The 144,179-nt window shown below is 44.4% G+C and overlaps 1 protein-coding gene across 1 annotated transcript; it reads left to right on the top strand.

Annotated features, from left to right (window-relative positions):
* Window positions 1-38,243: 38,243 nt before the first annotated feature.
* On the top strand, window positions 38,244-92,020 carry LOC147726261 (uncharacterized). Its single transcript, XM_086962909.1, has 4 exons — window positions 38,244-38,345; window positions 83,273-83,307; window positions 87,482-87,578; window positions 90,985-92,020. The coding sequence occupies exons 1-4, from the start codon at window positions 38,326-38,328 to the stop codon at window positions 91,244-91,246; spliced, it is 414 nt and encodes a 137-aa protein (XP_086819035.1). The 5' UTR covers window positions 38,244-38,325; the 3' UTR covers window positions 91,247-92,020.
* The last annotated feature ends 52,159 nt before the right edge of the window (window positions 92,021-144,179 follow it).

The raw sequence follows: 144,179 nt of genomic DNA, 5'->3' as shown, positions 1-144,179 counted from the left end.
ATTTATATGCCGCTCCTTTGTTGTCGTGCCCACCTTACTTACAAATGCTTATGCACAGTTTTCTATTATACTTCTACAATTAGTGATTAAACACTTAAACATCCAATAGATGAATGGAAGGAGGGCAGTCAGCAAGCTTTGGCCGCGACTTACCCCATAATGGACCTCCTCCGAGTCCGCCAGGGGGTCCATCATGGGGTAAGTCGTGAGGGGGTGACACCGTGAGTTACCGCACTGGGTGACACCAACCCTAGTGACGTCACTGTGAAATGGAACAGAAAAAGTAAAGTTTCAGAAGAAGAGTAGTGAAAGAGTACCAAGTACAAGTTGTAGTTAAATTGAAAATGAAAGATTAAAATCAATGGTTGGCAAGAAAAAGGAGACAGAGAGCCCAATTACAAGTGTAGGTGTCACAAGATAAATAAAGATACCATAGGTTAGATTATTTATTGTGTGCAACAAATAACACCTATTACGAGTTTGTGGGGAATTAACATGCAGATTTTGGTGTGTGACGTACCAAAATCCGCATGTTACGGTAATTACCGTATGGTTTTCCGCTGTTTTAATTGTCAGCAGGTTTGGCCTGCGAAATTTATTGAAGATTGAGGTATTTAATGCATCCGATAATTGTTGACTATGTTTAATACCACTCAACTTGAAATTCCGACCCCTACGGGGTTTACGCAGGGGTCAGAAATTAACAATCCACTTATAATCAGGCCCAGAAAAGGAGAATAAGAGAAAAACAGCACAAAAAGAATGAAAATGCAGAAAACCCATGGTTGAGAGACAAAGGAGGCAAGTGGTATATAAAACAATAACGTAAAAGAAAAAGAAGGTAAAATAGAAATCAGGAAGAAAAATTAAACGTGTGAACTAAGTCTAAGTAGATAAAAAGAAAAATAACAGAAAGAACATAAAAGTACACTACAGCTGAAAGTTAAAGATTTATGTCTGACCAGCTGATCACTAGTTATAATAATTGTGTGTTATTTCAATAAGTTAATACATTGAATGCAGACATCATCTGCAGCCTGCATGTCACAGGTTCTACTCACAGTCTTTACAGCCTTTAATAGAAAACCTCCTGCAAAGTTCTGTGTGTCCTAAAGACCACAGATCATAATTCCAGTGAGAAATGTAAATGCACCTAGTCCAGAGATTATCATGCAACGTGTTGGTGACAGATTGCAGCCATGGAGAAATAAATAATTTGATTTATGCAGATAATGGAAATGTCTTTTCTACAGGATCCAATTCTAGTGGGATTGCTTCCTCCCAGAAATATGTTGAGAATGTGGAAGTTTTGTGACCTGTGATTAAATTCCCGCAGCATTGTGTGGTTTAGAAATCAAATAAAACATATTTAAACCCATACATACTATGTGTGAATTGACAAAATAGTTTTAGTGTAGTTGTTCATAGGTGAAAGGCCAACAAAATACTTAGGGCCTGTTTACATGTGGCCTGTTAAATTGCAATCCCTGCGCAAACATCTTTTTTTTCGCAGGTACCGCAATTATAAGTGGTGCGATGTTTACTGTACCTGCTAATTACCAGGTGCGATACAATGCTCAAAATTCCATTCATTTTGGCATGTCAAAACTGCTAGAATTTAAAAGTGGAAAATCTATATGTTATTCCACAAAAAGTCAAAATAGACGATAGTCATTGCATTCAATCAATTCCAAACACCTCGGTGTCAGTCTTATCTGGTGCAATAACTATCACATCCGACAGGGGGCACTCGTAATCTAGCCCTTCAAAAGCTATGCTTGAAAACCAAAGCAAAATATATTTAACCACCAGTTGAAGGTGTGGGTGAACTAAATGGTGTTAAACGCATTTACAAAAAGAAACAAGCATTTGCAATGCAATAGGTCTCGCATTTACGTAAGTTTGAGCTATTGGCATATGTAAATGACAATGCCTTTTTTTTATAATTTGGTTTTTAAAACATAAATAAAAGGCATTGCCATTTTCAATGCCAATGGCTTAAACTCTCGCAAATACGAGACCTATTGCATTGCAAATGCTTGTGTACGATGAAAAGGTCATACTGCAAACAACCGCAATTGGAAGTCATAGCAAAGCTGTATGGCATGGAACACTCAGACATTTGTCTGGGGAGCCGGGAGATTAGGTGCAGCAAAATAATTTATTTTTTGGTAAACATTTCATCCGATAGTAGGAGTAGCAGGTGTCTACTCAGATGGATATATTACTTTTATCCATGGCATCCCTCACATTTAACACTCAATGCCATAGCCTTTTTTAAAAGTATAGGAGCACTGCTTTATATATATATATATGCATTGACCATGACAATGCATTTTTTTAATGTGTTATTTCATTTAATGATATTTACCTGAAAAAGTTATGACTGAGTGAGTTTTAAGGACAATTACTGCTGTAAATATGGAGGGGATGCATGAGACTTGCAGAAGGAAAAAATGACATCACATTTTTTACATGATATAATATTCTGCTTTCACAATCACACAAGCAGCTGAAGGCTGCTTCCAAATGCTTTAGTGATCCATTCTGAATCGAAGCTACGAGGGGAGTTGAAAGGGGAGTCCTGTCCTGATTGCAATTTGGGGTTGTATGTTTTAATGGTTTGTGCCCGCAATTGAAGGGGTAAACACTGATACATTACCAACTCCTCAAATGAGGTGGCAACCCATTCGCAAAGTTGAAGCTGTCATCGTAGGACAGCATTCCCAGTGGTGTGACGAACCATGAGGTGGCCCCATGCAAAGTACATGGAGGGGGCCACCACCCCCGGACCCAGTCAGGTGTTCTCAGGCCAGGGGCCTGCTGCCATGCACAGTGCAGGAGGCCCCCCAACAGGAGCTCAACCATCAATCCCCCCACCCAACCGCAGAGGCTGTTACACTGCTGAAGCTTCTTTTTTGCGAACTGTGTTGATGGCATTGTAGGGTGTAGGCAGTTGTTCCTTGTCCAATGTGTAATCAATGGGTATTTTTTTTTGTTTAAAGCAGCACCAGTTCCTGGAACATGGACTGCTTTAAAAAGAGTTTGTTCGGGAATGAAAACACAAACTTGGTGATCTACTGTTCTTTGCAAGCCATCATCCCTGTGTGTATAGCCAATCACAGGGTATTGCCAATAAAGTGTGTAATTGATATCCATTAGGCAGGTTGCTCCACAACCCCCTACGACTGGAAATTTTGTGACATGAACTTTTAGCATATAGGTGGCATCGCAAATCGGAGACAGGTCGAAAAAATGCATTGCACTGCAGTTACCCAAGCAAAGTAAAGCACAGCATTTTATGGGTTCTTATGAGGCATGGGGATTGTAGGAGGGAGAGAGAGGAAGAGTGAAGGGGGCGGGAGGGGAGGCAATGAAGGGGCAGGTAGACCGGAAAGAGAGAGTTAAGAAAGAGTAAAAAAAACAGCCCTGCACTGCTCCGGGCAGGACTTCAGAGGACTCACCTGACGGCGGCGCCGCTCGCTGTCACCGGGGTCCCACTGCTGGGGGGCTGCTGTGTGCGGGCCCCGCTGCTCAGCTCCCGCCGCAGCTGGAGGTAGCCCCCGAGGGTGACGAGGTGCAGCGCCAGAGATAGCGGCAGGAAGCCCAGCAGCAGCCGTCCTTCGCCGGCTGGGAGCCTCGGGGGTGGGTCGGGGGGGGCATGGCACCAGGAAGCAGGGGGGCTCTCCGGGATCTGCTTCAACCAGCAGCTACTGCCCCATGTCGCAGAGCCGTGGAGACACTGCTGGGAGAGCCTGGGAGCCGGGACGCCAGGGGGTGGGAGAGATAGGGAGAGGGGAGGAGACCGCAGGGAGGAGCTAAGGGAGGGACGTGAAGTTAAGAGGGTGGGGCACTGCTGGAGCCGAGGACGGGGCAGCGGCGACTTCCTGCAGAGGAAAGTTAGCAGCTAGGATGGGAAATGACACCGAAGAGATAGAGGAGCACCGCGGCCCACGAGACAGAGAGCGGAGCATGGAGAGGCAGGTAGGGAAAGGACCTGGAGAGAGCCTTAGGCAGAGGGAGGACAGTAAACTACAGAAGGGGAGGCGAGAGACGCCGAGGAAAGGATGCAGGCGAGAGAGACGCTGAGGGAAGGGGACACGAGAGAAGCGGAGGGAAATAAACGGGAAAGACACTAACGCGGCATGGATGCGAGGCACTGCAGCCAGTTTCACTTTCATTCATTGAAGAGCGCGCACCAGGCAGGGGATGTGCACGGCGCCGGCTGGGCGTGCGCGCCCACGAGGTCCAATCTCGGCAGGAAAAGCGCGTGGCACTTTGCTGTCCACATTCCCCCAAAAGTAACTACATAAGTTGTCTCGCCCTAGACAGCAAAGCTTCGCTTTGCTTTCGTCTAGGCGAGACCTAAAAAGGAATTGAAATACAGTATGGTTGGCACTTTTATCCGCGCCTCTCACTCTATCGCCACCCCACTCACCCTGCCCTAACCCCAGAGACCCTGCCCAGCCCCCCTCCCCCCCCAACACAAGATCATTATTCCTACACTTTCATGTTTACACTTCGACCACAGGGTGTTTGCAATTCAGTGCTGGAGGTTTCACGCAGGGGGTGATAGAGAGGTTTACAATAAACTTGAAATAAAGGGTTTCCTTAATTATCAGTCGATGAAAAAAAGTTTAAGAATCTGTTTGAGACACCAGATTTGACATGGCCTGCAGCCCAGGGCGATTCAGGGCGATGGTTCTTGAGAGTTCTGTGGAGACTTGGGGGCTGGAAGGATTTCTAAATGCTGATTCGTACACTATAGGTTTTCACTAACTGCTAATGTGTAGTATCAGTGGACTCCCCCCCCCCATGTGTGCTGAACAAGCAGTTATGAACTTGCATTCCAAACTTTCTAGTAAAAGACCTGCTGCTAACACCTAGGAGTCCAAGGTAAATATCACCAGAGTTGTCCAGCTAAATACAAAGGACAGATGACAACCTTCAGTGCCACAGAACTCAAGATTCTTCCTAAAACCCTCGTTTTCTCCTGCAGAGTCAACTCATAGTCAGGGGTCAGCACACCCGTCCTTCGAATCCATTCACTAATCAATACAATGAGTGATCGCAACACTAACTCACAAGTGATGCCTTCTAAAGCGCTTCAGAAGCAACTGATCTGCCCTAAAATCCAGAGTGACTTAGAAGAGGGAAAGGAGCTGACACTTAAGGCCTGATATAGAAGTCAGCGGAGGGAATATTCAGTCACAAACCTGACGGATATCCCGTCCGCTGTATTACAATCCCCATAGGATAGAGTATGATCGTAATATGGCGGACGGGATATCCGTCATGTTTGTGACAGTGTGTTCCCCTCCGCCAACCTCTAAATCAGATCCCTCATTTAGATCTCAGCGGATGGAATACTCCAGCACAAACCTGACGGATATCCCGTCTGCAATATTGCGATCCCCATAGGATAAAATATGATCGTAATATGGTGGATGGGATATAAATGTTCCCCTCCCCCAACTTCTAAATCAGGCCCTTAGGGCATCATTTAGATATCCGCGGATGGAATAATCCGTCACAAACCTGACGGATATCCCGACCGCCATATTACGATCCCCATAGGATAAAATATGATCGTAATATGGTCGATGGGATATAAGTGTTCCCCTCCCCAACTTCTAAATCAGGCCCTTAGGGCCTCATTTAGATCTCAGCAGATGAATACGCTGTCACAAACTTGATGGATATCCCGTCCGCAGTATTCAGATCTCCATGGGGTAGAATATGATCGTAATATGGCGGATGGGATATCTGTCACGTTTGTGACTGAGGGTTCCCCTCCCCCAACATCTAAATCAAACCCATAGGGCCTTTTTTAGACCTTGGTGGATGGAATACTCCGTCACAAACCTGGCTGATATCCCGTCCACGGTACTATGATCTCCATAGGATGTAAGGGGATCGAAATACGGTGGACAGGTCTCCGTCACATTTGTGATAGAGTATTCCTCTGACTAAGATCTAAATTAGGCCCTTAGTCAGAAACAGCAGTGGTAGCGGCAGAAGACAAAAACCTGCATCACCAACAGTGGGGGAACATCCTTTACAAGGGCAACTTTTACCACACAGTGCCTTTACGACGCAACTTTTACAACGCAAACCATTACAACGCATTGCACTGGGGGGCGCTCTAGGATAGGGAATAGGTTTAATGTACTATCGAACACCTTCCCTACTATCCACAGGGACTGGAGTTGGAATAGTAAATTAAACTATTCACTATCCAGCGCCCCAAAGCACTATGCGTTGTAAAGGCATGCGTTGTTAAAAAACGCGTTGTAAAGGCATGCGTGGTAAAAGCATGCGTTGTAATGTCATACATCCCCAACAGTGACACTAACTGGACCCTGCAATGACACGTGGATGCCTGTCTGTTCCAGGACATGCACAAGCTGTAGTGGTATAATGGGGTTTGTATGAGGGTGCTGGGACTCAAGAGCTATAAGCCATGTGTCCTTTTCCTTCACTCTTGATCTGAGAGGATGAAGAAACAACACAGAAAGATGTTCTGCTGAAGGTTGAACCTAAGGTTCCTGCTTTTTCCTTGGTTGTAAAATCTGTGGCTCAAATGGAGAATGCAATAGAGTCAACGAAGGATGAAAGCAGATGACTAGCCACAGTTAAAAGTAGGAGAGACAATTATTCTACTTCAGAAGCCAATCGACATCAAAAGCATAAGGACTTGTAGAGGTGGAAAAATGTGCCTAGATCCAGAGCAACATTTCCTGAGACCTAAAGAGAGCTGATTAAGGGCTATTAACATCCATTAGAAAGGGTCCAGACACACTCTTTTTCCAAAAACGAAATCTACAGAATCAGATCATGCTCAATCAAGGAACTTCAAGATAAAGGTTATGAATTGAATAACTGCCGGACGTGATTAATGAAATCAAGGGTAAATAAATAAGTCATTTTTGAAGAGCACTATTTTGAAAGGGAAACACTTGGAGGTCATTACAGCAACCAAGCATGGGCATCTGAAATACCAAGGTGATTCCTAATAGCATGATCATGATAAACCAATGTGAAATCCTCAAAAAGTTCAAGACTCGGTACATGACATTATGCAACAATTTTGATACAAGCTTGTTCAGAGGGTGCTTCAAACAGAGTACAGATTCACCTACCTGTCTGCTTGAATTAACAGCCTAATAGAACCAGTGGGTGGGAGATGTTTTTAGTCCAAACACAACCCATGGTACAAAAACAAAAAATGCTCCTCTAGGCATTGAGCCACACTAATTAAAAAAAGTCACTTACACGCATGCACACTTTTTTTATATCATCCATCGTGTGAACATTGTGAAAACCATATGGATATCATCTATACTAATATAATAAAGAGAGAGCCCAAATCTTTGAGGCGGGTAATCTCAGGAACCACAGCTTCAATCACAACACTCAATACAGCGTTGGAAAGGGCAGTTGCAGCAGAAGGACATAGGCTATGCAGACGCCCACCATATACATTTAAAAGGTAAAAGAACCGTGCGAGCAAAGTAGTCCCTTGTGGGCGTGTCTGCGTTGTGCTGTGGGCGTGTGCTGGGGGCGTGACAAACGCTGGGGGCGTGTGGAACATTCCGCCCTTCATGCCATGTCTCATATCGTGTGCTAAACCCACCTTGCTCCCTTTAAATGCCCCTGCACCCCATAATCATAACCGACCCTTACTCCTTAAAATACCCCAACACCCTTGAACACTAACCCATCTTAACACTATATATATACCCTGTACCCCAAAACCCAAACCTATCCCTAAACCCTGAAAATACCCCTGTACCCCAAAACCCAAACATAGCCTTGAACCCTATAAATACCCCTGTACCTCAAAACCCAAACCTACCCCTGAACCCTAAAAATACCCCTGTACCCCAAAACCCAAACCTAGCCCTGAACCCTAAAAATAACACTGTACCCCAAAACCCAAACCTACGCCTAAACCCTAAAATACCACTGTACCCCAAACCCAAACCTATCCCTGAAACCTTAAAATACCCCTATACCCCAAAACCCAAACCTACCCCTGAACCCTAAAAATACCCCTGTACCCCAAAACCAAAACCTACCCCTGAACCCTAAAATACTACTGTACCCCAAAACCCAAACCTAGCCCTGAACCCTAAAAATACCCCTGTACCCCAAAACCCAAACCTAGCCCTGAACCTTTAAAATACCCCTATACCCCAAAACCCAAACCTACCCCTGTACCCTAAAAATACCCCTATACCCCAAAACCTAAACCTAGCCCTGAACCCTAAAAATACCCCTGTAGCCCAAAACCCAAACCTAGCCCTGAACCTTTAAAATACCCCTGTACCCCAAAACCCATACCTATCCTTAAACCCTAAAACTACCCCTGTACCCCATAATCCAAAACTATATCTGAACCCTTAAAATACCCAAACACCCCAAAACATATACCTCAGTACCCCAAAACATACCCATGCTTACCTTATCCAAACATTTAAAAAAACGTGCTTTTACCATTCATGCATTTACAACGAATTTCGTTGTAAATGTATGCGTGGTAAAAGCATATAAAATGTAATGCCATGTGTTATAATGGCATTGCAGAGTCATGGTACTTTCGTAATGAAAGTATGCGGAGTGATGGTATGCGGAAAGAAAGTTGCGGAATAATGGGTGTTTACCCTCCCCCGGTAAGTACTTTGGTGGCATGGCGGCCCACATCTCCAGCAACATACTCATATTTTTTCACCACCCATTTGAAAAATGCACAGGTCTCTCTCATTGATGGCCAGCACTGACATACACTTTTAGAGACACCTCCCGCCACAAATTCTAGAATTGTGAACTTTAGAGCTGGGGAGATACGTTTGAATCTCGGCATCAGCTCAACATTCTGTGATTCCAGGCAAATCGCTTTGTGTCCCCGTGCCTACCACAAATGAATGTGTTCTTCTGTAATGTAAATTGTACTCATGCCATGTTGTTGAGTTCACACTATATAATAGTGCAAGGAAAAAGAAAGTAGGGAAACTCGAGTTCACACACTACTGAACGTGCACTCTTAAGTGCATCAGCAGTGCACTGTGAATCAGAGAGTTTCACAGGCCTGTCACAGATAAGAAATGCTATCAAAACGAAATCCTACAAAACAATATACTACTGGCCGGCAGCAATTCATACCCGGACAACGTCGGGACGGGCTGCTAGTATACATATAAAGATGAATATAAATGTATTACAATTATAATAATTGTTCTATAAAAAAACAATTCTATACATCCACAAAATCAAGACTCATCATTTAATTGCTCAATACACACATTTCGCCTCCACAGTACAAAATCAAATATCAGGCATACTGGCCCATTCAAGCGGGCCCATCTGGCAAGGCTTGATTTCCAGTCTGCCCCAAAGGCTAGTCCAACACTGACAACCCCCAGAAACAAAGAGAGCTTCGAACATCTAGAACATAAAACCCCCCAGCAGTAAAACCTGAAGAACTTGTTGTTCCAGAGGGGACTAATTATTTATCAACAATCATGTCAATAGAGAAGTCCTTCCCTGGCTTAACAGACCAGCTGATATATTAGAAAGGCAAACATTAATAGGTAGCTCCTATGTGCATTCCATTGTTATTCATGTTTATGAGTTATAGGCCTCTAATCTCCCAAAACTATGGACAATTATGAGGCAGGCTTGAGCCATGGTAAATTCTTAATGTATCTATGTGTTCCCTTCAGAAACTCACAGTGACCTGCTTACCACAGTCTGTGCATTTTAGACATATCTGCCTTATGGTGGTCTTGCCCCAAACAATTAAAAATTCATAACAGGTTTATACTCCTAAACTGTTGTTCTTTTGAACCACTAGGTTTTAAGATCTGTGCTGTGAGTCTCAATAACCGAGTCTCACTTACTGCAAGCATCTGTACAATTTTATTAAGTGCAAACTATTAGTGACTGCCTTTCAAAATAAACCCGCTGCAGCACAGCTAGAGCAGGAGGCTCTGTGCCCGGTTACACACAAATGTGCACACGTGCGCGTGCTGAGAGAGTGGGACTATTATCTAGTTCAGTCCAATATCAGAGTACAAGTAGTCTGTCAAAGATGAGACTTTTAATAAATTCATTAGAGCCTGTGCATGCCTATACGTCAATCGGATACTAAATTAGAGCAACCCCTCTATTCAAGGGGACGCGGTATAAGGTATATAGACCACATTTTAAAAAAATGCTCCCCGAGGTATTGAGCCACACTAACTAGAAAAAGTCACTTACACGCATGTACACTTTTTTATATCATCCATCGTGTGAACATTGTGAAAACCATATGGATATCATATACATATAAAGATGAATATAAATGTATTACAATTATAATAATTGTTCTATAAAAAGACAATTCTATACATCCACAAAATCAAGACTCATCATTTAATTGCTCAATACCCACATTTCTCCTCCACAGTGTTCTCCATAGTATTCCCAGATATTCACAACGTTTTTCTCCACTCTCCACCCATATCTCTCACCTCACACTTACTGCTATGTAGAAGCATCAGGTCCACCACAAATCACCTGAACGTGTCCGGCTTCCATCCCTCTTTTATTTAACCAAAAACATCCTTCCATGGGATGTTTCCTGTTTAGAGCCCATGCAAAGCCGCAGCATGCCTCTCCATCATTCTAGTCTGGATCTACAATCCTAATGTCTCCCAAGCTCCACAGACGCTGAGGTATCTTGTCACTCTAGCTTATTGCTGATTGTTTGTGTTACTCTTTGATGGTCCTCATCATGATTCTTTTGTATTTGTTTCCTCTTTACACCAATTCCTATTATTGATTCCCCGTGTTCTCTAATTGGCAGTAAGTGCACCCCCTTCTCGTGAAATTAACGCTTACTCAGTGTGTTTGCTCTCCACTGCATCCTCGGCAATATCAGTAATGGAAATCAATGTGCCTTGTGGTACCAATTTTCTACAAACAAACAAAAATTATACCAAGAAAACACCACGTGTAGCCTCCATTGCCACCACAACGTCGTTCTTCCATTAATTAACATAATTCACACATTTTTATATTGTGCCCAATATTCACTGCACTGCTGATCACATTTCACATTAACTTCCTATTGTTTGGGGATTAATAGAACCCCTGCTGACCTCCTCCAGGATGAAACCAGGTATAAATTTTAGAGCAGCGTCATCTTCTTCTATATTTGAAGATTTAAAAGTAAATATGTGTATATGAATTCATGGAGTTCTGCCCACTCCGCGCAGAGCGCAAAGTTCTGAAAAACTCAACAAGGTGATGCAGAGCGAAGTTTTTTCTCTCTAATGGCTCACCATTGTTAAGTTGGCAAGCACTTACGAGAAAAAAATCGCACAGCAGACCTCCTGGAAAGGGTTCTCAATGCGAGCAGCCTTGCCAAGTCGCGACCGCTCGCAACCACTATCGTTGAGAAATCTGCTGCTTGTATTGCGGAAGCTGCAGCTCGCGTAGAAAATCTGCAGAAAGCAGCAGCTTCCTCTGGCATGATGTGTAGTGCCATTCCCACTGATTTTTACAGCACAAGACAAACTCCTGATGCTAAAAATCAGTGCGAGCAGCAGAACTTAACAGACTCCCCAGCTGGCAGAACTCCTCGGAGCATGGTGGAGTTTTTCTGGCACTTAGCGGAGTTTGCAGAGTCCTATTAAGGACCATGATTCCATAGGAAACGTGGGTGCTGAGAAAAAGGGGTGTCTAAAAAAGTGTGTTTTCCAATGTTAATTCCCATAGAGTCTGTAAGCACGCCTGCAGCCCGAACCGCTGGATGGAATTATACCAAATTTGGCAGTAAGGTAGGTTTGGTTGCACAAATAGTGCTTTTTGTATTTGGTCTAAATTTATGCATGGGTTGTCAAGAAATTTAAGAGAATTCAGTTAGTGATATCTGTTACCGTGACAACATTTTGAAAAATAACAAACTTGTGCAGGGAAATGGAGAGCTCTGATCAGTTGCCAACTGTAGGACTTGGCCTTTTTGGCTATAGTTCCCTCAACTTTTTGCTTTCCCCCTAGACCGTTTTCCTAACATAGAGCTGCCAATTTAGATGCTTTGGGTACTTTGCCACTGTTGATCAGTGTCAAAGTACAAATATTCCCTATGTAAAGTGTAATGGTAATTGGTTGGCCATGCTTAGTATGTTTGCCTTTCTAGTAAAGTCTCTAGTGATGTGCACTGTGTGTGCCAGGGCTAATAATGCAAAGGCGCACGGAGAAGGGAACTCAGGCCTGCAGTGTAGGAGACTGCGTGCAGTTTACTAAGTTAGCATGTTGTCCTGACAAGTGCAACCACCTGTCAGGCCTGACTTTCCCTTTTGCATACACATTGGGCACCCCTGTGGGAGGTCCCGAGTAATCCCTTGGCAGGGTGCAGTGTAAGTAAGAGGCAGGACATATACTAAGTTGTGTGTTATGTCCTGACAGTGAAAAACACTCCATTTCGTTTTTCACTGCTGAAAGGCCATCCTGCCCATAGGACAGAATGGGGGAGGCTGGGTGTTGTGTTTGTTAGCCTAGTTTCCTATGAGCTTAAAATGGAGAGGTGAAGTTTAGTATGTATGAACTCACAGTGTCATAACACATCTTTCTGTGAAGGTGGTTTTGTCACTGTGTGTTCAGAAACCACTCTTTTAGAAAGTGGCTGAGTTTAGTGCTTCAGGCATTTCTGTGTGTCTCTGCTGAAATGTGGATTGACTGTCTGGATCTGAAAGTTGAGAGGAGCTGGGAGAGGTCTTGACCTTGGGAGGAGTTGAGATGGCACCAGGCTGCCCTGCATCTGGAGAGTAGGGGGAGGAGAAGCCCGGGAGGTGAAAAGGTCCGGGCTGGTGCTATAAACTGATTGACCCATCTCCTGCTAGGTGATTAAAGATCCAGACCCCAGTATCAAAGAGAGAAAGGTGACACTGGGAGGCAGACACCCAGAACTGATTTAGGGAGGGGTCGGGACCCCTATAATAATATTAATAAGGGAATTTTATAAAGTGCCTGGTTTCGCTCAGATGGCGTGTCCCCGCGCTGAAACCGAAAAACTCAAAGACAGGAGTGTGGAGTGAGCCCGATTATCGTGAAAATAGGTATGTTTTTAACTTCTTCCGGAAGCTGGCTTCAGATGGCTCCAGGCAGAGGTTAAGAGGTAGGTCATTCCAGCTCTTCGCCACCAGGTAGCGAAATGATCTTCCTCCCATGCGAGCCCTCCTTATCCTGGGGACCTTTAATAGGCCTCCATGTGAGGAGCGCAGGGCGCGTGTTGGTACATACCTGGTGACTAGATTCTGGAGTGGTGCTGGCGCCTTCCCAGCGAGGATGCAATGACAAGTGCAGAGGGCTTTGAATTCGACTCTGCTCCTTACTGGCAGCCAGTGGAGGGTCTGAAGGACAGCTATGGAGGCCGATCTTTTGGGAGATTTTAAAATGAGCGAGCTGCCACATTTTGTAATACCTGAAGGCGATTTATTGCTTTACAGGTTGCTCCCAGATACAACAGATTGCCGTAGTCTAAGCGCGATGTGACGAGGGCATATACCAGCGCTCTGCGGGCAGACGTAGGAAGGAGATCTAGGACCTTCCGTAGGCTTTTTAGAACGCTGAAACAGACACCCGCCACACGGCCTATCTGGGGTCCAAAGGACAGGTCAGGGTCAAGCCAGACTCCAAGGTTCCTAACTTCCTGACGAGGTGTTGGAACCTCACCTAAGCATGGGGGCCACCACGCCGACGACCAAACAGATGGGTTCCCCCCCACCACGAGCACCTCGGTCTTGCTGCCATTTAATTTGAGGCAGTTGGTGGACATCCAGGCTGCAAGGTCTTGCATGCAAGCTCTGAAACTGTCCATAGCAAGGCCGGGTGCACGCGAAAGGGAGATAACCAACTGCGTGTCATCGGCGTAGGACACAATTTGCAGGCCATGGCCCCCAGCGATCGGAGCCACTGGGGAGACATAAAGATTAAATAGGGTGGGGCTCAGGGACGATCCCTGGGGAACGCCCTGGCCCAATCCAATATCCCTGGAATAGTAATCGCCCTGGCGGACCTGGAAACTTCTCCCAGTCAGGAAGGATTGGATCCATTTGAGTGCAGCTCCAGATATTCCTCCACTGTTCAGACACTGTAGCAGAGTGGTATGAGCTACAGTGTCGAATGCTGCACTCAGGTCCAATAGGATGAGTGCCATAGTCTGACCCTCATCCACCCCCTGACGTAGGGTCTCCACCGCCATCAGGAGCGCAGATTCCGTTGAGTGGCGGGGGCGGAAGCCAAACTGGGTATCGTGTAGTAGGACAGCCTCTTCCACGAAATCCATCAATTGCAAATTGACCGCTTTTTCCGCCACTTTGGCCAGATAGGGCAAAAGGGAGATAGGCCAGAGGTTCTCTAGCTTATCAAAGCTGATGTTAAGTTTCTTCCTAAGGGGTAGAACCACCGCCTTTTTCCAGTCTTTGGGCACGGTCTCAGTGCTGAAAGACACGTCTAATAGGTGTCTGTTATAGGGTTCCAGTACCACTAGACTATCAGCTAGACGTTTTGGTGTAGTAGGGTCCCGCGGAGATCCCGACTTCACAGATTTGCAGATTTTTAGGAGATCATCTGGAGGCGGGGTGACAAAGTTGGTCAATCTGTGTCTTTCCCCCCATTCCCTAGGGCTTTCCACAAATTCTGTCCCATTAATGGGCTGAGTCGGAAATGCCGAGTAAATTTTGGCTATCTTATCGGCGAAGAAGTCTGCGATCCTATCACAGGATTCGGCCGAGCAGTCATCTGGGGCAGTGGCTGGTTTTCCACTCGAGAGAGTTTTGTAGAGCGAGAAAAGATCCTTCATCGAGTTACCGGCTTCGCTAATTCTAGTCGTGTAATATGCTGCTTTTGACTTCCTAATTAGCCCATGATATATTCACCTTTCAGTCAAGTAGGCGTCTCTGGTTTCTTTGGAAAGAGCCCCACGCCACTGTCTTTCGGCTCGCTTCAGTGCGGCTTTCAGGACTCGTAGTTCAACACTGAACCATGGGGCAGTTTTTTTAATACGGCCTCCCAATTTGGCTCTTGAAAGTGGGGCTGTGCAATCTAGCGCCTCGTTAATGCGCTTACATAGATTGGTATTAGCCACGTCTGCATCATCTGACCACAAACAAACTTCAAAGACATTAAGGGGTATAACTGTGAGAGCTGAAACCGTTGAACGTTAGAAAGACTTACAAATGGATTGAGACTGAAAAGGCTTGGACCCATTCTGTGGTCAAGAGGAACCTCTGCTAAAGAAGGAGCAACTGAAGAAACTGTTGTGGAAAGACCAATCCTTGCTTCGTGATCTGGGGCTGGTCTGCAGTTTGCTGTTCTTACTAAGGGAGAGGCTGTTGGGACTGTGATTGGAGGCGCTGGACGCCCCTGCTTGGAGAAGACTGTGCTTTGTGCTGTGTCTTGTTACCCCAAGGGTCCCAGGTGAGCTGACTCCCTGTTTGGACACACAGGAATATAACAATTTCAGGAGAAGTTACAAGCAATGCAGTGTGTATGTGCTTTTGCAGCATGACGCCCTCAGAAGTTGTGCCTTGTGATCGTGGGCATGCAGGAGTAAGCTGAGTCTCGGACGCGCAGGGCGCATGATGTGGTGCAGGTCAAGGCATTGGTGAGGAGCGCTGTTTTGTGCTGATTTAGATACCGTATATAGGTTTCCTGATTTATGCCCTTATATGGCCTCAATTCACATTGCCCATGTTTAGGCATAGGAATCCTATTCTTATTTAGGCATTATCCATGCTAACCAAATACAGGCTGAAGAACCGGCCACCTACATCCGTCCATCAACGTCACAACGAGTTCTTGGAAAACCAGACCCTTAAGCCTTTAGGACTTCCCCTTGCTTGGGTTATTGATTTCTCCAAGAACTCATTTATTATGCATGAACATCTACTCCTTAGGGGTTCATTCATGACGTTCTTCTGCCCGACTTTTACGTCAATACTGGCATTCCTAAACACCTTCAAGGTATAAATATACCCATACTTGCCATGGCAAACCACGGTTCGACTGCATAATTGCACGACACTGCTCGCGACGGCAAGTTCAGAAGGAACTCAAGTCCCCGCGTGAAGCTCTGACCAGATGCTGTCATCCTCCTTGCAGAGTATCCAGCTCCAGTAATTCTGACTCCCCTTGCGGGGTGTTAGAGATCGAGACCCGGAAAGCGATTCCAACCTCTCTCCTTCTAAGGTATGGAGCGGGCTAGAACCTAGAGGGACTTTTGGCAAATATTGGCAACACCAATCTAAACTATAGCTAAACTAGACTATAGAAAAACAGCACCTACTTCTTACCTCATACTACAGTTAGGCTTAGGTAAGGTACTCTGAGGTAGAACTAGCTAGAAGCATCAGATGAGTATTCACATTTTAGCCTGTGTTATTTATATATGTATTTTTATGAATATATGTCATAGCTACAAACCATGCTATTGCAGTATTATTTTATATTACTGCTAACGCTGTACGTATTATACTTCGCATTCTGTCTTACAATTGTAGCAGTTCATATCTCTTGCACGAGAAATAAGACTGTTCAATAAACCCTTTTTATTGAAATGCCCATCTACATATTTCTGTGTAAACTCTGTAGAAACGAAGCATGCATGATTGACTGAGTGAAACTGTTATCTATTGTTTCATGATTTTGAGACTGTTCTGATTCTAAGGGAAACAAAGTTGTCATGTTTATGCGGTTGTCAGAAACTAATCCCTTCTTGTTTATTTGAGAAGTTTCTAGTGAACTCGGAGTTAGCTGACACACACAAGTAATTAAGTTTAATGTACTCAGTAGAGACATACTGACCTCAGTCCTATGTCAAATCTATAGTGTATATTATTCCAATTCGCAGAGCTTATCAGGGATATAGGAACCACACTACAGTGCCTGGACGTTGTGTGCACAGGGAGACGAGGTGAGACTCGGATGTGCAGAGTGCTTGTCGTGGTGCAGCCAGGGCGTTGGTGAGGAGTGCCTGGTCGTTGTGTGCACCGAACAAAGAAGTGAGTCTTGGATGCGCAGAGTGCGTGTCGTGGTGCAGCCGGGGCATTGGTGAAGAGCGCCTGATCATTGTGTGCACCGTGAGAAGAGGCGAGACACGGATCCGCAGGGTGCGTGTCAAGGTACAGCCAAGGCGTTGGTGAAGAGCGCCTGGTTGTGGTGTGCACCGAGTGAAGAAGTGAGTCCAAGACGTGCAGGGTGTGGGTCGTGGTGCAGCATGGGGTTTGGTGAGCAGCACCTGGTCACCGTGAGCACCAGAGAAGAGGTGAGTCTCAGACACATATAGTGCATGTCGAGGTGTAACCAGAGGCGCTGGTGAGGAGTGCCTGGGTAGTAGGTGCACCGAATTTGAAGTAAGTCTCCACAGTGCTGAGGAGGTGGTCTCGGTGTTCACTGAGACCGCCGGAAGGAGGGCCTGGTCATTGGGCCCTCGGAGTGGAACAGCAGCGGTCCATATTGGCATCCTCAGAGGAGCTGAGCTGCCGGCCCAAGCTCGTCGTACCCATTGACAGAGTTCTGGATCAAGGCCTAAGTCGCTGAAGGAGGAGAGGAGAGTAGGGTCGCGCCCCCCCAGGTAACGTGATTCACACCCTGGGGTGGGGTGCGGGCCCAGAGGGACGCTCTCTCGGCCTCTCGCTTCTGTCAGCTGAGCGAGCCTATTGCTTCGTCTCGGATCTAGGCCTGTGCTGGCCCAAGGAGGGGTAGTACTGGGGCTGGAGTGAGAAGCCTACTTTTCTGTCATCATTGACCCATATTGGGCACACAGTCAACGGAGCACCTAAACTGTTGTATTACACTTTGCATTATTGCTGCTAACGAACTATCGAACTGTCGTATGACACCTGACCTCATTTGTGCCTGACGAACTACATGCTTGGTGCGCTACGCACTACATTATTTTTCCCTTGCAGAGTACATCATTGTAACGTGGCGCATTGCATTATTTCTTCATCTCACAGTACCTGATTGTAACGTGATTGTAGCATGACGCATTGCTTTGTTTCTTCCTGGTACAGGGCATGCTGGTAGTGACATAAATTGCATTATTCCTTCTATTGCAAAGTACATGACTGTGGCGCTATATATGTGTGAGAAGTTGGCCTGGCATATGCTGTCCACTAGTTATAGTGGGCACCTTGCACCAGTCCAAACAACCCCTTAGAGGTGATAGGTTAAAGACAACCTTTATTGAAAGCTATCCTAGTGGTAGCTTTGGAGAGCAGCCTTCAGGCTAAGTCTTAAAGGAATGTGAAGCTTGTTTTACCAGTCTATAATCTCTTGAATGACCAAATGAAAAGAGAACCACACCAGGTATATATATATATATATATATATATATATATATATATATATATATATATATATATATATATATATATATAAAATATATGTATTTATTCTAAACACACCCTACTAGTCTCTTTATGAGGCTGGAGGTAAAAGCACGTATGTTACACTTAATATCACACAGTAAATTAGCACAATAGACATTGAGCCCTAGGGGCGTATCAAACCATATATTAAGAAAGTGGTATAAGAACCACAACTTGACTAGACACAAGGCCTAGAGCCTGTAGAATCGCTGGGCCCATAAGGAACCACCCAAGGTAGTGACACAGGGGACCCACTGGGGACGTGTGCAGTGTGAGAACACAGCCGCGCATCACCGTTAGCTTCTATGGGGAAAGTCGCGATTGGAAATTTAAAGATAAAGGACTCTTAGGAGAAGACTTTGAGCAAACCCCTTTAGACTTAAGGGGTTGTAGGGCCAACACCCAGTACTTGAGTTACCTCACCCAGGGAAGCCGGGTGCATAGGTGTCTTTTGGTGTCGGGAATCGTCATTGATTTCATGCTGGTGTGTTTGTTGGAGGGTTTCTTGAGCGGGCGAGGGTGTTGGCGCAGTCGTCGATCCACTGTTTGAGGTTGCGGGCTGCGGCGTCTGGGTTGGTGGGGTCGGTGGGTGGGTTCTGGGCGAGGGTGGTGATCAGCTGGTCTTCATTGACTTTGCTCCAGCAGCGGCAAGGCAGCTGCTGGGTGCAGTGGTGCGTGGTTGAGGGTGTCATCTGTCTGGGTGGCGACCTTGAGGGAGGACTTGTGGACGATGGCTATTCCTCCTCCGATTCCGTTGGCTCGATACCTGCGGGTGATCTTGTAGCCGTCCGGGATGGCTATGGTGATGTCGGGCGGCAAGGAGTCGTTCCACCAGGTCTCGGTCAAGAAGGCTACGTCTGGGGAGGAGGTCTCGAGCAGATCCAAGTGCTCAACGGTGTGTTTGCGTGCGGAGCGGGTGTTAAGGAGTATGCAGCGTAGGTTGTTGGGTCCAGTCCTTGGAGGTTTGGTGGCTCTGTTACAGGTGAAGCTGCAGGTGCGGCAGGAGAAGGGTCCATGGGTCCGTTTAGAGGTGGCCTGGAAGCAGGTGTGGTTTCGGCCGGTGTTGAGTGCGTGGAGGATGCTGGCGTCTTAGCGTAGTCTGGTGTTGTGGTGTTTGCGGGGTCCAGGGGTTCTGGTGCTAGGCGCGGCCCAGGCGCAGACGGACGCAGACGGGCTTGCCTTAGGCGCGCCCGCTGCACACGTCTGCTGCGCGTCCATGCAGCGTCCAGCATATATGGGAAGGTGGGAGGGAGGAGCAGCTGGGAGGCAGGAGCAGCGAGTGGGCAGAGGGCGGGGCCGCAGGGGTCACAGCTGTGGGGAAGCAGTGAAACAGAAGCAAAATGGGGCACAAGAGGGGACAAAAGAGTGGTACAGAAGGCAAAAGGGGCACAAAAGGGGGGAAAAACGAGTGGCACAGAGCACAAAAACGGGGCACACAGGCAGAGGGGCAGAAAAGGGGGGGAAACGAGTGGCACAGAGCACAAAACGGGGCGCACAGCCAAAAGGGGCAAGAAAGAGGGGGAAAAAACGAGTGGCACAGAGCAGAAAACGGGGCAAACAGGCAGAGGGGCAGATTGCAGATTCGAATATGTATTTTTTATGTGATCTTTATGATTTAATGTGTTTTATTCTATATATATATTGATGTATGAATACCATTTACACAGATATTGGAATTTGGTGGCGAATACCAGGAAAGACAAGGCCTCGTTTTCAATAGTAATACCATTATTTTAAAGATTTTTTTATTGTTCTAATAGTATTTTATATCCTTCCTATAGTAATAAAATGAAACATTGTCATGTATAATTGGGTTCAGTATTGAAGTTTGTGCATGGTTGAGGTGTGAATAGGAGAGTGGGTGAGTGTCTAATGTGCAAGGGAATTTAAGTGTCACGTGGGGGACACCACTTTGACTTTTTGTAATTGGCCCTGCGCCCTAGGTCTGTAAGGGTACCACTCACATTTTGTGAAAATGTCCTAGCCTCTAACAGGATGTGTCACCAAGACATAAACAAGCATTTGCAATGCAATATGTCTCGCAGCATTAAAGTTTGAGTTATTGGCATTGTAAATGACAATGCTTTGCATTAATTTCTTTTATTAGCAATTGGTATATAATCATTGTTTGTGAATGGTTAGTTGGTGAACTAGTATTACTGCTTATACTAGACATGTTTCTGCAGTGCACATACGCACTTTGACATGGCTTTGGTGTGCTGCCTCCTTTCCTCCGTGGTCCCGAAGGAGGTTGAGATGCTGTGTTACTGCTACCTCTATTATCACTTTTTTATTTTTATTTATTTATTTAATGCGATTTTATATAGCGCGAACTTTACCCGAAGGTGTCAGAGCGCTTTACATAAGAACCAGTTGCAAAACATAAGGTCTAAGGATTACGTGCGTTACATAAAAGATACAAACAGAAAAAATTGCAAATGTACAAGATGTAGCATTCTACCAAGTTCTATATATAAGCGACAGAAAAACAAACAACAACAAAAAGTGTTCCTGTACACTTAGGAAGCATAGTGCATTCAATCCCGTCGATTTCGCATTTACTAAGCACATGATTCATAAAAACTCCACTGAACAATGTAGTGGCCAACGACCAAATAATTACTGCCCAGTGTAAGGGGAAACCTGGCAAAATATGATAAAGTCCAGAGAGGGGTACAGCTCTTGCAGGGCGCTAAAAAAGTTAGACATTCGCTTTTTAGGGACGGGCGAGCAAAGTCCAGAACATAAAAATAAATGATGCGTTCGGCTTCAGAGGGGAAGCCATCGGTGAGGCGTTTAGTGTGAATTAGGGTAACGTTTATTTAAAGAATTGCAGGGGCAGACGCTGGAAAAGGCAACTATTTGGAAGTTACGGTGTAACAGAACGCTCTGACCCAGCTAGGCAAATAGTTTAATCCCCAACTGTAGCAGGATGTGCAGCAGATCTACAAGACGAGATAAGTCAACTAAAATTCGTGAATCAAGAAAGAGTGACATAAGCCTCGCCAAGGTGCCACAAGCAGTCCACCAGGGGTGACCAGCAACAGAGCAGAATCCATCCAGCGAGCAGACATGCATGCAGCAGGGCCAAGTAAAGATCGGGACATACGTTATAGAGACTGGACTTGTAAAAGGGCAATGTTGTGACATGTGATCGGAGACAACAGCAACACTGTCTCAATGTAGGTGCAAGGTAGAAGAATTCTTAGTGCTTGACAGGTTCCCAGGATCTTTAGGGGGTCTCTCACCAAAGGTGCTCAGCGCCTGGCACCACCCACTACACTGAGGGACAGACACTGCCCCTCCCTCCCTGCCCTCAAAAGCATACCAGGCCTGCCACTCCCACCTCACCAGAACCCCTCCTGCCCCTGGGGTGCTTTCCGTCCTCTAACCTTGACCGTCCCCAAGAACCCTTCCTGCACAGAAGTACCCCTTTATCTCATGTCTACCCACATTCACAACACCCCTGCCACCTGTGGCGCGACTCCCCTCGCGAGTACAGACTCGAGGTCTAGGTCGGAGCTGAGCAGAGAGATGAAGTCCGAGGGCATCGCAGCAGGGCCCGGCGGGAGGATACCGCCTCGGGCACTGGTGCAGCGGCACGAGGCGCCGGGTTGTCCTCGACCGCTGCCCACCGGTCACCAGCACGTGACCCTCAGAGCTTGACCTCCACAGAACCAGAGAACAGGGGGAGAGAGACAGAGAAGAATGCCTTTTCTGTTTGTGGACGTCAGGGGATCAACACTGCACAGGGGACAGGGTCCGGAGGGGGCGTGTGCGGGCTCGGAATGAAGAGCCACTGTTCGTCTCTCTTCTGAGAGGAGACACCTGTGCGCACTGGGGCCTGAGCTGGCAGAACAAAACAAGCACAATCCACTTTCAAAAGCAGCCCAAAACCGGCACAGACTACCGCTAGAAGCCCGCTGCAAGAACAGTCTCAATGCTTCGAGAAAAAAGTTTGAGGGGTCGATTGATTCTTATTCTTAACGTAAAGAGAAGCAGCGTAGGATGTCGTTCGTCCCGTCTGATTCACTGTAGTGTCTTGCTTGTTTCGGTTACTCTTCATAGGAAGCCCAAGGCAATAATAGGGTTGCAATTAGTTTCCATAAGAGACAAGAAACAAACAACAAGCAAACTCACCGCCGCAGCCCGGCTTCAACAGGAAGCCAGGCAACCTTTGTGGGGACGGGGGCGGGCCGGACAAATACAGGAAGCAGACGGGAGCCAACCCCACCGCGCTCCTGTGCCCGCCGCAATGTAATGTATACTTTCACTTTTAAAGCAAATGTTTGCAATAAAATGTGTTTTAAAAAAATAAAATACAAACGCAACGATCACATCAGCCTTGATAAGTTCTGATTTGCAGTGGGTTTTATTTATGTTGGATACTAACATCCCAGGCACTATTGCTACACGTGGATAAGATGTGGAGGGGGGATGAAAAGGTAAATTAAAGGAATACGTGTTGTTAGCCCAATTGGGGTTTATTATACCAGCGTCCCCTTCGAGCTTCTGTTATTCAAAATAATTTTGCATGTGCTGTAAACCTGCTAATATAGTGTTTTTTAATTTATATTTCATCATGTCCATGTTGCATTGATGATGCAAAGGTCACATTATGCTTGCTTTTGCACGAATGAAGCATTGAATATATGCATAAGGCACTGAGAACATGTTGTTCATTAGCAACTTTACTGCTTTATGATGGCACCCACAGTAACACTTTAGCAGTCGTCCTTTGTTGATGTCTTTTGTTATTTGAGACATATTGTAGCACTTTGGATCAGGTGAACAAAGCCGCATGGCTGAAACATGTTAAGTTGTACGAGGCGTGCACCCAATAAATTCATGTTTTGACACTAAGCAAGCGCATTACTATGTGGCGGATTTAGAGTTGTTTTCGCCAAACTGCCTTTCTGGCGGCTAGCGCGACCCCTTCATATGGCTGCATTTAATAGTGAAGCACTATGTAATGTGAGTTAGATAAAGTAAGGTACATTTTTATTGCCGCTAAAAAGCCATTCCTTTCTCATAGCCTTAACCTAAGCACCCAGTGTATTTGTCATTGTTCCAAGCATCAGCAATGGTGTATAAATTGTGTCATAGCAGAACACAACATTCAGACGTCTGAAGCCTTTTAACAGTAGCTCCTGCTTGACTTTGAAACCTAGTAGTTAAATGTTACTTTTTTCATTGCACTACTTGCATGTCCTGTATTGTAAGTGCATGAAGGGCGTCATACCCTCTTCCCAAGTGCCGAAAAGCACGTTCACTACAATATTTTACTATAGACTTAACCTATTGTTTTTAAGTCTATTGTAAAAACCTACATGTTTTTAAAGATTGCAAAGCAGCATTAATTATGTGTATCAAGAGCCCTGAGACCTATGTGATGTTTATCTTAAACAAGGGGTTTCACAGCTCAAATGGCAGTCTGCGTCGTCAGGCGGCGGCGGCGTCGGAGGGGGCGGGGAGGGGTGCTGTGACGTCAGCCTCGTTCTCGGAGTCCATTGGCCCCAGCCTCGGATCTTCCACGCGCTGGAAGGCGGACATAATTCACGGTGATGCGGGGCTCTCCCTCGGGCGGAGCCCCGCGGAGCCTACAGAATACCGGACTGGCGGTAAGTGGGACGGGGGGCGGTGCGCTTGTGTGTGCGAGCGTGTGTGTGTGTGTGCGCGACGGGGGAGCGTGTGTGTGTGTGTGCGCGCACGACAGGGGTCTCTGTATGTGTGCGTGCGTGTATGTCCGCTCGTGTGTGTGTGTGTGTCTGTGTGTGCGCATGCGTGCAGGGGGAAGTGTGCCTGTGTATGTATGCGCTTCCCAGGAGACAGACACGGCGAGCGCGTTCACGCGCGCGTGGCCTGCGCCGATCGCCTTTTGCGAGATGCGCGCGGCCAGGTGCTGTCTCCTGGGAAGCAGAGTCAGTAACAAAAGATCTCTGGCGAGACACAGCGCTTACGCGCTGTGTTTTCGCTACGAGACCTAAAAATGCCACTGAAAGCTCCCCTTACCCATGGGAGGTTTGCTGGAAACTGTCACCCTCTGAAGTACAGGGCCGCCCACCAACTATCTCCCATGGGTTATTGAAATGTTGGTAGCCTGACTTACCATCTAAGCGAGTGTTTACTGTTGTTTTTGCAGTCTGTTTTTTAAAGGGTAAATATGGAAAAAACACAGCGTTGTGCCTCTCTAGCCTGTATGTGTTCTGTGTGTGATGACAGGCACTGCTTCTGCTCGTTATGTGTGTGAGGGTTGTTTACATTGCTGCTGCATGTTCGTGCATGTGTGATGGAATCAGCACTGCTATAATATAACCTAAAATCTGGAATAAGAACCAAGGCTTTTATCTCTTATAGGTCCCCGTTCTAATTTCAAGGGATTTTTTGACAATTAGCTTTCCTAAAGCATGTTATCTTGTATAGTTCAAAGTACTAAGTATGACTCCTGTGAGATCTAAACACTCTAGTTCTGAAGCCCAAAAATATTTTTAACCTCAGGAGTAGCTCATTATTCTGAAGCCAAAGCATGTAACTTCTATGGAATAGGGACAATAGGTTGTAGCAGACACCTAAGCCTCCAAGACACCTGTACCACAAAAGTAAATGCTTTGCTATCATATGTCTGAGGATGTAAGATGTTTTATCTGAAGTCTGAGCCTATGTGATCTGTGTAACCAGATTGATAGTTTTTCTGTCGCAGTGCAAGGCCTTAGCTTGTGTGATCTTTTTTTAGCCTAATGGATATATTTGCTGTCCAGAGGCTGAGCCTGTGAGATTTATGGCTGTATATGGTCAGTAGATTCACTGTCAAATCTGACTGTGTGTATGCATGTGTATATCTGCGTCTGTGTGTGTGTGTCTGTGTCTAACCTGAAGGATAGCTCCGCTCTCATAGCCCTGCACCTCTAAGAGCTGTATTAAAACAAGGTTTGTGCTGGGATGTAAAATGGTCGCCTGCATGGCTCTGGAGAGTGTGTGGCCCTTCCTCGAATTCCCCATTGCAAGTTCTGTAGGTTATTAACTGATTCACCTCGGCACACACAACAACGACACATGTGCGGTGAGGCCATCTGTGACAGAATGAGACACAAAGCAGAGATTATTAAACGTGACTATCATCAGCTTATCAGGCTGCTGGGAGAGGCAGTGGTGGCAGCAACAGATTTTAGTGACAGGGCGTGCTTTATTAAATGTCACCTGACAGGGAGAGTCACAGACTGGTCTTTCCTGCATTTTAAAATTGGTCTGTCTGTGCCCTGCAACCAGGTCCTTCACTCCATCCAAGTGGGACATGCATAGTGTGCTTCCATGTGTTACTCCTGTGAGTTAAGAAGAATGAGCATGGGAAGCTTCAGTTTTATGTAGCTGTGGCTACAGGGGAATCCAGAACAAAGCGGTACGTAAGTTGGAGGCAGGAGAAGCACCATGACTGCAAGGGGAATTACAAGCAGCACTACCCAAGCACGGCCATTCCACAGCCGATACAGGTGCTGTTGATGCTCACTTAACTGGTTACTCAAAATATTGGTGTAAGAATGGGGTGAGTATGTACAGTATTGTATTGTGTGTCCGAAGAATGGTACTTTTTTTATAAGTAAAAGCATTGGCTGGACCTTGATTGCATTGAATAATTTATTTTTATTTTATTTATTTGAGGTATTTGTAGAGCGCAGCATTCATCCCAAGGGATATCAAGGCGCTTAATGAGAAAGGGCTGCTGAGGTTTGGACCGGGGGTTTATTATTTGGGGAAGAGATGAGTTTTGAGTTTTTGCCTGAATACAAGGAGGTTCGTGGTGTGTCTCAGATCCGCCGGTAGTTCATTCCAGCGTTTGAGAATTGAGATTCTAACCCACACCGGATCCCTGAGTAAGCCTCCGACTGATCAACTTTGCAACCCTAAGGGTCACATACTAAAGGGCTGTACTTGGCGCTAAGTAACTCAAAGCCTTGGGACTCGAGAGATAAAGTCCTGTAATTTTCACAATCCCATGGCTATGGTAGGGGCTACCCGTTGTGTCCTTTCACCCCTAGCCACCACGGCCACCAGGCACCTCAGTCCTTTCGTGGACACAAACGTGGCTAGCACAGACTTTGTCAAAACCAAGGCTAGAGGTCTCCCCAGTCTGCCACCGCCCGAGCAACCACAGCCTCAAACCCCTCTAATGTGAGCTTGCAAAATCATGGACAATCAGTTGGCAGCAGGATTCAGCACTGCCAAAAAATAACTTCAGACAAATGGGTGCTTAAGATTTTTCAGGGGGTTATGCACTACCTTTTATGGAAACCCTGCCACCTATGTCACCATTCTCAGCTATGCTGATGAAGAACCACCTTGCGATCTTGTAACAGAAAGCACATGCTCTTTTGGCCAAAGGAATGATCGAGAGAGTGCCAACATCAGAAGTAGGTCGTTGTTGCCATTCCCTCTACTTTCTGGTGCCAATAAAGGATGGAGGGCTTTGTCCTATTTTAGATCCCAACTATTACCTGAAAAAGGAAATGTTCAAAATGCTCTCTCTGACTCAGGTCCTGTCTGCCCTAGAACCTGGGGATTGGATGCTAGCAATGGACTGGCAGGACGCATATTTCTATATTTCCGTACTGCCAGCCCACAGGCGATACAGGCGGTTTATGGTGGGTCACAAGCATTTCCAATTAATTGTGCTCCCATTCATCCTTGCCAGAACCCTCAGGTGTTCAGGAAAGTGATGGTGGTGGTTGCAGCCCATCCGCAGAGGTTAGGGGTCCAGTCTTCCCCTACCTCAATGACTGGCTGTTGAAAGCAAGCTCGCCTCAGGCAGTCATCACCTCCAGAATACGTTGGACCTCTTGAATTTTATGGGGTTCTATCAAAATGCTGAAGTCACATCAGATGCTCCCCTTCCTCGGAGCCTTCTGGACACAGTGCAATTCCCCGCCTCGCTCCAGAGTAGCTAGTCCAGGATATTCAGGCTACGATACTGATGTTTCTGTCTCTATTCTGGATTTCTGTGAGACTCATTCTGAGGCTGCTGGGCCTCATGGCCTTCCGCAATCTGCTGGTAAAGCATGCCCGTTGGTACATGTGGGCCATGCTGTGGGACTTGAAGTTCCAGTGAATTCAGCCTTAGGGGAATCTCTCCAACCTAGTCCAGATATTAGAGGGAACTGCAAAACATCTGTAGTGGAGGCTAACAAACCATGATTGTGTCAGAGGTAGACCCCTCTCTCTTCCCCAGGCAGAACTCAGTGGTCACGCATGCATCACTCCTGGGTTGAGGTAGCCACTTGGGCGAGGTGGAGACCAGAGTTCTCTGGTCTCCGGTGGAGCCTAAGCACCATAGAAACCTATTGGAGTTGAATGTGAAGTACTTGGCATTGCAAGCCTTTCTTTCATCCATTAAGGGAAGGTTAGATCAGTTCAGGTATTCATGCCAGGAGGCGCGGCACCTCTCTACATGGCTAGAACATTAGCACATTTGCCTGGTCACACAACACCTGGCAGGATCTTTGAAAGGCCAACACAGATGAACTCAGCTGTCAATGCCTCACATATCATGAACAGTGCCTTCAGCCAGAGGTGGTGCAAGGCCTCTTCCACAACTGGGGAAAACCTTTGTTCGATCTATATGCATAATGTCAGCACTACTATGCTTTTGAATTTCCAAGGAGGCTCTCACTAATAGAGCCACATCATCTTGAGTGGCGCTCAGGACTCCTGTACACTTTTCCACCAATACCCCTGCTGCCCAAGTTCTCAGGAAGATCAGAATCGCCTGGGTCCAAGTCATTTTAGCATCCACTGACTCATCACAAAGAGTATGGTATCCCGAAATCCTGAGCATAAAGCTCAGTTCTCTGATCAGGCTGCCTTTTTGGGAATTTCTCCGGTCACAATAGCAGGGCATGGTTCTGAACCCAAACCTGCTTACTCTCCACCTGCATTCATGAAGTTTGAGTGGTGACAGCGAGGAGCTTTCAATCTGCCTCCTGAAGTATGTGACGTCATTGTAGCAGCAAGGAGTCCCTTCACAAAGAATGTATACACCTGTAAATGGGACAAATTTCTGGCTCTGTGTCCTGCCAAGTTGATTGATCCTCTCTCTGCACCTATATCCAAAACTTATTTTGTTTGTATTGTCCCTCGTCCAGCAAGGTCTGGATTTGGGTTCAGTTAAAGGGTACCTTTCACCCATCTCAACTTTCTTGCAGTTGCCGGATCAACCCTCCCTGTTCAAGTCACCCAGTGTGACATGTTTTCTGAAAGGTTTACAATACGTTCCCCCTGCACCTTTCATTATGCCCCGAAAGGGACCTCAATTTAGCTCTATTTTTTCTGATGTCTTCACCTTTTGAGCTCATTTACAGCGTTACTCTCAGATTGCTTACCATTAAAACAGTGTTTCCAGTAGCTATTACATCCGCCTGAAGGGTTAGCGAACTGCAGATGCTCTTTCAGTCAACCCTCCGTATACCACTTTCTTTCCCGACATACTGTTCCTTTGGATCTGAGCATCATTCCTCCCCAAGGCTGTGACACCCTTTCCCATTGGCCAGAACATTACACTGTCGACCTTCTTTGCTCCACCTCACCCCTCCAAGTAAGAGGAGAGACTCCACCACCTAGATCCAAAAAGAGTATTGTCATTCTATGTTGATCGTACCAAAGACAACCGGGAAGACAATCAACTTTTTTGTTTGGTTTTCTGGAGCAAAGAAAATGAAAACAGTGCAAATCTCCAGATGGATTGTGCTCTGCATCGAAATCTGCCAAACCTGTCCAAGAAACAACCTCCTGCGAGCTTGTGGTCTCAATCCACCAGAGCCAAAGCTGTGACCACTGAACTAGTTTGCTGAGTCCCAGTCCTGGACATCTGTCAGGCAGCCACATGGGCATTGCTTCAAACATTTGCCAAAACGACTGTCTCAAAAATCAGGTCCATTGTGATGGCCATTTTGCCCATTCAGTCCTCCAGGACTTTCTAGTATAACTAGTTTGCAGACCCTCCTTCCGGGAAGTATTGCTTCAGTATCTATTCTAATGTAAAGAATCTGCAGATATCACCCTAACAAGTTACTTATCTTTGGTAGCACCGTATCTGGTAGAGCCTCTGTCTAGCTAAAGATTCCTTACCGACCCCCCTATCCTTCCCATTCTGTGAACTGTGATTTCCATTTGAAGAGGTCCTTGAGAACTTCACTTTGGCTCACTAGCCACAATACCTCAGTATGGCTCTGTGCTTCTGGTGCCGAAAGTAGTCTTGAAACTGAGTTCAGCGTGCTAGGGTAGCGCCTATATCGGCTTAGTGCATTTCGCTTCCAGAGCAGGTGGTGACAATGTGGAGCCGACCGAAGCCACCTGCTGGTGAGCAAGGGGACAACTCATAAAAAATTCTGGATCCAGTCAGATGCCTGGGGAATATTCTAAGGTAATTACTCTGGGGCTAGATAGAGTCTCTACCAGATGAGGCATTACCTAAGTTAAATAACTTGTTCTTTATGATCTCGATAACTTGAAGAATTGCTTACCTACTGAAAGCTCGAGTGGGTATGATTTCTGTAACCAGAGTAACAGCTCTATTTTCTAAAGTTTTACTAAGTATGTGTTCTTAATCAGAGCATGTGATATCCGTGTTGACCCCAACCAGTTTTACCTGAAATTTGATTAGAATATACCTGGTAACCTTATGAAATATACACAGTCAATATAAATTGTTTCTAAAAAAGTTTAATTAAAAACCATATTCTGCTGCTGATAGAGCGTGGGTTCACCTGCCTAGAATTTTACCATACTCACCTGGACCCATAAACACATATACACTTTGAACAGGTAAACCTACGCTTAACCAGTGATTTATTTAACCTTTTAGGACCTATACCTTGACTTACCAATCCTTGTCACCGGTACCTAGAGTCCTAAGGGATCAAGGGAGTTAGCAAGAAAATAGGTAGTAAATAAACATTTGCACTCATAAAATAAGCACAGACTCGGGAAAGAGTTAAACACTTTATCTAAATATCCTCTTTAAATGTCAATGTCCATAATAAATTAATCAGAGCTCGATCAATGAAGAATAAAATCAAAGCAAGATGATGTGGAAATATCATGAAATGTTCTTTAAGCATTGAAACATAGGAAGGGTAAGAAGAGGGAAACAGCACAATGACATATCCCGCTCAGCTTTATATTTACCTAGAATGGTGTGAAGACCAACCCTGGCCATGGGCTGGGATAAAGGACAGGACCCCCAATAGTGCAGGTGCCAACAGGATAGAACAGGTGCAGACCAGAATCAGGATAAGTACGGACCAAATTGGATCAGGACAGGACCACCGCAGGTCAGAACCGGCACCCACAGCTAAAGTGCAATGCCAGCGTCACACCCCTCTCTGCAGCTAACAGTCGGGGCCCGATTGGGTTAGCGAATCTTCTCCCTCAGTAACCCCAATTGGGTTATCGATCTCCTTCCCAGAACCCCGAGTGGGTTATCGAATCTTCTGACAGAGTGCTCTGCCAGCACCTCTGCTCTCGATCGCCTATTGAGTGCGTTGGGTCAGTGACAGGTCAGCTATTCAGACAAGTCGGACAATCTAACTAGCTAAGCCTACCTTAGTTATACCATTTTCCAGGGCAGTGTACCACCCCCCAATGTTGCAAATATGTGTATTCCCTAAATTTGATTGGTCAAAAGATGAGGAGAGGTCATCACACCCTACCAGTTATGAGGTCATACTCTTCAATATTCAGATTAATGTTCCCGCCCAATATTTAATTTTCCCATGCACTTTTATTCCACCCGGCAATGAATGTTCCAATAGTAAATACAATGTATAATTTGACTTTTGAAGGTAACTCTTATCAAGACTAACCTAGCTTCTGTATTTGCCCCGTGCTCCATTGCAGTCAGCCTGAACTTGTGACTTTCCCCCAGGCTTGCTTAACCAGATAGCCATAAATAACACTATGTGCTTTTAGGTGCTTTACTTAACTGAAATCTTTAAAATTACGTATTTCCAGTTCTACTGATTGGATTTTTGTCAATTTGGTGTCAACTAATTTATAATATGTTACTCTGTGTTTCTAAATTAGTTTGGGTTTTTTCTTGTATTATGGTCTCACTTTATTACTGTTTGAAGAGCCGCGTAAATAGTTCACACGTTGCCTCTAAGTTAAGCCTGACTACTTTTGTGCCAAACTACCAGATGGTTGAGCACACATGAATTTTGGGTTTGATTTTGTCTCACCCTGATTGAGAATATGATTGCTCATGAGCAGGGATTCACCCCCCTCAACCAGTTATCCAATTTCCAACAGAGTTCCACGAGGCTGGATAACTTCTTTGTGAAGTCCCACTAAATCAGATTTGCAGTTGTGGAAAAGCTTAGAGCAGCAGCAACCTGAAACTTAAGCCCAACAGCATTGCATCTTCATCACATCTGTTTGACTGTTTTGTCCCAATCTTTCAGAGGCCATGAAGCAAAAAAGTTTTTTAGTCCCAGGTTTCAGGAAACGAGAGGATGAGTACACTTTGACACCGGCCAAGGGTTCAAGACCTTGGGGCCAACACTTAGAGTTCAAAAGTCACTCCAGCAGAGGCCAGTAGCAACTTACAAGGCAAATCCAGTTGAAACTGGTCAATTGGACAGTTGGAGAAAAAGGTATTTTGAAGTGTTTGTCCCTGTACCTTAAAGGTCAATCTTATAACACTTGGAGTCCACTGCTTTGTCCTGGTTATAAGAGGGAGAGCGGGTCCAGTCTTCTAAGTTGTTATCAGGTCACAGACAGCAGGTTCAGGACTCGTCTGCTGTACCTCTCTACCTAAAACCAAGATGGCTGAAACCTCCTTCCCCTCAGCAGAGCTCCTGTGCTAGAGAAATGAGCAGCCCCTCCTCTGTGGTTACTCTAAACCAGTTCTGTGGGAAGCTGCCCTCCCACTGGGATTGGTGCCTGTCTGACTGGGAGGGCAAACAAGAATCAAGCCCAGGTGTTAACTCAATCTGCCTGTGATGGAGTAGTCCTCTTTGAAGTTAATCAAATTCCTGGGCCCTGCCCATAAGCCATCCTGTCAACGGAACAGTAACACCTTCTCACACCCAAGGCCTTTTGTCTCTGCTCTGGAGCAAGTTCACACACCTCATCAGGGGGTCATTGACCACCAGGTGACAGTTGGAGCTCATGAAAATGAGCCTTCCAGAGGCTTTAGGCAGGTAAAGGCTACTTTATAAAAGTACCTTTTCATACACATGTATTGAAAATCCAACTTTACCAGTGAACTGGGATTTAATAAACATTTCAAGAACCCCAATGATAAAATGTGCAGCTGTTTCCTAGCTGGAGTTATAATTTTTAACTTTAATGTTGCATTCCGCTGCTTTCCTATGGAACAGTCAGCCTTGCCAAAGTAAAAATAGCTCTTGGTGCTTTTTCGCTGTAAGGACATATGTAACATTAAATATTTACTTCTCCTTCTTTTAAATACTAAGCACCCTGCCTTATGGCCCATAAGGCCTTTTTGTGGTGACTTAATAATATTTAAAAGAAAGGCTTTGACCTGTCAAAAGAGGTCATTTTCACAGGTCGAATTTGCACTTTAAAAGTATCCAACCAGGCAACAAATGGTAGGCCTGCGTAATGTTTGCACTGTTACTGCAATAGATGGTACAATGGTTGCTGCAGTCCACAAGAGACATTTAACTTACAGTCCCTGGGTACATTCAGCACCATTTACTACGCACTTATAGGTAACTTACTTATACTATTAGTTAAATATACCAATTAGGGGTATTCTAATTTCAGCACATTGAAATGGGAGCACAGGCTCCTACCTCTGGTTATCAGGAGTAAAGTGTATTGAGTTATACAGCCAGCAAAAACAGTCAATGCTAAAATCTGGGGTACACCCCACAAAAGATGGTCATTTCATAAACGTTTCTAGGGAAGACGTGAAATATTGCACAAGGATAAGTTTAATACCAGTTGGTCTTCCCCAATGGAATGTTTTGCCACTGGAATGTGGCCTGCCGAAATGGCAGATTGGTAATCATTAACTGTTCTGTACGACAGACCATCTGTCTCCTGATTGACTAGAAAGCTGACTATAAAATTCACATCTGCCTCCACGGGATCCAGATTCCGTGAAGTGCACCAGCATTTCCACCTCCCCTAGGTTGACATACATCACTTGTGGTTACAATCTGACCAGGCTTTGCCAATAAAAAAGAGAACTTTGCTCATAGGGCCTTGCATTTGCCAACGAGCCCTAAAGGATTCCATGCTACAAGTTGGAGCTGGTTGTAGATGACTAGGGATGAGAGTGAGCTTACGGGCCCAATTGAATAGCTGACAAAGATAGAAGATGGAGAGGCAATTGGCAAGATAGCTCCACTAGGATTGGGAACCCAGGTTGCATTCTCCATAATGTAGTAATAAAAATGATCTCTGCCAATTGTCCTGTTTCCTGATCTGCCACATGACTCTGGGCATTATAGCAATTAGAGGAAAGGTATATGTCGTTCACTTCTAGTTTTGAATGAAGGCATCCGTTGCTACTGCTAACAGATTTGGCCTCCAGCTGTAAAACAAAGGAATCTGAAAGGTTACTCTGGAAGCAAAATGATCCATCTTTAGAGTCCCCATTTCACCATTAGTTTCTTGAACAAAGTGGGATGTTTCTTTTGCTTGAATTTCAAAGAAACTGGGAGTTCCAGTCCACTTCTTAGTTGTACTTTCCAGGAAATTGACCCGCTAGCACTGAAATGTTATTGGATAGGGAGAACTCCCAAAACTCCCTCACAATATGTAGTAGAATGTGGGATCTCTTTCCCACAAAGAGTTGATATGTTTGACATCAGAGATATTGTTCATCCTGAGCAATATACAACAAAATACAACATTGTGAATTCCTTGTGATCAGACATCGATTCGTAACTGAACCTAACAGAAGCTCGAGGCAGTTGATATGAAGTCTCAGTTTGTTGTGGGACCACCTGCCTCCTCTAGATATCTCTCCACATCTCACTCTCCAGTCACAATGTCTGTGACCTCAAAGATGGGTCACACATTCCAAGCTTCATGTGACTAACCATCATTGGGTTGTAGTCTCACTTCCTGAGATAGCAGGATCAACTGCGCACATGAGAGTTCCTTTTGACAATGCATTACCTTCAGACATTGTAATGTCTCGAAATTTAAGGGCCCTGGAAAAATTACTTGACGGGGCAGGCAATAGGCCGACCAGGTGAACACTCCAAAGTAGAGTCACTTTGCCCATTGCCAGGACTCTGCAAATTTCTTTCGTGATCACTTTGATCTTCAAATCAGGGACTGAAAGAGCTGTTGTTAATAAGTCGTTCACACAAAACCCAGGCCCTCTATCTGAATAGGAAGGGGTGGGAGCACACTGCTGACCTCCAAGCACAGTTCGCCCCTTAGCATTATGGTAAATGCAGTTTGCAGTGCGCGCTTACTTGGTATTTTGCTGGAGTGTTCCACCCAAGTTGATGCAGGTTAGTGCTGTACATCTCTAGACACATGTATTTCTGGATTATATCCTTCATCAGTAGAGATAAACAAAAAATGATTTTCATCTGGGATGGCTGAGCAGGCTGCCACAATTCTTACAGGTCTCAGTACCTCTCACAGGCGCACAGTTGCATCTCCACTAGCTCGTCTGCTACATGGCTCAAGGAAGCCTTTTCAAACAGGAAGGGGTGGGAGCACACTGCTGACCTCCCCTCTCTATCTGAATGACTGGGATTTGAGAGAGGTTTGTTTGGTTTACCACAAACCGCAAATCCTGGAAAGGGGAGATTGTCATCTGTAGATGCTTATGCAGAAGGTCTGGCTCTATTAGGCATTAGCTGGATATTAATGAGCTATATTATCAGGCACATTGCTCTCTGTCTAAGGAATTAAGCCAACAGTTACATTAGCTTGGTAAAACACCAAAGGGCTGATGATAGCCCATTGGAAGTGTAAGGAATTTGTAAGTTGATGGTTTCAAACTTAACTGCTGTAAATGTCGCTGGGGCGGGATTAGAGGAACAGATAAATAAGCATATTGTAGGTCCAAACATACCATAAAGTCTCCTTCTCCCAGAATGTCTTGCAGGAGGTGAATGCCCTTTATTTCAAAATGTTTGTAGAGAATCCAGGTATTGATTTCTCTGAGGTTGATGACCAAACAATAACCTCCCCTTTCTTGTCTACCAGGAATACTTTGCTTGTAAAGCCTCCCAGGTGGAGAAAAGTCTCTAGAATCGCTTTCTTCTGATGAAGAGAGAAAATGTCTATGAAACGTTGTTTCTTCAAAGAGAAATCAATTGCTGTTGGGGGAGAAGTTAGATGAGATGTTTTGAAAAATTCCAAATGAAATCCCCTCACTTTCTGGACCACCCAAGCATCCTGAACAATGACAGCCCAGTTTTGACTGGGTAGTCGAATCATGTCCCACAGTTCTCATGGGTAAAGGAAGAAGTAAGGGTCTTCCATGGAAGACTCCACAGTATCCATGCCCACTGGTTGCTCTAGCTTTCAAAGGGAAGGGCACCTCTCCCCAGTAGCAGTCATTTCAATTTCATCACCTTCTGGAAAAGCCTTTAAAGGAGGGGTGGAATGAGATACCCCTAGATGAGCACCCCCAGTCTGTGCTGGTCATAGTAAAAAAGGTTTTGGTGGAAAAAGTGCTTTAGGGATACCTGCTCCATGTCCAAATGTGAGTTCACAGAGCTAAAGAAATATTCTTAGACTCACATTGCTTAATAAACAGATATTAATGTGTCCTACCCGCTAAGACATCTGGATCAATCTGAGTTCACTGGACTTTAGCTGCAAAGTCTGAAATCTTAGAAAGAGGACCGGCAAGATCGAATAATTTATCTTGACAGGCCTGTCAGGGTCTGTCAATGCCCTTTTTTTGGTTCTTAACATATTTCTCCAAAAATATAGACAGTTTAGGATACATTTCTGGAGTATATGCAGTATGACCATCCCAAAAAGGTCAAGGGCATTCCGCTCTTACGAGCTTTCTACCGCTTTCAGGAAGGGTGTTCTCAATCTAGCTTGGAAATAGGCTGCAATCCTAGCTGAAGGGATCCAGTCCAAGGATCGTAGGTGCACTATCTCCTCAGAAAACAAAATCATTTTAATAGGTCAGAGGGAAATCTCAAATTAGAAGGGCCTGCATCTAAATCCTGGTCGTCAAATCTTTGACGCATGAGTAGCGAGGACAAGGAATGAATTACCTCCTCCTCAGAGGTCTCACCATGATCTTGACTATCCTGATCAGAATGGACATCATCAAAATACGTCTTTGTCAATATCTTGGGATTTACTGGGGAGGGAGTCTAAATTAGCCATTTATACATTCTCTAACAAGACTGTTTTAGAAAGCCTCTTTCTTGGTTTCAAGGGAGGTTCATGGCCTAGAGGGGAGTTCTCCAATCCTATGCTGGAAAGAAGGAAAGATCAAGCGCTCGTAGCAAAGAGAAAAAAGTTGACTTATTGGGTCAAAGGACGCAGGGAGTTAGAAATTGATTTTTGCAGACATCTTTGGATAGTGTAATCCATTGCAGGTCTATCTCTCCCCAGAACATATTCCTCTACACCATCAGGTGTAAGATCAATGGATGATGTAGTAGGATAGCCTTGAGATGACCCTTAATGGGAAAATGTATAAATTGGCAGATTCAATTAAAGTCCTTGCCCCTTCTCCCTTAAAATAATAGGGATTTGCTACTGCTCACCTTGTGGTGTGATTTTGGAGGGAAGGACCCTCACCAAATGTGATCAAACTCTGTGGACAAATGACTCCTGGGTCCAAACAACCTGATTTGCAACTGATGCAACTAATACCTCTCCCATGAGGCTGGTGTCAAAAGAAATTAAATGGTTAATAATTTGTGGGCAGAATAGTGCCACCCATGCACTGCTCTGTGGGCGGACCCAAGTTCTATGAATAAAGGACTGGTATGAGGGTGAATGTTGACCCACTCAAGCCAGATCCAGTGAATGAGGAGGTGGTGGTGGTATAATAAGGAAGAAGGCACCGGAGGGCACAAGGCGGGCAACACGCAAGAGACCTCTAGGTTGGTCTCTGGTGATCTGGAAAATGGAGCTAGCATGGAGCTAGGAAGAAACAAATTTGATGGGAGGGAGTTAAGCGGAAGAAAAATGGTGCACAGTGTGTAGGGTTCACAGGGCAGTAACGATAAGCAAGCAGAGAGAATAAGCATCACCGGCAAACATCCACCTGGCGAGATCTCGCAAACTGGAAGGCTAATAACGAGAAAGACATATAAAACTGACTAAAATGGTTATTGATTGTGATAAGATACTTATCATGGCCGCCATGCAGCAAGAAAGAGGCGGAGCTAAGATTGTTTAGACTGCTTATGCCTTTATCTGTAATGCTATTGGTGCTTAGGCATGTGGATGGAAATTCTAGTTTTTTTAAAATCAAAGAACCATGGTTAATATTATTCTTTGTTTTGTACTTGGTGCTTTACTATTGTTACATGGCTGCTGTTGGATATACGCAGGGAAAAAAAGCATACTCTACTGCAGATGTGGCGGAAGTCTGCCCTCAGTCACAACACTGGATTAGTAAACCATAACTGAGGTCACATATGTGAGCAGTGCACAGCAATCCTTAAGATTGGAGTGGGCTAACTCCAAAATAAAAGTATACGACTGGTATAGGAAGGTGGAAAGGCAGAGGAATTTGAACCGAAAATAGCTGTGGGTGTAATAGAGGGGGCGTGACGGCATAAGTAAACAATGAGTAGCTTAAGACCCACCCCAAACAATAAAAGGTGCCATAAAAAGCATCCAGATAAGAGACCGTGCCCGGAAAGTACCAGACCCAGAGCGTCACCGGAGGAAGGAGCATGTAAGAAGAGCCACGCCAGAGCTTGGAGGAATAATGTCACCAGCAGCAACCAGGTAAGGGGGCTTCAACAAGCAGCAGCACAAGGGGGCTTTAACAAGCAGCAGCACAAGGGGGCTTCAGCAACCAGCAACACAAGGGGGCTTCGACAAGCAGCAGCACAAGGGGGCTTCAACAAGCAGCAGGTCAGGGGGGCTTCAACAAGCAGCAGCAGAAGGGGGCTTCAACAAGAAGCAGCTCAAGGGGGCTACAACAAGCAGCAGGTCAGGGAGGCTTCAACAAGCAGCAGCAGAAGGGGGCTTCAACAAGCAGCAGCACTGGGGGGCTACAACAAGCAGCAGCACAATGGGGCTTCAACAAGCAGAATCACAAGGGGGCTTCAACAAGCAGCAGCACAGGAAGATTCAAAAAGCAGCAGCACAAGGGGGCTTCAACAAGCAGCAGCACAAGGAGGATTCAAAAAGCAGCAGCACAAGGGGGCTTCAACAAGCAGCAGCACAAGGAGGATTCAAAAAGCAGCAGCACTGGGGGGCTTTAACAAGCAGCAGGTCAGGGGGGCTTCAACAAGCAGCAGCACAATGGGGCTTCAACAAGCAGCAGCAGAAGGGGGCTTCAACAAGCAGCAGGTCAGGGGGGGCTTTAACAAGCAGCAGCACAAGGGGGCTTCAACAAGAAGCAGGTCAGGGGGGCTTTAACAAGCAGCAGCACAAGGGGGATTCAACAAGCAGCAGCACAAGGAGGATTCAACAAGCAGCAGCACAAGGGGGCTTCAACAAGCAGCAGGTCAGGGGGGCTTCAACAAGCAGCAGCAGAAGGGGGCTTCAACAAGAAGCAGGTCAGGGGGGCTTCAACAAGCAGCAGGTCAGGGGGGCTTCAACAAGCAGCAGGTCAGGGGGGCTTCAACAAGCAGCAGCAGAAGGGGGCTTCAACAAGAAGCAGGTCAGGGGGGCTTTAACAAGCAGCAGCACAAGGGGGATTCAACAAGAAGCAGCTCAAGGGGGCTTCAACAAGCAGCAGGTCAGGGGGGCTTCAACAAGCAGCAGCACAATGGGGCTTCAACAAGCAGCAGCAGAAGGGGGCTTCAACAAGCAGCAGGTCAGGGGGGCTTCAACAAGCAGCAGCACCAGGGGGCTTCAACAAGCAGAATCGCAAGGGGGCTTCAACAAGCAGCAGTAGAAGGGGGCTTCAACAAGCAGCATCACAAGGGGGCCTCAACAAGCAGCAGCACAAGAGGGCTTCAGCAAGCAGCAGCACTAGGGGGCTTCAACAAGCAGCAGCATCAGGGGCCTTCAACAAGCAGGATCACCAGGGGGCTTCAACAAGCAGGATCACCAGGGGGCTTCAACAAGTCGCAGCACAAGGGGGCTTTAACAACCATCAGCACAAAGGGGCTTCAACAAGCCGCAGCACAAGGGGGCTTTAACAACCAGCAGCACAAAGGGGCTTCAACAATCCGCAGCACAAGGGGGCTTTAACAAGCAGCAGCACAAGGGGCTTCAACAAGCAGGAGCACAAGGGGGCTTCAACAACCAGCAGAACAAGGTAGCTTCAACAACCAGCAGCAAAAGGGGGCTTCAACAAGCAGCAGCACATGGGGGCTTCAACAAGCAGCAGCACCAGGGGGCTTCAACAAGCCGCAGCACCAGGGGGCTTCAACAAGCCGCAGCACCAGGGGGCTTTAACAAGCAGCAGCACCAGGGGGCTTCAACAAGCAGCAGCAAAACCATGCTCAGGACTCTTCATGTTTTATGGCATCCTCTTGATTCTTGATTGTAGTTGAGTGGCACCACAAACTACAGTGCGGTGGGCAAATGTGTGTGCTATCTTTTCCATTCCTTTATGAAGGCGTCAGTGTTTTTTTTAGATAGCAAAAACATTGTTATATACTGTATATGTAGTCAAAATATGCACATTAACATTTGATGCACTGAAGCCACAAAATGAAATAGGCTAAAATAACGCATCTTTACAGTGAGTAATACATAGCTCATATCAGCTTTTTTGATTCACTCCCCTTTACAGCGGCTAGCACAGTTTTGGCTCAGCAAAAATCAATGGGCCTTATTTATGAAAAGTGACGCATCGCTGCGTGAAAACAGCGATGCGTCACTTTTCACTGCACACTCCTTGCGACACCAATGATGCGTCATATTTAATGTATGACGCATCATGTCGCAAGGAGTTACAGGAGGTTTTATTCTAGAATGTGGTCCTGGGCCAATCGGATTGTAATAATGCATTTTCTTTAGACCTCAAAAAAATGTACAGTTTTGGCAAGCTCCATCTTATGGCCAATTTTATTAATATAATTGATCAAATTTGAGTACAGAAGTTTATGATGGTGAAGAACTGTACTTCCTTGAAATCCTTTGTGCGTCTCATTTGTTATACCTTTTTCTGTAATAATATAACCATCAACAAAATACAAATATAATCAGAAACTACATTATAGTCGGTTTCAAAACCGAGATAAGTAAACATACATTTAAGGAAAAGAGAAATGGAACTCAGTAGAGAAACCAACTGCGAACGGAAATGTGAAAAAGGAAAACAAAAAACAAAGAGCAGAGCATCGAGTACCTATATCTGAAGCTTGCATGAGTTACAACGATAGGAATCCGCGGAACTCCATTGCCAGACTACAATAATCAAAGCTAATTTTGATTTAATTTGTCAATTTTGCTTTCTTGCTAAACATAAAATACTGCCGGTATTTAGACAAATGTAGGTGTATCTTGGGCAAACTACATGTTATTCTATTTTCATAGAAAAGTTGAAATGCACATCTTTGTCAATAAATTAAAAAGGAAAATAGAGAGCAAACCAGCTAATCAACATGGGAAGTATGTATACTTTTTGGTAGCATGAGGTTGTGCATAACAGCCATAACACAAAGAGGCCTCATACACACCAGAGGACACAGCATGGGACTAAAAGCCTTGTTGAATAGGAAATAAGGGCACAGGTTTATCCCCTTGAAATCTCCCCATATCTCCTCAGAATAAACTCCAGGGCTATTACACAATGTTATCATATTGTGAGAGTAAAGTAATTTCCATAATCCAATTATCTATGCAAGGGTTAAAGAGCAGTCTGGTTTTCTTAGAACTACTTTATTCACTAATGCAAAAGAACAGGACAGCAACCTTTCACCAACTAAAATCAAATCTAAATTACCTGCCATACAGGTACGAGCGGCAAATGTGTATCAAGGACTATTTCTAACTATCATACATGTCAGCCCAAAAGAGCAAGATTGTAGGGCAATTAAGGTTTTATGACTAGGAACACCTCTAGCCACATTAGAAGCCCAACATTTATCAGAGTCCAAAAATCAAGCATCCATGGGGGCGCTGGAGCGAGAAAAAAACCTAAGTCTCATTTTTATGTGTATTTTTAAAAATTACGTTTAATTCCATCCTGGCTAGTTGTGCACACATTCCAGATCTAAGATCTTGAAGTATCTTGAGTCGCCTATTTCCATTAAAATGTGGATATTCCTACACCCTCAAATCACCTTCTACAGTCTCTCAGGCATGGGTACATGGGTTAATACAACTTCTTCAGAATTCCGTGAGCAAAGTGCAGATTGCAGGTCATTAGTAGCAGCCCAAGCTGGGCCCCGCAACCATCCATAGATAAACAGGGTTGCATCCACAATTATTTACAGTGCTATTAAGTGCAAGAACATGGCATCAATCACATATGTAAACAAATTGTATGTTCAATGCATTAAAGCAAATATCAGTTTGTCTAACCTTGAACCCCCTCCGTACTAATAAAAAACAATCTGTTCAACATTCAACAGTTGGATGTAGTCAGCGAGTCAATGGATAGGACCCCTGGTGGTATTTAGATAGATCATCGAAAACACAAATATCGTGGGATAAAATATCGAGGACAGGAATATAGTGAAGGTAAGTTTCTATAAGTAAGCAAAGTAAACTCCACATATGTGTACCTTGAGGATATATGTATCTTCAAGGTATATTGATGTGGAGCTAAGAATAGTACATCTATAGTTACCAATTTGCACTTACCTTCTCGATATTTTGATCCTAGATATTTTTGACATGATGTTCTCTCTACACGATATTTGTGTTTTCGATACGCTGTCAGAGATCCTCTCCTGGCTGAACTCAAGTTTACTAACCAATGGAATTACCTCCATTACAGATACTCAGTATTACAGCTTTATCTACTTATATGGGGCTACTTATAGACACGAGCTTAAGCGTAGGAAACAAGAACTAAGAGAACAAGCCTGGGAGGACTTAATCAAGGCAGCAGCACTCCGGGACTGCAAGCTATTCTGGAGCACTGTCAATAGCCCTTTCCTCCAGAAGGAGGATTTCCCAGTTTTGACTGCCCAAGTAAATGAGGACAGCTGGGTTCAATATTTTACTGGGATTTTCGATCCAACCTGTAGGGCACAGGACAGTTCTAGTGTAAACCCCATTAATTCTAATGAATGTCTGGGGATTACCCTCTCGGAAGTTGATCTGGCAATTCGAAGTAGTGAAGGAGGGAAAGCCCCTGGACCGGATTGGGTCGATCTGTATAAATCACACCTGGCCTTGTGGAGCCCCCTACTGACCCAAGTGTTTAATGCCGCTGTTAATGACACTACCCCCTCTACCTGGAGTGAATCCGTTATCTTGCCTATCTTTAAGAAGGGAGATAGAGGAGAGGCTAAGAACTACCGCCCTATCTCCCTTCTGGATTTCTCGTTAAAAATCATGAGTAGGGTATTGTTGCTACGCCTAGAGGAGTGGGCTGATACCAATAACATCCTTGCAGTATCACAATTTGGTTTCAGGAAGGGCCTTGGCACTTTAGAGCAGTGTATCAATCTAAACCTTATTATAGGAAAATACACTAAAGCAAAACAGGGTTCCTTGTTCCTTTGTTTTGCAGACCTCTCTAGTGCTTTCGATCTGGTTGACCACTCTTTGTTGTGGTCTACCTTAATCGAAATGGGTGCTCCGGCAGCGATAATCCATTTTTTGGCAAGACTATATAGTAATTTATCAGCTCAGATTCGCTATGGTCAAGAGGGAGAGTGTACAAGAAAAATCAGGGTAAAATCCGGCATTAGACAGGGTTGTGTCCTGGCTCCTTTACGTTTTTCTTTGTTTATAAATTCCATGGAGTCTGAATTGAAAAATGTACAAGCTGACGCCCTGCAAGTTGAGGGGCAACCAATCCCGGTGCTGCTTTATGCAGACGATACTGTTTTACTTTCGAGAACCCCATTAGGCCTTAGAAACTTATGAATTGTTTTTATGATTTTATACAGGGGAAGAAACTAAAAATTAATAACTCTAAAACCTATATCATGGCAAGCGGAAAAAAGGTGAATAATCTCAAATCATTCTATTTTAAGGAAAACCGTATTGAGGTTGTTAATAACTTTTGTTACCTGGGCATTACTTTTAATAATGGTGGATCCTGGGCCCCCAAACAACTTAAAGTTAAATCTAGGATGGGCAAAGCATCTTTAAGTGTATTTCGTTTTGCTGCCAAACTAGAAAGCCGCCGCATACCAGATATGTTGAACGTTTACCGTCACAGGTGTGCATCTATTGCCCTTTATGGCTCAGGGGTTTGAGGCCACAGGCAACAAAAACACCCGCAAGTTCTGGAAAATGCATTTCTTAAGAGACTCCTTTGCCTTCCATCTTTGGCATCCACGGAACTGACCCATAAAGAACTAGGGCTGGACTATATAACGGATTTAATCGGATTGAGACTCCTGTTGGCCTGGAGGTCTATCTGGCTAAAGGACGAAACCGGCTTTACCAGGGGGATAATACAAGACTGTTTACGCCTGGATAATATACACCGGATTCTGTGGCTAAAATACGTCATTTCTACTTTTAAGGAACTATTTGACCTGGACGTTCTTAAAGACCCCAAGTGTGCTGTTGATATACCAAAGTTGGAGGTTAAAGGTGTTTTTTTGAGTCATAAACTTAACAGACGTAGAGAACAATCTAGTGACTATTCTACCCATGCATTCTATTTTTCCAACATGGATGAAGGGAACGGGATTCCTATGTATTTAAAAGTTATCACTAGACAATCTCATCAATATGTATTAACCAGGCTGAGATTAGGCATTGTGCATAACTTGGTAGCTTTTCCAAGTATGAACATACATTCTGCCACCCCTTGCCCGTGTGACGGAATTACTAAGCAAAGCACGTTGCACTTTATGCTGATATGCCCTTTGTATAAATCTTTGCGAGTTTTATACCTCAAACCGTTGTTTAAGAAATATTCTATGTCCACCACTGTTAATGCTATGAGATTCCTATTCACACTTGCCTCCCCGGATATTTGTTTTTTTATTGCAACCTTTATTCTGAAATCAGTCTGGGTTAGAAAAAGTATGGTTTTTTAGTGTTGGTTAATATCCTTTGCTGCTAGTCCATGTTTTTTACTCCCCATCCTTTATTAATTCATAAGTGCTTTTTTTATTATTATTCTGTACACGTTTGTGATGTTTTTATGAACAATCGAATAAAGTTTAAAACTACAACTACAGCTTTATCTCATTACACCTTGATCTTGTGTGCAGGGGTCTGAGCCTTATCAGCTTTTCACATTAACCACCGAGTGTGCATTGGCTCCCAAAATAAGTCCATTGGGCCGAATATACAACGTTTTTTGTATCAGTAACTGCTGTCTCCTCTGGTCGTAGATGCAAGTTACATTTGAATATCTAAGACCCAATCAATCAATCAATCAGGGGGTTATAAAGTGCAGCTACTCACCTGTGAGGGTCTTAAAGGCTCTGAGGCGGGTGAGGGGGCGCTAGGGTTCAGTTGAAGAGCCAGATCCTGAGAACTGATTCAAAAAGCATTTTCTGTAAGTAGTTTACAGAGGTAATACAAGTATCTGGGTCTGCAATCAATCAATCAGTGCTTGTTAAGCACTGATTCCCTGCAAGGGTCACAAGACGCTTGTGGGTGGGGGCTGCAGGTCCTGCTGGGCCCTGAAGTTTATTTGAAGAGCCAGGTCGTGAGATCCCTCCTGAATTGGGTCAGTGACAAATCATACTCTATGTGCTACTAGCCTACCTAGAGCTGAAGCTCTCCCCAGCCGGAGGCATCACAAAAAGCTGGGAATCCTTTCAAATAAAAGGGAAGAATTGCCCTCATAATGGCACGGAATGTTTCATTTGCTAACAATAATATCATGTGTAATTTATTTTGTAGTTGTGATCATTTTTGGAGCGATCAATATTAAATCATTGAGCTTTTGCATATGCTTAATTTACTTATAAATATGTTGGATGTGAAGGGATAGAATACGGTGTAAAGGGAGAGTGAGGGTATGACGGGAGAACTTAGGGTACAAAGGGACAGTTTGGGGTGTTGTTAGAACTGGGGGTCTCTAGTTGGCAGAGGTAGGTACCACTGTCCAAATAGAGACCCTTGCTTCTAGTCAGGGTTAGGAGGAAACACTCTTAGATAACCCCTGCTCACCCCCTTGGTAGCTTGGCACGAGCAGTCAAAGCTTATCAAAGGCAATGTGTAAAGTATTTGTACCAAAACTCACAGTAACACAGTGGAAACACCACAAACTGACTCCACAACAGTTTAGAAAAATAAAGGTATTTAATCTAAACTACACAAGACCAAAACGACAAAAATCCAACATACACAGTTCAAGAATATGGTTGAAAAGTGTTCTTAAGGTTAGCATTAAAATGATCCACAGTTGTGTCACGTTTTAGCCACAGTACCGTTGTTTGCAATAAAAAGTTCCAAGCACAGAAGCTGTAGCGGTAGAAAACAAGCGATGCGTTACTCCTGAGACCCTGGGGAGGCGTTAGCAACAGCCCCGCAGCAGCAGCGGATGTGTTGCGATGAATCCGGTCTGTATGGGGAGGAAGGCGATGACTTGTACGGATTCCGGTGCGTAGGTTCCGTAGGAAGTTTTCTCTTGCAATGGCACGATGCGACGATCTCCGGGGCTTAGCGATGATCTTCTCCTCTCGCGGCCCCTCGAAACGATGGCTTTGCGACGATGTTCGCAGCGACGTGAAACAGCTCGCAAAGCGGCGGTGCGACGATCTCACCCAGTGATAACAGACTCTGCGACGATACTCGCAGCGATGATATTTTTCCCGCTAGCGAAGGGTGCAACGTCTCTGGCAGCCGCAACAGGCGCTGCGACAATCTCGGCCTTAGCTGCGGCGGGAATTTCCTCGCACTGACGGTGATGCGCTCCACAACCGAGCGATGCAATACATTTTCTGTAGAAAAGTCTCTCAAATCTTGGTTTCCAGCTTCCCAACACAGGTACCACTTCCAGAGGCACCACAACTGGCGCCAAGCACTCTAGGAAGGACAGAGCTCTCTCAGCAGAGCTCAGGGAAGCTGGGGGTGAAGTCCTTTCTTTCCTGGGACTTCAAAACAGGGAGCCAGTTCACAACAGGCCCTTGGAGATTCCTTCAAGTCAGGGGACAAAGCAACAACAAAGTCCTTCCCCTCTCCTAGGCAGCAAAGCAACTGCAGGTCAGTCCAGCATCACACAGCAGGACAATCCTTCTGCATCAGTCTCCTGTACTTATACCCCTAAACGTCTTTGATCCCTTTGTGCAGGAGGTTTCTGAGCCCTGTCTGAACCAGTTCCTGGTGTTCCTTGAGCACTTTGATTTCCTGGCCTCTCCTTTCCTTTCAGAGAGAGGGGCAGGGTCATCAGCCACCCAGCAGGAGGTGGAGCCAGCATTGTGGAAGGCAGGCACAGCCCTATTCAGGCCCAGGTGCTACACCCTCCCACCACTCTAGATTCAGATGGAGCTATTCAGCCCAGGGATGGCCCATTCAGACTCTGGGAGCCACATAGCCCCTGTCACTCACAACCAGACAGTCAATTCACAAACAGGCCAAGGCACACAGATAGGTCAGACAAGAGAACAACAACTTCCTAAAAGTGCTGTTCTCAAACACAGGATTTAAAAACAACCTTTCCTAAAAGATGTGTTATTAAATTCTGAGTTCAGGGATACCAGACTTTTATGTCCGACCTTGCTCCTATAGGAAGATATGCTGGTAGCCACTGTAGCCAGCATTCCCCATGATAGCCTATGGGGCAAGATAGCCTTTCAATAGTGAAAAACGAAAATGGCTGTAATTCACTACCAGAGCATATCAACTGCACAAGTACATGCTCTACCTTTCACATACACTGTACCCTGCCCAAGGGGGTACCTTGGGCCGTCCATAGGGGTGACCAATGTATACAGAAAGGGAAGGGTTAGGCCTGGCCAGTGGGGACACTGACCAGGAGGACATGACAGTTCACAGACTGCACACAGGCACTGCGATGGCAGGCCTGAGACACCATTTTAGGGCTACTCATGTGGGTGGCACAATCAGTGCTGCAGGCCCACTAGTAGCATTTGTTATCACCAGCCCTGGCACAGTCAGTGCACTTTACTAGGGACTTCTTGATGACACAAATATATCAATCATGGATAACCAATCATAATAACAATTTATACAGGGAGCACTTGCACTTTGACACTGAACAGCAGTGGCAAAGTGCCCAAAGCATCTAAACCAGCAAAAACGAAATCCAGCACAGCATCAAAAAATACAGGAGGTAGGGGCAAAAAGATAGGGGGAAACCACGCCAAAGATGCCAGGTCTAACACGTGTGAAGGGAGGACTTGGGATGTGAGCATTAAACGTAGTTGGAGAAGTATTGAGAAAACAGGGAGGACTGGACAAAAAGTCTAGAGGGGGAGTAAGGAGTGTGTAGGGAGGTTGTAGGTGTGAAAAGGGAATATATGTTCTGAAGAGATAGTATGAGTGTTGACGCAAAGTGAAGAGTATGAAGGATGTGTGAATTTGTCAGGAGAGTACATTTAAAGAGCCATTGTGGGTTGTGCAGATGAATCATGGGATATACTCAGAGACTATGGGGCACGAAGGGGGTATCATTTCAGAGTGGAGGTGTGGAGAAGGAGAGACACCATGTAAACAGACAGAGTTGGACTTGAGGGAAGAGCCTGGGTTATATACAGGTTCCATGTAAACATAGAGAGTAGGATGTGAGGGGAGAGCCCGGGTTGCGTACAGGGTCCATGTAAACAGAGAGAGTGGGATGTGAGGGGGAAGTGCAGGTTGTGCACAGGGTCCATCTAAATAGAGAGAGTGCAATACAAGGGGAGAGCCCAGATTGTGTACAGCGTCCATGTAAATAGAGAGAGTGGGATGTGAGGGGAAAGCCGTGGTTGTGAACAGCATCCATGTAAACAGAGAGAGAATGGGTTGTGAGGGGAGAGCCTGGGTTGTGTACAGTGTCCGTGTGAACAGAGAGTGTAGAGTTTGAAGCAAGAGTATTAGTTGAGAGGGGTATGCATTCAAAGAAAGCGCATGGGCTGTGAAGGGATAGAATGAGTTTTTTTAGATTAAATTAAAAAAAGGAGTATGGGATGTGAGGGGAGAGCCTGGATTGCATGGAGGGTTCATATAAAGACAGTGTGGAGTGTAAGGGAAGGGCCTGGATGCATAGAGAATGGATGGGTGAATCAATGTAAAGAGAGACTTCTAGGTGTGAGGGGAGAGCCTGGATTGCATGAAGGTGCTTGGAAAGAGAGTGTGGGGTGTGATGGGAGAGACTGGGTGATGTGAGGGGAGAGCCTGGATTGCATGAAGGTGCTTGGAAAGAGAGTGTGGGGTGTGATGGGAGAGCCTGGGTGATGTGAGGGGAGAGCCTGGGTTGCATGGAAGGTGCATGGAAAGAGAGAGTGCAGGGTGTGAGGGGAGAGCCTGGGATGCATGGGGGTGCAGTTAAAGAGAGTGCTAGGTGTGAAGTGAGAGCATGAGCTGTGTACAGGATGCATTCAGAGACAGCACGTAGTGCATTAAATGAAAGCGCGAGTTGCATGAGGACACATTCAAAGACAGTGTGGAGTGTCAGGGGAGAGTCTGGTTGCATGAGAATGGATGGACGCATTGATGTAGAGAGAGCTCAGGGTGGGAGAAGAAGGGAGCAGTTGGAACAACACTGGCAGAGCCACACATGCTCCAACAACGCAAGCGATACCACTCTTGTCTAAACCAATCCTATGCTTTAACCATGCATATGGGTGGTTAAGCCAGTGTGTGTTCTAGCTGCTGCTGAGCAGAAGCCAGAAGGATCGGGAGAGGACGCTGTGAGGTGAGTGAGGCTGGCGGCCGGGTTTTCGGGGGGTGGTGGTAGTTTTTAAGGGTTGGCGTTAGTTTTCAGGGCTGGGGGGTTGGGGTTGTTTTTAGGACTGGGGATTGGGGAAGTTTTAAGGGCTTGGGCGGCGGGTTGTTTTTAGTGCTAAGGGGGCAAGGTAGTTTTAGGGCTTAGGGAGGGCAGGATAGTTTTAGGGCTTGGGCGGCGGGTAGTTTTTAGTGCTAAGGGGGCAAGGTAGTTTTAGAGCTTAGGGAGGGCAGGATAGTTTTAGGGCTTGGGCGGCGGGTAGTTTTTAGTGCTAAGGGGGCAAGGTAGTTTTAGGGCTTAGGGAGGGCAGGATAGTTTTAGGGCTTGGGGGGCAGGGGAGTTCTAGAGACCCGGGGTATGGGGTTTGTTTTCAGGAGGGAGGGGGACAGTTTTAGGTCTCAAGGCAGGGCTTGGGGCTCTTTGAGGGCTCAGGGTGGGGGGGCAGGAATTATGATATTTTTTAGTATCACAATATACTTGTGTGCAGGATAGCTTTTAGTGCTTGGGTAGTTTTTAGGGCTTTGGGGAGGGTGGGGAAGTTTTTAGTGCTTGGAGTACAGGGACGTTTCTAGGGCTTGGGGGAGGGTGTTGGTTTCAGGAGGGAGGGGATAGTTTTAGGTCTCAGGGATTGGGGGTAAGACTTACTTGATAAGTCTTAACCACGCATATGTCCTTGACATACATGATTTAACAACACACATTTCATTTTAGAGGCAAGCATGATAAGAGCATATATGTGGTTAAGACCGCGTGGAACAGGCATGTGTGGTAAAAGCCTGCGTTGTGTTCTGTCACACAACCATGAAAGGGCAGTCTGGGTTGCATGTAAAGAGAGAGTGCAGGATGTGAGGGGAGAGACTGGGTTGCATGAAGTGTGCATGTAAAGACAGAGTACGGGGTGTGGGGAGAGAGCCTGAGTTGAGTGGAGGGTGCAGTCAAATAGCGCAGGATGTGAGGGAAGTACCCGGGCTGCATGGAGGGTGCATATAAATAGAGTGTGGGGTGTGAGGGGAGAGACTGGGTTGCATGGAGGGTGCATATAAAGAGAAACCGTGGGGAGGGAGGGGAAAGCTTTGGTTACATGGAGGGTGCATTTAAAGAGAGAGCACAGGGTGTGAGGGGAGAGCCTTGGTTACATGGAGGGTGCATGCAAAGAGAGAGTGCGGGTGTGAGGGGAGAGACTGTGTTGAATGGAGGGTGCATGCAAAGAGAGAGTGCGGGTGTGAGGGGAGAGACTGTGTTGAATGGAGGGTGCATGCAAAGAGAGAGCGCAGGGTGTGAGGGGAGAGCCTTGGTTACATGGAGGGTGCATTTAAAGGGAGAGCGCAGGGTGTGAGGGGAGAGACTGTGTTGAATGGAGGGTGCATGCAAAGAGAGAGTGCGGGTGTGAGGGGAGAGACTGTGTTGAATGGAGGGTGCATGCAAAGAGAGAGCGCAGGGTGTGAGGGGAGAGCCTTGGTTACATGGAGGGTGCATGCAAAGAGAGAGCGCAGGGTGTGAGGGGAGAGCCTTGGGTACATGGGGGGTGCATATAAAGAGAGAGTGCGGGTGTGAGGGGAGAGACTGTGTTGAATGGAGGGTGCATTTAAAGAGAGAGCGCGGGGTTTGAGGGGAGAGCCTTGGTTACATGGAGGTTGCATGTAAAGAGAGAGTGCAGGTGTGAGGAGAGAGACTGTGTTGAATGGAGGGTGCATGCAAAGAGAGAGCCCAGGGTGTGAGGGGAGAGACTGTGTTGAATGGAGGGTGCATGCAAAGAGAGAACGCAGGGTGTGAGAGGAGAGACTGTGTTGAATGGAGGGTGCATGCAAAGAGAGAGCGCAGGGTGTGAGGGGAGAGACTGTGTTGAATGGAGGGTGCATGCAAAGAGAGAGCGCAGGGTGTGAGGGGAGAGACTGTGTTGAATGGAGGGTGCATGCAAAGAGAGAGCGCAGGGTGTGAGGGGAGAGACTGTGTTGAATGGAGGGTGCATGCAAAGAGAGAGTGCGGGTGTGAGGGGAGAGACTGTGTTGAATGGAGGGTGCATGCAAAGAGAGAGCGCAGGGTGTGAGGGGAGAGCCTTGGTTACATGGAGGGTGCATGCAAAGAGAGAGCGCAGGATGTGAGGGGAGAGCCTTGGTTACATGGAGGGTGCATTTAAAGAGAGAGCGCGGGTGTGAGGGGAGAGCCTTGGTTACATGGAGGGTGCATTTAAAGAGAGAGCGCGGGGTTTGAGGGGAGAGCCTTGGTTACATGGAGGGTGCATTTAAAGGGAGAGCGCAGGGTGTGAGGGGAGAGACTGTGTTGAATGGAGGGTGCATGCAAAGAGAGAGCCCAGGGTGTGAGGGGAGAGACTGTGTTGAATGGAGGGTGCATGCAAAGAGAGAACGCAGGGTGTGAGAGGAGAGACTGTGTTGAATGGAGGGTGCATGCAAAGAGAGAGCGCAGGGTGTGAGGGGAGAGACTGTGTTGAATGGAGGGTGCATGCAAAGAGAGAGCGCAGGGTGTGAGGGGAGAGACTGTGTTGAATGGAGGGTGCATGCAAAGAGAGAGTGCGGGTGTGAGGGGAGAGACTGTGTTGAATGGAGGGTGCATGCAAAGAGAGAGCGCAGGGTGTGAGGGGAGAGACTGTGTTGAATGGAGGTTGCATGCACAGAGAGAGCGCAGGGTGTGAGGGGAGAGCCTTGGTTACATGGAGGGTGCATTTAAAGAGAGAGCGCGGGGTGTGAGGGGAGAGCCTTGGTTACATGGAGGTTGCATATAAAGAGAGAGTGCAGGTGTGAGGAGAGAGACTGTGTTGAATGGAGGTTGCATGCACAGAGAGAGCGCAGGGTGTGAGGGGAGAGCCTTGGTTACATGGAGGGTGCATGTAAAGAGAGAGTGCAGGTGTGAGGAGAGAGACTGTGTTGAATGGAGGGTGCATGCAAAGAGAGAACGCAGGGTGTGAGGGGAGTGACTGTGTTGAATGGAGGGTGCATGTAGAGAGAGAGCGCGGGGTGTAAGGGTGGAGCCTTGGTTACATGGAGGGTGCATGTAAAGAGAGAGCGCGGGGTGTAAGGGTGGAGCCTTGGTTACATGGAGGGTGCATGTAAAGAGAGAGCGCGGGTGTGAGTGGAGAGACTGTGTTGAATGGAGGGTGCATGCAAAGAGAGAGCGCAGGGTGTGAGGAGAGAGCCTTGGTTACATGGAGAGTGTATGTAAAGAGAGCTGGGTGTGGAGAGAGCAGGCAGTGCAATCCCGGTAGAGTGCCTGGTTCTTTGTGTGCAGTTAAGCGTCTCCCATTACATCTATAACTCCAGAGTAATCCATCATGAAGTGATGAAAGCCTGGATGGGCTGTGCTGGGCTTGGGCCTGCTGACCTGAGGCTACCCATATGTATGCATCTGGTGTCAGAGACGGATGCGCTATCTTTCCAGCCCAGGGATTCATAACTTAGGAAATAAAAGCATGTACTGTATATGCAGAAACTGCGGCTCCCAGATCCTCCCAGGAGTGGTTTTTCATTACACCTGCTGGGTTTTATGTCTCTCATTTTTTATATACTGATCTCTGTGCATCTGTTCCTGCACTAATGTTCCTGATGCAATGTTTGCACAATGACCCAGACGGCCCCTTAAGACAAACAATAAATGAAGCACAGAAATACAGGGCATGTATCACGGTAAGATGTGCTTAATAAATATGTTAATCAGCAGCCAGTGTCCTGAGGTGACAGAACAGTTTGAATGTAGTTAAGCTGGACTTTAAATTCTGTTCACTGTAACAGCCACCTTAGGTGAGAATGCATTTGTGAATGGATTACGTGCACGGGAAGTGATGGAATTCCCTCTTCTACAGGCCTCTTTCTTCTGCGAGTACTTCAGGCCTGGGCATTGAACCAAAAATGAATGCTTGGGGCTTGGTATGTCAAAAAAAAGAAACATGACTTACACCAGTCAATTTGATATATAAAGAGCGGTTTGTAGATCTGCTGTACTGATTCATCAAATTCTGGTTTAGGAGTCTTTTTAGGTCTTCTCCAAACCTATTGTTCCTGATTTACATGGAGTGACCTTTCAATCAAGCCGCCGGATCATGATTGGCTGGCATTTTCGGTCTATCTCACCAGGGTCGGATTGGGAAGGCGGGCAATTGGGCATTGGTCTATGGACTGATGCCTCAAAGTCACCTTGGGGCCAGTTTTTGGCCCTCTATAAGCGGGCCAAAGAGACTTCCCCACTCCCTGCCAGTCCACTTTCATCTGGCGCCAGCATCACAGAGCACTCCCCTGACATGCTGTACACTGAGGCTGCGGTCCAGGTGTTTCTTTAGCCTTTGGGGCAGTCTCATCTCGGAGCACTGCTGGCGTGCACAGCCAGAGGTCACTTCGCTTACCTCAGCCTTAGGGCATTCAGCTGGCAAGGGATGTGCCAACAGAGTTGTGTTATGCCCCACCTGCCCATCACCTTTAGACCATGGGGGGTGCAAGGAGGGTGTGTATGCAGAGGCCTCGCAGGGGAGCAGGTGACATTTGGCCATTCTCACCTAAACCTGCCCCCCCCCCCCCACTTGAGCAACAGCAATGTGCATTTAGGTGCCTGGTTTGCCAGCTAAATGCCCTGAGACTGCAATGACCTGGGGAGGGGGTACAAGAAGTGGCCTCCTTAGCAGTCACGTGCTTTCTTTTAGGCCTTGTTGGGGGTGAGGAGAAGGTTGCATATAATTGAATGTGGCGCCATGGTCAGAGCTGCAGACGTAACTGGGTTCGAGTCCCAGCGTCAGCTCAACATCCTTTGATTCTGGGCACATCACTTAGGGCCATATGTAGGTCATCTCTATTTACCTATTCTTAAATACCGAATTTTACCGATTCGGTATTTAAGAGTAGGTAAATAGTATGTAGGTAATTAATCGGTAACTTTTACTGAATCGGTACGATTCGGTATTTACCGAAGTGGTATTTACCGATTCGGTAATTCCCATTCGTTCCGGTGGGCCTAGAGGCCCATAGGAATGAATGGGAAGCCATTCACTAGTACCGATTCGGTAAATACCGAATCGGTAATAGGGGGCACATATTCAAGGGTGGCAGGGTGTCACATTGACACCCTGTTGCACCCCTGAGTCATGCATGTGTGCATGACTCAGCACATGCACGTGTGGCACACACACCTTCCCTAAGGGCATGTATGTCTCCCACATGGCACTTTTGGAAAAGCACAAATTTGCTTTTTCAAAGGTTTTCGATATGTGCCACCAACTTGTAGTTGGTGGTAAATAACGAATCCTCAACTCAGAAATGCACTCACTTGAGTGCTCCCTACATTACGGATTCGGTAATTTACCGATTAGGTATGTTAAGGATTCGGTAATTTACCGATTCCTTAAATTACCAATTCGGTAAATTACCGAATCTTTCGGTTTGGCCTCCTACATTTAAAAAACCTAATACCGGTTGGTAACAGCCGAAATTCGGTAATTTCGGCAGTTACCGACCGGTAGTAGGCTACCTACATCTGGCCCTAGATCTCCATACTGAAAACGAAAATGAATTTGATCTTGTGTAATGCAACTGGTGCTCATGCCTCCAATGACTTTGGGCCGAGTTCACACTTTAGAAAACTGTATCAAAAAATAACCAGCCAGATTCCAGTGAGACTAACCAGATGTGACATGTGGGCCACTTTTTGTGGAGTGTTCGGGCCTAATTGTGATGCCAATCCGACCCTGTATCTCACTTCTCTGCTCTTGTTTCATGGCTTCCTCCCTAATCATGTGTATGTCCAGCTCAGAAGCATTTTGGATTTCATGGTGTTCTAATTGGTTGACCTGTACCCTTACCCTGCCTTCCTGGCTTGTAGTCAGGGAACTACTTGTTTCTTGTAATGTAAGCACTCTACGGGAGCTCATGTGTTTTTCAGCTCTGTCCCTTGTACTGCTTACTCTTTCAACCATTCCTCATTTCCCTCGATATCTCTGTTACTTTCCCCATCTCTGACCACCCCACTCATTTTTTATACCCCCCACCTTCCTTCTGTTCACACTCTCTTTTCATCTTCCCGCCCTGATGTTGGCCACTCGTCCTGCTTTACATCTGCCCCACCCCCGTGATTTTTTCAAAAATGTATTTTCTGGGTTTAAGAGGAGCCGAAACTGCAATGTGCTGCCAGACTGCTCGCAACATTTTTTCGTGCTTTGCAAGTTTTTTTTTCAAAATCTTAATTTTATATTTTAAGGTACTTATTAGACTTGGGTGTAAAATGTTAGATTGGTAAACTAAAAATACATGCAGGTGTCTCTATGCATCTTAATATTAATATTATTATTAACAAGAATAACAACAATAAAAATAATATTTCATGAAAAAAACAAAGCTTAAGGATAAGTTATAGTTAGGAACATTTTATTTCTTCTTTGTATACAAACAAAACTTAAACTACACAAACATTAGAAATTCTAAATATATAGTTATGACTTATATTTGTGATTTACGCACCACTTTTAAATTACTATAAGTTATGGTTGTAAGTCAGTTATTTTTACACACCTCCTTCAAATTTTTTATAAATGCCGCACCTCAGTAGACAGTCTTGTCAACTCACTCGGTACACTACATTAATTATGATTGCCACTCTACCATGCAATGTGTTCTTACAAATCATGTGATTTCAGATGTCATAATTGTTGTTATCAATGCTATGATCCCACATGTATTAATGTATGTAATATGCAAGGGTATAACTAGTGCACGTTTGTGTAGTTTAAGTTGAGTTTGTATACAAAGAAGAAATAAAGTTTTCCTAACTATAACTTATCCTTAACCTTTGTTTTTTTTAATGGAATGTCAGTGGTTTTTGAAATCGTAATACTTTTTTTGCATAATTGTGCAGTTTACTGCTGTCGAGTGCCATTAAGTGAAATGAGGTACAATACAGTGGAAGATATTGTTGTAAAGTGTAGTGTCATATAGTATAGTGTCATTGAATGGAGTGGAATAGTGTGGAATGAGCTACATTGGAGTGGCATAGACTGGGGTGACATAGAGAGGAGTGACATAGAGTAGAGTGGCATACAGTAGAGTGGAATAGCATACAGTGGAGTGTGATTCGGTTGAGCTGCAAACAGTGGAATAAAGTGCTTTTGCGTACAGTGTAGTGGCATACAGTGGAGTGCCATAGACTGTGTGGTGTATCGTGAAGTGACATACACTTCCTTTTACTAGGGGACTTTAATGTTCACGTGGATAGGGATAGCTGCTCCCTAGCGGAAACATTAATGTCCACACTGCTGACTGCTAATCTGACGCTATGTAACGAGGGCCCCAAACATAGAGCAGGCCACACGCTAGATTTAATCATTAGCAATGGGGATACTGTAAAAGCAAAATCGGCTATAAAACTGACTTGGTCAGATCATTTTCTTGTTCCTTTTTCGGTGGAAATAGACACGCCCAGACCGGTCAGGAGCAAATGCACTTATACTAAAAGGCATTGGAATAAGTTAATTCCTGCGGCCATGGGCCCGGTCCTGGACCTGAATAAACCTGTGTTAACTACTGATAGTAATACTAACGCGCAATTATTCAACAACTGGATCAAGAGAATGGTGGACTCAGTAGCTTCCGCCAAACGCGCAACCTCACATAGGGAGTCTCCATCGGCCCCCTGGTTTTCGAGCGATCTCAGAGCCGAAAAGAAGGCTTGCAAAAAACTAAAGAGGTCATGGAGAGTAAGTTATGGAGACGTAGAAAGGGATGTATATAAGGTTGCATTAAAAAATCTGCAGAAGGCAGTGAGAAAGGCCAAGAAATCCTTCTTTGCGACCACTATTCGAGAAGCAGAGCACTCAAGCAAGGAAGTCTTTAAAGTGGTGCAGTCGTTTTTTAAACCCACCTGTATAGAAAGAGAGGTTCCTCCATCCCTGTCACTGTGTACCAGCATCTCGGAGTATTTTGAGTGCAAGATACAAAAAGTGTATGACTCCTTTGGCCCGGAGGTCATGACGGAGAAATCAGACATAATAGTAAAAACAGGGCTACTGGTAGTACTTGAGCAGTTCCATCTGATAGACTTGCATTCAGTCATTAAGGAGCTTCAAAAATGTAAATCGGGTTCTCCTGATGATCCCTGCCCGCCAAAACTCTGGAAATCGATTACCGAATTCGTCGCTCCCACCCTTCAGTCCATTTGGAATGGGTCCATCACCTCAGGACTATTCCCGGATGTATGGAAGCACGCCACTCTCCTTCCACTGAAAAAAAAAGCAAATGGAGACCCGCTGGATTTGAGCAACCTGCGGCCAATCTCTCTCCTGGCGGCCCGGGTAAAATGTTTGAGAAGTTAATACAGCGTCAGCTGAATAATTTCATAGAGGACAATGGCGTCCTACATGAGACTCAATCAAGCTTTAGACCGGGCTTCAGCACGGAGACTGCACTAATTGAAGTAGCGGAATCAGTGAGGTGGTCGATGGATGCTGGGGAATCAGCGATGCTGGTTCTCCTGGATCTGTCGGCCGCCTTTGATACGGTGGATCATGCTAGGCTCATACAACGGCTGGCTGAGATAGGGCTAAAAGATCAAGCATTGAGCTGGGTTCAGTCATACCTGTCATTGAGAACACAGAGGGTGGCATTGGATCAGATTGCCTCAAAACCCTCCAAGATAAAATGCGGTGTTCCCCAGGGGTCGGCACTAAGCCCGCTACTATTTAATGTTTACTTGGCTCCTCTGTTTACACTTATTTCAAACTGGGGGTCAAAGCAATCTCGTATGCTGATGACACCCAGCTGGTGTTCCCATACTCGGAGGTGTCGGAGGAGGCTTTTGCAACTTTCAAGGGGTGCCTCCGAGATGTGGCCAGATGGATGAACGCCAACAAACTTAAATTGAACGTTGAGAAGACTGAGGTTATCTTCTTTGGCAAAGGGTTGCCCCCCCCTGTAGAACTTTGGTGGCCGGTGGAAATGGGTACGCCTCCGTCGCCAAGCCAGAGCGCAAAAAATCTGGGAGTCCGCTAGGACAGCAGCCTCTCCTTCGCCTCCCATATTCGGCAAGTCACTGGATGTTGATTAACTAAGCTGAGGAACCTGCGTAAGATCTTGAGACTTCTGCCAGTAGAGTGTCGTAAAACTGTAGTCCACGCCACAGTAACATCAAGGCTGGACTACGCAAACGGACTCTATCTGGGCCTCCCCGGTTATTTAATCCAGCGCCTTCAGACGGTGCAGAATGCGGCTGCGAGACTGCTAAGGTGCATTCCTTTTAAACACCCAGTCTCTCTGCATCTTCGGGCTCTGCACTGGCTCCCAGTGGCCATTCGGATAAAGTTTAAAACCCTGACGCTGGTCTTTAGGTCCCTGTGGGGCACCTGCCCTAACTATCTAAAAGTTAGACTCCCCAGGTATCATCAATCAAGGACCCTCCGCTCCAACGGGCGGGTGAAGATCGTGGTCCCTCGAGTGCGAAGGGCACGGATTGGGGGAAGAACCTTCTCTGCCAATGTGGCGGGGTTATGGAACTCTCTCCCCCCTGCTCTACAACAGGCCCCTTCCGAAACCTGTTTTAAACGATTGTTAAAAACCTGGCTTTTCACTTCACAATGCTAAGTCTCGCCACACAACTCTTTGCCTTTCTGTTCTCTCAGCGCCGGGACACCTCCTTGTGAGGTAGCTGTTCGGGCTCTACAAAACTCATTATTATTATTATTATTAAGCCCTACTCAAAAGACAGTGGCCGGTGCTATTAAATGTCCCCACACTGAATATGATTGCTGCGTAGACCAGAATCCACCTCAGCCCTCTTTAATCCACTGCTGGACACTTCCTGACCCTTTATCTCAATCTTGCGGCCTCCTGCTTTCTACCTTGTTGCCGTTTTTTTTTCCGGCTTCGCTTCCTTCTTCTTTCCCGTTTGTTAGATTCCCCTCTGTTGCTCTCGGGAAATGTCTGATAAGGAACATTAAGTGCCGGTGGGCCCCAGTGGCAACCACTGTCTCAAATTAAGCTCTGCTTATCATTGACAATAGGAAGATATTAGCATGCATGCCAACATTTTCGGACAAGGGAGATAAAATAAAGCTACCTCCCCTGTACTGAATACACTGAACTGGCTACAGTAGACAGTATTCAGCACTAGCTGCCAGAGTATGCCCCTCAGTTCCCTAGTCGAGCCTTGTCTTAAGAGCAACATCTTTAAATTCTGCTGTAATATACAAATCTGGGACTCTTCATTTCTGATTTAGATCAGGGCACTTGTGGCACCCTCAACAGTCCCCCACAGCTACCACAAATCCACACAGCACCACCACACTGCCAGCACACAGCTGTACCTACAACACTGCAAACCACTGTGATCAAGTTCCAACAGGAATATTCGCTGTACCCCGGTGAAAAACCTGTTGTGTAGGCTGAGTACCTTTACCAAGGAACAAAATTCCGTAAACAGAAAAAGTTACTGTCTCAATTAACTTGTGGAATATGCTCATTTTGATCTGCTCAGTCTGCATTTTTGCCAAGCTGCAATCAGCTTTTCCTATTTTGGAAGTATGTTTGAATCAAATTATTAAAGTGAGACACTACCCAGAGCACTGTGAAGTTTGCTGCTGTTTTTTAACAGTTAACAAACGCCACTGGGGCAGACTAGAATGCAGACCCAGGCACCACCTGAAGACATTTCAGACCACTCCTGTTTTATGGAAATGCTATTTGGATCCTGTTTATGACACATTCATCCTCCTGGAGGGGAGGAGTTGATGCTTTTAATAAAGCAGTGTAGACCAATATCTACTGAAGTGTCAGAGAAATGGGGTATTAACAAGTATAATTCAATCCAAGTGGAAGAAATAGGTTCTGCAGAAGAGTTTTAGGGTTCCCCAACTCTACCTCTAATTTAATTTCCCATAATGTATTGAATATCCCTTTCATTGAAGACTATATCTATCTGCATCCACCGCTACTATGGCTAGCACTATGGAGGAACACGTAGGGTAAGTCTACTGGAGACATTATTTTAGATTGCCTCACCTGGGAAAAAGGCAAGAGTATTCTGGCTTACGACCATGAAATCTCGTTTACAGAAAGTTGGATGGCAAGATCTTTTTGAAAACCCGTAAGGACCACCCACCATTAGTAAGAAAGAGCTCCAAGTAGCCGTATATAAATCCCTACAGGCTGATACATTGGCAGCTGAGGGTAGCAGCCTATATGAAACTAGCAGTGGACAGATCAATCCGTATGCATTTAAACCTATGGGGTGATGAGAGAGAAGTTTGTTGTTTCGATTTACGGCGGGCACGGTTAAATACATGTTGTGTTTCCCCCTAGAATGTCAGAACAACTTGGACACCATTCTTCGCCCATGTAGTGGAAGCTTAGGCCAAACACAGCTCTTTTCTTGTATTCTTTTGTGTTTTTTAATCGATCTATACTAAAAGGATTTTACTTCCTTTAATTAAGAAGTTTGCCATTAGTGATTTTGGAGAGGCATACAGCAAGCTGCTCCAACTTAGTGATGATGAGAATATTTTTGCTGTGGGTACTTTTTTTAAATTGGCTGTTCAGGGTCGTGTGTCAATGAACACAAATTACTAGTGACTCATAGCTGGACTAAAGCCCTTGGCCATATATTTCAAATGTAATAATATCTTATATGAAATGTCAGTTTTAATGTTTCTCTTCATTTTTAAAATGTACTTTTCTTTACGAATAAAGATAATTGAATTGAAAATGAATTGACGCATCCATCTGTTTATAGACAGTCAGGATATTTAATTGCTTTGATTTTATCATTGCTCTATTTCTAGTTCGGGCAGCCTCTTATGAATGGTCCTGGGAAATTTACCTTAAACATACATTTAATTTCACAAAATGTTATTGTCAGTAAACTCAGATTCTACTTGCAGTCCAGATTATATCAATTGAGGATCAAGGACCTACCCCCAGTCTGACATTGTCTGTTTGACCACATTGCGCAATTTCTGAGCAGATCGCGTCATCTTACTGTGCCACAGTTACTTTGTTAACTTTAATTGCAAGCATATATCAAGCTCTGTAATCAAGGACCGGACATTTATTCTTTGCAATTAAATAAACTCTGCAAAATCTTATCAGAGTTCAAATGTGGGCTATTCTATGCATGTTAGTTCGATTTACATGTGCAAATGTTGTTTCTTGCACTCCTAAAAGGATTCACTTTCATGAAGATGTTCAAAGCAGTTCTAATCACAGGGCAAGAAGCGGGCCAGAGGTCGTTGGCACTTAAATGTTTGTGTACACCCATAGCTTATTTGGTTAATTGCATTCACAAACACATCTTAAAATCCTTCATACCCTGAAAAGGTCAGAAATGTAACCCGGACAAGTGTAGAGGTAAAACTATATCTAGGGTGTGTGGTGAACCTCTTCTCCTACAGCCATACAACAAAGGCAGGAGTGTAAGGAAAGATGTTTCCTCCTGGGAGAAATATGTTACCTCTGGAGAAAAAGAAACACGAGTTTGTAAGGAGTATGTCTGCGACCTTGGAACTGTTGTAGCTTTTTAGTTCTACTTCTGAAAACACTTGTGCATTCCCCAAAGTCATACTTTTGCATCTATGCCAGGTCATAGACCGGCTGGTGCACTTGTGTGCTCTTCTTAAGAATGTGACCGTTAAGTTTGCTTTTTTTTACAAATGGCACACAACAATTTGAAAGTTTCTACTTTATTTTTTAAAATATTGCATCAAACATGTTTTATTGAACGATGCTTTGGTGAAATGCTATTTAAGAATTTGTAAAACACTGTACAATGGTTGGAAATATTTTTTGAGTGCGTTTTATTCTGAAAGCAAGCAAATTGGACCAGTAGTTTAGCTAATCTGTCTGCAACTCTCAACCTTTTGATTGAAAGACGCAAATATTTTTGGGGCTGCATTGTTTGCTTTCAAAATAAAATCACCAACCTTGCTTTCATTCTTCTGCACATGTTTGCAAATACTAAAGGTGCATAACCACACATGTTTACATGTTACAAACATCTGTATACATGTTAACATTACAACCAGCATTAGTAATGCAAACAGACATACAGCTCATTGTAATTCCTTAGAGTGAGCACACTAACAATAAGGGCTTTGTGTAAAGAACACTATATACAAATTTGAACATCAATACATATAAAGCTATTTATCTTGCCTTAGCAACAAACGGCCCTCTTCCGTACATCATAGTGTGAACACTGTAAACCGGTAGCCAAAGGAGTTATGGTCTAGAGAAAGATTTGTGTTACACAGGGCTGAGCCTAATCGTCCATGTGTAAAAACAAACATGGAAACTTGCTGTTCTTGTCACCCAAAAATATGTCTTGAGAATCGGACCATATGCATTCTCCATACAAATGCTTGTTTTGCTTGCAGTTTTTTTATTTCTATATTCGTAATATTCACAAAAACAACACATCTGGAGCTCAGTGGGTCACATGAACATCCAAGCCTATCAATCTTTATTTATTCCATTTCTTTCTTCTTCATGTTCTCTCTCTGAGAATATGGAAGGGGACTCCTGATGTTGGTACACCCATATCCCTCACAAATATACCCTGATGGTCCCTTCATCATGTGCCTGGCATTCCTATGCTGTTTTGGAAATGCACCTTGTGCACCCCAGGTTAAGGCAGTGATACCGTTGAAAGTAAAAAAAGCACAAAGTCAACCGAGTGAGTTTGCACAAGTCATGGCTCTATAGCAGAATATTTCTCAATATCAAACGCATGAACTTAAAGGTATCTGGTGTCTTGAAGTAGACAGTAGGATTCAACACTCACCAGATATTGTTGGTGGCAGTCCACCACTCACCTCTCCAAAGTTAATGTGTTCCTTGTCTGCAATAGAATTAAATTCCTCCTCGCGTACACTTTATCTTGCATCTTTTTATAGTCCCACATGTCGAATAGGTTGTTGACACATTGAATAGAAAAGCATCACTAGGTATAGGAAGCAGCAGGTATAGGAACTTGAAGGTTCTTATTCTTATTATTATTCTAATTTCCGGGCAACTATAGCTAGGGAGACAGCAGCAAGTGTACAATCTTAGTGCAATCCAGTGTATGACCTGCTACTGTCGCCACCTTTCATTGCAGCTCAAGGTGGGCAACATCTTGGCTGTAAATAAGGCGCTGAGTCAGCTTTCAAGTTAGCGCACTTGTTGAGTTTTGAGCACAGACTAAATTGCAATGTAAAATTTGTTCAAAATAAATGAGTGAAAGCTATCATCTCAAATTTAAAACAAATGTAACCATGTATTTGGAAATATGTACTTCATCATACTGCAAAAATGTTGTGGTGGATGTAGAAGTTTAGGAGTTTGACTTTGGTCCACTAAAACATCTTTATCCATTTATAGTCTTCAATAGACTAATTGTTTCTAATACACTAGTAAGGGTTCAGCTTAAGTACAAATAGTAAGGCTCATCTTAGTCATCACGGAGACTTAAATATGGAGAACAAATACTTGTAACAAATAGACTGGTTTTAAGGTTATTATAACATAATGTAATCATACAAAGAAATTGATGCCAAAACCATTCAAGTTATCTAACTAAACATTGCTACTTAACAAGATTAACAGCTTTTCAGCATGTTTATCAATTGCTGCCAGGGGAGTCTTATCAACACACACACTTGAATAATATTTATGAATGTTTTATCATTATTGGAAGTTCACATATATTTAATAAAATCCAAATGATTCAATTTCACTAGAAGTTTTGATCCAAAAGCTAAGGCTGTCATGCATGTTTTACAATCATTATTTTTGGCCTATCCGGGTCTAAAATTCTTGAATAAACATAAATCCTTAGTTTGGTTAAGAATTAATGTTATCCAAAGAAGAACCCTTAAACTGTGTTGAAAATATCAATTAATTGAAACAGTTGCAAAAGTCTGGGTAAAAAAATAATGCCAAAATTGAGCCAAGGAATACTCCTTAAAGATGTTTGGACCTCAGTTAGGAAACCGTTAAATACTAGACAGGCAACGTCTAATATCTATTTGTCTGCTGTGGAGGGAGTTGGAAATAAGTATCCAATTTTCTTATATAACTTGTTCCACAAATAAAGATTCCAGTTAATCTCTCCAAAATAGTGGTATTATTTGAATCAGAAACAATGACAGAATGATCACATCCTCTTTTACATTCCAATCCCTGTAATAATTGACTGCAATCTTTTGTAACTTATCACAAACCCTTATTGTTAACAAATGTATTTAACTCAATTGTAACTTTATATGAATAGCCTTTAGAAATCATTAGTGGATTTATTTACGGAAATAGACCTTGCTCGAAGTGATATCTAGATATTGAAATAGATATTAATGATTTGAAATGTTGAAAATATGGTTATAGTCCCTGTTGAATCCAGCACGTGGATTTGGAACTTGGTGTAGGGCATGGTATTTTAGAAGTAGTGCCCATTTGGTTAATGGTCAAGCAGAAACAAACTTCTGAAACGCCTTGTTGGCCTAACATTTTGGTGTACACCAACTGAAGCCATAGCAAATTAAGGAATAAGTCATTGAATTTCAGTGTAAGTCCAAACAATGTTTGTTTTGTATATGACATGGAAACACTTGTTTCCCATAAGTATGGGAAGGGTGGCTTTGATAATGATATGTAAACAGCTCTTTCCACCATAATCAGTATTTACTATTGATATTAGTGGTTTAAAGGGCGTGGAAAGAGATTAGGGATGGCATTGTGCTCATCGTTCAGATAACAGTAAAGGTATTCATTAGACACAACAATTGTTATTTAGAGGTGGCGGAGATGTGAGGCAATTGTGGCATTAGGATTCGAATGAAGTAGTGTAGATGGTCTTCTAGCACAGTTTCTCAGATTTTGGACACATTGGGTCTGATTTGAAAAAAAACCTCCACATTTGTGGCGGAGGCCCCGCAGTTATGGGGGAGTCTCAGCACTTGGGTGGAATCTCCACAATGAAAATTCTCACTTCGGGGATCCGCCCAGCATGCAGAGACTTCCCCACGACTGTGGGGCTGTTGTGAATCGGACCCAATGATTTTTGTGTTAAACTAAATGTCAAGTGTTAATATTTATATATTTATTTTGGCTGCTAAGGTGATGTTGAAATCGGCAGGATGATTTGGGCATCACAGATCTTCATTGTAGGAGGGAAGTGAGTGAGTAAAGTCCTCCACATGCCCACTTGAACTGAACCTGAGTAGGAAGAGCTTTCTAGGTTTTTACTGTTCTTCATGAAAGGTGACACTCACCATGAAAGAGATTGTTGTATAGCAATCTATGTATACCATAAATATGAGCTATAAGGATTACTTACTATAGATGTGTCCATGATCAATCGAAGAGATTTGCTGTATACGCATCTAAAGTAAGACAATGGAACACTTGATCTGCAGTTGCCCCTTTCCTAAAAAGAGACACACACAGCTTTTAAAACCATTCATTAATTGAAAACTCGAACTTGGAAGAGTTGCAGCACAGCACTGTTTAATTGGTAGCAACCTCCAACTCTTGGTGAGGAGGGGGTTGATAGATACCTGGATACATTGCGGTCTTGCTTACCCCTAGAACATTGTTACAATATTATAGAATGACCAGCTTATGTTTAGGATTAGTACATAATAATAGTTTGTAAAACCAGAATTGACAGTCTACTGTTCCTCTGGAATATCATTAGTGAGGTGCACTGTTCATGGCTCACGCTTAAAAATTGTTTTAATGATGGTATTATGTTTGGGTATGTCAAATTATATAGTTAATTATATAGTTCATGCTGATGATGGTCCTTAGAATAATAAACTTATTTCTGCTTCCGTAAAGACATTTAGAACCAACACTAAAGACAACCTATTTCTTCTTTTAAACTTTCCATGAATCTGAATAACATTCTAGGGTAGGTCTAACAAGTTTTTCAGTTCTGTAAAGGGAGCCAGTACCATCATCACTGAAACAACTGTTGTTTTTTCTGTATTTTTATCATGATTGTATTGATGTTTTTTATTGTAATTGTAATGATTTTAATTAATCACTGGGAGAAATTGGCTTCTTGGTTGAATGGGGCCTGAGCTATGGTCAAGCAACTGCCATAATCACTTGCAGGGTGTACCACAAGTCACTAAACCCATTCTGACTCTAAAATGGCTGGAACTGAAATTTCAACAATAGCACTTTTCAGAATTTATGTTGTTTTTTGTACTTTCCGAATATAACCTGCTGCACTGTTTTTAGATCCAGGAACATATGTCAACTTGAAATTATATCTTTGAAGGTCTAAGATCCATTTAGAAATCCTGGGTGTAATTTCCTTCTTGGATAATATTAGCACGAGGGACTTATGGTCTGTTCTTAATTCGATGGGAAACCCCAGAAGTAACATTTAAAAGTAAATGATGGGCCATTAGCATGCCAGTGCCTCTTTCACCACTGTGAGAGTAATTAACCTCTGAGACGACCAACGTTCTAGAAGCAAACCCCAATGATCCTTCACCGCTCTCAATAATCTGAGAAAAAGTGGCATCTAGTCCTCTGTTAAGAGCATTCATGGTCAAAATGGTTTCTTGATTCACCTTGAAAATCCCTATATGTGGGGCATTGACAATGGCTTTTTATGTTGGTGAAGGTAGTGGGGTGCTTCTCCTTGCAGATAAAAGGTGCACCTATTTTTTAACAAATCCCTGTGGAGGTTGGACCAACTCCACACAATTCCCAATATATCTGGACATGTTCTTGGCCAGACTCAAAAATGATTTAATTTCATCTTTATTAAGCAGAGGGGGAGGCCTGCAAACAGATTCCACAAAAGTAACCCTGGGTTTGCTGCCTTAATTAGAGATAGTGTACCCAAGGTAATCCACCAAAGTGACTCCTATTTTGCATTTGCTTTTTTTTATGGTAAAACGTACATTTCACAATTTTTCTAAGACTTCCCTCAACCTTTCATAATGCTCATCCTTTATTAGATTCATATATAAGAATGTCGTCTTGAAAACATGGAGTTTTCTGAGAATCTTTCAGAATGTGTTGCTTTATCCTGTTAAATGCTGCTGTTGCTGAAGCTAAGCTAAACGGCATTCTGAGAAATTAAATTTTTTTGAATGGTGTAGTAAAGGAGGTTAAAACTTGTGAATTGGGGTGGAGAGCCAACTGGTAGTAATCTGAGGATAGATCTAAGACACTGAAATACTTGACTTCGTGTTCGGTACTTAACATTTCATATATCCTGAGTAAAGGATGCCTGTCCACCCTTATGTTTGCATGCAAATCTCTTAAATCCACACACAGATGAATATTTGCCACTCAGTCTTTAGTTGTGTTGACAATAGGAGCTAACCATTCAGCACTTTCTATTTCTTAAGTAACCCTGGCTTCACTAACTTCTGCCACTCTAGTTTCAAAGGTTCTCTCATCATTAAGGGTACTGATCTTGTCTTATGCACCATAGGAATTGCATTTGCTTTTAGTATTATTTCATATATGTAGTTGTTCAGCAATCCCAACTTGTCTGTGAATGCCTGTGGATATTCTTCATAAATGTTTTTACCCACTAAAGATTGGTCGACTAGGAGAACCTGCTCCTTATTGTTGGGATCCAGAGTTATTCCCAAATCCTTCAGTTGTTTCCATCCCAATAAGTTTAACCCTTGTTGTTTAACATATATTTTTCCTACCATGTGCCTTTCTTTGAAAGAAATGTGCATTCTTACCATTCCCTCTAGTGGAACTGGTCCCTTGTTTTACCCTCCTGGATGAATGTCAGGGACCTCTAGTTTGTATTCCTCTGTTAAAAAAGGTTTTCTGACAAGTGTCCTTATCAATCAGTGTGGAAGGGGACCATGAATCTGCATAGGCTTTGATATTTACCCAATCTAGTTGAATGTCACATGTAGGATAATGATATTTCTCTTCTTTAACTGTGGGGTTGATCTAGAAGATTAATTATTTTTTCTTTCTGCAGCAGTAACCACATTGTCTCATCAATGTTACTTTTTGGATCTGTGACCACATGTATATTTTCACCTGGGAATTTACATACTTTTATGCTCACTTGCCCTACTAGATCAAATGTCTTCCACAGGATACAGATCCCTTCAAATTTATATTGCTCCCTCCTAGTTATTCACTATATGTTAGGGAGTGTGTATGTGGCCATTCTTGCCCTTTTTAGACACCTTAGTAGACACACTTTGAATGGCGTACCCGAGTTTCATTGATCGCAGTCCAAACCCGGGAATAGAATGGGAACATTGCCCTGTAGTCACACCACTTTGCTCACTCTGTCGACGGCAGATTTATATACTTTGGCAAATTGCCCCCTTTTATTGCATTTTCTATATATAACTCCCTATGCAGGGCACTTTGTGCTACTGGCTAAACGATTGTGGTTACCACATCTGAAACACTTTCAATCAATAAATCAATCCAGGTTTATAAAAAGTGGCTACTTACCAGTGAGGGTCACAAGGCCCTTAAAGGGGGCGGGGGTGGCTGCTGATCTGGCTGGGTGCTGGGGTTAAGCCGAAGAGCAAGGTCTTGAGCTCCTTCCTGAATTGGGTCAGGGACAACAGGTCTTGACTGAGGTGGATAGGCAGGGTGTTCCAGGTCTTTGTGGTGAACTAGGAGAAGGATCTTTCTCCAGCTCTAATCTTGTGGATCTGTGGGACAGTGGCCATGGCCAGTTGGGTGGAGCGAAGGTGTCTGGCGAAGCCATGGTTCAGGTATGCTGGTGCCACATCATGGAGGGCTTTATTGCCATGTGTGAGGTGCTTGGAGGTGATTCTTTTGTTGACTATTAGCCAGAGGAGTTCCCTAAGGTGTTCAGTGGTGTGGCTTCAGTGGGGGATGATGAGGACCAGTCTGGCTGTGGCGTATTCAATGTTCTGTAGTTTCCTGAGGAGTTTCTGGGTGACGCCAGTATAGAGTGTCTTGCCGTAGTCGCTGGTGAGGGAGAGGATCCACTGGGTGTCGTCGGCATGGAAGAAGGTGTTGAGTCCATTGTTCCTGACAGTCACAGTGAGGGGGGCCATGAATACGTTGAAGAGGGTAGGGCTCCCGTTTAACATTTTTAACCATCTGTCCCACGGTATGTCAGGTTCACTTGAGTCTTTCGGAAAAGGAGGTTTATTCACACTGCCCACTGCCATGGCGAAGTGTTGTGAATGAGTATGCCCATTTCCAATTCTAGTAATAACTAGCTAGAGAACAGCACACACTGGAGGTTACACTCTGCACACTACAATCAACTGATTGGATTCCCAGGATTTCTCCTTGCGCACCGCCTTATGCGCAGACAATTCCTTGCACACAATGTAGGTATCTTACACGAAAGGTGTATGAGATCTTACAATAGTAAAAATTTGTTTTCAACAGTAAAAGTTAGAACCCTTTGTTTAAATGCAAATGTTGGATAGTGGGTTATTAGCACTGATAAATATGCATCTACCACTGGCAATAAGGACACTAACACAGTGTATGGCTCAGAATAGGTCTTTGTAAATTATTCCCATGCTCAACCGCTTGGTAGCTTGGCTGCGAGTAGGCAGGCTTAACTTAAGAGACAGGTATGTAAAGCACTTAAAAACACCAATTCAGCAATTAATTAAGACACAACACAATAAAAATCCAACAACAATTTATAAGAGTAGGAAATATTTTTATCTTTCAATTGACACCAAACTGACAAAATGGCAAATGTAGGGTACCAGAGATACGAGTGTTTAAAGATTTAGCACTATTTAGCACTTACAAACCTATAGAGTCAACTTGGGACATCACGTCGTGCTTGACCAGGACAAAGCCAATGGGCCTTATGTATGGCCTTTTGCCGTAGGGCAGCGCCGCATGCCTAGCTGCTGCTCTACCCTATAGCAAAAGGAAAGGGTAGGAATGCCCTGACTCTATGTGATACAGTACATTCCTATCCTTTTCCCCTGCACCGGCACACAATGGGCTGCCTGCTCCAAGGCAGGCACCTTTGGACCATGGTGCAAGGTTGCCTGCATTGCCGGGATGATTGATTTTGTGCAGGAAGGGACACCTTTCTGCACAAAATCTATCCATTCAGGTGCATTCCTTGTTCTATGTGTGCTGCAGAATGCAGCACACATAGAAAAATGAAAGCACTTGGAGAAATGTTTTCATTTCTCTTCGTTGCGCCTCCCTAATGCCACTGATAGAATGGCATTAGGTTCTGACGCATTCCAGCTTTACAATTGCACATAAATCTGGGAAGGTGTCAGGTTCCATGGGTGTTGCCTGGGAACACCCACAGCAACACCCATGGAACGCACCTTTCACACAGTTTTCTGCATGAAAGGGGCCTATATTTATAAGACCATGATATGCGGTGGCACATTGCACCACCAGAACGTAAAAAAGTGACGTTCCGGGGGTCCAAAAGTGCTGGTAGTGCCTCATAAATTAGGCCCAAAGTTTCCGGCCGATCGCAGTGGAGTCCTACTCAGATCTCCCTTGCGGTAGGCCTCAATCAAGATTTTAACTTCTGACTTAGAAACTTTTCTGGAGCTTTTTCTGCCTGGGTGCCTTGATGCTCTTCATAAGCCCGGGTTTGGTGAGGGCTTGCAGGCTTGCTTTCCAGGGAGCACCCGGTAAAAATCTGGAAGTCGGACGTCCAGAGCTTTTCATCAGGAAATCCCAGCAGGAAATACCAGCAGGGAAGACCGGCTCGTGGTTGAAGGATGCCGGTTTGGCTCTCGCGGTTGAGTCGGTACCCTTATGGAGCTTTTTTTCCAAAGTTACTCCAAGCTTCTGGAACTTTTTCCTGAAGTTCCTGTTGTGGGTGCAAAGTGTGCTAAATACAATCCAAGGGTCTGGAATCTCCAAGATGGTCCTTGAAACTTTGGGATTTCAGTTCTGTTGTAATCTTCTCTTCGTGGTACATTCCGGACCCCCCTCCCCTCCCTGTCCAAATTGGTACGGTCCTGTCCTCTGTGTGCCAACATTCCACGGCGCACTCCAGCTGAACCTGTGGTGGTGAGAAGACTAATAAAAAAGAGTTCCATGCTTACCTGCACTTTGTCTTCATTTGAACCCTGGCGACGAGGATGGGATATCTTTACTAGCAGCTTTGGTGGTAAGAACAATGAGGGCCAACCATTGTGAGCATTCAATAGGTTCAAACACCCCTAAAGACAATAATATGTCGTGTTCAGTGTGAAGGGGGCTGGGGAATGGGTCTGACTTTGTGTCCTACCGGCTTGGCGTTAGATTTTAACTTTATGGAATGTTGGTAGTCCTTAAGTAAACCCAAATCGTCAGAAAAAACTTTGGGGAATTCGTTGCATACTTCCATCCCCCAGCTGAAGGATCCACCAATAAAACTTGATCAGGACTATTAGGATCGAGTTTGATGCCCAGTTCCCTCTGGTGTTTCCACCCTAAAAAGTTAGATCCTTTCTTGGTGACGTAAATCTTGCCTACTGTGTTTCTGCCCTTAAACCCAAATACCATGATGGTCATGCCCAACAAGGGTATGGGATCCCCATTATAACCACCCGGTTGGATGTCAGGAGGCTCTACGGTTTCTTGCCAAGAGGGAAAACATTGGGAGAATATCTTAGCAGCAACAAGGGTGTAAGGGGAACATGAGTCAGAAAAGACAGTAACGGGTTTATTGTCTAGGGTGATGTCACAAGATAGAAATTTGGCCAAATCGTTTGTATCTTTGAGTTGGAAAATTAACTTAGACTCAGTAGACGATTCTGGTTCAATAGTCAACACAGATTTGGAGCTCTGATCATTACAAATCCTGGACAAATGTCCCCTTTTCCCACATTTGTGGCAGATGACAGAACGGGCTTGGCATATAGGGTTGTTGGCAAGGTGGCTTGGGCTCCCACACCTATAGCACTTGAATTTTGTACCAGGAGGTAACGTGTTAGCCGGCTTATTTCTGTTATCTTGACTAGAATCCTGTTTGCTTATGGCATTGACCTCCATGGATTTGCCCCCTTCTCCTTTCATCTCAACCATTCAATCTGCTGTGTGCTCAATGCCCACTGCTATGTCTATGGCTTCCTTGAGGTCGGGGTTGGCCACCAGAAGCCTCTCCTGTATCTTAGGATTGTTTGTGCATCTAACCAACTGGTCCATAATAAGGGACTCTAGAAGAGATTCAAATTCACATGTGTTCGCTAGGCCCTTTCATGAAGCAATGAATGGTTTAACTTTCTCATTTTTTCCCTGTGTCCTAGAAAAGAACTTATGCCTTTCTAATACCACATTTATTTTCTTGCTGAAATGTTTTTCTAATTTGTTGACAGCCACCAAAATATACATCCTCATCATCATCACTATCACTTCCACCATCTGCATTGACAGAAATATCATCGTAAACTTTACGGCCCTCTATGCCCAAGTTGTGTAAAAGGGTGTGTAGTTTACGTAAGTGAGAGAATTTCTCCCCACCTATAGCAATTAGGTAAGACTCTAACAATCCAAACCATTGCTTCCAAGGCAGTAATGCTTCTCCCCCCTCGTTAAGGAAAGGTGGAGGCTGCGACATGTTAGCTGCTGACATGTTTGCACAGTGTAACAATAATAGGGCAACAATGGTGGAGGGGGTTGGCACGGTTAAAATGTAGGTTAAATGCACAGCTGACCGGAACCTGTGGTGGTGAGAAGACTCATAAAGAAGAGTTCCATGCTTACCTGCACTTTGTCTTCATTTGAACAAGTTCCCACAATCCACTTGGACAAAGCCTTTACAAATTCACTGGACACATTCCAGTCTGGGGATTCTGGATTGTGCTTGTCCGGGTGAGCTCTGTTAACCTGTACCTTCGAGGGAGTCCACTCTTTATTCCTGTTGAAGCAAGGTACATCCAAAGGGCTGTTGTTCCAGATAATGCAGCAGGTGCAGTCAGTCAGAATAGAGGGCCTTGGCAATGCAAGTCAAGTTTCCAGCTTGGTAAGCCTTCTACTTCTGTTAGTTTCAAGCAGCAGATCTGAGCGGCTCTGCACCTCTCACATATTCATTCAGTGTTCCCTGGAATCAAGCAGGAGAGCACTCTTGTCCACGGAGGTGCAGGGCAGCACCCCAGGGAATGTCCACTTCTTCCAAAGTGTGTCATAATCTTCTCCTAGAAAGCACTATTCTTCCAAAATTCAGTATGCCTGAACTTGCAGCAGAGAGGCAACACCTAGTTAAACCAACCTCCAGTATGGTTCATTTCCATAGCTCTCCTCTCCGTACCATCTGAAAAATTCCTGCCGTATGCCTGCCATCTGGCTGGGTCAGGAGAGCTGGGGGGTAGATGGGTCTGGTATTCCCTGCCTGTACTATCCCCCATTGAAGCTCCATGATTTAGGACCCTTCCCCCTGCTCTGGAATTCCTGTGTAGCAGAGCTCCCTCCAAGAGATAGCCTATCCCTGGGTGAGCCACTTATTACATCAACTTGGCTAATCCTTATAACTCTGGCCAATCAGGGAGACCACAGGAAGGCAGAATTTTGGCTTACAGACAAGAACGTCTTATAACTTCTTTTCTGTATACTTTAAGATAAATCCAACAATCGCATATTGTTGGATATATCAAAACCATTCTCCTAAGTCATTGGATTATTTTTCTTCCATTCATAACACTAGTTATACATTCATAAATAATTGCAATGTTCTCCTAGGTGGCTAGGGATCTAGAATGGGGGAAATGTAATGTGCAATTTCTCCAACACCAAGGCCTAAAAATCATCTTTTATAAGGACCCTGCTTTTGGCTACATGAGCCCCCACCCCGGGCACACCTAGGAAAGACTTTAAGGGTCTTGAATATGCAAACATAAAGTAGATCCTTACTCCACAGTGCTCCTAGCATCAAAATCGATTTTGGGAAGCACTTTACTACAATGTGGGGAAGTGAAATATACAATTTCTCTGGCCCCAGGGCATATAAAACCTCTTTTATAAGGGCCCTCCTTATAAGTACATGTCCCCCCACCCCTATGACACCTAAAGGACACTCTGGAGGTACCTAATTTGCCAACATATCGTAGTTTATCACTTGTTAAGTGCAATCCACCAACCCAAAGTCAATTTTTGGCACAATTTACATTCAAAAGCAGTGCTGCAACACAGGGCTGCTTTTTAAAGGACCTCAGGATCTCAGCAGGGCACACATGCACATGCAGAAATGGTTGCTGGCTTTTAAACTGCGATGCCCTATTATATACTAGGGACTTAAAGGTCATTTTAATCCCCCTGCTCTATTTTGTACTTGGGATTTATAAGGTAGGTCATTTCAATTATAAGTGTACCCTAACATATTGTAATCTCATGTATTTGTGTGTTTTCACTGTGTTTTCAACATAGCACTGGCCCTGGGCCTGGTTACCCAGAGCCCATGGACAGTCAGAGTCAGTTACCACCAGTACCAGTCAGCAAAAAATGGGGGTGCACAGGGCACCCAGGATGACTTTGCAACACCAAACCTTCTGCCTTCTGGAGAGCCTGAAATTGTCCTGTTTCTGCCTCACTGTCTGCGGGAGGAACCTCCACCTTATAGTTTTGAGAAGGAAACTGTACAATTACAGGAGATCCTTGCAAATGATCATGGGGAGAAACGCCTCAATGAGTTGTGGTAAACTGCCTTCTATTTATGCATTTGAATACCAAAGCTATTGTTCACAGCCTTGACAGAGATTACACCATGCTCGGACAGAAATGTTCCTATTCGCCTGGATGAGCAACTCCGAAACAGCGATTACTGAGCCCTGCTTTGACAGCGGTTATTTCATAACCTCACAGATATCTTCCCAAGCGCCAGGATGAACAGCTCTGAAACAGCGATTTCTGTGGCCTTCACTGAGATTTACTCTTGTGCCAATGATTAAAAGCGTGCCCTCACATGAGCTTTCCCTCGAGGCAGGATGAGCCATTCCTAAACACGCTGGTTGAGCTTTCTCTTGCGCTGAAAGGAACCACTGAGAATTACACTTCCCGCCCTTTTTTCCAGGATAATGGACAGCATACTAAAAGAACCCCCAATCGCGTTTCCCACCCATTTTGGAGATGCATTCTTCATGCCTAAGAATATGATCACATCTCCACCAAACAAAGAAGCACTTACTTCTGCAAAGTACAAATCATCCACATGTGTTTTCTCGGCGGTTCCACAATTGTAAAGATATCTGGTGAAGACGCTTAAAGAACAATAGCACTTAGAAAGTTACAGACACACACGGTAACTGGAGACACTTTATTGGCGTACTATACGCAGTTGTAGTGTAGGAGATGCAGTATACATTTACCCAACGAGGTAGCACTTATTAATTAGCCAATAGAAAGTACTCCAGTTGGGTAGAGGTGTTGCACAAAAAGTGGCATCTTCTTGGATAAATACGCAAGGCAGGATTCATTCTTGTACGAGGCTCATTTCACACAAATCAAACCTCAACAGGTTACAATTGGGAAACAAAAATTTTAAAATGTTGAAATTCACTGAAAAAATAATGGTTACAGGGACGTTAAAGTTAGCAAATAGAATTTAAAGAACCTTAGAAATTCATTGAAAAAAACAAAGGTTACCAGGACGTTATTGTTAGGCTGGCATTTTTACTCGTACAAAACCAGAGAAATTCAGCAGCTAATTATAACTTATGCCTCCGCATTGCGCTGCGTATGAACTCACATATTACCTCACTTATGACATGGTCAGTGACACCACTGATCACATCCTCCACAGAACCACTCACATGCCCCTTACACCCCCATACAGCATCTCATACACACAATCCCATACAACCACTGAAATACACATTCACAAACCCATACACTCACACACCTACTCACTGATCCATAAAGCCACTCACACATCAACTCACCCATTCAGCCACTAACACAACCTCTAACTCACATATACAGCCACTCATGCACATACTCACTGACCAATACAGCCACTCACACATCTAAACATACAGACATAGCGACACTTACACACCCATTCATATACTGATACAGCCACTCACACTCACACACTGAATCAGTCATTAATACAAGTACTCTTACACCTACTCACTCACCCATACAGTCACTCACACTGCCACTCACTCACCCATAGTTACTCACACACCGACTCACTCATACAAATACTAACACATGCACTCACTCACCTATAAAGTCACTGAGACAAGCACATACTCTCCCAAAAACCCTCTTTCACACTCACTTTCTCACTCATACAGCCACTCACACACCCATTCGCTCACCCATACAACCACTTGCACACCCACATACACACCTATTCATGCACCGATACAGCTGCCACTCATGCACTCTCTCATTCACCATTTACAGCCACATACACTCACTCACCCATACAGGCACTCCAACAGTAGATATGTTTAATACTCAGTACCTCTTAAAAAACACTCACAATCACTGGATGATGTCACGAGTGATGTCATTTGAGATGTCATGAGTGATTTAATTCGAGATGTCATCAATGATGTGATCTGTGAAGTCACTGATCATGTCAAGAGTGATGTATTATGGAAGATCATAAGCAGTAAGGGGGTGTAAGTTATAGTTAAGTCAGCTAACCATAACTGCTGAATGATTCTAATTTTGTACGAGTGAAATGTCAGTCTAACTATAATATCTTTGTAACCTTTGGTTTATTCAGTGAATATATATATATATATATATATATATATATATTTATATATATGTATATACTAGCAGCCCGCCCCAGCGTTGCTTGGGGCAGAAAGGGGCTGGGGGCAGTACCCCCGCTCCCGCCCCGACCCCCTCCCGCACCGACTCCCGCCCCCTCCCGCCCCGACTCACTCCCGCCCCCCTCCCGCCCCGACTCACTCGCACCCCCCTCCCGCCCCGACTCACTCGCGCCCCACTTTACTGCTGCCTCCTTCTTGCCTCCCCCTGCATCACACAGTCTCGCACTGAACTTTCCCTTTCCTTACCTGTGCCGCCGCTCCTCACTGCACAGCCGCACCTCCTTCGTCGTCATCACGCACGTCGCGTCGCGGTCATCACGCACGTCGCGTCGCGGCCAGCGTTAGGTCCCGGACGGCGCTACTTTCAGGGGACTACTTTGTTTACAAACTTAATTTTTTTAATTTACTTTTTTACTTTTTAAAAAAAAAATTATATAGCCTATGTCCATCTACACACCCTGACATTTTCGTAGATGTATTGGGTGTGTAGATTGGCGCTGTGGTTCCCGAGTTTACCTGGCCAAAAGGTGCAAGTTCTCTCTTTATAATAGTAGTATATATATATATATATATATATATATATATATATATATATATATATATATATATATATATATACTATCTGCGCTAACAACACGCACAGGGAAACCTGGAACTTAGGCAATTTGAGACTTCTCTCACGAGATACAAATCTAATGCCCACTTGGGCTGGACCCCTTGTCTCCCTCTGGCAACCCAGTTCTTTCATCACGCACTTGCGTTATATCCCCACAACCCATTTAAATAAAAGGCAGCAACCGTGACAGCAAGCTTCAAACCTCGTAACTCACTTGAGCAAAATGTTTTCATACCTCGTGATAAATTGTCAGATCATGCAGGCTTGACATTTTTCCAAACTGAAAGTTAAGCGCTAATCAGCGTTTTTCACCTGGGAGAAACGAGGCTTTGTAGCTAAATGCGCTGTAACTTTCCTGACTAAAACGCGTGAACACTCAGAAAAGGCAGCCGCCTAAAAAGAAATAATTAGCTATTATAGTGCAATTGTCGAACTCAAACTAAGTCTCACTCACATTAAGTCGCTCGCAAATGCGTGCTGTTACTAACACATCTAAAAGCGCTCGCCTCTAATTTTAACCCGCCCAGCACTCACCTACAAGCACACACAGCATGGGATGCGATGGACTTACGAAGGGTCCAGCTTGGGCGTGACGAGGTTACAGATCAGAGAACCTCTGGGAGCTTATATCCACACATGTAGGAACTCTTCTATGTCCAAACCAGCAGGCAGCCAGGCAACGGCCTTCAGTGTTACACAAATATATTTCTTATGAACAAAACAACTACAATTCTCCAATGCATAAAATGTATATACATGACTATTATTTATAAATTGTAATGATGTAATTACACAGTTTAAACATGATTTTTTGCCTAATTTGCCAGAATGACTTGCAGTTTTGAGCACTATCAACTCTTCTATGTTTGATGTCACATGGTTTTGTATGTCACATGGTGGTTCTTCCACACACCAATTAAGCACTAGTATAAATAAGGCTCACTAAAATGGTGCAAGCAGATGTAGTGAACAAGGTGGACTTGTCCACCGAAACGTGTCTGATCGTGTGCATTGGTAAATAAAAACCTTTGATTTTCATCCACGGAGTCGGTGCCTGTTCTTTTGGAAGTCAAGCCAGGATTGGACCAATATATATATATATATATATATATATATATATATCCCCTCCAGAAAATCTCCTTCGGAAGAACCGCACTCGTGGACCCAAGTTTAACTCTGTAATTAAAATACAATGGTGTGAGCACTGAAAACTTGGGTCCACGAGTGCGGTTCTTCCGAAGGAGGTTTTCTGGAGTTGAGCGTGGTGTTATTGCGGGCGCCAATTACCGCATACCGCACCCATCCGCGAGTGCCTCGATTCCCAGTGGGACAGGGAGCATACATATATATATATATGCACCCATAATAAAGACATCAATTGCCTCTCATACTATGTAGTGGCTTCTGTCCCCAAGCTCAGAAGAGGAGGCAACCGTGAGCTCAAACTAAGGCGGCTTGAGTCGAGTTTGATCCTCGAATATGACAGCAAATGGCCCAACGGTCTAAATAATACTAAGGACCTACGACACTTTCTTTAAAAAACTCGCTTTAACATCAAATGCCTAGATAAGTAAATTTGCCATCCCAAACTTCATTCTATTTGCTCCCTAGATATGTCAGGTTCCCTGTGATCTAGGGAGTTGCCACAACTATAGGTATTCCACCTATAAAGTATTGTGTTCGTATACATTGATGTAAGTGGCCGGTCAAGTTCCTTGTCGGCCACTTTAAGGCTAATTTCATCATGTTCTGCTTCTTTTTGTACATAGTTATTCACTTTTGTACTGACATATTTAATAATTTTAGATGTGAGATCTTTTTAGCACTTATTTTACACAGGGTGTTTTTTATATAACCTTTTTACATGATGATATATTTATACTGGTATTAAATGTTTTAATATATGCTTTTAATGTGACCTATAGGAAGATGAATGTTCTCCTTTAATGGCACAATCAGCATTTATGCATTGTATACACAGGTCAAATATCATCTTGCACTTTTAGCACTTTCTTTCTTTCCCTCTATTGCATCGTTGCACAGAATAGAAATCACTCCATGAATTTGAGATTGTGATTCAATGAAATTTGTTATTTGCACTTTCACTCTTTACCCCCTCCCCCGCTGTTTACAGGTCGCTAATTTGCACATAGTATATTGTTTGCACAGGGATTTATCCCAAAATAACCATGAAAAACTTTACAAATATATATATTTTGTCCCTCCCTGCACATAAACAATCTGAAATGGTGATTTGTAACTTCTTGCTGCTTTGTGCAGCACACATAGAAGCTGTAACTCGTAATTTTTCAAATAATTGTTTATGTGCTGGAAAGGATACCTCTCTGCACATAAGTAATCAATGGTGTTTTGCTATTTTTATGTGTGCTGCAAAATGCAGCACACATAGAAACAGCAAAAACGAGGAGAAATTAAGCATTTCTCCTCATTTTGCCAGGGAAAGACCAAGTTTTCCCTGGTCTTAATTTTGGCGCAGCCCCATATTTACGCCACCCTTGTAAATATGCGGGAGCGTCAAAAACAGTAGGTGTTGGGGTAGGACGGCCACCACAACACCCACTGTCCGCTCCTTTCACGCTAAGTATAGCGTGAAAGTGTGCCTTATTCACATGGCGGCGTTAAACCAACATTACATGTGGCTTTACGCCACCTTGTGAATAAGGCAAAGCCCCTATCGCCACAGAATTGTCACTAAAAGTGACGTTCCTGTGGCGATAGGGTCTTGTAAATATGCCCCAGTGTGTCTACAAGTCAAAACACAACCCCCCACAGTCCAGGAATCTTTTTCCAATTGATCTGATGGTGGCTACACTTTTCAACCTTACGGTCTTCCTCACAGAACTTTTCGGGTTCCATCCAAAGAGTTGCAAAAAATAGTTAATAAATAGAGATTGGGAAGTGTTGGTGAAATCTTATTGGGACTGTTGAATGCAAGAATTCCAAGTCGACCACCATATAGCACAACTTCCTCTGCCTTAATAGAATTCAAAATTTACAAATCTTATATTACATAGGTATAAGTATGTAAATTATTCTTTATTTTTTTTGTACCTTGAGACTCACTTTGATTGTACTTGTCCCCAGATAGAAAACAAAAATCTTAACCCATTACTGGGTTGCTTTGTCCGTACCTGGCAGCATGCACTTTCATTTAATTTTATCTTCCGTACCTGTTTGAAATTGAGAATTTACTGAAATATCAAATCCTAGAAACTTTTTTTAAATCATTTTTGAGTCTTCTAATAGAAATGCCTGCATTGTTTAGCCAGACCACCCCTTTTTATTCCACATTGTCCAATTCCAGCTTTCACCATTTGAATTCATTGTTCAGATACAAACTTGTTTGTTTGTCAGTGTTAACAAATGTTCCTTCCCACACTGGGAAGAGTCCTTCAAAGATCATGAGTAAGACCCTGTTCAAAGTGGAAAAGTAATGGGTGCCCCACATTTCATGTGAGTGTAAAAGAAGGGGCTTCTTCAAATGCAAAATGTTTTGTTTTTGATAGGGTGGTGAGGTACGCGTGTGTCCTTGCCTCAACCCTGTTTCATATTGTATATCAATGGCCTGAGAGCTCATTTTGGCACAAGCCAGAGAGATGCTCCAAGACTAGCGAATATGAAGGTGCCAGCATTAATGTTTGCGCATGATACGCTCCTCCTATCCAAATCTTCGATGGGCTTACAGCATATTTTAGACCGGTTCAGTAGTTTCTGTGAGCTGAGGGGGTTAGAAATTAATGTGGAAAAAACAAAATATATGGTGTTCAACCGATAACCAGAACTAATCCTACATTCAAAGGGGATTTCCTTGAAGCATCTTGGGGTCGCCCTTACAGGGCAATTTGAGTCGGTTTCTCAAATCTCGAAGCCCAGACTGAAACTTGAACATAATTTTGGAGGGCTGTTAAAAGCCCAATGGGGCATGTGCTGCAAACCCGTTTCCCCTGCAATCCAAGTATATAACTATCAAGCCAGAGGGGCTGCTCTGTATGGCGCAGAACTATGGGGCCACAAGCAGCTAAAAGGTCTGAAGGGTGCAGAAAATTGCTTACTGTGAAAATTGTTGAGTCTCCCGGTTAGTGCCCCCTACTTTCTCCTAGCATGGATGTGGGTCTGAGGACAATCTCCGATGGTATTGGTGTTAGACCGATCCTATATTGGAGAAGGATCTGGGTCATTCCTGGATTGGAATCCTATAGACTAGGGTTGGAGGAAATGATCAATCAGCCCGGGTCAAGAAATTTACCATGGCTAAACTAAATGGGCGAAACCTTGAGGGGCATGGGTAATGCTAGTCTATGGAAGGCCCCACGGGAGATCTCCGTATCTGCCGCAAAAAAAATTCTTAAGAGAAATTATTTACAGGTTAAACAACGTACCTTGTCATCTAGGACTTCATTGGGTTCTCTGAGCGATGCTTTCCTACAATTGATAGATGACTACGGCGCAGAGGGTTTCTCGATGAGATTCAGCAAGCACAGGCGAGGAAGTTCTATATCCAGTTCCGGTTTTGGACCCTGCGGGCACATGCATTCACTGCTGGCTGGGCTGGCCCAATAGGAAAGACTCAGATGACCTTAACTGCATGTGGGAATTCCTCAAAGACTGTGCTAGAAATTTGTTTTGCCCAGTGTACGAAACTGTAAGGGCAAAATGGCTGATTCCTATATGTCGTAATTTGGGACCTAGGCGCTAGTTTGAAGCTTTTAGGATTCTCCAACTTGACACAAGCCGGCATACATTTTATCAATCATTAGGCAATGTGTGAGAGCTGCTTCCTACTTTTCATGCAGTCTTTTATTCAACCCTGTACTGTGACCTTAAATATTTTACTGGTACTAATGCTTTGTATATTTTAATATTATTCATATTTAAATTGTTTTCATTATTGACATTGGTTAATGTTCTAATAATTGTTTTAAATGAAGGTCTTTTACTATGTAATTAATCATTTTAACTTTTACTTGTACACTATATATTTTAAACTGTTGTTTTATGGCTGGTATGCCGAACTAAAAATTGTGATGATGATAACAAAAATGTAATAAATATATTTTTTGCACATTTTAACGACACATGTTCCTGCAGATTGTTTACCATTTCAACAAGCCACTAGAGTATAATAGTGGACCATAAGCATGTATTCGAATATATGATTAGCATATTCCATAAATTCCTGGAGATGCAATTGTGTATACAAAGAGTAGGCATTAGTCTCTGTAGAGGTAGACTTTTCTGTGAGCCCATCCCTTTCTGAGGTTAAACATTCCATAGCTGTAAATAAATGGAGAATCTGATGCAAATACCAGCTAAACTATAGTTTATTCCATAAATGTATGGACTCTTGCCAATTTTTTGCCACATAAGCCTTCTTGTACTGTATATTATCCTACAATATGCAATTGTCGTTCAGAGTGTGGTATAACATTCATAAAGTCTTTAAATATACCAGCAACATTTCAATTTTGTTTTATCTGCAGCATGTACACAACTGTAGAAGGGACCTGGAAAGAAGGTAAGGATAAACCATAAAGTAGAAATAATTGGAGTATGTTGCATGTAAGACGTTACACCGAATACATAAGCAAACGATCATGTTAATGTTATTAATACAATCCACAGTACTCATAAATGGGAACTGACAAGCTGAATTTGTGTGTGACTCATTATTAATGATCAGTTATTTGGTCTGGTGTTTAGCTGATGATATAAATGGCAGGGGTTCATTCCACTATGCAGGAGACTTGCACCTTAGACGGTTCGCTCTATGATACTGTTAATTATTATTATTGCTTTTGTATTAGTATTCGCATTTTATTTGTAGATTTCACAAGAGCCAATAGCAAATTTAATGGGACCCCATCTAAACTAAATTCGGCCAGGGAAAGGAGGGGAATGAAAATACACAGCAGAAAGAACAATTTTCCCTCAATGGCCACAATATTTCAGTACAGATATATGTCCAATATTCAACTTGACATGGTGACAAATACACAACAGTCTTATTAACTTTCTTAAAAAAGTATAAAGTTTTATTCATTGTTTCCAAGTTATCATTTTCTTTTTTTAAATTTTTCTCATAGTTGCTCAAAATGGAAAATGTCTTTTTTTAGAAAGGTTTTTTTGATATTTGATTAATGGACAATTTCATAGAGATGTATAAGTCTCAAGTATCCACAAATACATTTATATTTCATTCAAAAAGAAAAAAAGAAGAAGACACATAAATATATACATAATACATAACTATATACCAAACAGTCGATTCACCCAAATAGTTATACCCCTGGTAACTTGCAGTCTGTCACAACATACTCACACATTCATACCCTCACCACACTCATAACAACAACATCTGAAAAAAGGAAACTGGATCCAAATTGGCAGAGGCTCCCTGCCAATCGGTAAGTCTCAAAACACGGTATGAGACTTTGCACTTGGTCGACGCGCGTTTCGGCAGCGCAAGGCCACCTTCCTCAGGACCTCTTCCAGATAAGCAAACTCATATACCCAGGGGACCTAAAAGTATATATAATAAATACAGTCACCACATGCAGGAGACATGCACTTTAGACGGTTCGTTCTATGACACTGTTAATTATTATTGCTTTCGTATTAGTATGCGCATTTTATTTGTAGAGTTCACAAGAGCCATCAATGTTTCCTGGCACTGGGAGAAGCAAGGGGACTGCAGAATGGCGACCAAAGAGAAAAGATAATTACCCAAAGCAGGCCTGCAAAGCTTGTCTGCAAGCTAAGTGTTTGGCCAAGAGATCAATCCTATCTAGAATGGCACTCCAAAGTTTGTGGGTCAGGTGGCAGAGATAGTGGCAACCAAGACACACTTTCATCAAGCAAGGAACATTGAACAGGAGGGGATGTGATAACGGTGGGAACGGTGGGGGGTTACAAGGCACGTTTTCCTGTGGGCAAGGCAGAGGGCAGTAAATTAAACTCTTTGCTCAACTGGTGCCTGGTAGTGGGAGTGCCATGCCTCCAAAATATGGTCATATTTGTGTAGCTCGCAAATAGCCCACATGGCTAACTCCTGAATTTAGCTGCTCTTTGTTAATAAAGTAGCCAGGAAGACCAAATTACAGTCTGTCCAACCATGGTAAAATTACAGCCTGCACTACAATTAACGTTTTATCAGCCAGCAGGAAAAAAGACGACCTTCGTACGGGGGTAAAGAGCCAAGAAGCATGACTATATATCAGAATTGACAAGTATTGAAAGAGAGGAGTCGTAGTTGATGGTAACTCCTAGAATCTTAACTTTAATGGCTGTAGTTAGCAGGGATCTCACAGCAGAAGGCCATAACATAGAGTCCAAATAAGCATGGTTGCTGCTCAAAAGCAAAAGCTCTGTCTTGGAGGCATTAGTTTTTTTAAAGTTATGGTTCATCCACTGTTGCATAGCAATCAGACAGTCCTTTAGCATGATCACAGATTTTAAGGAACAGATCATCTAACCTCATGATGGTCATCATAGTGAGCCCGAAGGACCTAATGACAAGAAGCGAGGCATGGATATGGATGTTGAAAAGCATTGATGATAGTGATGAGCCCCGCAGGACTTTGCCGTGAATACCAGCCTTATAAGACAAGAAGGGGGTAATGATAAAAGCTGGGCTTAGTTAGGTAGAAACTAATTAAACCAGTCTAGGACTCTAAACTGGATCCCAATTTTGGCCATATGGTTGAAAAAGGTCCCTTTTTTTAAATAGGTTCATAGATGGAAAAGGCCTGCTTTGCTGTCTTCTTTTTTACACTTCGTAGTTTTCATTCTGTTGGTATCATGGTTGTGAGTGTCCTGAAAAACATCAGAGATTTTAAGCTACAAGTTAAGTGGGGGAGTTGCTTGTGATTGTAAATGATATAGATTGTTTTGAAGATGTTACAGACTAAAGGGGAGCCAATTGAGTTCCATCATGATGGGGGTTGAAGTGATCATATTTCTTCAGTTCAGATAAGACATTCTACAGCATGTCGGGTGCCCGTAAGACATGCCAGTGTGAAGTCTGGGTTGCTATGGAACAAGGCTTTACCGCCATCCAAATGCGACAGTAGGATGGCTTGAACAGCACTTCTGAAGTCACTTTCTGCCAGAAACATTGACTTTCTTTAGAAGAGGGAGTGGAGAGAGGTTGTAGGTGGCTGTCTTTGTTTTTGGGCAATGTGTGGTGAGGTTGGTGTCCCACATAAATCCAAGTGACTTGTCATTTGGTGAAAGATGGGGGTTCAAAGCCGTGAAGGTTCATGTCATCGAACCAGGTTTGTACTAATTCTTATTTGTTGTTCTAGGCTAAAAACAGGAGTTATTTCTTGGTCGTGTTCAGATTCAGGCAGGTGCAGGACATCCAGGTCTGACTGATGTGCAGGCAGTGTTAGAGGTGTTGAATGTCTGAAGCAGAGAAGAATTATTTGCTAGTATGAAGTTAAAGTTGCTCTTTTTCACCAGCCTAGAAAGGAAGCAAGTCTGAGCCCTGATATAACTTGAATCCTGTGACATGGAAGTTACTTATGAATCATTACAGGTGGCTAAAACTGGAGAAATGCCCTTGCTCCCTAAGCACTTGAAGCCTGGAGAGAACTGTAAATTATCTTTCAGTCAGATCACACTCCCAAACCAGGATGTGCTTTATCTTGTGAAGTTAGTACACACAAACAAATTGAGAGTGTGTAGTTTTGAAAGACGGTAAATGGCTCGTCCTCTCGCCTGGGATTCTGTCTCACCTCTAGGTATCTCAGTAAAGCCAGTACAGAAAGATCTCCAAACCCCCACAGAAAGTCCCACTGACAGTCAACTGGATCATTTTTATAGCACTGAAAAGTGCTACCTTCGGGTCTTGCAGATTTAAGCTTCAACAATGAAGGCCATCATCAATTCCACATCTTCTAGAGGGAAATAGAGAGATGGGTTTGATTCAAGGGAGAATCTCATCTTCGTACCCCGCCAGGGATACCCCAATGTTTAGGTCTATGAGCATAAAATGGAGGAAATTATGCCTAGGGCTTTTTTCTGTATCACCAAGGTTGGAAGTATCATGCAATCTATAGTTGAGAATGGACAACAGGGCAATTGCCAACTGTGGATGCATACCCACTTCCCCAATTGCAGGTTGCTTCTGCACATTTTTTCCTGATCTTACCCAGTATTGCACATTGAAAATGTCACAGGCATTATTGCTACCAGTCTGAACGCCATATAGTGATCATTTATGGAAAGAAATGTCACAAATTATGTAACCTGAGACATAAATCAAACATTTCTATGTTAATGTAAAGGGAAGAAGAAAGCCACATCTTAATACATGATATGTTTTTGAACTATTTATGAATGCAATAAGTATGATAAATGCATTTAGTCTTGGGTACTGCACACTTTTTTGCTCTGATGACTAAAATGTACTCGGCTATATATGTATGACCTGGGGTACAGACCTATCTGAGACTCACATAATTGTGGCACCATGGTACCAGGGGCCCTATCCCAGCTTATACCTACATTTTGAGTGTATAAGTGTTGGAAAGCAATTCATGCCACAACACAGATCGTTCGCAACCTTAGCAGGCCACAGTACAAAAATGTTGTTCATCTAATTAGAAGTGTATGATGTTTAGGAAGGGCGTGTCACAAAAATAACTGCAAACTACTCCCTGTGATTTACAAACATTCTATTTTTGTAGGTGAAATTGATCGGACGTATGAGATCGTCATGGTGTCAATCGGCGGATTCTTCATACTGGTGGCTGGGATTATTTTTGGTCTGTTGATTAAAAACAAGTGAGTAGAACATGAATATAAAATTCCGTGGGCCAATTCATAAAATCATAAATGAGAAGAATGTACTACTATCGGAGTAATCTTTTCGGTACGCAAAAAGGCCTTTGTGAAGCAGCACAAAATTTTGAAAAAGTGCAGAGGGCACAGTCCTTTCTATTTATAATAAATATATATGAATATTCTCTTAATATGCCTATGTTGTTACCATTATCATTTCAGATGTTTTGAGGCCCATTCATAAAGGCATGTAAGAGTATGTGAAAAGCTACTAGGGAGAGGTGTGGCGTAGCGGCCAGAGTGGCTGAAGCATCATGTGGCTGGGCAATAGCTCACATAATCTCCCCGACAGCCCCCAGCCCCTGTATACCCCTTTGGGGTGATAAGTCACATTTTACAAATATGGAATTTAGATTTTTTACTATTGGAGTAATACTTCACACACTCACAAATGCTTTTGTGATTAGGCCCTTTTAAGTGTGGTTATGCATGAAAAGGAGTTCCAGGATGACAATTTCACTTGCTTAAATAATGCTCTGTAGTGAAAGTGTTGCATAAGTCTTCTCCAAATCATATGTACACCGAGATCCAGCATACCAAATGAAATATATATCTAAGTGTGTAGGATAGACAAGAATAACCAATGGCAGACTGTGGTGATGTTACTTTAAGAAGTAGCTGGTTGGCTCTGAGGTCAACATGGACTGTGAAGCTTCCTAAATAAGCTGTTGAAGTTCAGATGACGCTGAGGGTTACTGGTGAAGATGTTAAGAAGAATAAAAAAATAAAAAATCAAACTGGACCTCAGAGCATATTACTACACAGATATTGTAAACAAAAAAAGTGAATCATGGACAAGGAAGGGGTGAGCATGAATATTTAGCAATTCTGTTTGCTTCAGTGACGTCATCGTGACAAATAAGGAAATTAAACCACGGCTTAAAACAGAGGAAAGCATATCTTATTTGTGATTTTGAGAAATGTTTCAAAAAGCATGTTTATTAACATGTACTGAATGAAGTCAAAAATTCCAAGGCTGGGAACAAACGTTAAGTGTATTCAATTCAAGCGTTTTGCAACAAATATGACTAAGCATTTTGCTATTTACGACTAATGGCAAGAAAGTAACACATTCTCACCCGCCTGCCTGGGATGCAGAAATGTGAGTGCCTCACAGATCCACTTCTCCAACCCCTCTAGCACCCTGCCCCTTCCCCCCAGCCCTCCCCTTTTTGGGATCCTGCCTTGCAGTCCCTCCCAGTTTGGTGAGTGCACCACACCTTGAAAGCAAGTCATAATTCCTAATCATTAAAACTGTTTGAGTTTGGGAGGGTGGCTGAGATCTATGCCATGCGGGAATCTCAGGGTCAGCTCATCCTATTTTCATTTCCCATCATGCCACAGATATGGCACAGATATATTCTAATAAACAACAGACACAATCGCTGGTGCAGTGTTTCAAAAGGAAGGGTGGACACAGCATGCCTAGCAAATTAAGTTATGCTACATACTCGGATGCCTATGTTTTTATTATGAAAATGATGTCATCACTGATGTCATTCATGTTACACATGATGTCATATTATCTGCAAAGATAATCGTCCTAAGAAAGTTACATTTAACATTTTTTATTTTGTGAAGTTTTTCTATTGTCGGTAGAGTTGTGGTGTGGGAGTTTTGCTGTATTTGGTAGCATCTCATCCAAAAGGCACACTCCACGTCCTGAAAAACATATTTTATTTGTTGGTTATGGTAATGTGAGATTGTTATAATGGGATGAAAATCCCCAAAATTAAATATTATTCTCTAGAATAAGAGATCGAAGAGAGAGACATAGGGGGATTCCTATTTTCAATTTCTGAAATATGCGAAAGTCCAAATACTTTCTTTTGCAAATGTTAAAGGTGTATTAAACTTTCATATAGTATTTTAACTACGGTTGAAGATAGATTGATTAATAGTCCAGGACACTTCATGCAGCCTCAATCTCTTGAAAATTAGGATATCCATCAGGTACAAAGAGAATGATTGCTTTGATGAATACCCCTAATGTAGTAATATATGTTACTTACATTGTACTATGTTCAAGCAGCATTTACAACTATCATTTGATTTTAAATAATATATCATTTTAAATGGCATTCACCACGGCGTCTGATTAATAGAAGTAAAATGCAAAACTTACCTGTCGCACATGATCTCCACAACAAGGGAGTACATTCTAAATAAACATTCTATAAATTTGTGTACAATTTTCGTAAGGAAAAACAACAATCCTTTTTTAAATATAGTCGCTAAACAACAATGCAACGATATTCAAAAAGGCAAGAAAGTTCAGTATGGCCCACGGACAATTAAATAATCAATTCTTAGCAAGCTGAGAGAGCACAGTTTTTGTTATGATTGTCACAAACAGTTAAAATTTCCCAAATTTGACAAAGAAAATTAAAGACCATGGTTGTTCTATGAGTAAAGTAAACTATTAACAGTGAATCGTGTTAAATAACAAGGGAGGATAAACAGCCTTTGGTTATTTTCTAAATGTTTTAGTGCTCCTATGCTCAATTTATCTTCAAAAAAACAAAAATTGTGAGGGTAAGGTCCTGCGCAGTACTGACGGTCAGAATCAGGAGCGGATTTCACTATATGAAAAGTACTTTCCTCTAGGAGAAGCAAAGGCAGAAAGGCTAGAGGTATATGTACATCCATGCTCACTTTACACACTTTACACATGTGAGGATGGACAGCTGTCACCATTTGAAATGCAGAAATATTTACACATTTGAGTAGTCATGGAAAGCTACAACATTTATACAAATTTACCAAGGATCCAACAATCTTAATGCCTCCTATGCGAGGAATAATTATCAATACTGTACCATTAAGAAGAATTCTGTAGCTGCCAGCTCTCTGCACCTATGGAGAGCACTGTTATGTCTGACCCATGAATGGGATGCACCCTTTATAGTATCTTCCTCATCATACAGAATTCAGCTTATTGTAGACTCATCACTGCTCGGAGAGGAAACTCCAGAACGATGTGTCTAAAAGAAGTTTTAAGTGGTTCAGTGTAGCTCCAGCTCACTCTTCCACAGCTTAGACCCATAATTGTGAGAGCAGGTAATTAACGCATGTTATTGAGCACAAATGAAATTTATAACAATTACAACGCAGGGTGCTTTTCCATTATAAACCCTCAATGAACCAATCAGGTTTCTTGTAATGCGTGATTACTCACCTGTCCGGGCCTCAAGGTGCTGAACAGACGAGAATGTTCAAGAGAGAGTTAAACATAAGAGGTAACAGGTTTATATTTCCCAGCAATTATTCCCCTCCTATTTACAGCAATAATTTGAAATTTTCCCTCAAACCAGAAAAATCTTACGAAGTCAATCTCTTTTTTTTCTAGATTTCAGAAGATAAGCAAAACAGCCAGCTATCATCATACAAGAGAAAGCACAATTAGCGTGGATCAAAATAGCTGTGATGGAGTGTTAACAGCCGAGTTCAGTGGTCCAGCCACCATCTTTTACATTCCAGACCCAAAGATCACGCGCGGAGGAGAAGATGCGGTCCCTAAACTGAAGCTCTCCAGAGAAGCTCTGCTCTACATCTCACTGATGACTTGCATTAATCTACCTGACATCCACGATGAACCTTCAGAAATCTGATTGTATTTTTGACTAAATCCGTAATCAACGCAAAGATAGCAGGATTTTTCAACAGTAAATGTGTTGCTACAAACCATTCTTATTAACTCCAAGTGTATCTCCTTAGAACCTTATGACTTATAAACAAGCAACAAACTTGTAAACACAGAGACAATAGAAAAGAGACTACTTGTAAAAACAGACACTTGGATCTTGGGAGTGAAGTCATTACCTATGGTCCCAAATGGGTTTAGCAATAACCAGTGAAAATCTAGCCTACTTTCATATTTACTGGAACGAGTATGTAAATAATTTACTATCTACATGATACAGAAAGGGTTATACAGTCAACGGAAAGGTGTAAAAAAACACTTACGGACAGGTTACCTGAACTGCATAAATGGATTTAAAGGGGTGACAGTTCTGCACCTTTTACAATCCTCTTTTGTGGAACCATCTGGTGTTTTTGCTTGTTTTTTGCTGTTAGTCTAGTTTCTGTACATTCCAGCGGCTCCTGAAACTGAGGCTTTCTATCTGTTTCTTTGGCACTGATTCACTGATCACAGTAAAAGACATGGCTTGAAGCCCATAATGGGAAAAGTTGGCCTTGTGACCTCAAACCCATGAATCCATTGGTGGGGGTCTTTCATTTCAGAAAGCCTTATGAAGTTCTGCACGTAAAATGGTGACTCCACCGACTGTTAAGTGTATGGACATGGGATATTGCTTTAGGACATTTAGTACTCGAAGTGTTATATAAGGTATTTGTAAATAAAATATTTATAGTGCGGGAAATTGTTTCTTTCTGTTTGCTCATTCACTGGTAACAGAATCTAAACTAAATAATGTTTATATTCGAATTGCTCTTTGTCAAGTTGTTTTTTTCTAGAATCAACCACATGGATATGCCATATTTGCTAACTAATGAATCAAAGCCTGGGCTTAGGTGTTCTGCAAGGTCTACACAATGCGTGACATCTGCATTTTTCAGAGGGTGACTTTACTTATAAGAAGGTCTATAGGCCAGATGTACCACCATTGATGTTTGCAACTAGCAAAGTGCATTAAATTGCGACTGCAAATGCAGTCGCAAAACGTTCTTACATAGGGTTCAGAGTTGTGATTTGGAAGGGACACCCTTGGAGTGCTCCTTCCTAATAGCGAGTCGCTAACCCTATTTAGCGAGTCGCTATTACATTAGCGACTCGCAAAATAGGATTGGTACATTGTGCTACAGTTTTTTGCGGTTGCAAAAGGGCAAAATGCCCCTCTGCGACCACAAAAAACAGTTGTACATCTGGCCCTATGTGTGTAATGTGTTGAAAAGCTGGCACCCTCACTCCGTTTGTGGAGCATGCAGTGGTAAAATGGGGTTCCTACATAGCTCACTGCTTTTAGTGCTTTCAAGCTCTACTTGTGATTCCAATTGTTATGCTCCTGACTGGTAGCGGTTTAGTTTGGATGCATTCTAGGCGTTGGGCCCTTCCTCTTCAAAATAAGAGCAAAGGGACTGTCGTTGGAGAGTTCATCTCCAGGCTTTCTACAGTCTCACTATTGGCTTGGAAATGGAAGTTCTCAAGGTCTGGTTCTACAAACCCTAGGACAGATGGTGCAGCCCACTCTAGTTCCAAGACCTGAACACTTTCTCAGCATTCTGGCTTCCAGAAGCAAGTTCTCAGCAGGCAGGGTTCCAGCAGATGCATGTCTAGATAGTAATTGGGAACAAACTCTGGCTCCCCTGACCAGGAATCAGAGATTCAAGTCAGAGGAAGGAATAGCCTTCCCAGAGCTCCGATCACAAGCAGAGAAAATGCATCTTGCATCATGGAGGGAATACGCCTTCCAGATGAGGGTCCAGGCTGGCCCTGAAGTGCCAGTGCATGCACATCTTAGAGGTTTACTGTCATTGCTAGATGATCATAATGCGAGCACCTAGAAAGTTCCTAGACTGCATACTTGCTTTCATTTCTTGGCGTGTAGATCCTGTCCTGAGCGAAGGACTTGTAGCACAGACATTCTCCAGGAACACTTTGTGAGTGAAAATGAGACATGGCCGCTGACACGTCTCTTCTGCCCTTTAATCACACCAAGCACTAACCTATTCAATCAACTCCAAATGCATCCCAGTAGCTTCTGCTGGTCCAACCCAGAACATCCCAGAGAGCAGTGAAGAGAGAAGTGAAGAGTGAACATTTCCTTGGAGGGTGGTAGGGCTAGAAATTATACTAACAAATGTAACAATATTAATCCTCCAATCTGTTGAAAATTGTGTGCATTCCCTTGGTAGCACAGAGCAGGCAGGTGGCTTGTGCAGGACTGTTTGAGGTGTGAATGAGAAAGGCCTCTTCAGTCAAAACAAGGTGATTGTGTACGCTGAAAATTAAAAGGTAAGGACATCTTTGTATCCCTCTTTGCTTAGTTTGTGCACCCATTTTCCTTTTCTCATATGTAATGAAGGTAGTTTGTCACCTTAAACGTGACTACGCTGTGGGAATTCATTATTCTGCTCCATAGTGTCAATAAATGACCTCTAGGCAACACCAGACGGTATCCCATGCTATTATGGGTCATAATTAATGTCTTTATTGTTCCCAGTGACTGTTTGGTGCTCAGGCAATGAGCCAGGCCAGGCCTACAGCAGGAATTCAAGCCATCGATTTCAATTGTGCAGATGTGGCTGAGGTTTGTTCAGCATTCCTGAGTCAATCAAAACAAAATGTAAACATAACATTGGAAACATTTCAAAGAATGTTCACATTTTCAAAGTTTGCTTTGTTTTCTCCAAAAGGAACAACAGGGACACTACACATGTGTTACCCCTTTGAAGCTTTCACCAACTAACACGAGGAATCAGTCTTTTCGTGCGGGCCTAAAGTTTCAACATGAATTCCATCATCTGTCAGGAAATTGACCACCTTAACAGTTTATGATTATTCTTTCCCATTAGTATTATCCAGTGCTAGGGCATGTGGTCAGTGGGTACAGTTAAATGAGTTCTAAACAGACATGCTCTCTGTTTCTTTGAATACAAAGGTGAAACAAATGTTTTACATTCAATTGTAGGCCAATGCTGTTCCCTGTGAAACTAATATCTACTATTGAATGCCACAGATTGTTGCCACATAATATGCAGTTTCTCTTTTTGTGAACATTGTAAAGTGTTGGTTCCGTAGCTGGTGGCGTGAATAGTCTTGTGTGTATCTCGCATAACAGGTGTGTGAATGGCCTGTAAAGAGGTTGGGGCCTTGACGCAGCTTTACAGCTCATGAGCTGTGAGTTACTGGTTCAGTTTTTTGACCTTTCAATTATTAACACTGCATTTAATTTTTGTGAAATCTCTTATTAATAAAATGTTATATATTGAGCGATCACTTACCCTTGTGCCAAATCCAATCAGAATGTGTGTGTACTTGAGGTTTAGATGGTTGTGTAGTAATATTTGCATTTCTGTCTTTCTCTGCCAAGGTGTACATTGTCTCCAGGGAAAATCTACCAACTCTAGATACTTTTCATAAACTAAACACCCAGGGAAGTACACAGTGATGTCTTGCTCTTATGGATCCCAACAAGTTTTCTTACTCACAATGCCCTGCAAACCTCAAAATGTGACTAAAGTCACACATTTTCCTTGAATTACTATCTTATTATCTTCCAGCATTCCCCCAGGTCTCCTGATAAAAATGGTACTCACTTGTGACAGAGACGGGCCCAAAACGTATTGTGGAGACGTCAAATTATCTATCTCAAAATGACCTTTTTTTGCAAGGGCGTCACCTGCGTTTTGGGTTCTGCGTTCAGCAGTCATTTAGGGGAACCTACCAAACCCAGACTTTCCTGAAAACTAGACACACAGGTAAGTCCAGGGAGGTGTTGCTTGCATGAATCCCCAAACATTTTCCTATCCAGCATCCCCTCCAAACCGAAAATTTAGCTAGAAAATCACATGTTCCGCACATTTCTGTGTGGGAAAGTTGTGGGATAACTCGGCCAACACAAATGTCCTACTACCCAGCATCCCCCCAGGTATCCTGATAAAAATTATACCTCACTTGTGTGGGTGGGCCAAGAACCCAGGGAAGGACCCAAACCATACTGTGGAGACATCAAAATGATCTATCACGAAATGACCTTGTTTTCCAAGGGGGTCACCTGCGTTTTTGAACTTGGGCTTGGTGGCCATCTAGGGAAACCTACCAAATCCAGACAGTTCTGAAAACTAGAAACCTGGGGGAAGTCCAGGGAGGTGTGCTTTGCATTGATCCTCCAACATTTTCTTACTCAGAATCCCCTGTAAACCTCAAATTTGGCTAAACAATCTAATTGTCCTCACATTTCTGTCTTGGATCACTGCACGGGCACCAATGTGCTACCACCCAGCATTCCCCTCCGTCTCCCAAGTAAAATGATGCCTCACTTGAGTGTGTGTGGGCCAAAGATTTGAGATTGAGGGGATAGCACAGCGAGCTCTAAGTGCTATATTTATTTTTTTACATACTTTTTTAGGCTGACTATGCATTTTGTCTTGTCCTGGTGCACTGTAAGGTTATCATTTACAATGCTTTAAAAGCTAATGTAATTGAATATATAATGAGAAATGTATTATAGATTGCACCATTTTTGCCATTTTTCTGAAGTTTCTTGAGGGGAGAGCTCCCCCAAACACCCCCTTGCAGTGGCCAGGCTCACTAGCTGTGCAGCATACGGGGCTGGTCAAACAAAATTTGCGAGGGCTGCTTTGGGTTCCCAGCCCAACCCTGGATCCCACGGTTGTGTGCCTTTTCCCAGCTGGAGATTCTTGGAGATGGGTCCTCTTGTCGCAGCGCAGAAAGAAGGACACCCATGGGCTTTTCACACCTCCAGTACCTGCTCGTTCCCCAAGTCTACGTACTTGCAATGTACAAGGTCACGCTGAGCTTTCACTGCAATAAATGCATTAAAATTATGACCGATTTTTATCTCAAACTGTGATTATCTTCTCTAGGAATTATAGTCCTGCCCATAATGGCTGAGCTCAGATAAAGGAGCACTGTCAATATAGAGGCCCTCTTGCTGGCTGTAAAACCAGAGACCTTGCTTTACTTTATAGAACGTTCAGTGGGTTTAATGTTTAATGCATGCCTCAGAAAATATGTGGAGAAATAAAGGCATGTATGATGAGCGAAGATCTATCTTAACGTTCGTGTTTCAAATAATGAGTCATACGTTCTTGTGCTAAAAGGTACTATAGCGGCCTGCAGAAATCCACATTAAAGCTAGACTTATTGGCTTTGCCAATGACTGGGACCAGTAGTGGGGAAGGTGGTGTGTTTCTCATGGCGGTGATACTTTTGGTGTGGTATTGTGGTGGGTATGGTAATGGTGGCAGGGGTACTTAGGTATTGAAATGATGTTAGAAGGGCAGTGGAGGTATGGTATTGGAGGTAATCAGTGCTTAATTTGATTTATAATATGTGCGGGAGTACAAAGTTTTGCTCAGAAGTGCTATTGCAGGTCAGGGTGCCGAATACCAAGGTTGCATAGTTTTTATTCCATCATGACTCCTTCATCATCCCAGGCACTCTCTTCTGCTTTATCTCACTCTTTCAGGTTGTTTATCATCCCTAATTTCACTCTTGCTCTGGGTGAAAGTCTTATGAGGAAAAATAAAGGCTGGTTCCAAGAATTAAGTGCTGGTGTGCTCCAACTGCAAACACTGGATCACATTAAGTACTGGAGTGGTAGTATTGGTAGTATTAGAGGTAGAGATGGTGGTATTGGTGAGGGTGTTGTTGGTCGTATCCTTGGTGGATGGTGGTTTTAGCTGTGATGGTGGAGGTATAGGTATTGTTGATATCAATGCTGCCATAAGTGTTATTGTTGTTTTCATCACCCAGCACTGGTCACTGGTGGTGTAATCCAAATTTAAAGCATGTCTTGGATTTTGGTTAATTTAAATGGCCCATCACTCTGGATCTCACATAATCCCTTTATATACATTTTAAGTCTTCTGTTGAATAATTGTATTATCAACAGGATCCTCGAACGAGGCAGAGAACATTCGTCAGTAATGAATCTAGTCATAGAAAAGCTCCCAAATACTACAAACAATAGACTGAGTGCAGAAGCGCTGATTTAGATGAGGCAGAAACAGGAATTCTGCAGTTGTTTTTTGCAGTGACGAAGCCCCTACTGGCTGTGCCTTTAACCGCATCGCTGCTGCGGTGATTTTTGCGCTGTGCGGCATTTTTAAAAATACCGCGTTACATGACGAGCTCAGCTCGTCATCAGCACACGCCACCCGTGGCTGATGACGAGCTGAGCTCGTCATCAGCAGCGAAGGCGTTAAGAAGGTCATATGGGCAGTTTTGACATTGCCAACAACAGCACTGGGCCTGCCCCAGTGAAATATGAGTTTCATCATGATAATGACAGCCCCCAATCTACTCCACGATTGTCTGGGCAACTGCAATGTGGCCTGGTGGGCAGACCCAGGCGTTTTGTCATACTGTCACCAGGCACAATACTAGAAAGAATATTAGGTGAGAACTCAGTAAAACTGATTGGCACTGTTTGCAGTGCTGTAACCTCACATGGGATGGTGATATGATTCAAACTAGCGATTGGTACTTGTGGACCGCTTTGCATCATGAATGTAATATGATTGCATTTCCATGTCTTCTTTTTCCTTTCCCCATGCCGCCGCATGAGGATGCCTATTGGTTCCTCTTACCTTCGCACTAAGTAGAACTTAGGGAAGTTAAGAAGGGTGATTAAGTGACTGATGAAAGCCTATGTATATGTTAAATAAAGATTCAGGGCTGACACTTGTTGACCACTGAAGAATAGTGAGGGAAGAGCTTTAATACTCACCTAGTACCCCACTTCTTTTCCTGTTTTTAGTCTTGATAAATTCAAATATAGCAACATGATATTTCCTATGATAAATGTTTCAATAAATTTAGTGACCACATGCTCACAATCAATCAATAAAAATGTGAGCAAGTTTACACGAGCAGCTTTGATGCTAACAAAAATAAACATTACTCTTTCCCTCACCAAAGTTTAGATTACCAACATTAAATTCTCTCTGATCTGGAATCCATTTTGCAAAATGCAATGCAATAGATCCAGTAATTGGTCTTTTGGGCCCAGGTTTATATCAGGCATGAAGTAAGTCCACCGGACACAAGTTCACATGAGCATTTGTTACACGACAATTTTACCAAATTTTAGTTTTATACACTTTATTTCTATAAACTAGAAACTTATCTGCAACACAAGTCTAGGGAAATGCTTTATTAAAATATATCTGCTACAGTCTCTGGACCCAATTCATTCAAGCACAATAAACACATTCCAACTAGGCGTGATTCAACCACACACTTTCCCAGACATCCATGCATTCATGGGCTTGCATGCAATTCGACCACACCCTTGTAGAAACTCATTATGCAAATGTCAATGATAATAAAAGTAATATGCTATCCAGCTCGGTAGTCAGCTAGAAGCTGTCCATAGCCAAAACATTATTTGAAGTTTACCATCATTAATATCATAATCAAGTAGAGTTATTCATGATTTTAATCATCCCCATTGTGTAAGGAGGAGCCTCATATAAGATTATGATAAATTAAAGTGATATGTATTCTTTAGACTTTAATTAGGCAGAACATTTCAAAATGAAATAAGAAAATAATCCTGCAAAATGATATTGAAATTGAGCTTAAAGGAGTCATTCAGTTAATGTATTTATATGGTATTTCTATAGCAAGAACCTAGTTAAAAGACAACTGTGTTGTAGATAGTTAATGCATTGTGATTCGGTGCTCTTAAAGAGGTGTCTCTTTAACTCTTTCCTTAATTGGAGCAGCATTGGAGCGGTCCTGAGGAATACGGGGATATTGTTCCAAATCCTAGGTTCATTAGTGGAATAGCCCCCCTGCCTTTATTTTCATTTTACCACTTCCGAGTCTGCAGTCTGATGATGTCCTAGTTGCAGTTGTGCCAAAAATCACCAGAGATGGCGAGCTTCTCTGCAAAAAAAAAGGAGGTGCTGGTTGTGATTGCTTTGAAAATGAAGCAGCTGGTTTTGAAGATGGTGCAAGTCAGTAAGAGAAGCCAGTGGGTTCCATCAGGATGTAGCTGATGGGATTATATTTCTTCAGACCCTGGATGATATAGCATCCTCCCCAGCCTTGGAATAGGTAAATGAATATGTCACGCACGGAGCTTGGTATCACATGTCTTTATTCCTCAGAGTGTAACTGTTAACTGAACAATCTACATCATGAATTCTATCAACCACACCCAAGCACTTATATCACTGGTCTTTGGAGTCCATCAGGAACCAAAAAGGACCCGTCATCTCTAAATCACAAGACACTACAGATGAGACATGCTGCGGCATGTAGGATACCCTGAAGGTGTGTAAGTGTGGAGTTTGGGAGGCCTTGGAGCATGGCTTAACCACCATCTAGATCCATAAGTATGAGGGCTTCAACAGCAGTTCTGAAGTCACTGTCTGGAAGAAAGGGTTTCAATTTCCTTACTAGTCAGTTTTTGTTTTTGTTTTTGGCAATGGGTTCTTTGAAGGTGAGGTTGGTGTCCCGGGTGAATCCAAGTGACTTGGCATTTGGTCAAAGGTGGGGTTCAAAGCCATCAAGGTCCTTTCATTGAGCCAGGTTTGTACTGTTTTTTGTTTGTTGTTCTTGGCAGATAACGGGAATTGTGACTTGGGTGGGTTCAGCCACAGGTAAACGCTGGACATCCAAGTCTGAATGATGAAAAGCAGAGCAGTGTTTGCAGTGTTGGATGTCTCAAGAGGAAGCTTTCAAGTAGAGTTGTGTATTATATTATTATTATTATTATATTATATTGATGAATCTTGACGCTGTTATCTGTGAGTAGAGCACCAAGCAGCTCCATGTAGTGGTGGAAGACGACTGTGGGCGGCAAAGAACCCCGGGAGACTATGCTGGTGATTGAGATCTTTTGGAACCTGGAGGTGCCCATGTGAACAAACTGGTGCTGGTTGGAAAGGTAGGAGAAGATCAAGTGTAGGACATTTCCAGTGAATCTCATTCAAGACTACAGGGTGCATATAAAGGTTGTATGGTCTACTGTGTGGAAGGCAGCTGAGAGGTGTAGCAATTTCTAGAGGCCCGGCGGCGGTCGTAGCGGCAAACACTGAGGTAATCCCGCGTTGCCTGGTTCTATGCCGAATGTGTGACTACTTGACGGCACCATCCGCACGAACGGCATGACCCTTGGAATAGCATACTAGAAGAAAATCCTCTGGAGAGAAGATCAAGACAGGTGTGAGCATTAGGCTTCACATGTGTGCATGGTGTGCGTGCACAAGAGAGAGCAGGGATACACAATACACAGCCCTGACAAAGGCACCAGACCCGATCGGGCTCCTAGAGTGGGCCTAAACATGTTGGCACAAAGGGTATATTTGAATAATTGGAATCAATAAAACCCAAAAGACTTACGATTTTATCCATACCCCAGGTACCCTCCTACTAAAGAAGAATCTTTGAGTATACCTCAAGGTATTTTTAAAACAATCACTCTTCTGGATCCCTGCTTACCCAGCTTGGTTTTATCTAAGAATTCCCATTCCATCTATGCTTGAGTCCGCCCTGGTAGTACCATCTTACCAGGGTGTGAATAGGGGCCGATGATTAAGCATGTCACGATAAGTGAGTGAGGCGTCTACACCAAAATCTTTGGATATCCCAAAGTTCTGGGGACACGGCAGAGGTAAAATCTAACATCCTGACAGAATAGGAAACAATATGAATGATACCACAATAATTCTCAAAACCCAAGTTAACATCATCAAACAATGAAAGATACTGAAATGCCTATTGTTGGTGAGTATTATCCATGCAGGACTGGGTACACATGACTATCTTCTCCTCTTTGCACTTGGTGGCCTCTTTATATCACAAAGAATAGGATTTTATTGGTGGGTGGCACAAATTATTCTTGAATATTAATATATAGCCTGTGCAATAAGGGAATACTAGTGGTTCTCTGCGTAACACAGGCCCACGCAGTCCCCGCGTTGCGGTGGTGCCCCCCGCGCTTCAGGGGATTTCTCACTTCATCATGAATCGTGATTAAAAATGGTGGCACGGCACGACCGCCCGGCCTCTTAAATGTAATGGTGCACACAGCACACACGCCTGGGCTCCGGCCGACCTTCAGAGTCTCTTCATTAATTACATTGTATGCATGCCTTGTCGCCCGGCCGGGGCCCAGGGCCTCAGAGGCTCCCTCTTCATTAATTGAATGGTACGCAACTGCGCACGCGCGGCCGGATCCGGGCAGGTGATCCGTCGTTCCCATCTCCCCATCTGTCTGGTCTCCCCCAACAGTAGGGTGACCAACTGGCATAGGTGCAAATTCAGGACGGTGAGTGTGAAAATTCAGGACAAAGGGACAAAATTCAGGACAAAAATTCAGGACAAAGGGTCAAAATTCAGTACAAGACTTCGTGACAAAATTTAAGTTTTACAGACACGTAAGAGGTGGTAGAGCAATAGTATATAAGTAAGTAAATAGACAACCACCTAAGTACAAATCAAAATAAGTTTACATTAGGTTGAGACAACCGTGCAGGTCACAGTTTTTCAGTATGGCTGCAGCTTGCTACCTTAGACGATTCAAAATTTGCATCTCGCTCCAGCAGGTACTTAAGTCACCAGACAATGGTGAACAACACCTGAATATAAGTGAGGCCGCTTTTATTGTTGATTGAAAACTACTGGATATCCAAGGAGCTTTGCAGTGCCAGCCCCAGTAACAGAGCGGCTCTACCCCCCTTTCCGCCTCCCAGTGAAACACCCAATGCCCGGTCCAGCCTTGCTACCACCCTCCATTGGTGCCCCTCATCTTCACTTAGACCGCCTCTCATGTGTATTTAATTTCTTTTATAGTGTTACTCATCCCAAGTATGTAGGGCAGGGTGTCGGAGTACGTTACATCACACACACATTATATAGAGACAATGACTCATATAAATGTGAAAGTCATTGTATAGGAAAGGTTACTTAATATAATGGGTGCTGCAAGGTGTAATCATTCTTTCATCCATCATTCAGTCTTTCACCATTCATTCTGTCCTTCCATCTGTGTGCCCATCTATATCCAAACATATTTAACCATTTGCAAACCTATCCACCATATATCCTTCCATCCATCATTTCACTCATCCATCCCTTTATCCAGCCTTTCACTCTTCCATCATTCATCTATCCACCCTTTCACCCCATCCATCCATACACTCATCCATCCACTCTACCACCCATCCATCTATTCACTCCCCCATCCAGCCATTTACCCTTTCACCCATCCAGCTATCCATTCACTTACTCATCCATACACCCATTCACTTGCCCATCATCTACCCTTCCACCCATACATCCATCTATTTACCTTTTCTCTCATCCATACTTCCACTACTTCACTCATACATCCATCCTTTCTTTCAATATCTATTCATTCATCCATTCATCCTTTCAGTAAACCATCCAGCCATTCGCAGATTCCTTTACTTATTTACTTTCCCATCTTTTCACATTATGAGCTGAGCCTTTGCCTGCAGAGTCGCAGACAGAAGAGGCCCATCAAGAACTTCACCCTCGCTGTAGTTCCTAAAGCAAGGGGTGGGGGTGGGGGAGAGTTCACTATGCCCCTGCACATAGGCAATCTGAAAACGTAGAAGTCATGAGTCATGCATGATGCACAGTGCCAGGATGTGAGGTGACTGTGACATAGTGTTGTTTCCAAGGCTTTAAGTGGGGTAAAAAACGTGGGGGTCTCTTCAAAGAGTGTGTTCGATGTAATTAAAGGCGTGGTTCAAAACACCTAGGCAAAAAATCTGTGCTTAGCATTGTCTTCCGCTCGACTGGTATTATGTTGTTTCTGTCATTGCATCCAGATGTATAATATAGAAAGTACCATTACACCAACAAGAAGCCAGAACTATTGGCTTTGTCAATGGGTGTTAGTTGCTTAAAATAAAAAAGCAGTAACCAGGGCTTTGTTGAATATAATATGGAAAATACCTCACTCTAAAATGATGGGACAGTAAAAGAACGATAACCCCTTCTTTTTAACTTGTTTTTTAGGCTTATTTAAATAAACAGTTTTCGACCGTCGCAGCATGGGCGTTTTACCTTATTTCTAACAGATTGTCCTGCTGTACAATAAGATAGGAGGAGGCTGCCACAAGCTTTAGCACCCCCAGACTGCCACATTGTCATTCTGTATGTGGCAATCAGCCGGCACACAGAATGACAATGGGCGGGTGGGGCTGCTCTTGTGCTCCAGGAGGAGCGCGAGGCGCCCCATCAAGGGGGGATGAGGCCTCTCACAGGGGAGCAGTGCTGCTCCCTGTGATGGCCAAAATTACGGACAAAAGGCGTCCGTAAAAGGGATCCCCACGGACAACGGACGTGAGACCCCAATTACGGACGGTCCGTGAAATTTACGGACGGTTGGTCACCCTACCCAACAGGTGTTCCCCACTTCTTTCATTAAAAGGTGCGCAGGCCCGGGCGGGCCTCTGCTCTTTACAGTGGTGGTTCCTTTCAGTGTGCCGAGCCTCTTCTGATTTCCTGCTGTCTTTTTATTTTTTATTTATTATATTCCAGCATTTTCAGTCATTAAAACAATCAGGCCCTTTTTTACAGCCACATGCGCTGCTGTTCCATTATGTGCGGGGCTTAGATCAGCCCCGGGCCTCTTAAGCCTGCAAGGCTTTAAGACTACACCTGATGGTGCAGCCTCGCTAATTAAACACAGCCCTGGAATGTTAGGCTTAAGCCCTGCACTTCTGGAGGCTGTCTGTCAACCAGCGAAGATGCACACTGCCTGTTTCCATTTCGTCACAGAGCAGGGTGTGATCACCAGAGAGACTTACAGATCCCACCTCTCCCTCTGACGAAATGTGAAAGGGGCAGTGTTCAAAAGAGGCTCCGGATATTTTCATTGCGTCATCAGCAGTTAGCCTCAGCAGCAGTGGGCGCCACTCTCCAGGAGCTCACTGCCTTCCACCCTTTAGAATGACAGGGTATTAGCGCTTCTGCAGTAACTTCATGCTTCAGTGAGGTAAGGTTTGAAACTGTGATTTGTAGGCCTCACAATGTTAAGTTACTGCTGTGGAACAGAGGGAAGTGTGTATTGGACGGAAGGTAATAATTATAGAATCGTGCATGATTTGAAATAATTTTTAAATCTTACCAAGACCCCCAAATAGCAAAATGCATTTGGGCCACGAAAAACACTCTAGGTTTAGCAAGTTTCAAATGCGGATCCCTCCACCTTCACAAAAGTTTGTCTATACAGTGCCGGCCTATACAGGACACATTCTTGTTCAACTTTCCAAGGTTTGCAAGTCGAATATCATGCATTAATTCAGATTTGCTCAAACATCAAGGGCTCACTTTATCACTTATATTCTTCGGCAGGACAGAGCTACAGTGCCTTAGAATGTGAAAAAAAAGTTTGCCATATGGCTCTGTGCATCTGCTAGCAGCTCTTTAATCACAGCATATCATGTGCTCTAGATTATGACAATACTTTCAGGTGAGGTCAGGCTTTAAGAGTTATACTTTAAAACGGACATTGAAACGGGTTCCGTAGGGTCCTTTATTAATGTTCCTAGTTGTAATGGCAAAAACACTGATCAGTTGATAAATAATGAATGCAAAACTTTTTATGTAATCTATGTCACCTATTTAATTTCTATTTATAGTTCACATGTTTTACTTAATATTGCATTCCCTAAAAGTGTTCGCTATTTGCAGGATGCTGTGTTTCTATATTTTTTTCATGAGTCCTATTTACACTTGTTTAGTGCGTACTTTGAAGTGAGTCCTTTCCAGGTGTTTGTAACTGGCCATGACTGAGAGTTCTGTAATTGGTGGTTAAAGCTGCACAAGCTTCTTACAATGCATGCCACTGTGTCAAAACGGTGTTCAGATTACATGATCATCCAATAGTTGGCCTCTCTGCAGAGCGCACAGAGCAATGGTCACGTATTCCAGTTGAAATTGTGCAAATATGTGTGAAGAAAATACAGTTGTCAAAAAATTAACAAAATTAAACGAAAATGCAGAGACTAAAAGAAGGTGTGAAGAGTAAAGGGACAAGATGTAAGATATGCTGATGGAAGAAATGTATAGAGAAAAAAGGGTACATGTATAATGTACATGGGGTGATTTGTTTTGGCCGCAAGATCTTGGCCCGACCCCTAAATCCTGCGCCAACGTAAAAAGTCTTGGCATTAAGATTGACCAGGAGCTGTCAATGGTCAGCCAGATCTCCTCAGTGGTTGGGACCTGCACTAACTTAATTAGACAGCTACGCAAGTTAGTTCCTTTGCTTTCCCCTTCTGCACTTCGGACAATTGTCTCGGCTACAATAATTTCGAGGCTTGACTATGGGAATGCCCTATATTTGGGCCTTCCCCAAACCCTGATAAAGAGACTGCAGGTGGTCCTGAACGATGCAGCTAGGCTGATTTTTCGGCTACCTAGACGCACTCATGCATCACCATTGCTGTGTAAGCTGCATTGGCGCCTCATAAAACAACGGGTGGAGTTTAAAAGTCTGTGCATTGCCCATAAGGCAATTTGCGGTCAAGCTCCGGCTTACATTAAAGAACGCCTTGAAATTTATAAACCGACACGTTCACTAAGGTCCTCAGATACCCAACTACTGTCCTGCCCTCGCTATAAACTAGCCACAAAGAGCGGTAGATCTTTTTCGGTGGTCGTCCCACAGGTTTGGAACAAACTTCCCGAATCTCCTCGTAAAGAATCTAACCTGTTGCGTTTCAGGAAATCCTTGAAAACATTCCTGTTCAGAGAAGCTTTAATCTCCACCTAGTGGTATAGTTTTTATGTTCCTGTTGCGTTAGCACAGCTTCCTTCTGTCATAAAGCGCCTTGAGACCTGTAGGTGATTTGGCGCTATATAAGCTGTATTTAACAATAACAATAACAATAGTTAACAATAACAATAATACAAAGTAAACATAACGAGTGAATAAGCCACTATGAAGACCCTACCCCTTAAAAGGGGCCTAAAGAATTCAGGAGGATGGGGAGATGGAGGCATTTTCCTATTGCAGTTATGGTGCCTTTCAGAAGAACCATCAATATTATATACATGTATCTACTCACCATCACTTGGGCTTGCTTGCCTTGCTTGCCTGCTCCTTGCAATTTCAGAGAGGAGTTTATGTCCTACCAATTACACATTTCACCAGCCGCCACTGGCTCTTTATATTAAATGGTGTAGTCTCCTTGCCCCGCCAGTGCCTTCTCTGCTGCCTGCCCGGCTACGATGTCTGTGCCCACAACTCACCTGAGCAGTAACGCTCCCCACTTCCCCCATGCGAAATTGAGGCATAACTTACCACTTTTACGCAGGCAGCAAAACACCACCCCCTCAGCAACTTAGTTGTACAAACTGTAAACCGCCATCGCTCATACAAGGCCGAACAAGCATTGAAGCACCACTGAACAGAACCGAAGATGGTACTAAGGTGCGAAGAAGGGAACAGTGAGTGAAATTTCCACAGGGCAAGAGGGTCTCAGGTTGTCGTTTGGCTGCCCTCAGCATTTACATCAGCGGCAGCACTGTGGCCTGCTTCATGTAATAATGAGTCTTTGCCATACAGCAATGCGGCATAGGAGTTTCAAAAGAACATAACTGAAAAACAGAATCACTCAACATATCGCCAAGAAAATGTACACGTACCAACTGATGTCCTCTTTTACTTTATTAGTTACAGATAGACGCACTGTCTATAAGCTTGAGGAGCTTGTTACATAGGTCTCTAGGTATCAAACACCTCAAGGTTCAATACTAAAAAAGATGGCTTTGGAAATTTGTGCAGCTAACCCATAGACCCGGTGTTTCCATCTACTAGTCAGAGGATTAAAACATCAAATTTGGAAAAAAACGAATGCCCCTGTTTAGGATCCCTGCGTGTAACCAACCTGCAGGTACCTGGTTTGTGTTCTGGTAATGTTTTACATTGGGTTACTGTGTTTGTTGTAGAATATCCTCTTGCATCTTGCCCGTCACAAGTACCAATTGCAGTAAAATAGGTGAGTGTATTATGCACCCGTAGCAGCCGCCAAGAACAATTAAGAGGGTATTGTTTGTAATAAATATTAATTATAAATGAAATGACACATAGCCTACAATACCATATACACAAAATGGCGTTTGATAGACATTGTTTTACTCCCTTATCTTGCACACAGGATGTCCCATACCTTGACGTCCACAATTGCTCTTTGATACCACACTAATTTTCTTCACTTTTTCTTGACTTGATAACATTAATTTATAGGTTTGTGTGTCGGCATACTTGTGAAGTTACAGGGCACAGCGCATTTTTGCTGACTGGAGGCAAAGGTATTGCTGTCTCCAGTTAAATATGATACCTGGTCTAAGCCAGGGCTGAGAGCTCAAGTGATCCTAGGAACTCCTGATTGTTTGTTTGTTGTCACAGCTTTTTGAGCAGAGCTCCTTGGAGGAGGCCAGGGCATCGTAAAGTCGGCCTCCAATCCTTCAGTTTCCATGCAGGCAGCCGATTGGCGTATGAAAAGTGCAATGGTTGTGCTGCAGCATTTGCACAATTCTCCTTTGAGCTAAATACATTTTAGTTCATTGACAGTACAAATAAGCACTGCAGTAATGAATATGAGCGCTGGTTGGCATCTCTTGCCTGTACAGCCATTAGAAAAGATTGGAGAGTCACCAGTGTATCATTTACATAGGTGTTCCCAGTATTTCTTGACCGGGTTATTAGGCAACCATATGTTATTAAATATATAAAGGATACAAGGGCACTTTACAGCACTGCAATAGTGAAAAAGAACACTGACGTTTGTAAATCCAAATCGCAACAAACATATTTCTAATGTCAAAGAGATGGTCTGACATCAGTCATTTTTGGAGAACACCTTCTGGAAGTATTTATTATCACTGCCAATGAACACATACCAGTTCGCAGACCAGATAATCGCTGTCCAGCTGTTATCACTATACTAAAACAAGTCACAAGCCTGTTCTTGTTCTTAGAATGTATTCAGCGCTATCTTTGCTTACTGAGGATTGGTGTTCACCCAGGACTGTCCCAATCCTTTTAATTTCTATATCAAGGTCCTCTCAACACCCCTCTGCTGGGAGGTTGATCTTTTCATTTGTTCATAACTGGTGATTTAAAATTTATGTTTTTAATATTACTTCTGAATGTCCTCTAATTTCATAATGTTAGCCCCTTTATCGTAGCATGATGTGGTGAAGGAACTGCCAAGTTACCTTATGTCATGTTTGATTTCTGTTGCTGGGTTTTTAGCAAAGAGCAGCACTTTGAGTGCTAAGAGTTTTCAATCCGTATGTAAACTTTAAAAGGAAAGTAGAAGTCCCAAATACAAAAGCTTTTAGCTCAAAAGCAGAGCCTTGATTGTTGTTGTTACACTTGACCTCTTACATACATTTAAGAGAAGGGACTGCATTGATCTTACAGGTGGATAAGCCAAGGTGGTGTCGGCCAAAGATCTATTTCTAGGAATCTAGCACGTCTTTAGGCCGTACTTAAATGACATATGAGCTAGGCAGATGGGCAGGTGAGTTACAGCTTCCTAATCAATGCCCAACACTTTGTGGGAACAGTGAACCTGAGAAGTGCATGGCATGTGCGCGCATCTCTAACCCTGGTTAGAGACAGCAACGTTGGTGACCTGCTAGTCTCTGAAGAGGTTAGGGATGTCCATGTGAAAGAGTTGCATATTTCACATCATCTCTCACATAGCCAGTTGGAACTCTTTGCTTGCCAGGTGTTAAGGGGTGGCCTGTTGGGAGACCTGAAAGTCTTGATAGTGGTAAAGACTTGTTAAATGGAGGTTCAGTTCTCTCCAGAATAGCAGAGTTAAAAGCTCACAAATCTCTGGACTGCCAGAGGAAATTCTGCATATCTCTGAACCTGGTCAGGGAAGGGCAGTTGAACAATTTGAAGACTTTAATAGTGTTATTTATTATCCTTGTATGGAGCTCACATGCCCCTATGTAATGGAGGATGACATTATATGCTTACAGGACACTTACCTATTCAGGGATGCACAGGTTGGAGATTCACAGGCATTTGTAATAGTTTGGGATTGGCACAGGAAGGCAAGCAGGTCACTTTTTTTGTTCCGGGGGCCCAAATCTGTGACCCAGTTTGTGGTAATGAACTGGGAAACTGACCGGTCTCTGTTCTTGACGTAATGATCAGGTGAGACTTTGGTAAATCTCTGGACAGGTCCCAAACAACCAAGTGGAGTACTTTTGACTGCTTAGGTATGGCCAGGTTTGTGTGTATGTATATTCACATAGCACAGACTTAGCTGGGGAGGATTTAAATGCTGAACCACTCTTTCCTTCTCAAGCTTGGCCTGTGGTTGTCTAGGTATTAATTGTGAACCATATGGATAATGGCAATTTCTTATTCTTAGGATGTGCAGTAGGCATATTTAAGAGGGTATAGCTTATTCAGAATGTGGCTGCAAAACTAGCCTTAAAATGGCAGAGGTTGCCTTTGGATTCCCTAGGATGGGATTCTCTTAATTGGTTATCGATTGTCAAGCGGGTCAGTTTCAAATCTTTGTGCTTGGCCCATTGGGCTCTACATGGGAAGGGCCCATGTTAAATACAAAATAAGTTGATGTTTTTTATTCCAGCCAGAGCGCTACGTTCTGCAATTCAGTTGGGAGGCAACTCCTCAGTAAATCCTGTTCAACATTGGAACACGTTGCCCAACTCTGCAGAAGATCCACAGCTGTTGTGTTAGTAAAGCTGAGAAACCTGGCTTTATAAACAACATGCCTGATCTGGTACTCTTATCCAATTGGAATCTGCCATTTATCTCAGCACCAGGATACAGTTTAGGTTTCAGTGCGCTTTATAAGCTAATTAATAATAATTACATTGTTAAGAGTCCAGGGATATGATTAATTATCATCTACAAAAGGCAGAATCTTACAATGGTGATTTCTATTGTTAAGCAGTGTAGCATTCTTGAAAAGGCAAATCTTCAGGTCCTTTCAGGATAGGGCCTTTCTGATGTTATTATTCCAATTCCTGGTAGCTTAGATAGGAAAAGCCTACTTTTTGTTTTTAGTGTGTTTACAATTTGGTTCTAATATGATAATGTCCTGCCTTCTAGCACAAAACTGTGTGCCTGAGGTTTTTTTTTCTGCCAGGTGTGCAGTGGTATAGTTTCTGGTTGTTGTGTGTGATGCAGCTGGTCTTGAAGAGGAAGCAGGCTTGGATCTGATGTAAGTGTAGTTCCAATGTACTTAGAGAAAGACAATATAGAGAGATTTTTTTTTAAATGTTGGAGGTTTAAAATCAAAATATACTAGATTTCTGGGTGGTGGAGCAAAGTAGTAGGTGGTGGGCCGGGCCGCAGGGGTGCGGGGGGGGGGCCTCCATGTGCTTTGCAGGGGGGCCCCCTCAAGTTTCGTTACGCCACTGTCTAAATCGTTTTTTAAATGATCAGTTACGCATTTACTTTCTTATAAACGTTAGTGAATGAGTTGCTGACAAGTGGTTAAATAAACTCCCAAGTTTCTGAAATAGCCCATTGGCATCATGCACCCATGTAAAGGGTATGATGACTTGGTAACGTAAAAATGTTAAATAAGTAGTGTTGTTTGTTGTTTGAAATGTTTACAAAAAACACTACAAAATAAAATTAAAACACAACGGTGAATGATTCTAGACAGACACCTGTATAGTCTCTTGAGCATCAATATGCATTAAATCAAGAACAGGAATGGAGCTGCATCAATATTTCCCTGCACATCCCGCTGCACCTATTAATTAAAATTGCCTGGATGGCATTGATTGACAGCTGTCATTTAAATACACCCTCGTATCACAAAGGGGCCTCGGCACTATAAAGCATCGCGCGTCTTATTAAAAAGCTATCGAAGTGTCAAGAGATCAACAGGCTCATGTATGCACCATTTAAAACACCAAATTACATTTTAGCGCAAGACGTGTGAAGGAGACACGTTTCCACCGAGTGCACCCCCTGCGCTGAATATTATCTAAACACGAAAAAGAGAAACGGTTGACCCCCAAGGACGGGGAAATATAGCACGCGCAGCAATGTTCGTGCACCGCTTCCGGGTGCGGAGGCGAGAGGCCGCTGTCCCCCGGGGGCACCTGATAATTTAGATGTTATGGTCTCGTAAGCAGGGCGGTTATTTGTGCATTCCTTTTGTGACGGGGGTGTCCTGGGCACGAGGTGTTCACCAGACGAGAAAACGATGCCAATAGCATGCCGGTTGACTTCTTGTACCTGTTTTTCCCCATGGGCCCCCAACTGTTTTTGGAACTTGCTATCCAAATTGCCAATCATGCTGCTTGCATCGTGTCTGTCTAAGGAATACTGTGGCCGCGTGGCACGATAATTTACTTGCTAGCCATTGGCTACAAACGTAATGCAATCTGTTCCCCCCTAAAATAGCCTTCTTTGATTGAAGAATATTTCAAAAAAGATTCCCGTCGAAAAGTAGTTTTTAGCCAAAGATTGACCTGACCAGGACATGAATCTGAATTTATTATAAAATTGCAAGCATTAAGCCACCTCACTTAGCCATGGGGCAGCTCATCTTTGAAAATGCTTGCCTCACGCCCTGCTTGGGGTACCCAAAGGGGGCGGATGCTACTGGAGAAATAGGCAGAATGCTACAGCTTGGAATGCTGATGCTGTCTCTGAATTGTGTGGTATGTTAAACTGATGTACATGTATTGTGTTGTGTTCAGCACTGGTATAGAGTTTGATCGTCTTTGTGAATGGGTAGTTGAAATGTATTAAATGCCAACTTGATTTCTGCTTTGTGTTGGTTAATGTGGTATGCTTAAGCTGATGTTGTCTTCCTGAGTCTCTAAAGTGCGATGGTGTGGGGTGTGTTTTGACAACTTACTAAAGTAATCTGTAACTTGCTGAGAAACCTGAATATACTGATGCTATTTATAATATTGTGAACCCTGGGCCCACATGCTACTAAAATCACGACACAGACACTGAGTATCTACTTAGCTAACTGGCCACGAACACGTGCACCCAAGCCCTTTTATTTTCAGGGTCATGTGACGCCTGTGATGGATGGGTGTGGGGTGCAAGTGTGTTCAGCCCTCTAAGGGAGTGGCTGGTGAAACAAGGGCCTGCTGACAAGAACGTGTCCAGAAGGACACTACATTCCTCTCAAACTTTATTGGAAAACAAACAAACACCATCCCAACCTGTGGGTTTAAACAACAATAAAATAAACACCTCAGGGTCTATCAGCCCCTAGAATCATGCAGCGGGAAAACAGCGGACATGGGGCCGATGACTCGGACTGCAGCAGGGCATCTTCTCTTGCACTCATAATTTAACCTGAGTGGTTCAGGACACGAATGCAGGCTTGGAGACGTCAGCCGCATTCTGGCACCTACCAGTGGAAACCTGTCCGTTGGGTTGAAGGTGCTCCACTCCGTTGACGTTGAGGATGATCTGTGGTGGGTTCTAACAGTTCATAAAGCAGGGAGGGTCATGAACGTGGTTGGAGTCCATGGTGAACGTTCACAAATGTGTTGCCTGATCATCTAAAGTCTCCATTAGACGACCTCGCTGCATCCTGGAATATGTTGATGGGGCAGTATCAAGTGCAAATCTCCTGCCTGGGGGAGGCCCCTTGTCTGGGTTGTCACGGGACTGCTTGTAGGCTGCGCTAGGGCTGCAAGTGTGTCTACGTGGAGGCAGCGCCAAGACCACCGAGGAGCTAGTGCCTAGTCCCCTGCCTAAACCTCAGCGGTGGTTGGATCTTGGTCAAGACGTGCTCTCGCTGTCGGAATTCGGATGCAAGCCAGGTTAGTGGGTAGTCTCTGGTTCTTCTTGTCAGCTGGTATGGCAACGGTATGGGATTCCAGTCCACGTGCTCAGGACTCTCGGGATGGTCATGTTTGACACACTTGACAAGGACTGGCATGATGGCATTGCCAGCCATGTGCTGAATCTGGCCAACATTTGATGACGGCGTTCTGTGATGGTTGTAGGCCTTTGTTCTTGAGTCAATCACCTGGAGTGGGGGTGGCCAGGCGCTTCTGTTTCCTTTAAGGAGGCATCTGCATCCTTAAGCTTGGATGTCTTGGGTTACTGAGCTGTCAGTGACAGTGGCGGGATGGACACGCTTTGATGCAAGAGGCAGAGACTCTGTTGTGCCTGCTTGTGGTTTGCTCTCGGGCTCCCACTGGGCAGTCGCCAGGTCGTTCGTGTGTTGTGTCACCTAGTTAGTTTGCTGTTTGTGTTTCTGGAGATTTCTTCAGTTTTAGGCCTGGCCTCCCACAACTTTCCCTCCTGAACTTGGTCGGTCGTCAGGTTTCTAGTGTCGACCAGCCGGTCATACTTCCATATCTTCTGCTGGGTGCGGTGGTATGCACTTGTCAATGATGAAGTCGTTGCCATTAGACCTGGACGACAGGTAGTGAGGATTCACTTGGAGTAAGGATGATGAGAGGGACTTAGCAGATATGTGTTTTTGCTGGTGCGGTTCTTCTCCCGTGACATCTGCAGTCGCGAGCAAGTATTCCATTTGACTCAAACTGCCGACTCCCGGGAACTGACTGTCGCACTGGGAAGCGTAGGGGGAGAGACACAAATTGCGTTTGCTTTTGGCTTGCATGTGTTCCTCCCATTGAGCTGTCTCCAGGTTCATTGTTCCGCCTTGGTGGATGTCTCGTTGTGACGGTACATGCGAACTAACAACTGCGATGTAAAGGCATCTGTTGTTTTAGTTCGCGATGTATCGTCATACATCTGTCCTCATACTTCTCCCCTTCTTAATTTCTCCAGTGCACCTGTGTTTGTATGGTTCTTCCTGGTGACAGGATTGTCACTCTTCTTTTCAGTTCTTCCTCAGGGTGCAGTGGCATGCACCATCTTCCAAACAGGCCAACAGGCCTATCAACATTCAATGGTCTCTGGACCATACAGGCAAAACTTCAGTCGCTCTCCTCTCTTCTCCCACCTTGGTGCTGGGGTGGTGTCCAGCCACTTGTTTCATATGTTCCCTCTTTCAGGGAGCTTCTTGAAACTCAAACTCCGGGTGTTTCTCTTCTGGGAATGGCTTCCACAGGCAGTAAGGAGCTGTGGTAGTGGCTTGCCACTTGGAGTGTGTAACTCACCCCTTGCCTGTATTGGGCCACTGGCGACTCCATCTTGAGGCAGTGTGGAGTAGGACACTATTCTCTTTCATGATGTGAAACATGTGCCACATTCTATTCTCTGTGTTGGGGTGATGACAGCTTGCCACTTGGGGACATGCGGCTCTCCTCCTACTTGTAATGGACCGATGTATGACATAGTCTTACAGCAGTGTTGGGGCACTCCCTTGATTGGGCCTGGCCCACTGTGGGGTCGAGTTGGTGTAGTGGAGGTGTAGAGCTCTCCCTCTCGCATTTTGGCAATGCTAGGCCTTCACTCCCCTCTCTTCTCTGGGGGAATGCTAGGTGCCTGGCAACCAACCAGGCTATCTCTGTACATGATATAGTCTCTTGGAGGGTGCTCTTGGCTGGCTCCCTGTATTGCTGTTCTTCTTTCCTTGAGGAGGCAACAGGCAACCGCTAGGGGATAGGTGGCGCCATCTTTATGAGCGCTGTGGCAGAAGACAGCCGCTAGGCGTTGTGCCTGCTGCGCAAAGTGGTCCTGGTGGCATACTAGATGTCTAGCAGGGCTTTCTTTCTGCTCTAGCCAAACACGGGCACAGCCCGGATGTGGTTACCTAAATAATACTAAGGTCCTACATATCATTCCTTCAAACAATACGACAGTCAAAACAAACAATACTGAGACTAAGAGTTATTATTTGTTAATCCAGTTACCAGTTGACTGGGGGTGAGTGCTTGCAATGTTCAACACTCCGCCCATCATCCCCTTTGGTTTTGCTTTGTTCGCCCTAAGTTGGCCGGGTATGCCCAGACGTGGGTCCCTTGCTCACTTTGCCACTGGATTCAAGCTAGCCTGGCTGATGACGGCTGATTAGCCAGAAACCTTTTTGCCAGAAAACGGAGAAGAGGTGGAGTCCCCCAGTGAGGATCGAGAGCAAGACCTGCCCGTCTCCCTGGAGGAGGTAGACACCAAGCCTAGCCAAGAGCGGGGAGCTGCCATTGTGCAACAGTAAGCAACAGCTGCCGAGCAGGAAGGCCCAGCACCGGAGACCCAACAGGAGGCGGAACCAGCCCTGTAAGTAGCTTTGTCAATTTTATCTGTAACCGATTGCTTTGACTTGATAATTAGTCTTTAAGTATTAGGTTTACTCTTAAAAACTAATTAATGATGGCTATTTCATTATTTTCCGTAAATGTCAGAAGTATTAGAGACAGGCGCAGATGTGCTAGTACTTTGAGTTTTCTTGCCAGCCAGGAGTGTGATGTGTGCATGATTCAGGAATGCTCCATCCCCTTTGCAACATTATACACACACCTAGAACAGCAGTGGACCCTAGGGCCTTCCTTTTGGTCTGGGGAAACAGCAATAGGTCTGCTACCTTAGTCCGAAGAAGGCGTTTCACAATGCACTCAGTCACCGAACTGGGGGGCGGCAGGGCTCCTGTCCTCAACAGTACATGGGCAGGAGAGCCAGTTAGATTTGTCAACGTGTACGCCCCTTCTGACTTAGGCGAGCGACGGGAGCTGTTTTAAAGCCTCAGGCCACAGCTGGTCACCTCCAGAACAATTATGATGGATGGGGACTTTAACTGTATTCTAGAATCAGGTGGAAAATGTGGGACCAGGGCTGGGGAAGGATGGATGGATGTTGCTGCGAAACTACTGGTGGAGATGGTGGGTGAGGCCTCCCTGACAGATGTCATTGGGACCATGGGGCGAACGCCAGGAACTTCGCCTGGAGTCGCCCGTATGGTTCATCGTGCTCCAGGATAGACTTCATCTTCACCTCTCAATCAGTGAAGCTCAAGTGACATTAAATGGTGTCAGTGCATTTCTCTGACCACAGAGCTATCCACTTCCAAGGGTAACTGACGGGCAAGTTCCTGACAGGTCCAGGCATTTGGAAACTGAATAGCTGTCTGCTGGAGAAAGAGGGGGGGGGCAGAGGAACTGAGGGAGATATAATCCCAGTGGCAGGCCATGAAAGAAACTTTCCAGTCCACAGGGGATTTGGTTGGAATGCGTCAATGGCAGGATCCAGGATTTCTTCAAGAATGTGGGTAGGCAGTATGCAAGGGGGAGGAAGAGTGATCACAGTAGACTAAAGCAAGAGCTGCAAGAACTGCACGACCTCCAACTCCGGGGATGGGACGTCATGAGCCCTCTGGAGGAAGTCAAGAAATTGCTGAGCGAGCACTTTCATGACGAATCCAGGAGGATCATTTTCCGTTCCAAAGTGGAGACCTTGGAAAAGGGGAAGAAATGCAACTCCTTCTTTTTTAAGAAAAGCCACTCTCCGCTCACCCCTCTGGTTCAACTGTGCAATAAGGAGGGAACCCTCTGTGACACAAGGGAGGACATTAGGAAGATTGTGACAGACTTCTACGGGGACCTCTACTCAGAGAAGAGGTCAGAGGGAGATCAAGCAGAAAAGTTTCTGTCTTGTATCCCAAGAACTGTTTCCCCAACAGTAAGAGAAGCCCTTAATGCCCCCTCACTTCGGAGGTGCTGCACCTTGCAGTTAAATCCTTAAAGTCAGGAAAGACACCAGGTAGTGACTGTTTCCCAGTCGAATTCTATGCCTCACTGTGGGACCTAGTGGGACCAGTTCTCCTGCAGGTGTATGAGGAGATGGAGAGGGATGGAATCATGCCTCACACTCTAAGGGAAGGAATGATTGTGCTTTTGTATAAACATAAGGGGGAGAGATGTGACCTAAAGAACTAGCACCCCATCTCTCTCCTGAATATAGACTACAAGATCCTGGCAAAGACACTAGTTAATAGACTGAAGGGCGCCATGGGAGAGTTAGTTCACCCAGACCAAACCTGCGGGGTCCCAGGGCGCAGAGTCGCAGACAGCCTGGCTTTGATAAGGGACACGATCCTGTACATCACGGACCGCAAGATCCGGGCTGCCCTGGTCTGGCTAGATCAGGAGAAGGCATTCGACCGAGTCTCCCATGAGTTCATGGAGAGGGTACTGCACGGTTTTGCCCTGGGGGAGCGCTTCTGCGGTTACGTTAAAGTAATGTATAAAGACATCTTCAGCTCAGTCATTGTAAATGGTTGTAAAACAGACCCCTTTCCTATCAGGTCTGGGGTAAGACAAGGCTGCCAGCTCTCGCCACCTCTGTTTTTTTAAATTATAGAGCTACTCGCTGAGTACATCAGGAAGAACCCAAACATCAGAGGGATCCTGACACCTGGCGACGTGAAGAAGGAGGTCAAGTGTTCACTGTATATGGACGACATCACCCTCTTCTGTGCGGATGGGAAATTGGTTGAATCCCTGCTGGAGGCGTGCACGGACTTTGGCAAGGCATCAGAGAGAAGACACAGGCGAAACTCTTTGGGCGAAGGGACCTCTTCAACTAGCCTCTCCCCTTCCCCATCGAGGCAGGACTGATGAAGATCCTCTGCGTCTGGTTTGGAGGACCAGGGGCAGCAGCGAAGAGCAGGAATGAACGCCTGGCCAAGGTGAGGAAAAAAATGGGCCTCTGGAACCTGAGAAACCTGAGCATTGAAGGGAAGGCTCTGGTGCTCAGGAACGATGCACAGCCCATGCTGCAGTATGTGACACAGGCCTGGCCACTCCTGGCCAACGGGCCATCAACAGCATGGTGTTCCATTTTGTCTGGCATTCTAAGATGGACAGGGTGAAAAGGTCAGTCATGCATAAGGCGCACCGCAAAGGTGGAAAGGCAGTCCCCAACATCTCAACAATACTCAGGGCCTTCTTTGTGTGTGGCTGTGTCCGAATAACCCTGTCAAATGTGAACAAGGACCAGTCCGCCTACAAGGAGTTCTGCTTTTTTCTCCTCCCGGTTTGGATACTACTGGGATGGGGTAAGTGGGAGAACGCTGCGACTTTCAACTGTAACCTTCCATGGTACTACAGGGAGGTAGAAAAGTTTGTGGAGGAATTTGGGCTGAAATATGTGACTCCTAGCCTTTGGAAGCCCAGGACAATCCATAAACTGATCAGGACCAGGGACACCACTGAACCAGTGAGCGACCAGCCACCAGCAATGGCAACGCATGTGTGGGGTAATGTATCCTGACCAACAGACACAAGGACATTGCATGGATGACCGTGAAGGAGGGCCTGCCAGTGAGGTCATTCATGCACAGCAGAGGCCTGTGCCCGCACAGGAACTGCCCAAGGGGATGCCCAGCAGAAGAATCTGCACATCATCTTTTCTGGGCCTGCCCTTTTGCCCAGAGACTATGGGCTGCCTTACAACAAGAACTGGTAGCCCTCATCCCCTACAAGAACATTACGGACCAGTCCATGTTATACGGGCTGTTTCTAGGTACACACACAGAGGAAGCTATCCAGGAGTGCTGGAGACTCCTCTTGTATAAAGGACATTCTCATGTATGCCAGGACCTGCCTGGTGACCAATGGAGAGGTGGTAAACAGAGAAGTGTGCAGCAGGATGGTGCTCAGCTTGCTAAGAGGCTATGCAGCCACGGACAAGAAGGAAAGTGAAGAAGAGGAAGAACTGTAACAAACCCTCCTTCCCCACTGTACTCTTTTAAAGTGGCAGTCCCATTTAAACCGTAAAAGCTATTCGTGAATATTTTTGAACCTTGAAATGATGGAATGTAAATGTTGAAATATATTGATTGAAAAGTTAAAGTGGACTGCCCTCACTAAGGGGAGAGGTACCACTTCCTTATAAACTATGTATCACAACTTTTAAGCACTTAATACAAGTTTTAGCCACAAAACTAAAAAAAAAAAAAAAAAAAATCCCAGGAGGCTTGTTTCCGTTCCAGGGAAGACATGGCTCGGCAGTTCGGGCTGGACTGTTCCCATGAGGCACAGGGCCAGAGTGATTTGCATATGGTCATGTCTGAACTGGGGTGGCGGAGTGAGCTAAAGAATGATTGAGCTAAAGAATGATTATGGATTAAACCCAGATCAGTTGACTGGGGCTGAGTGCTTGCAATGTTCAACACTCCGTCCATCATCCCCTTTGGTTTTGCTTTGTTCGCCCTAATTTGGCAGGGTATACCCAGACGTGGGTCCCTTGCTCACTTTGCCACTGTATTCAAGCTAGCCTGGCTGATGGAAGCTGATTAGCCAGAAACCGGTCCCAGAATGCTTGTTTACAGGGAAGACATGGCTTGGCAGTTCGTGCTGGACTGTTCCCATGAGGCACAGGGTCAGACTGATTTTCATATGGTCATGTCTGAACTGGGGTGGTGGAGTGAGCTAAAGAATGATGATGGATTTAACCCAGATCAGTTGACTGGGGTGAGTGCTTGCAATGTTCAACACTTTGTCTATCATCCCTTTTGGTTCTGCAATCTCTCACTGACATAGTCTTGGTATTTGGTTAAGGGCTTGGGATGTACCCTAAAATGATATCACAGTGTTGTTGTCTTCCAGCTGTCAATATGGTTCTAGGTTTTCCAAGTTCATCCCTTCTCTGGGTGCTGTCTAGGCACAATGGTTTGAAGCGAGGTCCAGACAACTAAAGCACTGAGATCACGGTTGGCACAGGTTCGCCAGTCTTGGGACTGACCTACACTCCATCATCCACAACTGATAACCCCCAGCAGAACTCCATCCCATTCCTTAACACTTTCCCCGCTGTGCAAATTTTCACGACGTGCGGGTGTTTTATCGGGTCGGCGGAGTTCGGAAGGGCCCCTGCCCGTCCTCCACACACGCCCACCGCGACGTCGGACAGCCGGGGGCAGTCGGACACACACAAGGGGTTAAACATGGACAGATTGCGAGTTACCTCTTTCTAGCCCCGACAGGGTATACCAATGGTGCCCTGAACCTGGATGACCCTCCACAGGACAGGCTGAAATGGCAGATGTAACATACTACCTGGATTTTGAACTCAAACTAGCACCAGGTCTCCAAATCGCAACTGCACTACTCTTGCTATTCGACATTGCCTGGCCTTGTAATTATGACGTTTCCGCTGGGCTGTAAGGACAGCCCTATCGAAGGGCCCGATTCACTGAACCAACTTAAGACAAAATCCTAAACTTACTACTTTTGGTATTCACAGAAGTTAGGATTTGTCTTAAGTTTGTCTTAAAACAGACTTAAGACAGACTTAAGTTAGGATTTTGTCTTAAGTCTATCTTAAGTTTGTCTTAAGTCTGTCTTAAGTTTGTCTTAAGACAAAATCCTAACTTCTATGAATACCAAAAGTAGTAAGTTTAGGGTTTTGTCTTAAGTTAGTTCTGTGAATCGGCCCCCATGTCTTTCTGAGCCCACAGGGGGTGATGTGGAAGAGCACCATGCACTGATCTCCCCTTTAATGCCTGGGTTGGGGACCGGCCAGTCGTGGTATGGGGAGTGGGTCGGTACTTGTTTACAAATTAAAACATAGCCCAATTCAGATGCTGATGTTGGGCATGGGTAATGTGGATAGCTTTTTTGATGTCCATCATAAAACATTCCACCTCTCCATTGGCCTGCAGAAAAATGTTAGTTACCTATGGATTTCAAATACTCAGCTTTTTCATGTCTATGGAATGGGGGGTCCTTTGTTGGTGAGCAGTTCTCGCACGACCCCATGGATAGCCAAGGTTTTCTCCAGCTTCAGATTGACTTAATTGGCAGACATGCTTGCAAACACTTCCTCTTCAGGGTACTTTGAGAATTCATCAGTGACCAGAAACATGTGCCTTCCATCTGGTAGGCTTCTGAAATCAGCACTGACCCTCTCCCAAAACTGCTGCCGAATGTCTAGCATGATCACATGATGCAATGTATCTGTGGTATGGAGCATTGAATCACTCGCTCAACCCCCACATCCAACAGAAGGATTTATACCTTACTGCATAGCCGACTTTTGGTACTCACCATCACCTAAAGACCCCGTGAGCTGACTTGTGACACCAGGCTTTGGGGGATTAGCAAGACACCCATTGTTGGATGATACTAGCTCATTCCTTGTGTTGTGTAGGAATGTAAAAAGTTGCTACGTTTCTGGAGTTTGTAGAAAAAGGTTTCTCTTCAATGTGTTCCAGTTTCCTAACTGTACTGTTTGGAGTACCAAGTAGAGCATTCATCCTGGGCCGTGGTACTCACAATGTCCTCCAGGGATATTTGGAGCAGTCTGGACCAGACCTCTCATTAGGCAGTCTTTCTTATTCTTCCTTCTCCAGTACTTTTCCTAACTCCTCGTGAGCCGCTGGGTGAGAATGAGAAGACATAATCCACAAGGTTCTAGGCCCCTCATTTTGTACTCTAGGGAAAAGTAGCACTTCCGTAACTGTAACACTTATTTTTTGATTTTCAGTTGAGGCTGTTTTTTGGAACAGGGAGATAAGCAGCTTGTGGTCAGTGTGCACAGTGAAATGGTGTCCATAGACATGCAAAAGGAGCTGCTTACTACCTCAATAGACTGCTGTTCAATTTGGGAGTAGTGTTGCTCCATATAAGTGAGAGCAAGGCTGGCATAGGCTACCAAAGCCCACTCTCCACATCGTTGTCTCTGTGAGAGCACAGCACCCATGCCTGTGGGACTGGCATCCACAGCGACTTCAACTTCCTTGTCAGGAACAAAGTATGCCAACGTTACGTCAATGAACAACATCTCCTCAGTTTTTATGAAGGCTTCCTCGTGAGATATTTCCATTGACCACAGTGTCGAGGACTTAATCAGCTCTCACAGAGGTGTGGTGAGAGACATCAAGTTCCAGATAAATCATCCACAATAATTCACCATCCCCAAAAATCTCTGACCTCAGTGACTGAGGACAGGGCATGGACCACTTTACTAGCCTCACCTTCTCTGGGTCCAGCGTGAATCCCTCAGCCGAGAAACGGTGGCCAAACACTGATAGACTCTTTGAGAAACTCACATTTGGCTTCACTTAGGGTCAAACCACCGTCTTTTTTTATTTTATTTATTTATATTTTATTTGAAAAGTTTTATATAGCGCTGGCTAGACCCAGAGATATCAGAGCGCTTTACATGAGGATCAGCGAGTTACAGGTAACAAAATTAGATCAGTTACAGGATCCAAGTATAGACATAGGAGGAAAACATGAGATTACACAGAAATGTGAGTTAATAGCGCATAGCATAGCCAAGACAAACGTCTTGTGGGGAGTGACAGGTAGAGGGGGAATGTTAAACAGGGGTAAGGGATGCAGGTAGGAAACAAAACGGGGAGGTGAGGAAAACAATGTCCGATGTCCTGCTCGGTAGGTGTCGGCCAAGGGGTGAACCAGAGCCAAACTTCTCTATAGCTGCATAGGACAGCTCCACCAGGCATTAGCCGAAGTTGCTCAGGTAAAACAGGGGTAAGGAGTGCAGATAGGAAATACAACGGGGAGACGAGGAAAACCAATGTCCGATGTCCGGCTGGGTAGGTGACGGTCGAGGGGTGAACCAGAGCCAAACTCCTCTATAGTTGCATAGGACAGCTCCACAGGGCATCAGCCAACGTTGCTCGGGCACTGAGGTGAGTTTATTTGAAAAGTATTAGATTGCGCTGGCTAGACCCAGAATTATCAGAGCGCTTAACATGAGGAAGGCATACAGAGGGTTACATAAGTTACTGGAGCATAAACATAGCATAGAGAAGAGCAGTGATTTAAAATTACATCAGTTACTACTAGTACATTAAATAACAATAGAGAACAATTTCTACGGAGCATGGAGGGAGGTGGAGGAAAAGTAAAGGGGACTAGAAAGCAGAACAGTTCTGGCAAACCTGCCATGGAGGGAAGTACTTCACGAGACACCAAAATCTCAAATAGGGAGAGCAGGCTCATTGGTACAGGCCAGCTGCGTCTCAGCATTTTCGTTGCTGCTTTTGTTGGGGGGAAGAAGGGTTAGAGTGCATTCTGTCCACTTCCGACGCCATCTTAGTGTTAGGCGGTTATTAGTGAACGATCGTTGCAAGGTTAAAAGGAAACTGATCCTGTGAACAAAAGTTGTCTTCCCTTGTCGGGAGATGGGGCCGGTGAAAACCGTATGGGAGAGGCGCTGCGGTGGGGCAGTCCGGTTAATGTCTCTGTACCTTCTGAGCAGGTTATAAACGTTTTTCGTCCTCCGCCATTTTGAGACTTCAAACATAGCTCCTCAAATGGAACTCAATTCTAGCTTGCAGCATTCCGTTCATACCAAAGCTGGGCTCACTGTATAATCCTGCCAACACACCTCAATTCTAACCACTGACACTGCGGGTAATGGAACATACTGCTGTCTAATTTGCTACTTTCTGATCGAGGGCTTCGTGGAAACAGCACTTAAACTCAGACACAAAACTACGCAAACAGTTCTGCTGCGCTCCAGCCTCCCACTGAGTTCTCTGCTGGTCCACCTAAGCTCATCCCCGCGTGCTTCGATGTTGAGGTCGACGGGCGCATCCCCGCTGAAGAAGTGTTGTAGCCGCTGCTGCACTTCGCTCAGCCGCCAATAGCATTCTTCCAGTAAAAAGGCGTATATCAACCTCCCTTGCAGCCCTGATTAAACTTCTCTGATTGCATTGAAGACAACCTCCATAGCACTAGAAATGCTGAAGCTTAGCCTCTTGTAGCAGCACAGCCCAAGATGGGTGAGAACATGGTAATGTATATGGATTCAGGGCCTAACATAACCTGATGGTATCTCGACAGCTGGTCTGTCTTTGAGAACCAGCAGGCCCCACTCAGTTCCCCCATGATGCTCTCAACAGTTGGGTAATATTCTTCTTTATCTTCATTAGTGCGTCAACCTGGTGTGTACTCGATGGAAGTTCCCCTCGTAAACAATTCCCTCAAGCGGAAGACGGCCACCCTCAGATGCAAAACCGCTTGATGCTCCCAGTGCAGGATAAGGCGTGGGAATAGGCCCATGCTCAACCATATCCCCCATAGGGGATAGAAACACAATTGATTCCAGTTGCCCTTCATTCCAGAGTAACCGCCAAACTCAGACAATGTTGACACCGATCCGCTGAGGTCAATGTCCTCCCTGTCAAATACAGCAACATATCATCTGCATACAGCAAAAGATATGTGCAATCAGACATAAGGAAGGCCCAGTGGACTGTGCAAGCAAATGTTTCCATGGCCAAAGCAAACAGCAACGGAGACAAGGGGCAAGCCTGACGGTGACCCGTTCAACCGCAACGGCCTCCGAGATCAGGGAACCAGTACAGATTCCTAGATAGGGCCTACTTGACAAAGGGTAATCCCTGACTCATGACAAACAGAGTAGAATAAAGCAACTACCAACTGAGCAAGTCAAACGCATTCCTAATTTCCATTGAAATGACCAGCACCTCTACTGGTCTAAGGCCAGGCATTGACAAATATTAGGCATAGTGCTACACAAGAGGGCAAAAGCCAGTCTAGTCAGGGTCAACCAGGTAGCACATATGGGGGCGCAAATGGGTCACTAATATCTTACTCAAACCTTGTAATCGGCATTGAGCATAGAGAGGGGGTGGCAAGAATCAAGAAGGAGAGGGTAGTTATCTTTCTTCAGAAGCGGCACAATAGAGACCTCTCACAGTGAGGATGGAAGCAAACCACGCTGCTGGGAGTCTGGGGCCAGGTCCAAAGTTTACGCTGCGAAGAACTCTATCAATAAGCCATTAAGACCAAGCACCATACTCTTCGCCATTTCCTTAATTGAATCTATGACAAAATATCGACTACAAAAATATCTACCTACCAAAATATTGCAACAAAAATATCGATTACATTAATATCAAGATCCTATCTCTAACAAGGTAAGTACAAAAATATCGAGAAAATAATATTGATGTCAAAAATATAGTTTTTTAAGAAATATTGTTTTTATTTTTATTAAAAAACATGGAATATTAACAAAAGAATACTTATCAATTTAATAAACATAGTTAAATATTTATTATAATATTTAAAATTAATAAATAATGTAATTAAAACGAATAATAATAAAGATATAATACATAGTATATACTACATGAATAATACCTCTAATAAAATATTTAATAACTTATAAATAAATGAAAATATAATAAATTACAAATAAATTTATATACATCAAATAATAATATAAATAACAATTAATAAAAATGTAAAACAAATAAAAAAAATTAAATACATTTTGGATAGCGTACGGGTACAAATTACTATTCCAACTCCAGAGAGTGCAACAGTAGGGAAAGTGTTGGATAGCGTAGGGGTAACAATTACTATTCCAACTCTAGAGAGTGCAACAGTAGGGAAAGTGTTGAATAGCGTAGGGATAAAAATTACTATTTCTACTCCAGAGAGTGCAACAGTAGGGAAAGTGTTGGATAACGTAGGGGTAACAATTACTATTCCCACTCCAGGGAGTGCAACAGTAGAGAACGTGTTGGATAGCGTAGGGGTAAAAATTACTATTCCAACTCCAGAGAGGGCAACAGTAGGGAAAGTGTTGGATAGCGTAGGGGTAACAAATACTACTCCCACCCCACAGAGTGCAACAGTAGGGAAAGTGTTGGATAGCATAGGGGTAAAAATTAATATTCCAACTCCAGAGAGTGCAACAGTAGGGAAAGTGTTGGATAGCATAGGGGTACAAATTACTATTCCAGCTCCAGAGAGTGCAACAGTAGGGAAAGTGTTGGATAGCGTAGGGGTAACAATTACTATTCCCACTCCCGAGAGTGCAACAGTAGGGAGAGTGTTAGATAGCGTAGGGGTAACAATTATTATTCCAACTCCAGAGATTGCAACAGTAGGGAAAGTGTTGGATAGCATAGGGGTAAAAATTACTATTTCCACTCCAGAGAGTGCAACAGTAGGGAAAGTGTTGGATAGCGTAGGGGTAAAAATTACTATTCCCACTCCAGAGAGTACAACAGTAGGGAACGTGTTGGATAGCCTAGGGGTAAAAATGACTATTCCAACTCCAGAGAGTGCAACAGTAGGGAAAGTGTTGGATAGCGTAGGGGTAAAAATTACTATTCCAACTCCAGAGAGTGCAACAGTAGGGAAAGTGTTGGATACCGTAGGGGTAAAAAATACTATTCCAACTCCAGAGAGTGCAACAGTAGGGAAAGTGTTGGATACCGTAGGGGTAAAAATTACTATTCCAACTCCAGAGAGTGCAACAGTAGGGAAAGTGTTGGATAGCGTAGGGGTAACAATTACTATTCCCACTCCAGAGTGTGCAACAGTAGGGAAAGTGTTGGATAGCGTAGGGGTAACAATTACTATTCCAACTCTAGAGAGTGCAACAGTAGGGAAAGTGTTGGATAGCGTAAGGGTAACAATTACTATTCCCACTCCAGAGAGTTCAACAGTAGGGAAAGTGTTGGATAGCATAGGGGTAATAATTACTATTCCAACTCCAAAGAGTACAACAGTAGGGATAGTGTTGGTTAGCGTAGGGGTAAAAATAACATACTTACAAATAAATTAATTTTTTTAAATAATAAAAAACTTAACTATTAAATAAATATAAACCATTTACAAATACCAATACATAATCATTAAAAACATGATTAGCAAAATATATGTAAATAAAAAAATTATAAAAAATACCATTTAATAATATTTAATTACCAATTAATAATTGTTTAACAATTATATAATTTACAAAACAATTAATTAAAAAACATTTTTCCTTAATTACATTTAAATTACTTCCCATCCTATTCCCATATAAACCCACAACCCACTACAGAACATAATTATCAATTAATCAATAATTAAAATAAATTACTAATTAATTAAAAATAATTATCAATTAATTCAAATTAATTTATAATTCCTACTAATTAATAATGAATTTAACATAATTAAATTACTTCCCACCCTATTCCCCTATAAACCCACAACCCGCTACAGAACATAATTATCAATTAATCAATTAAGTAAAATTAATTACCAATTAATTAAAAATTATTACCAATTAATTAAAATTAATTTATAATTCCTACTAAGTAATAAGTAATTTAACATAATTAAATTACTTCTCACCCTATTCCCCTATAAACCCACAACCCGCTACAGAACATAATTATCAATTAATGAATTAAGTTACATTACTAAAATACAAAATTACATTAAAATAAATTACAAATATTATAAATACATAATAATATACACATAAATAATATAAAAATCGATATTAGTAACATCGAAATTATTAACATCGATATTACTAACATCGATATTTAACACTTCGATATGTCTAATATCGATTTTAAATCTATCGATATTACTTACCTTCTGTATTGTGTGCCTTTGATATTTAAACTTCGATATTATTGTATATCGAGATTTAAATATCAATATTTTGTCTGCATCCCCCTTAATTGCCCCCATACTACCTGCTTTGTAACATTCGCACTCAAGGGACACTGGGGAACCTTTTGCCGTGAAATTCAGCATATACACTTCACTGCACTCGGCACCCGAGTGTTAGAAATTGGGTCTCTAGTTGGCAGAGGTTTGCACCCTGTCCAAGTAGGCACCACAATCCTAGTCAGGGTAAGCTACATACACACTTTAAATTAACCTGTGCTCACCATCTGGTAACTTGGCACAGAGCAGGCAGGCTTAACTTAAGAGGCAATGTGTAAAGTATTTGTGGAAAACACACACACTGTAACACAATGAAAATGCCTCAAAAGATGCCACACAGGTTTAGAACAATAGAGAATATTTATCTGAGTAAAGCAAGACCAAAACGACAAACATCCAATCACTAGAAGTGGAGATATTAACATGTGCTCACCCGCTGGTAGCTTGGTACAGAGCAGGCAGGCTTAACTTGAGAGGCAATGTGTAAGGAATTTGTGCAACACACACACACAGTTACACAATGAAAATGCCACAAAAAGACGCCACACAGATTTAGAACAATAGAGAATATTTATCTGAGTAAAGCAAAACCAAAATGACAAAAATCCAATCACTAGAAGAGGAGATCTGTGTAGTGGATAAGTGGAGTGTAGACACACATGCACACACACGCACACAGTAACACAATGAAAATGCCACAAAAAGACACCAAACAGGTTTAGAACAGTAGAGAATTTTTATCTGAGTAAAGCAAGACCAAAACAACAAAATCCAATCACTATTCCAAAGCTGTGGTGCTGCGATGCTAAAAGCTCATCCCCTCCAGTTTTGCTCTTCAAGTCCTTGGTACTTTCACCAAATTGACCGAGGACGAGCGAGATTACGGATGGGAGCATACCATCCAAATTTGTTCTGCAACGGTTTGGGCCCCATACTATGCAGAGCCTTAAACACAATACAGAGTGATTTAAGTGTTATCCTCTGTAATATTTGGAGCCAGGGAAGCTCCGCAAGGGCCTGAGATGCAGAGGCCTTTCATGGTCTCATTAAGGCAAACTTGGCCACCACAGTCTGAATTCTCTGGAGTCTCCCAATCAAATACTTGGGGAACTCTAGCAGCAGGGCATTACGGTAGTCCAGCCTGCTCATAATGACTATCCTTACCACCAGTACCCTCATCACAACTCATCTCTGTGTTCAAGAGAGGTGTGGGGGCACCAACAGTACAAAGCAAGGCATAAATTTAAGGGTGCCTGTGGCCGCCACAATCCATGTGGTCCACTATCTTAATTTCAGGTGAAGACAGGGTGCATACGACCAGCAGCGTGCACAGGCACTGCTTCAAAGCTGTGCGCAAAGTCTCATGGTCCCAGGGCCGGTTTGTGGGCTGGTGGTTCCCGGTGCAATATTTATTTTTGCCGCCCCATACCCTATGACCACCTCCTTAGATTCCCTTACTACCAGTAGGCAAAAGTGCCACTCATCTCTCCAATCACAAGTTATTGCTAAACACAGCGCCCATGAGACCTGACCCCTTCCACAGGACACTGCCCGGTGTGACCGCACCAGTTGAAGTGCCCTAAGGCCGGCCCTGCATGGTCCGCACGCACTCATGTACTCCCAACTGAAGTGGGTACGTAGGGCAATGACCCCGCGAAGCCCAGTGCCGCACCCGAAGTCAAAATCCAGTGCGCCCACTTCTAACATAGCTGGGCTACCATTTTGTCAATGGGCTGGGCTCCAACACCAAATATTCTCCGCAGTCACCACCTCTGTACACACATTCCAGGTCCAACAGATTGCACCCCATAGGAGCGGTCATGTGATGGCCGCTAGATGTGGCCGTGGGAATAATAAGTGGCGAAGAGCTCAGCCGTTCATGTCCTCAAGTCATGGCGGCTTGCTCAGCTCCCAATACCCAAAGCACTGTAAATATTATGATTGGGGTTTTTGACAGTGCAATTGGGCCTCTTTTTAAAGTTTGTTGGCCTTTTTTTAGTTCTGATTTGCCAGACACAGAAGCCTACTGCCGAGGTAAGCTCCTCAAAGAGAAGCTCCAGCAAGAAACATGCTGAGAAAGCTTGGCTGAGATCCAGCAGATTTGATCTTGTGTTACTGGGCCCAACTGGTACTGAGGATTTACCTTCTTTACTGGCTCATTTACTACCACTTACTTACTTTCCAACTTGGTCTTCCAATGGAACTTTCTTGTTGCACTGAGGGGAAAGAGACTTATCATCACTTGTCCGATCCAGTTTAATATAAGTACAACCAATTTAGCTACACAATGAGGACCAGGAATTGATAGCCAAGTTCAAGGGTGTTTATCACAAATTAGTAATTTAATTCAAATAGATCACTAAGATCAGCTATACTAACAATTACTCACAACCATGCAAAGAACAGGTCCTTATCTTAAGATACTGTCGAAGAGATCTCATGACAAGCACCTCAACACAGCAGACAACTGCACTCAGCGCCGATTACGATGACGGTCAGAAAGCCTCCGACCGCTAGTCGGAAGCTTTCCGACCGCAGTCAGAGGCTTTCTGACCCACACAGTTATTTTACGGTCCGACCGCTGAATTGCAATGTCAGCGGCTGGGGCGTGAACAGGACGGTCAATCCGACATGATTCCGACTCGCACTCGGAGTCTTCCAGTCGGTCGGAACCGCACCGTAATCCCACATGGACAGCGTTTCTACTGTCGGGATTACGATGTCGGTTTCCCACAGCCTTTCCGTGCCGGCCTTTCCGACAGGTAACGGCTGTCGAAAAGTGAATTTGGGGGCTCCTAGCAGGGCCCGCTTGCCTCCTCTTCCTATGGTTGGTGGCCAAGGCGGTACCTAGGGCGTCCCCCAGTAAATCCATGCACTGTGTGGCAGGCACCATTGGATGCCTGCCATACTGTGCAGGGTTTTACACAAACACACATTTCTTCATGGGAGCCTGTATTACAGACGGTTTATGGCTGAAACACAACCTCCCATAGAGAAATGTGGGTTTCGGACCCAACAGTGTTCGGTTGCATCGTAATCAGGCAGTCGGAACCACCGACCAGAGGTCGGTCTGTCCCGAGACGGTGTCAGTCAGAGGCAACTCCAACAGACATCGTAATAAGGCCCTCAGTGTCTTCTATACTGAGACCCACTGTGTAGGTATGTATCAGGGATCTTAAGCCTCGATGGACCCGTTCACCATTTAAACTTCTCTGCATTACACACACATCAACTTAGATCCACTCCGCATAAGACCAGACAGCCATAACAGACCGCAATCTAATCATGTAGGATGGGATGAGGATTCTCCTCACCATAAAATCCAGTTAAAAAATCAACCAACTGCAAAAAGGCAGTATCCATTTAAGCAAGAAGCTAAAAAACAAGTGAGGGAGATATTAGATCAACTTGAATGCCAAGGGGTGATTGAAACATGCACCTCGTCAATGAACAATCCTTTGTTTCCAGGGCCGGACTGGAAATAGTGGGCACCGGGCAATTCCCCGGTGCGCCGCACCGGTGGGTGCCGGTTTTGGGCCCCTGGGGGCCGTTTTTGTTAGAGGGCCGTTTTTGCATCATAGCTGCAAAATCGGCCCTGTACCAAAATCGGCCGAAAACCGGCCCCGGCAAAGAGCTTGGCGGCACCTCCAACCCCCCGAGTGGGGAGTGGGGGGGGAGACCGAGCACTTTGTCAGGGCCGGTTGTGGTTCCCAGTCCAGCCCTGTTTGTTTCCTGTCTCCAAACCAGACAATACATATCGTATACTATAAGATTACAGACATTTAAACTCTTGTTGCAAAACCTTTGCAGTACAAAATGCACATAGTGCAGCACTAATGAATAACATTGTGCGTAAAAAGTATAAAACCACATCAGATATTTCTAACGGTTTCTTCTGTCCAAACATTGCACCAGAAAGTAGGTATTTGACCGCTTTCTCAATTATGGGGACACAGATTCACTTCTGTCATCTCCCACAGGGATTCCAGAATAGTCCAGGGTTATTTTCAGCCAGAGTAACAGAGTGACTACAAACCTATGATGATGAGGCATTATCATATGTCAATGACATCTATCTAACAGACGATAACTTGGATAGGCACTTGAACAGGGTGAACACCATCATACTTGGCTTCGCCTCTGAAGGGCATAAATTCAATTTTAAGAAATCGAGAATTGCCCATTTAAATGTCCTATTTTTAGGATATGAATTATCAAGTGAAGGCAAAAGCCTGGCAGCAAACTTTCTAGAGAAATGTGCGCTGCTCCAACCTCCAAACACGCTGGAGAACTTACAGTCGATTCTAGGTTTCCTAAATTTCAGAAGAACTTACATTCTAAACTACGCAGAAAGGGTTAAACCTCTTTACGAACTAATCAAACCTGATTTCAAAACAGTTAATTGGACACAAAAACACACAGAAAGTTTGCGTTCAGTCCAAACCGACATGTTAGCAACAAAACATTTGTAAACACCCGTAAACGTACGCAATTTAGTGATCCGAATCATTCCAGGACAATGCGGATTCACATACTTAACTTTTAACAAAGGTGAAAAAGTACAGATAGCTTAAAAATCACACTTGTACACACAAGCAGAAATAAAATTCACTTCAACAGAAAAAATTCTGACAGCGGTTCAAACTGCAGTAGCAAAACAGAGAGCCCTCGGACAGAGTAAGCGCATTATGGTAGTTACACCTGTACCTGCCTTAGAGGCAGAGACAAAAGCAAGCATTCCAAATCCTAAAGCTTTACTTCCAAGATGGGTACAATGGGTTAATTATCTTGCTACAACAGACGTTGAGTACGTTTTTGATCCATATTTGAAGACACAAGCATTTCTACAATACAAACAAGAATGTCCTCTGCCTACTGAAATTCTGCCGCTAGAGCAGTATGAATGTATAATTTATACTGATGGATCAGCTCAACCCGCTACTGGGGGTAAACAACAAGCTTATAGTGCTACGTGCGCGATCATTGAAGGTCGCTGGCGTGACGGCAAATTCCGACCAATGGTCGCTAAAACTCAATCTCTAGGAGATTGTACAGCTCAGTGAGCTGAATTACAAGCATTCAAGATGGTGCTTGAAAATACGGACCGTGAATTCCCCATACTCATAGTGTGCGATTCATATTATTGTGTTCAATCCTACAATGAATACTTGCAGAACTGGACTCAAAACGGTTACAAAGATGCAAAAGGTGCCACAATCAAGCATAAATTGCTTTGGGAATAAGTACTTCAGTTATGACAAGGACTACAACACGCTCACGTGATGCATACACTGAGTCATCAACATGATGGCGTTCACATTGCAGGGCATTCATTGGCTGATGAAGCCACGAAGGCAGCTGTGCAAACGGCTTCTGTAGCTGCAATCACTCGTTCAAAAACTAAAATAGACTGCAAAATAATGCTAGCTGTCGATGCAACAAGCAAAGGCAGCAGTGCAGCGTTACCTCAAAACTATCCACTCAAATACTCATATATAATTGATTCAAACTCTGTTCCTTTTGCTCGAATCACTGGAGTGGGGGATAGAGTAATTCCAAACAGGAAAAGTAGAGTAGATTTGATACATGAAGCACATTTGGGAGAGGGTCTGCTACATCAAGGGATCTCTAAATCTATACTAGAGACGTACTGGTGGCCAGGGATGAATGCCCACATTCACACATTTGCGATTAATTGCCATGACTGCAAAAGAGATCGCAGCAGGGAACGCCGCCGACACCCTCACCGCCACCGAGCACCTTCACTTCCAGATACACACGACCCCAAGACCACCCTCAGAGGCACGCTCATCTACAGACCCCCGGGACCACGCACACAATTCAGCGAAGCCATCGCAGACTTCATCAGCCCGCACGCCCTCACCTCCTCAGTCTACATCCTCATAGGGGACCTCAACTCCCACCTGGAAAACAACAATGACAACAACACCACCACCCTGCTGGACAACCTCGCCAACCTCGGACTCAAGCAACTGGTGAACACCCCCTCCCACTACGCCTGCCACACGCTTGACCCGGCCTTCTCCTCCAGCAACCACATCTCCTTGAGCCACATCACCGGACTACACTGGACAGATCACAGCTGCGTCTATTTCACCTTCTGGAGAACCACGACCCACCACCACCAGCAACAGGTTCCCTGAAGAAGCTGGAGCAAGATCACCGCCGACCAGCTCACCACCTCCCTCAGCCAGAACCCTCCCACCAACACGACAGACCCCAACGAAGCAGCCCGCAACCTCACACAGTGGCTCACCAACTGCGCCAATGACCTCGCACCACTGAAGAATCCTCCCAGCAGACCCGGCAGCAAGAAAGCCTCATGGTGCACCAACTATCTCAAAAACTTCAAGAAATCCTGCCGTACCCTCGAGAAAGCCTGGCGCCACGACCAGTCAACAGAAAACATGACAGCCCTCAGGAACGCCATCCGCAAACACCACCAACTGAATCGAATCACCAAAAGGACAACATTCAGAGAACGACTAGACAACAACACCCACAACAGCAAGGAACTCTTCAGCATATTTAAAGAGCTCTCCAACCCTAGCGCCTGCAACAACGACATCACACCCTCGCAAGACCTCTGCGACGCACTCGCCTCGTTCTTCCACCGCAAGATCGCCGACATACACAACAGCTTTGGCGCACAGACCACGCCCCCAACCACCGAACCAGCACCCCTCACCACCACCCGCGCAACCTGGACCCCGATCAGCACCGAAGACACCACCCGCATGATAAACACCATCCACTCCGGCTCCCCAACCGACCCCTGTCCACACCACATCTTTAACAAAGCCAACTCCATCATCGCACCCCAACTCCGGGACATCATTAACAGCTCCCACACATCCACCATCTTCCCGGAGAGCTGGAAACATGCCGAGCTCAGCGCCCTCCTGAAGAAACCCACCGCGGACCTCACGGACCTCAAGAACTTCCGCCCCATCTCGCTCCTCCCTTTTCCTGCCAAAGTCATCGAGAAGACCGTCAACAAACAACTCTCTGCCTTCCTCAAGACAAACGGATCCCTCGACCCCTCGCAGTCCGGTTTCCAAGCAAACCACAGCACCGAGACCACCCTCATCGCAGCTACCGACGACATTAGGTCCCTGCTCGACAACGGGGAAACAACTGCCCTCATCCTCCTGGACCTCTCAGCTGCCTTCGACATCGTATGCCAACACACACTAATACAGCGCCTCAGAAACACTGGAATCCAAGGGAAGGCCCTGGAGTGGATCATCTCATTCTTTTCCGGAAGAACCCAGAGAGTCCGCCTCCCCCATTCCGATCCGGGGCCACCGAAATCATCTGCGGCGCTCCTCAAGGATCCTCGCTCAGCCTCACCCTTTTCAACATCTACATGAGCCCCTCACAGCCATCGCACACCAGCACAACCTAAACATCATCTCCTACGCTGACGACACCCAGCTGATCCTCTCCCTCACCAACGACCCCGCCACCGCCAGAGCCAGCCTCCAGGAAGGAATGAAAGACGTTGCGGAATGGATGAAGGTCAGCCGTCTGAAACTGAACTCAGACAAGACAGAAGTCCTCATCCTGGAACCATCCCCCTCCGCCTGGGACGACTCCTGGTGGCCCCCTGCACTGGGCACCGCCCCCAAGCCCACAGACCATGCTCGCAACCTGGGCTTCACCCTGGACTCCTCCCCCACGATGACCAAACAAGTCAACGCCGTCTCATCATCTTGTTTCAACACCCTGCGCATGCTCCAAAAGATCTTCCGGTGGATCCTCACCGAAACCAGGAAGACGGTCACCCAGGCCCTCGTCACCAGCTGACTGGACTACGGGAACACCCTCTACGCTGGAACCACAGCCAAACTACAGAAAAGACTCCAGCGCATACAGAACGCTTCTGCACGACGCTTCCTGGACATCCCCCGTCACAGCTCCCCGTCTGCAAGAGGATCACATTCAGACTCCTCACCCACGTACACAAGGCTCTCCACGACATGGGCCCCAAATACCTCAACAGCCGCCTCACATTCTACGCACCCACCCGCCAGCTCCGATTCACCAGCCTCGCCGCCGTCCCACGTTTTCGCAAAGCCACTGCCGGAGGAAGATCTTTCTCCTACCTGGCTGCCAAGACATGGAACTCCCTCCCCACCCACCTACAGCTGACCCAGGACCACCTCTCCTTCAGGAAACAACTCAAGACCTGGCTGTTTGAGCAGTAGCGGCTCCCCCCCTCCTCCCAGCGCCTTCAGACCCTAGCGGGTGAGTAGTGCGCTTTACAAATGCTGTTGATTGATTGGTTGATACCTGACTACAGTGTAGCCAGCCCAGTACAGGCACCATTGTTAGACAGCATTAGACTATCTACACGCAGACGTCCCTATGGATAGATGTGGTCCCACAAATATTTGGACAGATTTATTTGGATGTGGCCTCAGCACTCGGCTGACGCTTGAACTGTTATAAAAGATTTGCGAGTCTTAATCGGCACATACACAGTCGGCACGCTACATTCTGACCAGGGTCCTGCATTTAGCTCTCGAGCTTACAAAGAGGCCCTGGCCAAATTGGGCGTTGCATTGCGGTACTCTAGTCCATTCCATCCTGAGGGAAATTCGGTAGTGGAGAAAAAAAAACGGGACATAAAGCAATCTATAACAGCTAGGGTATTAGGCTCGAGTGACGGGTGGGTAAAACATCTAATAAGTGTCCAACGTAGTCTTAACAATCTGCCAAGAAGTTCTCTAGGGGGTATCGCTCCATATGAAGTCCTTTTTGATTGAAGCGAGAATGATAATTTCGGATCTCAATTGTCAGACTTCAGTGATGGAACAAAACCCTTTGATATCAAAGATCGTTTGGCTGTTTTGCAGGACTTAAATGAAATAAGAACGAAACAAAGTAACGTGTTCCTGAAGCCAACATCCACTGAAGAGAAACCGAGCGTCCCAGCAAGGCCTGTCTGGATTCCTAGGCTTGGGGATCTAGTCAGAGAGAAGATTGTAGACAAGAAGAAATTTGGGCCTCCTTACAGTACCTGTCCTAGCAATTCACGGATCAAGAACAATATTACTGTCGCCTCTCGCTGGTAAAAAGGAGAACAGGTTTGTGTCCATCGACCTGGTTAAACCACATCATATGGCCGATCATAAGCTGTAGGCCAAGTGGACTCCAAAGATGTAGCAGTTGCTCGAATCTGGCTACTATCCAAGAGGTTCAAACTGAAAGACTCATCACTTTTGAACAATCTGCAGTGCGAAATAAAGGACTAAGCAACAAATCTATGGAACTTGTACCACTTGAAACCCAAATAACAGTTCATCTAGAAACACCTGTCTACAATGAAATAGCATCTGACTATACAAATGTAACAAGTGATCAAGTGGTTCGACCGATTTCTTCAAATCCGGAGACAATCCCAACAATTTACAGAACTGCCTCTGCCTGTTTCATTAACTATGATACGTCTTCTGAGAATCACAGCGAAACTGAAACAACGCCAGTAAAAAGAACTTTTAAAGAACAAGCAAAAGAACTTTTTCATCACCTGGAAAAGACTTATCTTGTTTCACCATGGATTGAACTTTGGATTGTGTTGGGTGTACTTATTCTTCTACTTTGGTTGACTCTGGTAATAACTTTGGGAGTGCTGATAAATGGGAGATATGTTAAAAAGGACCCAGCAAGTAAGAAGATCAAATTACTCCTCAAGCCACATAAATCATCTCATCGTGAACAAAGAGACTTGTCATCAATGAAAATCACAGCCGTTCCTATACCTGGTGGTATAGCTTGGGACAGAACTGAATATGACATTTTTGGTACGGTGGAGCTGTTGAAGATTCCACACCAGTTCAAGATTTCCTTGAATGACTTTGTTTCATCTAGTACCTTTTCTGATGATTGGGACTTCAAGACTGTTAATAATATGATGTCAGACTTAGAAATGTCTGCAAAATTTACAAATCATGAATACTTAGAAGGTTCATCAGATTATGAACAAATGTATTATTATCATCACTAAGGTCATCATTTCTTGCACAAATCTGCAAATCCTAGAAATGTACTGATGTATAACCAAGGGGAACATTGTCCGACGCCACCAAAGGGTAGCTCAAAAACATTTTATGGCAAATTTCCATACTTTTCAGGTTTTCATGTATCTAATCCAGAATCATTTTACTTTGAAAATGTTAATAGGACAGGAATGAAAAGTATGTTGACAAATACCAAACAAATGTATTCTGCTGCCTTTTATGCTCAGCTGTCTTCATTAGGTTTCGACTTTTGGAAAGACAACATTGAGACAAAAATTGTCTGGGGCACAAAAGACTGGTAGTGCAGGGTTTGGAAGCCTTATTTAGAGCCTGCACCATCCCACAGCAAATAATGTTTTTGAATGACACTGTCCAACAGACATTTTGTCTTGGGTTAGCCAAGATCAAAGAGTTAAACAAACCGTCCATACCTACACCTACACCTGATAGCAGTAACACTTCATAGGGGGAGGACGACGTACATACTATCTTGCTTCACAACTGAACCAATCCAGATGGGAAAAAATTGTTAATCTGGCCCACAGACACAAACAACTGTCAAGATAGATTCCTGAATAAAACACAAGGGTTCACATTCACTAGGCCAGACCCAAGATATGTTCAGAGACAGCATCCAGGAACAGTAACAATATACAGTGTAGGGAAACTGTGCCTTGAATGGTTACATAGATCTACACTCAAGGATGTTAAACAACACTTATCTTTACTTAAAGATGGCGCTGATCTTAGGGAATTCTTGCTAGGACCAAGAAAACCGCGTCATAAACGTTTTATATACGCCGGTATCCATGCACTGTATAATGAAGCATGGAAGATTACGCACGCAGAGACTGCAGAACGAATACGAGAAATTGATCGTATTAATTTAGAGAAAACTCTCTCTGTAGTTAACAATGGGTTAACGACTCTGCAGTCCAGAATATATTCTTTGGACAGCATAGTATCCTCTGCCATAGACATCATGGAAAAGGACTTGGTCATGCTGCAACATGATCAGTTGTAATTGCGTTCTATCATGCTATTAGGTTGGATGTTACAAAACCTATGTTCAGGCTATGTGCCTTGGCGTTTAATCAATACTACGTCACTGTTTTCAGAATTCAATCTCACTGAAAAGCAGATCAAACTGGCACAGAGGGGAGCAGCCTATACGTGCTGTGCATTGAAAAACTGGAAAATTTGCCATTTACAGTCGCTGAAAAGCCAGCAATTGAATGGATAATACATGGAACAATCACTCTCCCTGTTACAATTTTTCATTTTCAGTATTGCTTAAAACATATACCAGCAGGCATAAATGAAAGGTTGGGTAAAGAATACATCAAGACATCCTGGGAATAACCATACACACACAGATGTTGGAGTGGGGGGAAAGAAGTGTTTCTTAGTGGTAAAACTTGTGAAAACGCACTGTGACGAGGGGGACCCGGAAGCGGGTCCTCCAGGACTGCCTGTTAACGTCTCCCCTCTTTTCACACAGCACACAGAGACCTGGAAAACGCCCGATGCCCCGTGCAGTCCCTGGACGGCTGATAAGGAGCCGTGTTACTTTAATTGGGCGGAACTGGACCCTGTCCCCGCCCCCATGACCAACATAAATTCCAGCCCAACAACGGACCAGGTGTGCGAGACACCCGGAGGTGGAGAAGGAGACTGGTGGCGAGAGAACGGAGCGGAGTGGTATTCGAGTGAGGAGAAGGAGCGGAGGTCGGAGGAAGAATTAAAGCAGGAAGATCGGAGGACGGAGGAAGAGTTGAAGCAGGAAGATCGGAGGACGGAGGAGACGGAGCGGGAAGAGCGGAGGACGGAGGAAGCGAGTACAGGAGATTGGAGGAAGGAGGAATCGAGGAAGGAGACGACGAGGTTGGAGAAGGAAGGAGACCGAGACAGCGACTACCGCAACAAGCCAGGAGGCCAACAGGATAACGCATCGCCCAGCCACACTTCCCGAGAAGTGTGGCTAGAACAGGTACGGTCGCGATTCAGCGGGTGGGCGAGCCGTAAATGGAACAAGCCTCCCTGAGGATACACCCGACTCCCGCTGCACGTACCCCCCCCTCACTTTGTTCCGACACTAGCCCTGGGTATTGAGTTGCACGTGTGTTATCCTCACCCCCTTTACCCATGTACAAACACCACTGTAAGACCAGGCTGACTCTGGTTTCCTATTTTTCCTTTGTCGGTACCGGGATTCCCTCGAGACGGAGGAGAGATGGCCTACAACTCCCAGGAGGCAGTGGGAACGGCGGCCGGGAGCAGGGAGATCCACGACGGAAGAGACAGACAACCCCCTACCGTTCTACAGAGTGCCTGTCCAGAAGCGAAGACTGTACAAAATAATAAAACCCTCTTTACCCAGAACCCCATTGTCTGCAAACCTTTTTGAGAGCCCTACTGAAACCCCACACGCACTAAGCGGTTCCCACCTTTGTCAGGGTATTAATTTACACGGGGCCTGCGATGGTTCCTCTAACAACTTGTCCTGCCACCTGCAAGGTTTACCAGCTGCGGTGATTGATCCAATTTTTGGACAACTTTCTAATGGAAGTTACCTCATGTTGAACGATCACAGCTGCTGTGGCATGTTGCCAGGTTTACCCTATCTCGTAACTGTGTCAGCCAGGGTCACTTGCTGTAGGCAAGTATTGTTTACTAAAACCAAGACGGACCAGGAGTCGCCGTTATGGCCTTCACTGAACATCTCTTCTATACAAATTGATACTTTAAGCAGAATGAAAGCCATTCTTTTACCGAAAACTGTGCCACTGACCTCGGCCAAAGAGACCTATGATCTGCAAGTCGCCAGGACCTCTGCAGAGATACATGCCCTCTTAACTACAAACTGCCCTATACATTTCTCAGAAAAGTTAAGTTGTATCTTAAACATGTCTGATATGAGTGGTATTGTACATGTATTTAAGACAGTTTTTTCAGGACTGTTAGCACCCTTTGAATCAGTCCTAGGAATATTTCCAAACTTTGTATATTCTGTGTTTGGCGTATTGCCTCTCATTTTGGGACTCGCTGCAGGGATACTATTTTTGCTCCTACTGCATCAATATGGCAAGCCAATCCACAAGCGACACCCAGTTCACCGTGGAGATCACTCTACTGGTGATGAAGTGTCATGAGCGCATTGTTCAAATTTTGGGACAACCTCGTCTAAGAGAATTGAATACCACATGGTTTCTATCATTAAGACCAATTTGGCAAGATAACATCTTGCCTATTCTACGATGCCTGCTATGCAGAGAAGAATGCGTGTTAGACTACTGTCTCACACTCCCATCAGTCATGCCAATGGATGTTGATACTTTGCTGGACCCGGTAAAGGCCCATGCCCAGTGTTGTCCCCAGTGGCTACCAATTCTGATGACGGCATTCATTGAGATCTCACAGACGCAAAATGCTGACGGTGAGGTACAAGTGGAAACAGGCACACAGGTACCTTCCAATTTGAACATTGCTAATGCGAACAACGCTGACGGCGATGCTTCACATCTATGTGCGGTTGATCTTCTTAATGAGGTAATCCAACTTTCACCTGCAATGGTTGACAAATCTTTACAGACTTAGAAGATTTGATGTTTTCTCCAAACAATAACACTGACTTTTGATTTGGCACACAGTATTCTGAGAGACTCTGAATTCGACTTTCAATTTTTTTTCTATGAATCAACTTTTGTTTTTCCAAATTTGTATTTTTTCATTTTTTGGCACAAAGTAATCTGCTTAAAGTAGAACTATTCATAGAAAACTAGAATTCTTTGAAAACTTGCAGAGACAATATTTGACCTTGTCCACATTCATACAGTTTATATAAACTTCCACAAAATGGTCTCAACTTTTTTCTTCTGTATTTAAGAGCTATTTCATGAATGTATTTTTTAATGATTCATTCAGTTAGCATTTTCAAATGTCAAACTATATGCTTGAATGAAACATTGCTTTAAATGCGTACAGCACAAATGCTCTTTTCGTGTACAACCAGTACCAATGCATTTCTATGTATTTTGGGTGGGTTTTTAACACATCATGTTTAGATATGTTTAACATGTTTAGAACTTAGTAATGTCGTACATAAGAAAGTGGAGAGCGTGTTGTGTGGCGTTTTAGGCTCTGATTGATTTTCCCCGATTCATGCCCTTAGTTATTTATTTATTTATTTGTCAGATTTGTCAGATTTGTAATGTGCATAGCTGCCCCAGCGACAGGGCGCGAACCACAGACTCCAAGACAAGAAGCGGGAGCAGATGGGCTATACAGGGAAAATCCAGGTCTTTATGGCTTTCTGGATGGCTCTGATGGAAACAGGGAGCGAATTCCAGAGCTGCGCGGCCAAACTCGAACGGACCGGCCACCCGCTATGGCTTTCAGAACACGTGGAGTATGTACCAGCGCTGGGTCGGCAGATCTCAGAGGATGCCGCGGCACATAAAACTCTAACAGACCAGCCAACCCCAGGGGTGCCTGATGCGTCAGGATCCTATGCGCCACGCAGAGCGACCTAAATTGGATGCGCTTCTCAACAGGTAGCCAATGGAGTTTACAAAGCACGTGAGAAACTGAGCAAGATTTCGGGAGAGCCACCAGCATGCCGGCAGCTGCATTCTGTGCTCTCTGTAGACGCTTAAAACTAGCCTTGTTGGCACCCAGGTAGAGGCAATTGCCATAATCCAGTCTGGATAGAATTGTAGCCTGAATAATAGTTTGGCGTACTTTTGGAGGAAAGAAACCCAGCAGCGGCTTCATGCCGCGCAGAAGCCCAAAACAGGCCCCAGCCCCTACCTTTGATTGGGCGTCAAACCTCAGACCACTATCAAACCAAACACCAAGGTTTTTCACTGTCTCCTTAGGTAGGGGGGCAGGTTTAAGGTGATCCGGCCAACATTGCTCCAACCACAACCCCCGATCCTTCCCAAACAGTAAAATCTCGGGCTTACTGGCGTTCAGCTGCAAACAGTTTAACGCCATCAAGTCCGCAATTGCTGACAGGTCCTCTTTAAAGTTGGTCAGGTTGGTGCACCTTTTTTGGGAGAAAGTGATCACCAACTGGGTGTCAAAAGCATACAACATCAGTGACAAGCCCCTTCCCTTTGCTAGCGCGGCCAAAGGCCGGACATAGATGTTGAACAGTAGGGGGCTTAACACTGAGCCCTGCGGCACCCCCTGATGCAAAGCAAACTCCTGGGAGTGGAAAGGAGGCAGAAGAACTTGAAATGACCTCCCCCCAGAAAAGACCGGAGCCAATTCAAAGCCACATCCCTAATGCCTATTTCCTGAAGGTGTTTTAAAAGTATCGCATGGGAGACGTTATCAAAAGCGGCACTTAGGGCCAGAAAAACCGCTGAGTCACCGTCATCCAGATTAGCCCGAATGGCTTCCGTAACTACCAGCAGAGCAGACTCAGTGCTGTGGTGGGCTCGGAAACCATGTTGATATGGATCAAGGATGGCATTCTGCTCAATAAACTTAGAGAGAATGGAGTTCCTGTGCGATTCAGCCAGCTTCTCCAGGAAAGGCAATTGGGAAATAGGCGATAATTGGCTGGTTCCGCGGGGTCCAGGGAGGGTTTTTTGACCAACGGGATGACCTTAGCGTGTTTCCACACCCTTGGTACAGAAGCCGATGCCAAAGAAAGATTGACCAAGTCAATATTCAGCGGGGAGAGGAAAGTGTGGAACTGGCAGAAGTGGGCAGGTGTCAAAGGGTCGGCCGGCGAACCCGATTTGATCTTCAATAGAGAGGGCCTCAAACTCCATCTGTGACAGCAGAGGAAAAGATGACAAGGTACTTCCCATGATGGAACATGTGGTCCCGAAAGCCACTGCCTCAGGGGGCGTAGTCAGGGTGGGTAAACTAAGGTAAATCTGTTCGACTTTGTTCACTAATTACCGAGCCAGCTCATTGCACTGCTGATCAGAGGAGATCGGTGAGGTCCCAGTGGTACCACCGTTCTTCATGCCCTTCAGCACGGAGAAGATCGTCTTGGCTGGGTTAGTACTAGCCAGGATTTTGTCGGCCACGTACTCCACCCGAGCTTGCAGAATGAGCTTGTGGTACTGTTTAATGGCGGCTCGATATTTACTTTTTGCTACCCCATCATAAGAGCGTCTCATAGCACGTTCCAACTGCTTGCAGCCCTTTTTGGCTATAACTAGTGAGTCATTAAACCAGGGGTTAGATAGCCTGCGGGTTTTCCCCCCCAGCCTAGCCGGGATGCAGCTATCCAAGCCTAGGGTTACCCACTCATTGAAGCAGGAGTTTGCCGCCTCCACGTCCGGCGGCATCTGGGGCCTATGGCTAGACAGCCATGCTGAAAGACAGCCCAAGTCTAGCTTATGCCAAGGGTGTTTTAAGACTGGAGCAGGACGGATCAGGTCACCTTTCCCCAACAGCAGCAACGAAAAGGAG

The sequence above is a fragment of the Lissotriton vulgaris genome, chromosome 3_1 (assembly GCF_964263255.1).
Source record: "Lissotriton vulgaris chromosome 3_1, aLisVul1.2, whole genome shotgun sequence".
Lineage (NCBI taxonomy): Eukaryota > Metazoa > Chordata > Amphibia > Caudata > Salamandridae > Lissotriton > Lissotriton vulgaris.
The sequence above is the reverse complement of the archived record's forward strand: the minus strand, read 5'-3'. Positions and strand labels throughout refer to the sequence as shown.

Excerpts from the sequence above, each read along its gene's own strand:
- LOC147726261 (XM_086962909.1), top strand. The coding sequence starts at position 38,326 with ATGTCACCAGCAGCAACCAG. Across the intron at positions 38,346-83,272 it reads ATGTCACCAGCAGCAACCAG|CATGTACACAACTGTAGAAG; the intron begins GTAAGGGGGCTT and ends TTTTATCTGCAG. Across the intron at positions 87,579-90,984 it reads GGTCTGTTGATTAAAAACAA|ATTTCAGAAGATAAGCAAAA; the intron begins GTGAGTAGAACA and ends TTTTTTTTCTAG.